At 36.9% G+C, this 144,179-nt stretch overlaps 3 protein-coding genes and 1 long non-coding RNA gene across 9 annotated transcripts; 2 read left to right on the top strand and 2 right to left on the bottom strand.

Moving 5' to 3' along the window:
- Window positions 1–38,680: 38,680 nt before the first annotated feature.
- On the top strand, window positions 38,681–90,320 carry DMXL2 (Dmx like 2). Of its 5 annotated transcripts, none has more exons than XM_085233550.1 (44): window positions 38,682–38,897; window positions 45,634–45,759; window positions 47,375–47,446; window positions 48,086–48,164; window positions 48,790–48,943; window positions 49,634–49,700; window positions 51,499–51,677; window positions 52,393–52,576; window positions 53,567–53,741; window positions 54,601–54,837; window positions 55,957–56,234; window positions 56,404–57,100; window positions 58,277–58,398; window positions 59,443–59,532; window positions 61,399–61,516; window positions 62,197–62,316; window positions 62,720–62,947; window positions 63,713–65,392; window positions 65,702–65,812; window positions 66,494–66,663; window positions 68,013–68,110; window positions 68,264–68,429; window positions 69,372–69,636; window positions 70,354–71,450; window positions 72,099–72,290; window positions 73,747–73,823; window positions 74,375–74,502; window positions 75,198–75,446; window positions 77,857–78,038; window positions 78,406–78,536; window positions 79,446–79,531; window positions 79,777–79,978; window positions 80,760–80,877; window positions 81,702–81,764; window positions 82,159–82,245; window positions 82,327–82,448; window positions 83,192–83,330; window positions 83,875–83,935; window positions 84,025–84,152; window positions 85,202–85,279; window positions 85,900–85,991; window positions 86,579–86,631; window positions 87,799–88,016; window positions 88,850–90,320. In XM_085233550.1, exons 1-44 carry the CDS (start codon window positions 38,811–38,813, stop codon window positions 89,057–89,059), a joined length of 9,216 nt encoding a protein of 3,071 aa, XP_085089676.1. In that variant the 5' UTR covers window positions 38,682–38,810; the 3' UTR covers window positions 89,060–90,320. The 5 variants fall into 5 exon arrangements, with proteins under 5 accessions (XP_085089679.1, XP_085089678.1, XP_085089676.1 ...); XM_085233549.1 differs by having other exon boundaries at window positions 74,372–74,502; XM_085233553.1 differs by lacking the exon at window positions 81,702–81,764 and having other exon boundaries at window positions 38,681–38,897.
- LOC146543551 (uncharacterized) lies at window positions 41,337–68,354 on the bottom strand. The gene is made up of 7 exons (XR_014885753.1): window positions 68,245–68,354; window positions 65,236–65,361; window positions 62,765–65,095; window positions 55,144–60,951; window positions 52,420–53,732; window positions 49,604–49,692; window positions 41,337–46,811 (listed from the first exon to the last, which is right to left on the bottom strand). It is a non-coding gene; the product is annotated as an uncharacterized LOC146543551 (long non-coding RNA).
- A 1,353-nt stretch (window positions 90,321–91,673) lies between the features above and the next one.
- GLDN (gliomedin) lies at window positions 91,674–107,257 on the bottom strand. Of its 2 annotated transcripts, XM_010717411.3 has the most exons (10): window positions 106,893–107,255; window positions 104,871–104,922; window positions 103,617–103,634; window positions 103,084–103,191; window positions 101,849–101,995; window positions 100,910–101,029; window positions 97,168–97,248; window positions 96,959–97,084; window positions 96,115–96,265; window positions 91,674–92,881 (listed from the first exon to the last, which is right to left on the bottom strand). In XM_010717411.3, exons 1-10 carry the CDS (start codon window positions 107,181–107,183, stop codon window positions 92,422–92,424), a joined length of 1,554 nt encoding a protein of 517 aa, XP_010715713.2. In that variant the 5' UTR covers window positions 107,184–107,255; the 3' UTR covers window positions 91,674–92,421. The 2 variants fall into 2 exon arrangements, with proteins under 2 accessions (XP_010715713.2, XP_085089681.1); XM_085233555.1 differs by lacking the exon at window positions 103,617–103,634 and having other exon boundaries at window positions 106,893–107,257.
- An 18,706-nt stretch (window positions 107,258–125,963) lies between these two features.
- Window positions 125,964–141,214, top strand: CYP19A1 (cytochrome P450 family 19 subfamily A member 1). Its single transcript, XM_003209445.4, has 9 exons — window positions 125,964–126,233; window positions 127,380–127,530; window positions 129,978–130,132; window positions 131,303–131,479; window positions 132,201–132,315; window positions 133,458–133,572; window positions 134,168–134,330; window positions 135,647–135,888; window positions 138,586–141,214. The coding sequence occupies exons 1-9, from the start codon at window positions 126,092–126,094 to the stop codon at window positions 138,832–138,834; spliced, it is 1,509 nt and encodes a 502-aa protein (XP_003209493.3). The 5' UTR covers window positions 125,964–126,091; the 3' UTR covers window positions 138,835–141,214.
- The last annotated feature ends 2,965 nt before the right edge of the window (window positions 141,215–144,179 follow it).

The raw sequence follows: 144,179 nt of genomic DNA, 5'->3' as shown, positions 1-144,179 counted from the left end.
ATTGGATCATCAAAAAATATGAGGAATAGTTCTTTCTACTGAAATAAAACAAGGATGATTGGAAAAAAAAAAAAAAAAAAACACATCTCTTCTGTCATTTGCAGAACAAATCTGCAATATCTGCTCCCGTCTCTCCATGTTTTGAGCAGCATTCACACATTTGTTCAAGTTTCTAAACACGTATTCTGGGTTTATACCTAAAATAAAGATACACCTGTATGAATGTAACAGTTTGAATAAGAAACTTCTGTGCTGAATGTGTAAACAGACCGGACTTAGACAACAATGCAGTAATATTGCAAATTAAAAAAAAAAAAGTACTCTACCTTTCTTGGTAACACACACATACACGAGGGCTGCTCCAAAAGTAATGCCTCCTATTTTATTATGTTAGCTCATGATGTCACAGGTGAATGTTGGTAGTATGGCAATAGATGATGAACCTTTTCAACAATATTCTGATACATTTTGTTGCTGTGTGACAGAATGGCATCTGACATGGAAGTGCAGATGAAGAAAGGTGTGTCACTGAATTCCTCCATGTAGAGGAAATGACACCCACTAAAATTCATTGACACTTGCTGATTGTTTAAAGGCCAAAGGGTGGACGTGTGAGCGGTGAGCAGTGCATTTCAGCAGTGGCAACAGTGATGTGAAAGACAAGCCGTATTCTGGACAACCATGCACAGCTGTTACACCATGAAATTAAGAGCATCTCAATCAGCTCATCTGCACTTATCAATCAACACTGGTAACTATATTCAAAAATTGTATTTTGTAGCTGAGAATTTGCAGTATGAAGTGGTATTATTGTGCTCTTTGTATCGGTTGTATTTTCCACAGAAATAAATAGAGGCATTACTTTTGGACTTACCTACATGCGTATGTATGTCTGCTTATATAAGGTCATTTCAGCTGACCTCTTTTTAAATTATTCATTGTTGCACACAGAGATTTTTAGTACTATGAAAGGTCATTCTTCTGATTCTGCAACTGTTTCTCATGGAGTAAAGAAGTACGCCATGAATATGCAGACGCACACCCCTCTAACACTTCAGTCACTGTGCATTAATGTGTGTTCTCTGTATATTTCAAAGTCAAACAAATAATACCTGTCATGAACATGAATTTCTAATATCTTCTATATTTCATTTTAAATGAAATGTCAAAATGATGGAAAATATTTTCCAGAAAGTTTGCAAAGGACAGAGTGTAGTAAAAAGCTGCAATACGTAATTCTGTACTGGTCCAAAATATCATTAAACGGACATTGCCACAGCAATTTTTTAGAATAATTATTTTACTTACCTTTGTCAATCCTTACACATTGCAAACTTAGACCTGAAATCTGTTTTTAATCCTGATTTTCATTCTCCCGTTACCTAGCTAGTGAGATTTCCCTGAAGCTGAGAAAATGGATGCTAGTATATTCTTTTTCCTTTGTGGCACAGTATCTTGTTGACATAATATTTACAATGCACACTGAGCCGGAAGCCAAGCTTGGATAAGTGGCTCTTGCAAAAGATTGATTTCCCTGGCTCTGTCACCTGGCATGTATAAAAATGCTTTTATGCATTTATTCACCATCATTGGTTCAGATGATTAAGTACTAAGGCAATCTTAATCAGTTGACATGGGTATTCCAGTAATACACGCTTTTGCATCAACAAGCCAGACCCATCAGCTCTCAACAGTTCCTCCTTGGACTTGAAACATTTCTGTTGTCCCTTCTTCAAAGCACTCCAATTGTGCTTTTTGTTGTCAGTCAGTAGCCTGCTTTTTTCACTTTTCTGCCCTGTCACTTCGATAGAAGCTTCTGACAGTAAAGGAGGCCACAGTTTGGCTATCCCATGCTTTCTGAATGTACCAGGATCATCTTGCACCCATTTCTCTCAGCCCACAGCAATTTTGTTTTCCAGTCCTCTACTTATCTCTCTCCAAACAATATGGTTCCATCTCACCACCAACAGAAACATCAGAGCTCAAGTCCACTCAATCTGCATGACTCAGCTCTACCCTGGATTTCTTGTCTTTGCACAAACCCCAACTGCTAGCTCAAGTCCCACTCAGAAGCAGAGTTTCTCAAGACCCTCTCCTAGATACAGCATGATGAAAGATTGCAACCTTTTTTTTTTTTCCAGCAAATAAGAAAATGCTTAAAACAAACAACCACTAAAAAGGAGATGTGATTACTAATAAGCCCAATACTGCATTTATAATATGCTGCAGGTGCAACTTTTTTTTTTTTTTTCCTCTTAGCCCTTCAAGGCCAAGTACAAGTACAGCCTCTGCATGTCAACTGGTACTCCCCAAAGGAGTACTGCCTCATTGAAAGCACTGCAGGTAAAAGTTAGAGCAACTCCATTAATTCTAAGTATCTGTGCTGATTTATACCTGCAAAGACTGTTATCAAATGCCTAGCTAATAAACACTGCTGTACCTGATTACAAGTAGTAAAATCATTCCTTTTAAAAATATATTTGGTAAAAAGAAGGATATCTGTCTGGCTTTATTTTAATGAATACATTTTGCTTTAACAACCTAAATCTTCTATATGCAACCTGTTTGATCTTCAAGCATTTTTTGAAATATTAGGGTCTCAAAGATGATTTTAAATAAAATATATGATCAGCTTGGTATTTCTCATTTACTAAAAGAATTTAAACAAGCTTTTGTGTTCCTGAACATATTACAAATCAAAGACCAAAACAATTCCGTTAGTCACTGTTCTAAGACTCTTGGCAGCCTGCAACCTATCAAAATGTTAACTCCAACTTGTTTTTTTCCATAATTGCTCTGCAAATGCTTTTAGCAATACATGACTCCCTTATAGACACATTCCAATGTTTCTGCCTCTCTTTGTTTACCCATAACCAAACAAGCCCTTCAGCCACCCGAGTGATGATACTTTCTCTCTTCTGTTCTAAAAGAGAAATACTCTTAGGCCACACAGTAGAGATTCCAGATGACCAATCTACTTTTTCCTTATGAGAGGGCTGTCACTGATTCCCTTCAATTTCTCACAAACAAACCTAAATTTGTGCTGTTTAGGAAGTGAAAAGAACAGGTGCATTTTCTGTTTTCACGTATTGCCAGTGAATCTTTGTTAACATAGTAACTTCATTAGCTATATTCTTAAAAAGAAAATAAATCATTAAGCCAAGTGACAATTTTATCACTGGCTAGGGGAACATGAAAGGGTCAGTTTGTGTGTGTATATATATATATATATATACACACACACATACATATATATATATAAAAAATATATATTTTTTTTAAATGTTGGCACAGTCTCAATTTCTTTCAACATTAATATTTCAGACTAGTGATCCATCAGAACACAGTTCACACAGATGAAAAGATGAATCTTACCAAAAAGAGAAAGCATTGATTTTCAGGAAGAAAACCAATCTCTAATGTCCATACTACCTGCACTGTGATCTCTACCAGATAAATTATTAATGCAAGTGTATGAACATCATTTTGTTGTGATTAGATTTCACTTAAAATTTAATTTAAAAGAAGTCACAGGGGAGCGGATAAGCAGTTGCATAAGATAAGCGAGTCAGTTGAAGTTTTATTTTTCATGTTTGTGTGCTGGGATTATCTGGAATCTTATCATTCATGCAGCAAATTACCAAGAACTACATTAAAAATGTGTATAGCCATTTTCATTTTTTAAAGATTCAAGACTATAAATAATTAAATGGGTGAGACATCTGTTATTTATGAGCTGAAATGACAGTTATAATTTAGTTCTTCGTTTAGCTGAGTCTGACGTATTAAGACTAAGTAAAAGAAAACATAGGAAATATTTTAAAATGACATCTCGTGGAGCCTAGACCTTCCAAGGGTGCAAATCAAACACTGGGACTTTTTGTTTGTTTTTTTTCCTTTAAGGCACATCAGGAAATACTTTTCATTCACAACCTAATATTACATGTCCATGTGGCTTCTGATGACAAGCTAGAGCAACCACAGTGCCTTCATAAAATAAATCGGCCTTACTACTTCTTTGCAGAGGTTGTGAAGAAAAACTTGATTTTGCACACAGGTACCAGATGTGTTGCTCAAAAAATGACAGTACTACGAGTACTACTATGAGAGTTATTTCTCTTTTCACATTCCCTTTCTCTATAAACAGTACTCCTCCTTTCTTTATCTAAAATATCACACTGACCTTCTTTCACAAGAACATTTTTCACTGAGAGGACTCTTCCTCTGAGGGGAAACAAGAACTGGTTTATGAACATATAAATGGGAACATGTGCAATGATACATGTATTAGTCCTGATTTGAGTCATGTTGTTGTGAATGGAAATATGCCCTCTGAGAAAATAAGGTACTTCAAAAATGGTGTAACAAGGTTCTGTAGAGCTGTATTATTCAGATAAAAATAAGAGTTGAGTTTGATGATTTGGGGTCTCTCTCTGCCTTGTCTATTTGCATACTGAAAAATTATGTTTTGATTATGGGAAAGAGACACTGGCTTTTTTAAAGAGGATTCTCTCCCTCACTCTCAAACATCTTTGTACTATAAAAAGATCCATTGGGAACAGACCTTTAAAGCTTCTCCCTTATTGATGGCTGAAGCTACTTCACATCTCACATCTGCTGACTTGAAAGTGATTGGTCTCAGATTGCAGATTTATTTTTCAAAATATACATTTTCAGCATAAAGACAAAAAAAGTGATTAGAACAAGAAAAAAAAGGCTGAAAAAAAGCTTTTTTTTAACATCTTTTTTATATAGAAGACTAAAAGATGAGTTGGGATACATTTTAACAAGGATTACAAAGTGAAGACAATTTTTGTGATCCCAGTTATTAATATATACCCCAGATTCATATAGCAATACAGACTTCAAAGCCAAGGACCCAGAAAGCAGAACACCTACAATGAAGAAGTTATGCAATTATTTTTATAGATGGAATTGATTAATTCTAGATCAAGTTTACATTGGAATCAACTGTCTCAAATCTCTATTTGAGAAGTTCAGATTCACAGCCTATAGCTACCACAACATTTAAGAACAACAACAACAAAACAAAATAGAAAAGCCCACACGCTAAAATGAAAGCTTTCCAATAAAGAGGAAAATTATAATTCTCAAACTGAAGTAATTAGGTCCAGATTCCCAGGCAGCCTGAAATAGGCTTTGCAGAGGTGATGACATAGATAGTTGTCACTGAAATCAGTGGGAATTTTTATTCCTCTCTCACTGGGAAAAAAAAAAAAAAAAGAAAAAAAAAATCGCTGTGATAGAAAGAGTTGACGACATATATTGACTCCATGGAAAAACTTCCAGGAAAAAGGCCCAAGTTCAGAGATACATGATTTATAATAAAAATAAATTAAAAAAAAAAAACTCTTTTATGATTTATGAGAGACTGACACAAAAGGGAAGGATACTAGTAGGTCTCATAAAAGACTTTCTGTCCCTGTGAACACTGCATGTCTTAAATCCTACAAAGTAATTACTGCCACATCTAGAATCTTCATAATTCTGTGGATCTTTTCTAGTTCCACAGACAACTAGATATTTATTCAGAATCTTAGGGTAGTATAATGCTCCCACTACAGAACTATGCTGTATTCTTTTTTTATAAAGCATAAAGAGTATCAAATTCTCAGCCTTCATCTGTTGTAATACAAGAAAAAAAAACGTATTTCAAAAGTCTGCACACTTGCTGTGTTTTCTCCTAAACAAGATGTAACACAAAGTAATTCTGCTTGCTTTGAACTTTGAAAAAAGACATTTCATTCCTGTAGAAAGTAAGAGTCTTTCTTCCCATCTTAACTCATTTTTCATTGGTCACTACTCATTTATTTAGTAGGATTAAAAAAAAAAATGAACACGTACAAAAAAAAAGAGAAAATGAGGAGGAGAAAAGTAATTATTCTTTTCTGATTGGAGGATGAGATTGACTGGGAGAAAACTAATAACTTTTCACATAACTCAATAAATAAAATTACTCTTCTAGTATGTAGAAGATGGGATATTTAAAATAAGGGAATCTGGAAGAAAGCAGCACATTTTGAAGAGCATTCAAGCCAAAGACAGTGGCATTAGAATTCAAGAATATTAAAAGAAATTATGGAAATACAAGAGGATGAGCACAGGTGAAAGCTAAAAAAAATAACAGGATGTCAGGAGAAAAATTTAGTACTAATCAAACAGAAATTAGAAATTAATAGCCTGCAGGTAAGCATTGCTGAAATGCCCTCCAAGGAGTACCTCTAAGCACTGGTAGCCACAGCAGTGACTTTCCAATGTTGCAACCTGATGCAAATTTATTCATACGCATTCTATAACTTCACAAAGGGGACTGAATTTATTTCAAATCCATTACTTCTTTTTCCTCCAAGTAAACAAATATATTTCCTGAAAACAGCAAAGAAAAGATAAGAAAAGGAAACCTACACAAAAAATAACTGTTACAAGGTAATATCAGAGCATCCGGAAATCAGATGTTAGCTGGGCAGCTGTCAATAAAAAGAAACACCTGCTCCATTCACACAGCATGTGGGAGGTGTTTCAGCAGTGGAGCTGTGGATTGCCTCATCTGCAGAAACATACAGCATCTGGCATGCACTCTGTTTAGCTCTACTTGCAAGATAGACTCTTTTGAAAATGCAGATCATTAAAGTGTATCTGTTAATGTATTAATGAAGTACAATTTTATTTCTCCAAGTCAAATTTCGTTAGGGAACTTTAAAAACTGTACAGATCAGGCCCTGAAACTATATACAGATGATACTACCAGCAGCATTGCTTCTCACAGCCTTGAGGCAAAAGAAGCAGCACATGCAAGTGCTCAGAGCTAACAATTATTATTTAGGTGGACAGAAGCTCAAAGTCTAATGGTGAAGAGCAATCACCCCTCTTTTAAACAAACAAACAAAAAAGTTGAACTTCATGCATTTATTTTATGGATGTGACTCAGTAGTTGTGTGTAGCAGGCAGACAAACATTTGACAGGTTGGTAACACGAGGGAAAAGTTTGCCTTGTACCCTCTGGCTCAGTCAGGGTTGTGACAGAACAGCAAGGGGAAAACCCTGCTTTGTCAAGACTCACAGCAGTGAATCTCAACATAGTTAATATTGCTTTTGCCACTTGGCAAACTTCTTCAGTAAGTCTTGGGGAAAAGCACTGCTGGCACAGAATAAAGGACAGATAAATAATATTTATTGTCATTTAACTGCCACTTCCCCAAGGACAGCGATTGACTTGAAAAGTTTTGATAGGGGCTCTAGGGCACAGAATGTAGAATGAAAATCATGGTCAGACAAATGCAAAAGATCAGTAATAATGTTTTCCCATCATGAAAGGTAAGGCCTAACCACAACATAAAACAAAAAGAAAATGCAGACTGGTGCTCAAACATAGATGATATTCACTGTAAATATCAGCTTAGCATTCGGTGTCTGAAGAAGGATTATGTAGCCACATTAAGGGTAAAATAACTCCAGCAAACTACAGAGCATTTATTTTCTCTACCTTAGTCCTGTAAAAAGACTTGTTAATAACTTTTCTTCTTCCCAGCAGAGAGAAGTCAGAACTATTTTTCCAACTAGAGTAATTGTAGAAAATGAAAGCTACTTCAGGAAAAAAAATCCAAGCACGTTTTGAAACATTTTCTGAAAAATAGCTGTCTCATAAAATTTTAGGATATTATGAGTTGACAACTTTAGGAAGACACAGCTGTTTCTAGTTCATGAGCGCTCAGTTTCTATTTCTCAATTAAATGTCAAAATATCAGATTCTTTCATTGCAAATACAAATGTGAGTTCTTGATTTTAATTGCAGTATGTCTCAATGAGCACTAAACTGAAGTTATTAGTGACAACTTTTTTTAATAAAATTTAAAAACACACCCGTTTATCTGTTCCTCTGACAGGAAATGTCAGTAATGAAACGTCAGTAATAGGATGTTATGTATCATACCATATAATAAAGTCCAGCTCTTCTGTGACAGATCTACTGGCATATCAGGAATTAACATAAAAGGTATGTAATCTCCTATGCCAATACATCTAACATGATAAGATACCATGAAATACTAAAGTGAAATGTCTTCCACAAAAATATTGGGCTAATTATTGATGTGAGAGGGAATTAGCAGATACTTCTTAGAAACTGATGTGATTTAATGACAAAAAGACATTAACTGGCAGTAGCATACTGCTTTAAATAAAATTCAAACAGGAGCGCTTGACGTGCCCACTGATAAACTATCATCAAGAGTTAAAATCATCAATGGATATAAGCTGTTGGATAAATAGCTGACTGCCTTTCTAACCTATCCATGCTAAAGAAACCACTTGCCATTTCATGTTCATGATTCTGAAATGTGGGGAAAACAAGTTGATAGAATTTTAGGTTAGTTTAGTTTAATTATTACAATAGAAAAAAATACAGCTCAAATCTTTGAAAGAAGGCACTGCTCTGCTATTCATATTTTGCCACAGCTTAAGCACATATATATGTAACTATATTCAAGCTATTATGTGCAAAACAGAAGTGATGGAATTTTTTTTTTCCTCCTATTAGCATAATAGCTGGATGGATTTAATTGAAATCTTCCTCAAAACTTTTGAGCTGAGACTAATGATGGCAGTTTTAAGACAGCAGAATTTTTCAAAAAATATATGAGTTGAGGAGGATAAAAAGAGGGCTATAATGAAAGTCTGTTTGCAACATTAGCTAGAGTATTCACTAGTGCAGAAATACCAGAAATTATCAACATATATCTTTTACTCAGGAGGGCTGCAAATAAGACTTACATGGCAAAAATGGGAAATTCACTGAATTTTCAGAAAGTACAACAAGGTACAACATCCCAAAAGTTCAGAGTAAAAGAAACAAAAAAAAATATTAACTTTAGTTTCCACCAGCCACTTGTTTTCCCTTTCAGGATAGTCAAGCAACCTATAGACGTACAACCAAAAGTAAAGGGCAAATCTTCAACAAATAAGACCTATGTTGGTAGTTCTCATTTAATTGTCCCAATAGCTGTTCAGACATGAAATAAAGGTTTTTCTGATCACAGTAACAAGTAAGAAGTGGCACACTTCAGTGTGTTTACCACAAATAATTTATATATCATTGATCAGTTTACACAGATATTTCCAGCCATAGGTGGGAAGAAAAAAAAAAAAAAAAAAAGATTTTATATAAAGACAACCTACTTCTGAAATAATTCAGCAGCTAAGGTAAAAGGAATCGAAATTTAAAAAATCGTAACACCCCAGTGCATTAACGCATGTCATTTGCTTCCTTATAGGAGATGGAAGGCTAGAGGCAGTAAACAATGTAAACTTGAAAGCCAGATTTTGACTTAACACACAAACCTAGAATAGCCTAACAGCCTTCCTCTTTTCATGTCCTCTGTGACACTGTGAAGACACAGGACACCTCATTCCTTTAATCATTCTGAAACACAGATACAAGACACTCCTTTGTCTGAGAGAAGCACTGATATGCTGTTTTCCTCTGGTGCCAGAGTACGTAGGACTTACTATGTATTTTTTGACAGAAGCAGAATCCAACTTTATGTTACCTACCTGTACAAACAGCACAGGCCAATACTTGCAAACTTAAAAACCAGGAAATCAGACCATGAGCTCTGCTGCATGGTATGAAGTACAGAGCCAAGAAACAGAAGAGGATGAACAACTTGAACAGCAAGCTACTTCTATAGATGGGTCTCAAAAACACCAAGAATGACACCAGAGGAAAACAGGCATTTTCCCTACAGACAGCTTATACTGATTCCATTCCATCTTAAATAACAGTCTGAGTTTGAATGTCTATAACATAAATAAGTGAATAAAATGAATAAAAAACCCTATCTTTTCTTAGGTAATTCATTTAAGCAAACAGACAAGTAAACGAAGAAAATAGTTTCACTGTCTACAGATACACCATACACAGAAACATCTGTCATTGTCAAACTTCTTCCCTCAGATTTCTTGCACTGAGAATCCCATTTAGAGGTATATTCCTGCAACGCAGTGATGCTCATTCACCCATTAAGTTAATCAGTGGTATTTGTTCCCGTTGGATACTTTTCTGAAAAATTATTCTAATCATTTTAATTCAACCTTTCTTTTCAGTCTGGCACTCAAGACTTGGGGCAAAATAAAATTTATTGATTGTGCAAAGCTACAAAACTGCATGATTCAGCTCTACAGATTCTGTAATAGGAAGTATTTCAGCAGTGGAAAGACACAAAATGCTCACCAGTACCTGACCAGGTCTGCTTCTCCAGCTTGCAAGACCTGTTTCTTTTACTTGCCAAGCAGAGTCTCTGGGAAAAGTCTTAGAGGACTTTAGTAGCAAGTAACAGGAAGATAATGATCTGCTTGCATGGGAAGGACAATCCAGTCCTGAACAGCAGCACTTCGAGTCCAATTCAGGCAGCACTTCTACACAGCATAATAGATCCATAGTACCACTCTCAAGGAAACATTACTGCAGTAGCACATTCAAAAACTCTTCCTGCTGACCTCTGCAACTTTGCACTGTAAACACTGACTGCTTGATGCTCCTTCAGAGATCTCAGTCTAGCTTGTTAAGGAATAATAAGAAGAGCCAAAATCACTGTGACCCAGGCATAACGAGATATGGTTAGCTACTGCACCATCCAGAATTTTCATCACTTCTTCTTTCTCATTTTGCACTCTTAAACCTACAGCATTTCTACAGGAAAAACTGTATTACAGCCAACAGAGTTTAGCTTGGTTCTTGAGAAGTATCCCCAGAACAATGCAGAGAAAACTATCTGCAGTAGCCTGTCATAGCTATGTGGGGGACATACTGATTATAAACACCTAGCAACAAATGGTCAGTGGCATTTAGAGAGTATAGATCAACTTTTAATTCTATCCAGAATATAAAAACTTAAGAGTATCAACTCAATTTTTCTTCATGTTTATACAAAGCTTCACATATCTGATCCCTGATTCTGATTTAAGCCTTCCAGTACTACTGAAATAAGTACCGCCAATAACTGTTAAAGATGCACCAGCTTTAAAAATGCTGTCTCAAATATATTTCTCCTTCCCCGCCTTTGAGTGGGTGAAAAAAAGAAAGAAAGGTGGAAAAAAAGGAGAGTATTTCAGCTGCTGTGACTAACACAGAAGGAGGAAATAAAAGTATGTGTCATGACTCTTAAAAAAAAAAAAGTGATCATAGATTTGCTCTAGGTCATAAGGCTGCCTAGGCAGATTTGGGGATTTACTGCTCTCTGCTAAACTCTGTGGAGTAACTGCTCACATTTATAATCTTCCAGTAACACAAGTACACATCTCAACTGAGTTTTGAGAGCAATTTTCCGGTACGAATCAGTGCAGCTATGACATGTAAAAACAGTTTTCACACAGAAGTGCTTCCAAAGAGAGAACAAACTTCATGCTGCATCAATATGCTCTCTTCCCAAGATTCATGACCTTACACAGCTTCTGTAATATGCAAAGCCACAAATCATTACAGCTTAATAGAGCACTAATAGGAGGACCACCTCCCTGCCTTGCTTCATGCATCTCTGAGTGAGCTGACATCCAATGGAATGGTAATCAATACATACCTGACAACAGTGATGTACATAAATTATAGATGAAGGATCATTTAAATACATTCAAACAGTGCAGTTATCCCTTTATGTGCACTTGAAACACGTCTTGTTATATGGAAACCATTTTGTGGTATATAATTGCATGGGAAACATTTTTCAACAGCAGTAGGTCACATTACAAATGCTGTCTGAGGCAAAGAGCCAGATGGTTCAGAGAGCCCATACCATTGGAATAAGAACTGTATTAAACCACCAGATACTTCCCACTTTCCCAAGGCCCTGGTCCTCTGTATCAACTGTAATTTACCTTCAGGTATTGATCGCTTTCATCAAGGTGTTCTTTGCTTAGCAACTCTGCCCCATTCACTGCCTGCTTCCTACTTCTACATTATTGCTTTTTTGATTGCTCTGATTATCTTTCAAGCCAAGGAGTGCTGAAGGCACTGCTACCAATACTATTTGTGTTACCAATTCCTCTGCTCAAGGACCTGAGTTAAATAAAGGCGCACATTATCATTCTCATCTTGCTTACAGCACATGGCTTCAGAATAATTCCTCCTGGAACAGTTCCTCATCCATGTCTCCTATCTTAAGCAGTACAGCACTGATTTACACTAGTTAAGTATCCAGCCTATGAACTTTATATAAGCACAAGAGAAAAATCAAAGCCACGAGAGAACTGTTCTTTCTGCGGTGCCAGTGAGAAATGAGCTGAAGCACTGACATAACTAGTCCATGCATTTGTCATGAGCAAACTTCTCATTTTTCATCTTCTTTATTCATCTATTTCACATGCTTTTCCCTTCCCATATCACATCACCTCCTTCTCTACTCTTTCAGCACTGAGGGACAAGAGAAAGGGCAATTGCATTCAGAGATATTCCCCTCATCTGAAAAAGGACTACTCTCAGAAACCGGAAGCTGTAATTGTTGTGCAGTAATTGCCAAGGAGTAATTTAACACTCCAGAGACAACTACCTAAACTTATAATAACTGGCTTCTTCGAAGGTATATTAGTGTAACTTTCTCTTGTCATACACAAGGCGTAGGCATTTTCACTTGGCAAATATACTGCATTGGGCAGCTATTAAATCTAATTTGGTCACTAACAGAAACTGTTAGGTCAGTGACAGAAATATATATAAAAAAAGATTTCTTTAATGTTACATTTATATGAAATCTCATTTCTCTCCCATACATAACATGCTCACAGTGTCTGAAGCTATCATGAAGAAAATGAAAAAACAGACTGTGCAGGGGTAATCCAGTGCACATAAGAGAAAACTTGCAACCATAACCGATACAAATTTCTTTCTCCCAGTAAAAGTTTTCATCATTACTGTGATCTTGCCTAGTTATTCTCCTCATCAACTTAATTATTTTCTTGAAGGTTCCAGCTTGATAACCCAGCCCTATTAAAAAGGAATTATTAAAAATAATCTTCTAATTGCTAGATCTTTCTTTACAGTGCACTAAAAAAATCTTGCCCTTACTGCAAAATAGTTACCTAATTTAAATTTAAGTTGATTAAATTTCTTCTGCTCACAGCAGCAATAAAAACCAATGAGCGCAAGACTCACTTTGATTCCAAGTAATCTTACCTCACACAGATAACAAATATCAGTTAGAACAGTGCTGAAACTAGCTCCTCAACCACAACCACTCCTAGATAGTGTAGAGCTGATTCAGGCTACAGCCAGCACAGGTAGCAACCTGATGGTTAACTAGCGCTCAGTTTCTGCAAGCACATCGAGTGCCTGAGTGCAAGTGCAAAATTAGTGCAAGAAATGCTATTCACCAGTTCATTAGTACCATGCATCCTGCCTTCAGCTCTCTGATGCCACACAGCTGTAATCCAAGTCAATTCCAGTAACTTAAGTTTACCAAAATAGATGGTTTTGGTACTAAGTACCCAGAAATCCATAAAGTCAGACCAGAAGCTAAACAGCTGTAATACAATAATATAAAATACACAAAATAGTATAATTTGTCAAGATTAGTGCATGACATAAACCCTATCTAGTCCATACACAGTTCTGCCTTGAAGGACTCAGTCAACACACAAAAAGAGAAGATAAGTTCCAAATAAAATAACATGGATTTCAAGTGATCCTCTAGCCCTGCACAACCTTACTGTTTTCATCCAGACTGTGCATTGCCAGAGGGAATCTTGAACAAGCTAGATACCAATACCTTCTCTTACGTTCATCTGTCAGCCTAAGGTGCTGGTGTGGCAGCCCTTTCTGTCCAACAGCACTGGCCACAGGAGCCATTCACATTCCCCCACCGGCAGCCTCCCACTTTCACAGAGGAAGGAGGACTAGAAATTATTAAAGAGGAAATCCATTGCTGGGATTATTTACAGAAATACCAGATAACGTGCATTTTGAAAAGTAGTTGGCTGTGGATGCATTTCATTTCTGCAGTATATGAATTCAGTTGTGTATCAGTTGTTTAAAGACAAAGGAAGCACAAAGCATTAATAAACACATTGAAGTTCATTTGAATTGAGGTGATAGGATTGTACTGACAGCAAGCCATCACTCTGCCAGTAAGAGAGAACTTTGCATTGTCATTGATAAAAGAGAAAGCAAGAGCTGAATATAACTCCTCGAGTAGTACTCTATGTGATGGGTGAACATTTGATTACATGTTCATCATGCCTTTTTAGCCAAGATTTCAAAATGCAAATGCCAGGCAATGCAATTCAGAGCAGATCAAGATAAAAATTATATATCCCCATATACTTAGCTTAGTAAGAGACAGGAGAACAATACCTGAAACTGCTGGAAACTTCCACCATTGATATCAGCATGGACTGATTTGATCAGCAACTTGTGCCAGTAGCTGCCTGTGAGGAACAGGAAAGGGGGCACTGAGCTGGTATGCATAGATCTGTCACCATGCAGAAGTGGAACGTCCAGGGTAGAATAGTTATGAATTGGTGCTGAGCTGCCACCACAGCCTTACACCAAGGTCAGCCAGAGTTATCAGTTATCTTGGTGCATATGACCTTGTGTTTAAAGCTTCTCTGATGTAATCATCTCTCATTTGGTTCAATTAACATATAGAGCTTAATAGCATCATGCTGCTTAATACTCCTTTTTTCATGTGATGCAGGGGAAATGAAAAGGCAAAAGGACTCTCCACTCAGATTGGATTAAGCCAAGGCATCCTGCTGCTGCCACACCAGCACTGCTGACAACTTTCTGAAGGAGTAAGCTGTCAACATCATGGCTGCTGGGTTAAGAACACAGTGAACTACACAGTGATGACTGACTCGAAGATGTTCTTGCATTTCTGCTCATAAGGCTATCAAGATACTAAAGTGAAGAAACACCTTGCATCAATATGCTTAGACTGCTGAAACATAAAAATTCAGACAGCTTTTAGCAAATAATCTTATATTTTCAAATGCCACTGCAGATGCCAGTGATGAACTCACCAATGTAAATACACACCATCTGACTGTCAACCCATTTGCTAACCACTGAACCAAACTAGCCCATCATGAAATATTCATTAAAACAAACAAGAAATGATACAATCTGGCCCATTTTTAGGGGTACGAACACAGATCATGATATGCTAAATCTTCTGACACCCAGGTCTGTTATGAAATGAACCACAGGTAAATTATAGCTTCATCGGATCACCTTAAGTTTCATATGGTTTAAGTGGTACAAATGTGCCATTGTGGCACTTGAAATTTTGGATTCCAATCAATGTTGGCAGTACAGGTAGAGGTGTGAGCAAATGAAGTCTATAAAACTGACTGTTGCTAAAGCAAATCTGTGCTCATTCACTGTGGAATCTAAGCTTTAAAGAAGGAAAAAAAAAACATTTTCTCTACAAAATAATCATATTACTTTACACTGATCTCAATCTCTGAAAAAAAAAAAAAAAGCTCCTCCCTTTCAAATCCCACAAGACTTCTGAAAAATGAAGTCTTATAACCACTGCTCAAACATTTCAGAAAAACTAAAAATTGCTACTGAAGACCTGAATTCACAATATTCACTGACACATCATCTTTGAAAATGGACCAGACAGAGTACTTTCCCAAATTAAAAAGCTGCCAAAGCATATTTAGTCATCTTAGCCTTTGTACTGACCAGAGCTTCATCCTGTTTCAGACATTAACAGCCTAAGACTCCACATTCGCAACATCTGAGTCATTGTTCAAGTTTCCTACATAGTTCCTTCCTAATTTGCTTTGTTTGTAGAAAACACCAACTCACTGGAAAACATGTTTACAAATATATTTTTGAGACATTGAAAAACATTACCTGCTAAGGGTATTCTGAGAATACGTCTGGAGATGAGTTCCAAAAGCCAAAATAGAAGCATGATATTAGGCTCAGAAGTGATGCACCATGCTGCTTTGCTTTATCAACAACACTGAACCAAAAGCACAGCCAAAGATGCCTAACAAACATTACTGAAAAAAATTAATTTCTTTCAAGCTTGGGAAGCAGTGAGCTTTAAGAACTATGATTTCAGATAGGGGTCTTAAATCTTGTTACGTATCCAGTTTTTTTTATCCTATTTTGCTCAGTCTCAGCCCCCAGTATTGTGTGCTTATGAAAGTTTTCAGTCTGTTCTTTCAGTGCAGAACCTACTCAGTGCAACTATATTCAATATCAGCTACAACAGGAAACATCCCTGCAAAGCCTTAGATTTACAGCTGTCTTTTTCTATGCATCCTCAGTTCTACTGACAGAACTGATTGAAATAAATCTTCAAATCTTGCTCTGTGAGTTAGAGTTACCTAAACAACTGTCATATGCAAATTCCCTGCAGTAGGGAGACAGAGGGATATATTGATATCTCAAAGGAACAAGCAAATTCATCTAACATGAACAAGAGCTGAACCGTAGAGCTACTTCTCCCTGTCCCAGATCCTAAAAGCAAGATACCTGTTATGCTCATAAATCCCAGATAGCCTGTGAAGTCCCAAGAGCTACTCCGAAATGAGTTTCCACCTTCAACAGAACTGCATTATTCAAAGGACCTTGCACATCTAATTTGTCATTGTAATGTGTTCTTCAATACCTTGCACTGACATTGTGTGATTTGACAGTGTTACATGAATTGGTCTCTGAGGACCTGTTATCCAGTAATATTCCCAGTGCCGTTAGTTTCACTGCTGAACAGGGCCACTTTCACAAGAAGGACAGAGGACTTAGTTATTGCAGAATAATTATTTCCATATTGGTTAATTTTGTTACAAAGACTGAAAGCAGCCTCACTAAAGCTTTAACAGCTTCCACCATCCCCTCCCTCCCCTGCTCTGAGGGAGTCTCTTAAAACAAAGCTGAAACTGCTGAGACAGCAACGATCAAAATTTATCATGTTCTGCAACAAAACGTTCCATTACTTAAAAGTCTTTGTGGGGGGACATGAATCTTTTCTGTAAAACTGCACCTAAAAGACAGTAGCTCCACAGATTAAAATCCTTGAAACCATGCACTACCAACAGATTGCTAACCATCAGCAGAGCTCAGCACGTGGCTAACATGCTTTGCTGAGCAAGAGGCAAAGAAGAGAACACACCTGTGGCCAATAAAGTAACAGCAACACCAAAACATATATCCCAAGTTTGGCATATAAAGAGATTTTATCCAGAGCATACTATATTCTGCACTCACATTCCAGAGAAATAATATTTTGTTCTAACAAAGAGGAATTTTTTTTCCTTGTTACTGCTGTTGGATTACTGTGATAATGACTAGTCAAACAACGTTATCATATATATGTCCCTTCAAGCATATTTTAATACACTTTAATTAAAAATTAAGGAACAGTTATCAATGCAATCAGTGAAAAGTGTAGCTCATTAAACCAAATTATTTTGGTTGGGGGGAGAGGGGGAGGTGAAAAATCACTCAACTTGGCTGTTTAAAAAATACCAAAACAGTGATTATAAAAAAAATTACTGATAACAAATTTTACAGAAGGATATACTGAGATTTCTAAAGAAAAGCAGTTGCAACAAGTATGTCTTCTAAGTAGTGCAAATTTTCAGCTTTGCAATATTATAGCTTGGTTCCTGATAATTCAGTGTACTTCTCCCTCTGCTGGAAAATCCATCATATTACACAGTCCCCAAATGCATAAAGATGAAGTATGATTACAACATATTTCTCTGACTCCTCCTGCTGAGAGAGGTCAAGACTTTAACCTAAACACGGCTCACTGCTTCTATAATGAATGCTGTATTGCTTCAATTATTTATTATATTTCTCTTTGGATAGGAGCTTCATTTTTTAGTGAGTGACTTGCCATCTGAAGTCAATGAATCATCACAGCTCCTCATTAAATGCCTGAGTCAGTGGCAACTTCAAAAACGTTCATGATAAATAAACATATTGCCTCCTTCCAGTCACTTTTTTTTTCTTCCAGAAAGCAAGGAAGGACTGCTGAATATGGACAAAGTTCTGGAAGTCCATTGTTTTTCAAAGCAAAGAAAAATGATTATGCAATTACCTTCTAAGAACTTCTGCACGTAGATACGTAGAAGATAAACTCCTAATTTCAGCTTCTAGAGATACTGAAATTAAAGCTTAAGTGCAAAGTGACGACTGGCATCAATAACAGAGCATAGCAAGTAACCAAGCTAATCTGGAGAAGACGATCTGTTAAGATGAACTGATGGAATTAGACACTCTGTACAAATATTTCACACCTGGCATAACTTCTTCTATTGTTCAAAATTGCGGAGATGTTTCATTAGCATGTTGGAGTTCAGAGGTTCTGCGGTGTGTGCAAATAAACCTCCATACAGAGGAAATGCATGTATAGACAGGAAGACACTTTTGTTGCCAGAACTGTTTGCTACTGAAACGCAACTGGCAGAAAATGATGGATTTGGACTGGCTACCTGTCCAATCTCAAATACTCCAATGTTTCCAAGATGCAATTAGCAAAATTTCATTCAAGTCATCAGTTCAACTCCTGTATGCACAGCAATCACTGCATTCAGCTTGCACAAAGAATAATCAGAAAGAATAAACAACACATCAAAAAGCCATTTCTTAAATGTGGCATTTATTTTGTTTAATAGCTACATCATACGCTTTGGGATGACATTCTTCAATTTAGTTATCTTAATTGCATCATGATTGAACCCATTTTATGAAGAGAACAAACTGTAATGATTTTGGCAAAATGGTAGCCTACTGTCAAGTCACACAAAAAAAAGCTTATTAAGTGGCAAAGTAGTGCCTCATGAAATCCTGAGAATTGTTTTCAATCAGCAAGGACTAATTCAGACATCTCCTATGTTGCATTTTCTTTTCCCAGCTCTACAGTACTTTAAATTATTTGTTTTACACACATGTGCAGTTGTTTATCTCAGCTGGCTGTGTAACATTAACATAGCAGATGTATCTTACTACAATGTGTTCCTATTGATGTAAGAGGTAAAAATTTTGAAGTATGATTCTAAAACTTTAACTTTTTTCTACTCTCAATATTGTCTACTTTTAACAAAAACAAGGTGTATGCAGGTTCCAGCTGGATCAACAAAACTCTTGTGACAATCACAGGTCTTTGGACCTGGAAGATGCCTAAGGAGCTTGAATTTTCACTTCAAGTGCATTTGAATGGCCAGATAAAAAATTGCCACGTCTGTTGATATCAAAACCAGTCCATCCCACATTAGAATTAGAATCAAAAATGAGAATTTGATTCTACGTGAGGAAAGCACAGCAGCACTGCTATTAACATTATTAACATTTTGCACTTTAAATAGTTGTCTGTTTAGCATAACTTTTCACCTACACACAGTATTACTGTAAAGCAAATATTTCTAATACAAATGAAACTGATATACTTTTGGAACCAACTTCTGCTTAAGAGCCTCAACCATTATTCACTCCACATCATTCTAGTGCATGAAGAGGCCTGTATTCATACTGCCAAACTCTTCTGTTATTAAAGATGAGTTGCTCTTTCACTGCTTCCTTTTGGAAACAGCACCTACCTGTGCTATGCCCTGAACACTGCTATCAGTTGGGTGAGTGCCAGCTGGCAAACATAGCAGCAAGCACACTTAACACCTCAGCAGCACAGGCTAGCTACCCCATGTCAGTGCTTCAACCTCTCTCACCACAAGCACAGCGATAAATTAGTACGTTCCTTCAGACAAATGCCAATGAGCACTTAGCATAGCAATCCTGACCTCATCACCACACTAGAAGCCTTATAAGGAAAAAGCTTTTACACTACAAAACCACATTTTAAAACCTGACCACATCACAGGTTTTCCCTTACAAGTGACTGATTCACACAGGGCAACAAAACACTCCTGAAAACAGTTCTCTGATAAACAAGAGCAAATCTGAAAGTGTTAGAATTATCTTCAAAGAGGCTTTCTCAATCCAGGCAATACTTCTTAAGAATGAGTTTAATGAATTTTGGACATATGACTAATGACTGAAAACAAGAAACAATAGCAAAAGATATTCAGATACTCATTCAAATCAGACTAAATAAGTAGCAGATCATAATGAATAATGCAGAAGATCTGAAAGTGGATATAACATCGACACAAATACGCGAAAGAAACCAAACCAGAGAGTAACAGGAAACAAATTACTCTGCACATTTCACACACAGCTGCACAATCAGTGACAAAACCAGAAACCTCTGAGTAGGGGATACTGCCACAAAGCTTTTTCAGAGAGAATCCCAACTGGTTGATTTCTCTGCAGCACTTTGGACTTCAGAATTTTAGTTGTAATTTGCATGTTTACTTAGAATTTGCTGCTTTACTTTGTAAATGTTACCATTTTTCAAACTTTATATAAACCTTTAATTTTGCAATGTTATCATGCTGATTCACTTTGAGAAATATATATTTAGGGTAGAAAAATACTTCAAAGAAATACTTCAGCAGTCTCAGAGTGGCAGTGTTGGAAACAGCTTTGATTCATTTGAAACTAGCTACTATTATTTTCAATAAATAAAGCCTTGGCTATGTTTAGTCCATTCTTCTTTTTCTAAGTTATCTACGTTGAGTGTTATTAATTTGAGTAAAGATTAATTGTGAGCCATGAATATATGTCTGCATGACTTCACACGCCAATGTGTTGATCAAGAATTGATGCTTTTAATTCGATCTCATTTACTATTGTGCAAGTGCTACTGACTTGCCCCTTTGTAGTGTAATTTATAATTCTCAAATCAGAAGGATGAGAAGAAAAAGAGTTTCAAATAAAATACATCCAACCCACATTCCATACATTTGTTTCTCCTTACAGTAATGTTTGAATGGCCATTCTTCAAATAACTTTAAACTCATGCATCCAATGGAAGGAATAGCAGATGTGTTATTCAAGACCAAATCAAACAGCTGTTTAGATTTCAAGTGAACATGAAAAGACTATACTATACTGGTTCAAACCCAGCAGAACAACTCCACCTGTTCTATTTACATATCACATTTTCTCATTTACATAATTTATGGAAACATCTATTCCGGGACTGAAATCTTTCAGACATTTTCTCTATCCAAAAACAAACTCTGTCCCTCAATCCTCCTGTTCACCAACAAGGGCCAAGAAATTACAAACACAAACCAACAGAAAGATACAGCTACTTGGAAATCGTATCCTTAGTACCAACCTCATCTCTGATGATGCCTCTCTGATGCCTGCATCTGACTTGTGCACCAGAAAAATAACAAGACTTTTAAAAACTATATTCTGAGTTAAGACGTAAAATTTTGGCAGAGCCTAAGAATCTCTTGAAACAAGCCAAAATCTCTTCATGAAAAGTTACTCAAAACATACTGCTTTAAAGAGAAAATTATTGTTGCAGAATACTGTTGAAGATGCCTACTCTTCCTGGCAGTTACTCCTCTTCCCACTGATGTCCCTCTATGTTTTCCATTTATTTATGTGGGTGCAGACTCAGTCTCTTAACATCTTCCATAACCACATGGATTTTTTTTGGTTTTTTTTTTTTTTTTGCAAGTAGCTTATCCCAGTCAAGAACTTTAAGTGCATCTATCTTCTCAGCTGCCAAAGCAAGAAGAACTCCATCAGTTTATTGATATTTCTCTCATCAATTCTGATTGAAGAAGAGACTCTTTTTGTATCAGTGGCTCTTATTTAAAGATCAAAATCTTATTCAAGCTTGCAAAATGCATATGCAACTAACCAGACCAACAATATCATTTTATTAATACTTAAACTCTGTACTATCTGAACCAATAGTTGTGGTCCAGTCCAAACTCTGCTTTCCAACTATACTATTTGGCACAATGCTGCTCTCAACCACAAGATGAGGCAAAAACATTTAAGCTCACAAGCCTGAAGGGCTTCCACATACCTATATGCTTTTTTGGTGATGTCAGGTGAACAGCAGGAGGCAGATGTTTCATTTAGAAAGTCCTTCCTTGAAAGACCTGTCGCTAACCCAGAAGGGATTTGCAGACAACCAGAACAGACTGTTTTTGTAACACTGAGGAATGTCATGCTGCACTACAAAAGTTCTATAGCTGTCACTGCGAAGCACTGCTGCTTCATCTTGCTGTGACATTGCTGCACTTGATCTCTCACTTGATCTTCCATTCACCTATCCCTTGCCTTTAAGAAGAGCCTCATATGACACCATCACTTCCACTAAAATTCCTGTTGCATATAAGAGTCCTCACAGGTGTAAGCTAAAAGCTAGTAGCCTAAGGCCATGTCAGTGCAAAAGGGATGCGTCTCACTGCAGGTATACTAATGTTGGCACACTGGAACACACACACACACACACACACACACACACACACACACACACACACACGCATCTTCATGAGTTCAACTTTCACCAGCTCGACTTTATCTGGCAGCGCAACAAAAAAACGCATTGTTCTGACAAACAGAACAGGCTTAAGATAATGAGTTTTTAGAGGCTTAGGACTGACTGTCCATCAAGTTTCATAGCCTAACTTAATATATGCTCTGAATTTTATACGTAAGAGGGTTAAATGGAGCCTGCTTCAAGATTTCATTTCCTATTTCCAGTCTCCACAAGGCTTCCTGCCATTATTGATAACATGAGTCATACCAGACTTAGAAAGAACTCTAAGTTAATTTTTAATTTTGCATTGCTGAATTGTTTAGTTAATAGGAACAGATGCTGTTGCATCTCTCTGTACATAATGCTGTTCATGTTTAGAAAGTACAGGCTATGTTTACAGCTTTGCAAGTAACTAAGAATCTTATGCCATGGTTCCCAGCATTATTTTTCTTACTCCATTTTGATCGGCAGAGTCAGATCACAGCAACCTGCAGAACAGTCTCTGTGTTCATGGTTAACTGTTCCTTTGAGGAACATTGATGGCTGAATGACTATTTTCAGGTTTATGGAAGTTAATTTTTCTGCTCCTCCCAAGACCCAAAGTCAGCCTATTAACAACAATGCCAACTCTTGAGAAGCAGATGCTGACAAAACGCAGTTCAGTCCTGCTCTGTCAGATGATGGGACACAGCTAGCAGTTGCTGAAAAAAGATTAGAACACTACCAGAAAGGAAAAAAAAAAAAAAAAAAAAAACATCTAGAGATTTCATTTTAAGAAATGAATACAACAAAAGTTTGGAACAAATTCATAGAGTCAATGACAATGAAAAGCTTATAAGTCATTTAGCTAAGCTTTCCTTCTAAAAATGGAGATATAACTGCTGGGCTTTCTATACTTGGTAAACTGCCTGCCTCTGGTGGAAGTCTCAATCTTTTCCCTGTCAGCAGTAACATTTTTTACTGATTAAAATCAATGCCAACAAGTTTCTCCACAAAATCATATTTTCTACTCTTGTCGGTGAAAGATGTATTCTGCTTTCCCAGTGAGAAAGAACAAAGTTCAGGTTCTCAAGTTCAACCTGGATGTGGCATTGGCATAGCTCACGAAAAAATAAATACTGTCCCTAGACTTTATATATTTATTCTCAAAAGTAGGAAACCGCTGAAAGTACCACCTTACAGATGAACAACGTAATTAGAACTATATGATTTCATGAAGTATATGCAAAATAAGGAATTGAATCCAAATCATCCCTATGAAGCTTGAAGAGAAGAATGTTCCTTACATCACAAAAAGCGTACTTTCCCCATGGTCATTAAGTGTGTGATGAAGTTTGTACCGTTAAAAGAAATGAAGCATACTTTTTCTTCATTCTCATTTCTGAAGCTTATTTAAATTTGTGATCCTAAAGTATAGGGATTATATCTGCAGAAAACACACATGGACCTCAAGTAGTTTGCCGTGGTTTCTCCAATGTCCAGTTTTTACAAGGGAAAAAAAGACTAATAATCCTCATGATGTATATAATCAAATACAACCACTGGGTGTCACTAGCATTCCATTACAAAAAAGTCAGCAACTCACTAGCATTTGTCTATATTTAGTCGGAAATATTTCAGTATGATTGGACAATACTCAAGTTCTAAACCTTCATAAAATACCCACGTTTTTAGGACCAGCACTAAATTTAAGCAGAATAACAAATGGGAGCGCAGAATCTCACGAGTTCTGTGTGCTTCTTCCAAGATTCCGTACTATTCCTGACTCAACTCGAACTAAAGAGATTTCAGTTTAGCAAGCAAGAAAATCCTGCCATTGAATAATACATAGATGAAAACAGCTGCTTCTCTGCTGCTATTCAGAGAACAGACAAACATAATTAGTTGATGCCAAACAGAACAAAAAAGTCTGCTCTTAATACTGGGGGGGGGGGGGAGGAGGACACATCTTTTGTTATCACTGCCATCATTGATATGGAAATCCAGCACTGACAAGAACTTTTCAGTGTCATTTTTATCACTACATAGGTGATCTACAAGTGAGGTGTAAAGACAAGAGATTCTATAAACCTCGCTTTCTGCCACCAGTGAATTATCTTCCCACAAGCAATGCTTACTCTACTTCAGCCTGAAATGAATTAAAAGGATATTCTTTCATCAGAGGGGTGTCAAGTGTTCAGCTGACATTCTTCTAATTACTTCTTAGCAAAAAGCGCACAAACAATCAATTATCTATGACAAAATATACCTTTTTAAAGCATGCAGTTTCCAACAGAGGAAAAGAATATTTCTGTACACAAGATTTCTAGGTGTACTAAAAAGTTCTTTCAGTTTTGTACTGGAAGTATCAGCTATAAAAATATTGCTTTAAATTTTAAACTGCTGAATCAAGTTCACCCTTGCAATTCAAGCACTTTCTTTCCTTATTAGTAATTCTACTTTTTTTTTTATATATATTTTAGTTGGTTAGAAGGAGAGCATTACCCACTTCCTTGATTCTTGAATACTGATTGTTATTCAAAAACAGTAAGGTTTTGGTTTGTTGGTTTTTTGTTTTGTTTTTTTACTTCTCCATAATCTTGCTAGAAAACATTAAGGGTAAGAATACAAAAATGTTATGCTAATAGCATTACACCCCAGTATACAGATTTATATCATCATCAGTGGTTCAACTTCTATCACATTCCAAAGTCAGAATGCTTGACTTAATAAAGGCTTCCCTTTATTACTTCTCATACTTCCCAAAGTATAAATGGCCAACAGAATGACAATTTCCATTTCCTCTACTACTTTGTTATCTAATTTTAATATCAGATGTCATCTGACATGCAATTCTACAGGATCACATATAAAACATATGCATTATCTACATATCTATCACACACGGTATATATATCTATGATAAATACTTATTAGCGCCTCCCTTTCAAGTACTATGCAACTTCAATATTCACCATATTACTCTAAGAAACCTGACAAGACAACATCAACAGAAGCAGCCTGGTCAAAATAAAGCACAGGAAAACTAGCAAAATTATCTTATGATTTTTTCCTATCCTATCCTATTATTAATTAGATATTTTTAAATGTTTTATATTCTTATTAAAAGGAATAAATACATACATATGCATTAAGGTGTTATATCACAGAATCACAGAATTGTAGGGGTTGGAAGGGACCTCTAGAGATCATCGAGACCAACCCCCCTGCCAAAGCAGGTTCCCTACACCAGGTCGCACAGGTAGGCGTCCAGGCGAGACTTGAATATCTCCAGAGAAGGAGACTCCACAACCTCCCTGGGCAGCCTGTTCCAGTGCTCCGTCACCCTCACCGTGAAGAAGTTCTTACGCACATTCGTGCGAAACTTCCTATGCTGCAGCTTATGTCCGTTTCCCCTCGTCCTGTCTCCACGTACCACTGAAAAGAGACTGGCCTCACCACTATGGCCGCCACACCTCAGATATTTATAAACCTGGATCAGGTCCCCTCTCAGTCGTCTTTTCTCAAGGCTAAACAGATCCAGTTCACTTAGCCTTTCTTCATAGGGGAGATGCTCCAGGCCCTTCACCATCTTTGTGGCCCTCCACTGGACTCTTTCCAAGAGATCCCTGTCTTTTTTGTACTGGGGAGCCCAGAACTGCACACAGTATTTCAGATGAGGCCTTACCAGGGCAGAGTAGAGGGGGAGGATCACCTCCCTCGACCTGCTGGACACGCTCTTTTTAATGCACCCCAGAATGCCATTGGACTTTTTGGCCACGAGGGCACACTGCTGGCTCATGGCCAACCTGTCATCCACCAGGACGCCCAGGTCCCTCTCTGCAGAGCTCCTCTCCAGCAGCTCATCCCCCAGCCTGTATTGGTGCATGCAATTATTCCTCCCTAGGTGTAAGACCCTACACTTGCTTTTGTTGAACCTCATCTGGTTTCTTCTTCCAGCCTGTCCAGGTCTCGCTGAATGGCAGCACAGCCTTCAGGCGTGTCAGCCAATCCTCCCAACTTCGTATCATCAGCAAACTTGCTGAGGGTGGCCACTATCCCCTCATCAAGGTCATTGATGAAGATGTTGAACAAGACCGGACCCAGCACAGACCCCTGGGGGACACCACTGGTTACAGGTCTCCAGCCAGACTCTGCACCACCAACGACGACCCTCTGCGCTCTGCCAGTCAGCCAGTTCTCAACCCACCTCACTGTCCAAATATATATATTATATATATAATACATATATTTGAATGACATTTTAATGAGATGGAAAGTGGTTCTTAAATGACACAAGCACACACAGGTCTTCTCAAAGACAGCAGACTAGGACCGATTTCATTAAACAGGGTCCAAAGATTCTCTTTGGCAAAGGCCCCTTCTAATTACACTTTTCATGATCGCAGTATGAAAAAAGATTTGTGATTAGAAAAATGGTTTTATAACCAAAGATTCTCTGATGTCTGTCAACCCCACAACAAACACACATTTCTGGAAATTCAAAGCAAATTTAAAAGTCTGATTTGCACTAAAAGACAAAGCTGAAGATCTTATCTCTCTTTTGAGACTAAGAAAGTATTTGTCCACAATCCAGGACAAGTTATAGTTACAGGAGGTATTATTCCTAAAAGGTGTTTTTTGACTATGTACATTGGGTATTCCATACTTTTTGTTATCATTCACTTTTCCTGAGAGAAAAGGGAGCTGATTTGGGACCATCCATGTCCCTGGAGATATTTTCTTTAGTTTATAAAATCTTATTAAAATGTCTGAAAGGCTTCTGTTGTCTCTCTCTAGACATCCATTCTGCCAGTATGAGTTCTTCCTGGAACATAAAGTGTTGTGTGATGTGGCCTTTGAGGATGCTTAGTCATTTTTCCAAAGCAGCTAAGAGTTTTCCTCTGGCAATTATTCTAATCTATTTCATAGGATTGCTACTCACTAATTACAAGCAAAGAGGGACAGATTCACGCTTTGGGACAATAAACTGGAAACCAAACAAAAACGTTTAAGAGCAACATAGCAGAGAATGAGGTTATACAAATTAGTATTTATTCGGCTAGCGTAAATCACCTGAAAATAACTTTGCAGAAAATGCTTTTTCCCAAAAATATTACATACAGATAAGAATGCAGCACTGTTCCCAGCCTCCTTCCCTTCTGTTTGATTCTTCCACTAAATATCCTATCTCTGTGCTGATCTTCCTGCTGTGCATCCCAGAAACTGGAGGAGAAAACTTAAGAGGATTGAAAATTAATTTTCTCCCTTGATCAAGTTAGGGTAAGCACAAGATAAAGGAAAATTTTGTGAATCATTCTGATATTTTTGAGTAGGTGCTTCTGTTTTTTCAAAATAGCAAATTTAAGGTCTACTGAACTCCAAAATGAACCTAAAGGCAAAAAAAGAAATTACAACTGCACCTCACTGGTGAAAGTAACTAGGCTGAAAAGTCCCTTTATGTCCAGAGTCACATCTGGTGAAACCAATAGTAGATTCTACTGCTGACAGGACCAACAACTCTAAAGCACATCAGTTGCCATGACAAACATTTTATCAAATGAGTCACAGAACTTTCTCATAGCTAACGCCATCTGGCAGAGTTCTGAAGTGCTAGCATTGGTATTGCCTAAAGGATGCAACTCTTTCTATGTATAGTAGCACGGACGATTTCCCCACCTATCACATCCACGGAACAACAAGCAGGTTTTGACACATGGACAAACAATATTCAAAAGGTACTTAAATGTTTTTACTGCTTTTTCTGCACTAAATATGTTGTTCTCCAAATTTAAAATAAATAAATATTAAAAAAAAATCTCACTGGCTGTGCGGGCTTGTCATTTTATCTCCCACTCCCATCTGTTCAGATGCTCTCAGCTGGAAACAAGAGAAAAAGTCAGCAACATTTAACTGCTGTTTTCTGAAAGATGAACCAGTAAACAAACCAAAGTTTAGAAAAAGATCCATATTATAGACTTCTTTTTTTAATGCACTGGCAACTTTTTGTATACTGTATATATTTATTTTACTGTGAAAAAAAATACAAATTATATAGTCAGGTCAGCCGAACTACAAAGCAACTATACAAAAGTGCAGTTACCAGAATAACTTCTACATTTAAACTCTACAGAACAAAATACATAAATCCTGTCACTTGTCTTCCCCCTTAGAGAAATAGTCACTTTCAGTTTCTACATTTGGAATTCTTTACATTGTTAGGACAACGCACAGATGGAGACTTCACAATGGTGCTAAGCACCCAAGCATCAAATTTTAAGCTGTATAAACCATAGTAAATGACAGTACAGCTAGACTGCAAAGAAGCTCTCTACTGCATTTCTTAATCATGGCAGGAGCAAATAATCAAGCCAATTGTAACATGCAGCCATCTCTCCTAGGCAGCTCTCCTTTCCTTTCCAAAGTTGATTTTTTTATTTCTTTCTTTTTCCCATTTTGAGGACAGATAAATAATGGGAATAATTAATCTTTGTGCTGGCACTGAGCCCACTTCAAGAAACAAATGGCAAGCACTTGGCTGCTCTTGAGCCTGCCAAGATTACTTTGGATCTTTGACACAAAGCAGAACCAATCCAAAGCTGATCTAACCCACTACTTGCAGCACCCCAGCACAACTCTGCTGTTGCTATTGGCACATAGCTGGGAACAAGAAATTCAGCCTGGATATCTCCTGGTCTAGAGATCCCCAACGAGGAGAGGCAGAATGTAAGAGACTGCAGCTACTGTTCCCATCACTATCCAATCCCAAGTACCTATCAGCAAAAGTGACAGATTATTCAGCCAAGTGAAAGCTGGTGACACTGGAACAGGTTAACATGTCACAATGAGGTGTTGGGACAGAAAACTGAAGAGCATTTGAACGTCAGAATACAGTTTATAGACACGATACATTCTACTTCAGATCTCCCAGTAAGGTTCAGTACTGTGGCACAGCTGCCCAAAGTGCTATTTCCAGATGGGAAAACAGCTATTCATGATGCTGAATATGCGGCCCTACTCACACATGCTATTACATTGCTGGTCCCCTGAGTAAAAACTTGTATTTAAGACCAGCTGACCTTAACATTTACTATCAGATACCAAAGGCTGGCAACCTGAGGCCTATACAGATGGGCCACTGCCCAGCTTTTGTTGGCTATAAAACTATAACAGTCAGTGTTAAAATAAAACTGTTTTGAATAGGTTATTTGGCCAAGAATTATGGCAAATGCCATCAATAACAAATACAGCAGCAATGGCAATTATTTTAATTGATCTGCTGAACTCTGAAAATCAAAATATAGACACTCTGAGAACTATAACCGCAAGGTCATCATGAAATCAATCCTTCTGGGTTCAATTATTATAAGTCAGATATAAAAAAATACCATATGATCCTAATTACAGATTGTTTGTCCTACTACATTAATTATTGGGTTTCTATATTTGCCAGAATAGCAAATCAAAGAAAGACAATGTTGATCAGATACAGGGGAAAATAATGTTTACAAATTTAAGTAAAGGAGCCTTATGTTTATAACACCCATGGAAATTTCTGAATATTAAAAACAGAGGCTTGACTTGGATTTCAGAAGAAATAAATATCCATGGAGAGGAAAAAAAAAGCAAATTTTGCCACAAGTTTAACATACGGAAAATTATACAATTTTCTGCTCCTCTTAACGCAGCAAACCTTTGTGAACAGATGGTAGCAGATCTGTGTGATGCAGTGGGCAGCATTTCCACATCACGCTGCTGGCAAATATCACTAACATTTAACTCATTTATTCCTGTGCACACCCCACGTGTGTTTGCTGCTCTGATAGAGGTGTATGGCACATATCACACAAGCCAATGGAAAGAGCGCTCACTACTAGCTTCTTGTATTGCACAAAGAACAGCTGAACAGCTCGTTTCCTCACCGCTCCTCCACAATGACAAAATTACTATTTTCCTCTAATTCTCAGGCAAAAGCAGATAACACCAATTCACCCCTTCTAATTTAACCAAAAGAAGTCATAACAGGTTAAAAAAACAGCCACCACATTCATGTGGTAGTATTAGAAGGCTTCTACTGAGGCATAAGCTGTTACTTAACCAGTGAATAAAATGAAGCCTGCCACCTTCTTAGTCACTTTTTATTGCCCTTTCATGTTCCACGTGACATCAGCACTCTTTTTAGTGCTGCCTCTTGCCTTCTCTATCCAAAGGTAACAACACCAGTTTTCTCCTGTGCCAAATGAGACAGGACTTACCATCAGTGGAAGCCTAATTAAAGTTCTTGTCTCTACCCTGCCATAAGTTTCCCTAATATTCTTAAGGGACTTTTAATTTGATTAAACTGACAAGGAATTCAAGATCGTGGTGAAATGGAGGAGGAAAAAAGGGACAGGAAAGCAGAAAACACAGCAGAAGGGGGTAGAACAAGCTAATAAAAAGCAAAACCCCAAAGACACACTTAAAGAAAACCTGAAACACTCATCCCATTGTGTCACCACTCAAAACTATTGGTTTGGTTAGGCCCAAGTTTCATCTTTTATCTCAGGTGGATTTAAGGTGTGTGACTGGATAGCCAGAGCGTACTTCCAGAAAACACTTTGCACAGTATGATTTATCATGGCTAACATTCAGTTCGTTTCTCTTATCTTGTTCGTGGTTGTAGGAACCAAGTTGATGTTTTTCATATGCATACATCTTTATTACCATCTCACAATTGTCTGAAAGATCGGAATATACAATTCATGCTCCAAAATAGTCATAGAAATTCTCAACTCTATAAAAGGATTCAAACAAGTTTCATTTTAACATTTTTCTCCAGCATTGTGCAGATCAGTTTGATGACTTGAACAAAATCCACAGGTTCTTTACCTGTATGTTGACTTGACAGTCCTTAAGCATGCCTGCCCTGTGAATCTCCACAGTTAAAAAACCTATGCAGACATCATATACACAAGACAGAAGGCTCATGGAACTGAGCTGTTACATCTATAATCTCCTGGGAACTGTATTTAGCTTATTATCATCAGTAAGTTGCTTTTTATTATTTCCTACAAATAATATAATTCCAACAGAAGAACAACAGCCACCAGTTTAAAGCTCAAGTCTGTGGAGATAGATCACACACACCAACCTTGAACTTTCCTCTAAGAAATCTTATATGATGCAAGATTTATTTTAGCAACTGAATACAGAACTAGCACTTTTCTCTTCAGGTATGTGCCTTAGATGCCAAGGCACATAGCTCATTTGCAAACATGTAGAACACATACCTCAAGTATTAATAAAGTTCTCTATGTATTACTGAAAAAAAAAAAAAAACAACCTGCAAACGTTCTTCTATGGAAAGAAAATTATGAACAGGTGTTAAACCAAGCAATCTCTGCTGAACTCTACTGCAGTTATGATTCACTAACTCCCACAGCCACAGAAAGAGAAATTTCTGCCTTCCTGAAAGAGAGATTTGGATAGCAACAAAATACCCTACAACTAAACAGGGTTAGGCAGAAAGTGCATACAGAGAACTTGGTTGCATGGTGTAACACGATAGTAAGCACAACAATGACAGCAGACTAGCAGGACCCCAGGTTACAACAAGTAAGGATTTGCTCAAACACAACAGCAGCAGGCACAGAAATAGGGAAAAGCAACTGCTTACCTTCAGAAGGCCTAGTGGTACACAGAGATCCCCAGCAAGATGGCCTTGCTTTGACTGCGAACCCTTACAAGAAGTCTGGAAAGAGATGGATCCTGGCTCCTCCCCCTCTGGTCACTCAGGTGTATTGCACTGCATTTCATTGCATGCACCTGAGCTCCCCAGGGCTGGCCCTGCCTTCCCACCAGGTGCTCAATCACTGCTTCAAGCCATGACTTAGCATTTCAGCTGCACATGGCTTTTTAGTACTTAGAAAGCAACAAATCATAGAAAAAATACAAGACAAAATACCAACTTCAACTGCAAGCTCCATAGTGTATATAGTAAAGATATGTGTTCACTGTGATTAAAGAGCAAAGAAAGTCAGAATCCCCATTAATTTTTCTGTTTGAATCTCTAAGGGCTCAAAGTAAACTATTCACTTGCAATTTTAGCTACTGGCACTTATACAGAAGAAAAAAAAAAAAAAAACATCTAGAAGTTCCAGCTATCAGAAATCAATGGATCAGAATCAAGCTCGTACTTAACAGTTATTCCCTGTCCTAGTAAGTCAATTTGCACTTGACAATGGACACAGGATTCTCTGCAACTAAAATGTTCTTTATTCTAAGTAAAATAAAATCGTTAAGAAGACACCAGTAACTCAGATTTAATTCACTGAAAGATTGTTCAACAGCCTTACTGTTGCTTTCCACCTCCGGAAGTGCACTTCACTAAGAACGTTTTAGAATGGATAAGAACAACTGAATAATATTTAGTGCAACTGATTCCAATGAATTTAGTTTGCACTTAGATAAGCAGAACAGTTGTTTGCCTCTTCTGAACAGAAAGCAGATAGATTGGAGGTGTCTGGGGGAAGACAAGAGAGGGGTGGGGGAAAGCAGCCTTAAAAATAATTTTCAACTTCTCTTTTCTCAGGAAATTTCAACTTTTCAACTTTTTACTCTGATTGATAGAGGGGAGAACAGACTGTTGTACTGTTCTTGTTATTACTAAATACATGCTCAATTCTATGTTACTGTCTTTTAAAAAGTTAATTAGACAAAAGAAACTCCCTCAAGTTTCAAATACAAATTTCATCCAGAGATGCCTCAGAGTTATGTTAGTAGGAAAGAATATTGATTTACTTCATTTTAAATGATTCATAACTGTCCTAGCAGGCTCACTGGGAATGCATGAAGCTAACAAAATACTTGTGATCTCAAAATTACCCACAGCAAACACATTTGTATTGCCTAAGCCACACCCTATATGTATACACATACATATATACACACATACATATATATAGGCACATCGCACTGTACTCTACACAAGAAAATGCCACTGAGTTAATTAGCAATGGTTTAGAACTTCAGCATCAACAAGATCACACCATTTATGCTACTAACTTAAGTACTGAAAAGTTAATGGTTAAACTCTCAACGAATTACCAAACCAAATTAAACCCGAGCAACTTGCATACAGATCAATTACATTGACCCATGACTTGTTGCACCATGAACTAGTTCACGTATCAGTTTGCACATCTCTTTTCATGGTGTATTTCCTGTATAGTCAAGACACTAGTAAGTTCTTCTAGAGCAGTTTGAAAAAGCTAGTTAGGTACTCTATATGTTGTAGAGTTGTTCCTCATATACACTCGGTTGAGCACATGAAGAACAAAAATTAAACTATATGCAACTTTCCCTCACTCAATGCTAACATGACTGCATCTAGAAAGACGGTATGAAATGTTTACATATTGAAAGCATAGAAGATGTTCATAATGGCTTTCAACAGCTAAATACGTAAATTTCATGTTTTATATTCATCTGCAGTTCAAAGCAACAACTATAATGTTAAGAGCTTGGTTGTTTTTGCTCGCAGCTTAGAAACTTGTATCACAATAATTTGAAATGTAGATAAAGTTACAGTAGGCTCAAGGTCTTACCAGAAGCCATTGAGTCCTAAGAATCTGTTGTTTTAAGATACACTCAGATACGTGTAGAAAATGAACCGGGCAGAATGACACTGCAAACAAATATTAGATTTTTAAATTACTTTAAAAACCATAGATAAGCATTGGCAAAATTCAAGAAGGGTACCAAGAAGAAATCAAGTCAAATCCAAATAGGAAAAAGAGTTAATCCCTTATAGAATCTTATAGTTATTGGATAAATAACAGTTTTCTTGTAAAGTAAGGATGTATTAGTGACAACAAACACCAAATTTAAGAAATACACAGAAATGTGAAAGTACAAAGCATCATTCTGCCATCTGATGAAAAATATTTACATTAAAACAGTTCCTCCTACTGTACATTAATATTTAGACTCACAGGAAATGATTCCAAACATCCACTAAAGATTTCTCTAAATTCCTCTATCGCAGAAGCACTTAGGAGAGAGCACAAAGAACAAACTCAGCCAATGGGACGAGTTAATCTCATATCATTAATATTCAATGTCAAGCTGCATATCACTGCTCCGACTAGTTCACATTAACACTGTCTCTGTTTTCTTAGCATTTAGCTATAAAAAATAAATAAATAAACTCAACTATTTCTTGGAAAAATCCAATGCTATCCAACTGTCCTCCGAAATTCCACACATCTGGAGCTGGCATCATGATTACACAGACTGGGAAGACAAGCCATGAGCCTTCTGGAGGGTATTAAGGGAGAGAACTCCTAGAGATCACCTGCCTGTGACATGGAAAGAGTCAGCACCTTTAAATAAGTACCTCAAAGCCTCTGTGCTCTTTCAAATATGCAACCTTCTCCCTACCCCGTAACTCAATTGGACTACACTTTTTTAATCACCAGTTCTTTCCCTCCACGAGTTTCTTGTTGTGGTTGAAAGAATTCCTGAAAAATTACAATTTTGGTGCAGTTTTTTGTGCAATTAATTTTTATTTCACTCAGTTTCGTTCTTTAAAATGAAGGTTGGTGAATACAGGAAAGAAGTGGCCCACACTGGGAGACACGTTTAGACATCCATCTACTGCAGAAAGCATTCGACACTTCTGCACCCTGGAGGAAGGCTTTTCATTTCCAGAAATATAATCTTTTAAAAGCAACCAAGTAAACAACTGTGCTGTAACTGGGTGTTTTTGGGAGTATTAAAGTGACCATCCTTCATGGACTTGTGTCTTCTACAAAAACACACAGTGAGCAACAGTTCACAAATAAAGATATGTAAGGAGGACAATCTTGTTCTATCCTTAATAACAATGAAACAGCAACAAAAGCACATTCCAGTTTAGAAATTAATAGCAAGTGTTACATATTGTGGGTTGAAGTGCATGATTTTCTCCAAGTGAAGTTAATAGCTGAATTTTAGTTCTGGAGAAAAAAAAGACAAGTAGTTTTTCTTCAGGGGAAAGGACCATTTTTTCAAGAGCACTGAGAAGGCTTGAGGCAGTCATCACAAATCATGATGAAAACATTCACAGAATCATAAAAACACAGTGCTGAAATGTTCTCTTCTGAACAGGTAGAGGCCTTCAGCAGCACAGAAAACTGACAGAGTAGTGCAAATAGGGTGTGTTCTTCACATTTTAAGATACCAAGGCTATCATGCAGCATTTCACCTTTGAAATAAAAGCAATCCAGCTGAGCTATTTACCTTGCATAATCTCTTCACATACTTGTTGGTTTTTTTTTTTCCTCACTAGGCTGTGCTTAGCACATTCCTTTCACATGTCCTTTAGGATTTCTTCCTGCACAAATTCCACAGTAGCCTTTTGAACCACTTTTAACCTTTCTGTGAGACACATCACCTTTTGAAGAAAGGTGGATTATTCTCATTCTACTGCTACGCACAGTGAGCAAACCCAGGAGAAAAGCTTTCTGATGGTTTGGTTTACTCAGTTCTGTTTTGTTTTTTAAATAACCATGGTTTCTTTATCTAAACATATATCCTTCTGATTATTTATATACCATCTTCTTTTGCTAAGTGAAAATAGCCCTTCCTACAACAAATGGAAATAAGTTACTTCTCCACAGCATCTGTGCAGTTCTGTTCCTGTTTTCTAAATCTGAATCTTTCATTCACCTCCCTCTCACTCTATTTGGAAAAGCAGAAAGGAAGCTGAAAATCCCAACATTTGAATACGTAGACTTTTCTTTTTCCTGTGCAGTTTGGAAAAGCAGAAAACAAATAAACAGTCATCCTCAGATTGCATCTTCAGATACTATGCAAATGGAGTCTTGGAAGGTCATCTAATCCATCTTGCTAGATGTAACCAGGAGCTAAATTACCCTTCACATTTCTAATGCATGCTTTGATCTCCACCTAAGATGCTGCTCCAACTGAGGAGTATTAGCAGGTATTAAATGGACTTCTGGTACACTTCTGCTCTCCTGCAGTAATACGGCCTCACCTCCCACAACTCCAATAAATTGCAGACAAAACAGGGAACTCTTGGGGAAGCAGCTTACAGCAGAAATACTGCAGACACCTTTCTCTGTAACTCTAAGAAAAAGTAATTGAACAAGGCAACAAGCTAATCAGAAGAAAAGAAGAAGAAAAAAAAATCCTATATGTTCTTTTTTTAAAGAAAAAAAATATATTTTTATTTCTCAGCTGGAAGGAGTAGGAGGGAACAGAAAAAAGGCTGCTTAATGCTCTGGAGCAGAGATCACTGCTATATGCATTGGAAACTACTCCAACATGATGGATTCAAGTCATGAATAAGGATGAATCAACAAAGGTAAATAAAATTTGATTTGTCAGCAAAACTCAAATGAAAACACTTGTTCTCAGAAAGAATGTGAAGGCCTTATCTGCAGGTACTAGCAGAACAATTCTTGCTCAAGGGTCTGTGTACAGAGCTGACCATATCTATAGGTTTCCACAACCACAAATACAGTACTTTACTAGAAAAACCTTAATCTGGTGTTATTCCCACTTTAAAGAGGAATCTTTAAGATTCGGAGTAACATATATTATCTGTCCCAAAACAAACAAAGTCCCACTGAAATTAGAGAACCACGTAAGTAAAACACTAAAAAGTTTCTCAACAACCCAAGCAAGATAGAAGTCTTTCTCACATTTGGCATGGCTAAAAGTTACTTGCACTGTTAGTCTGATTTGGTAGCAAAAGACTGGGCTGAAAACCAAAGCTCTCACCAATTTTATCTGTCACCTAGGAAGACTGAGGTGATCCTGCAGGTACTGTGCTTTCCCTTAAGATTCTATGCCAGCAAAAATCAGATGGGGTTCCTACACACAGGAGAGGACAAGCTTTCCTTAAGATTACACTGTTCTCCCATACAATTTAATATCAGTTAGTAGAAGTAGCCATATCTGCTCAAAAGCTACATATTTTTTCCACTATTAGTTGGATTGTGTTCCGTCAGTTTCCAAAAATACACTGGTTTTTCCTCTAAGTCCTGCTGCATTCATCTGAAATATCTTACCAAAATAAAAATCAGTTGTAAGTTAGTACACATTTTATGTAGAAGATCAATCAGAAACACTATGGAATAGTGTCAGTGGAAGCATTCCATAGTAGTTGCATACATAACCTGTGAAGATTAAAATGGCTTTTTTCCTTTTCATCCCAGTTTGGGACACCACTCCGTTTGAATAGGGATTGCCATTAACTGGCATGGGAATAGATCTAATCTTATGCTTATTTTCCACTGAAAGATAACTTGATAGAATCAGAGAATGGTAGGATAAGACCTCCAAGCCCATCTAGTCCACTTATCACCAGTACTTCTTTACTAAACCACATCCCTCAGTACAACATCTAAACATGTAATGAACACCTCCAGGGACAGTGATGCCACCACCTGATGTTCCAGCACCTGACCACTCATTACCCCTACATTCAACACAAGCTCGCTTCCTCAGTAAAAGACATGATTTCAAGATGCAGTATAGGGCAAGATGAACCACGCAGTCCTCACTAAGGCAAAACCGCCATCGGCTGAGAGACCGAGCTCTGTGCCTCCAGTCACTACCAGCACAACTGCGGTGGAACCGTACCGGCAGGGTGCCAAACACTGCAGGATGTCCCTTACACGATAAGGCAGTGCATACAGAGTACTTTTATTCCCATCAGAGCTTGGAGCCCCTCCCAACCAACGCTCAGCTCTCAGCCTTTTGCACACCTCTGAGACAAGCACGTTGACCGCCAGCTTCCAGCGTCGTGCGGCTCTGACGAACGCAGCCGCGGTATTCTTAGCGAGGTTGCAGCTACGTTTACAAAGCAATGCAGCTGCCCACACACCTCGTGTAGTTGTTACAGTATCGAGCAGCGTTCACACCGCGACAAGTGGACGTTCGCGAGTCGGGAACACCCGCTTCTCGCTTGCACAAAGCGGTCCTTCTGGCTCACGGACGGAGCGAGGAGTTTCCCTCGCACTTCCCGCCGCCGAGGCGGCACTCTGCAGAGTAGCCCCGCTCTCTTTCCCTCCCGCCCCCGCGATGCGCTCTGCTGCGGTCTCACCCGAAGGCAGCAGCGGAGCGCGCCGCACCCAGCGCTCTCCGCTCCCAACCCGCTCTACATTCAGGTGCTCCGCGCGACGGTGCGCGCGCCTCCCCCCCCCCCGTCCGATCTATCTGCCCACAGGCGCGCGCACGAGGGCCGTCCCAACGGCTGCCGCTCGTGCTCCTGCGCGCGCCTCACCTGATCCGGGCTCTGTCTGGCGCGTGCGCCGCCTCTTTTCCCCCCCCCTCCCTCCGTCCTCCCCGCCTTTCCCGACTCCCTCGCGCGCGCGCGCTCGCGGCGGCGGGCAGGGCTCGGGCCCGTGCGGGAGCGCGGCGCCATCCGGGTCTCCTTTCGTCGTCCCTGGGCGAGCGGCCGCGATGCATCTCCACCAGGTGCTCACCGGCGCTGTCAACCCCGGGGACAACTGCTATTCGGTGGGCAGCGTCGAGGACGTCCCCTTCACGGTGAGGTGGGGAGGGGGGATCGGGAGGGCGTTTTGTAGGCCCGTGGGAGGCGCCGGAGGGGATTAACCTGCCGGGGCGGCCTGCGGGGCCGGGGCCGTACGAGGGCGGAGGAGGGGCGGCTCGCCGTGTGGCGCTGCGGGCCGGGAGCTGAGCACCCCCCTCCTGCGGGGGAGGCTCGGGCGGGCGGTGCGCGGCTGGGGGGGCCGCCCGCTGCTGCTGCTGAGACACGGCTGGCTCCGCACGGTGCTCCCTTCAAGGAGGGAAAGAGAGACGCGAAGTGGATTTCAGGAGTCTGCTAAGTTGCGTAATAGCCGCGTCCATCAGCCGCGGCCGGTTGTTGTTCCGTCGGTGGTCAAGTCGGTTTTCCCGTCTTTAGCTTACGGTGTGCCGGCAGATTGTAGCGAGCCAGCAGCCGCAGCGCTCGGCGCGTCGCATCCCAGCAGTGCGCGCTGGCTGTGGATACATTGTCTCGCTAGATTGCCTGCTAACGTTTGCAAGATGTTAACTACAAACCGGATAGAGGATGTAGAGCGCCGTTTCTTGCCCAAGACAACCATCAGCTGACTTGTCCAGCATTTAAGGCCTGCTTCGGGTTAACACAGAGGTCTAATTTTGGTATGGAATGCTGAAATTCATAAGGAATAAAGGGTGCCATCTTTCTCTTTCTTTCCTTGTCTTGCTGCTGTGCAGCCATGCTGATATTAGAGGGCCTCTTTTGGTATTTACACAATAACATAGCCATATATGTCATATATATGAACATATGTCATATATGAACATGTTTCCTTTGGCTCTAACAATCTGAAAAGTCTCTACTATAAAAGTCAACTTTATGCTATTTCTCATGGTAATAATATCATCAAAAATGAATAGTAATATAAATTATAGCTCACGTAGCACCTTTTCCAAGAACAATTTGTTTGGGGTTCTTTTTGTTTGTAGGTTTTTGGTGTTTGTTGTTGTTGTTGTTGTTGTTGTTATTGTTTTTGTAGTCATTGTATTTTGTTATTCCATTAAAAAAAAAAAATCATGTAGTAGCATGTTTTTACTATAGAGCTGCATATAACAGACCTCACTTGCTCATCTGGCTGCTATGTCTAAGAAGGAACTGTTAAAGAAGGAACTACAGGGATGAGTATGACAATGAATGCACTTCCTGGACATCCACAGCTATAACTTTCCTCTTTGCTTTTTCTCCCTTCTGTTTTTGATGTAGGCTTTTAAATTCCAAGCCAATTAGCTGGAGCTCAGATGATACATTCTGCCAAATAAGTGTACTTGTTTAGGGCTTTAGGTGAATGACATCTAGTTATTCTGAGCATAAGAAAGGAGAAATAAATAATTTTGCTATTCAACTTTTTAAAACTTAATTTGCTAAAAAGAAACAGGTATTAGTGACTCCATAAAATGGAACAAATCCAAAGAAATAGGTGTTGGGACCACGCAGTTAGTAGTTTTTGTTGTTGTTGTTTATGTTTTAGTGCTAAATGACAGCTTTCTGTTTGTCATTCTGGTAGTAATTCAGCAGCTTTCCAACTTGCTGTGAGCAGGGCTTCGTGTCCTCCTGTCAGCAGTTACCACTAACCGTGTTTCATAAAGGAGCATACAGAAGTTACAGGTGGTCAGAGCTGATTGCTATGCAGAAGAGTCTTTCAACACACACACCCTGACTAACCAGAAAAGATATTCATCGTCTGCACTTTGTAGAGTAACTTGCAGCCAGTATGTTTTTCACAGGTTGTAAACTACCTCCGTTATTCAAACCCTGTTTGGTTTCACTTAGCTTAGCACAGTGTCCTACTGTATCAGAGCCTAAGCCTGGTACTCCTGCATTCAATTAGAGCTTTGACATTGCTCATTTCAATGGGCTCAGATCTCAAACAAACGTTGGCAGACCACGGCTTATTAGCTGCTTGTGGATCCTGCAAGTCATCTTTGCGTTCTGGCAGTTTTGCAAATCCATTTAATTTTAAAGTTACCATTGACATTGGAAATGGAGATTGGCAGGTATTCCATGTGGGTGGTTTTGCTGCACTGGTTTCATTCAGTGACAGTTTACAACTGTTTATCTAAGGCCTCTGCACTGTGATCCATTACAATATTTCTCAGCATGTTTTTTTCCATCTTTCCTTTTTGCTTGGCTTACCAGTTTTCCATTCCTTCCATTATGCTGTGTGGCCACTCTTCTTCTGGCAGGAGAGAACTGTGCTGACACAAAAGATCTCCTTGAAGATGTTGTCAGCTGAGTCCTTCAGAAGGAACCACTGTTAAATAGTATAACTATTATGGCACTTTCCTATTCTTGGTCAGTGTAGTGGGGCTACTAGTTGAGCACCTTTAAGGAATGAAATTCAAAAGAGGATTTGATTGAAACATGCTCTGTTCTGGTGTAAGCATGATAATATATTGAGATAATTAGAAATAAAATAGAAACAAAAGTAATCAAATGGGAAGCTTGTATTTAGCCAGTACAAGGTGATTATGTAGAAATACCTTTCAGTACGGGAAAATATATTGATCTCTTCTGTTTTGAAAAACGTGGACAGTGTAAATGTAAAAAAGTGAACACATTTTCAAATGAGGGTGTGCCTTCTCTTAAAAGTGGTGATATAGTGTACTACTGAAGTTTTATAGCAAATACACTTCCAAAGAACTTCAGGAAACAAGAGACTTTCTCAAAATAAATATCAACACTAAGAAAATGACCTCAGAACCAAGAGTGCTTCCTCGAAGAACCCAGAGCTGCAGGCTGATATCTGCAGGGAAAGTGCTGAGGTCTCCCATGGACTCACAGAGGACGCTTAGGTGCAGTTCCACACATAGGCAAAGAGGAGAAACAGAAGAAACAGTAGTAAGATTTCACTTAGGATAAGATCTCTATGTCTTGATGATTGTTTAAGAAAAATAAAAGAACCTTCTTCCGTAGAACACCCTTTTGCTTATTAACCACCTTTTTAGTTAATTCTATAAAAATGCTAAATGTTAAAATTAACCAGCAAAAAGTTCTTTTGTTGCAATAATAACAGCTGGGGAGAGGGAACTGGAGAGGGGAAACTAAGCATTAAAAAAAAAAAAAAAAAAAAACCATACTAAATCTCTTCCTTCACAGGGCAAACAGACATACAAAAGCATTAAGACTTTTCTGGTTTGTCCATTATCAACTATACACACACAGGCATGAATGTTCAACAACAGTAAGCATAACTGAAGATGAAAAGTCTTTTCCTTTCTCTGTGTTATTTCTGAGGCATGTGTCTGTATCTCTTTCAAGTCAAATTATCAAACCAACAATGAAAAAAAAATAAGGTATTTACAGAGTTTATGATCTTATTTCAAGTGGACCAATGCCTTTTTTTTTCTTAATGTATCAAACAACATGTTAAATCTTGTCCCTTAGTTTGTTGGTATTAGTAATTTAGGAGGCAGACTGATGGACAAAAAACTGAAAATGAATCTTTTCTGTTTTAATTGCTTACCCTTTGAAGCAGGAGATTCAACTGTTGGTGAATATTCGAATTGTGAATAAAATATTGGAACTCCAGGACCTGCTTTTGTTCTCCTGTCTTCCTGTGGGCTTTCATAGCACAGTCTTCATCTTCTTCACCCTACTTGTGAATGTTTGCTGAACGGCCCAGCTTTCCACACCACTCATGGAGTTTGTTTTGCCACAGTATGAGAAGTTGAGCAACAATAAAGCAGAAAGATTTTTCTGTTCAGTGCCAGAAGTTACTTCAGTATCTCAAATCTCTCTCACTCCCACTTTCTGCAAATAATTATATTCAACTTCTGTAATAATTTGTTCCCTTCCAGACAGGGTGTAAGGCCTAGTCACAAAGAAGCTTAAGGTATTTTCTTACACAGATAATCTCCCTCTAACCACCTTTTAGCAGTTGGTTCCCCCCTCCTTCCTGCTTGCAGTATACTGATACCTCAGTATCAGTTCCTCAGAGCTTCCCAGAACAACAGCTGTAGCTTCGAGGACTCAGAAAGACAACGCTGCATTGCCTCATTTTTGTGCCGAGGCCTTGGAAATCTTTCAGTCTAGGCTTTGTGTACCCAGTTCTAATTTTCGGATGCGACTACACAGTTGCAGAACTACTTAGGACATTTAATTGCTGCATCTACAGGTAAAATGTGTATTCTCATGTACAGGTAGGTATTTAGCAAGGGGACGACATTATACAAGACCATGTCAAGAGCTTGTATTTAGAGCAGTGACAGTAGTACTCACAAAATCAGGTGTTTGCAAGCGGTGTAGTTACTGACCCCCTAACTATCTTCAGACTGTAAAATCTATAAACATATTCTCAGTTAATGACTGTGCTGGTAGATGTCCTGTGGAGCGAGAAATTGCAGATGCTTTAAAAAGAAAAAGAGGAACCTGGAATTATCATTTCATTAGTAGTTTCTTTCCAAGGACATGTATAACCACTTACTTTAAATATTGTGGTAGCAGAAAGGTCATTTATAGAAACAATGATTTTCTAGGCTTCAGAAAAACTAACAGTAAAACATTTTATCATAGTTCCACTTCTCAAGTTGTGACATTTTTCTTTGTAGATTTGCCAGTTCTCAAGCTGGGAGACATAATATTCTCTGATGAAATCCCACAATGCTTTCCCTTAGAAACAACCATCCAGAATTCCACAAGTCTGAAGAGCCACGTGTTAAGATTCTTTAGCAGGCCCAACTGTTTGACAGCTGGAGGAGCAAATTTTTTCAGAGCTCTCGCTCAAAAAAGTTAAAACTAAATCTTTTCCGTACTGCAAGCAACACAAGGTTTGAGGGAAATGTTAGCACAAGAAAAAGTTTAAAGGTCTGTAAATCAGATAGAAATTAACATGAGATAGATTAAAAATTTCTACAGTCTGAGTATCTGCTTTTTCTATTTATGTTGCTGTTCCCTTCCTGTCTTTAGCAGTGACTATACTTTCACTAAATTCAGCCTTTTTTCTTCAGATTTTCATTGTTCCTTCCCAGAAAGATCAGAAGTAAACATGTGAGATTGAGAGATCTTGTAGACTTCTCTAGTTCCAGTGGTTTTCCTACACCGTTACCTTACAGTGACCAGCAACAGGCATTAATCTTGGAAACCTATAGAAATACTCACCTAGATAGCCTTTAAAATGACTGACCTCAAAAGTGAGGGGTAGGACTCAGTAATTTAGAAATTATAGTGAGAAAAGCAAGAGGCAGGTTAAACTGACAAAGTGATTTTATAGCATCTGGCACTGACTGCTGAGAACAGGCACGTTCCTGCTTAATTCAACTATAAAATGTTGGTCTGCTGTATTAAAATCAGTGGAAATTTTCCTTTAAGAAAAGAAGCCTCCTACTGTGACTTTTATTTACTTTAAAAGTAAAAAAGCTTGTTAGTAGATTTATGGAAGAAAGGGATTTCTGTGCTTGTATGTGGGACTTCAATACAGCAGATCATCTGCAGCAATTATGGGGCTTAGAGTATTCTAGTGCACAGGAACAGGTGAAAGGTTGGCAGACATAGTGTTTATTCTGCCAAAAACAAGTGCTGCACGCTATCACTGCACTATAAATTATTCTTACATTGTTTATACTGTAGTTTGTCTATGAGATACTATGAGATACTGTGTTTATCTATGAGATACAACATATACCCAGGACAAATCTTCATTTTGCAGTATTGTAACAAGCATTATTTTAAAACCCAGAGAAATGCAGAAATGGGATCCTTTTGGAAAAGCGACATTTGATGTTCTTTTTAAAGGGGGTGGAATGGTGACAGCAGGATGAACTTCCATTAAAGTTCAGCACAATTTTTTTAAGTGAAAGAACACACAGACTTGAATTTTTGGAGTAAGTTTTCTTACCGTTTCTTTTTACCAGGATTTAAACCTGGGAAAATTTAAGGCGTGCTTTTCTATTTCATTTTGAAATCAGTTCTGTCTCATTGCTTCTGCCTCTGGAACTTTGTAACAACAACAACAACAACAGATTTAAAATCCGAGAAGAGTAGAATTGTTCCTGTTTTAAGTAGGCTTTCACTGATATTCAGGAGCATTACATGACAGAAACATCTTGGGCTCTGCTTTCTTTTTTTGGCAGGAAAGTCTAACATGGAAATCAGCAATGTGGTCACTGCAGACAAACAGAATTTTCCTCCATTTCCCAAAACGCTGGAGAGAAGATTAAAAATATGCATATCTTCTCATCGTGGAGAATTTTTTTCCCTGACAGTAGAATGAACATTTCTAGTATAATACCATCAGCATCTGATATTTGACATTATTTATCAATGCATGTTATACTCTGCTGTCCAATAAATGCAAAAGCCCAGAACTCTAAAGCAAGAAGACAGTATTCCTGTATTGCACACTTAGTGCATAGAGCAGTCAAACCTCAATACATTCACATCTGCTTGCAGAAGGACGTAACCATCCCCAACTGTAAATTCTTCAGATATTGGCATTGTCTGCTCAAATTCCTTTTCCCTCCTGATAATCGTTCCTAATCTGGAAGCCAGAGTAACTCCTAGGAGTTGATTTGTACTTCTTGATTATCCTGCTGTTGCTACCAAGTTGATGAGGAGTGAACTCTCTACATAGCAACATAAGCTCCATCACTTGTTTAAATTGAGATTTTTACATTTTTCAAAACATAATTCTAATAATGATTTAGTTGACTTTTTTAATGATTTAGTTGCTTGCTTGTTTGTTTCTTAATAAATTATAATTTGTATTTCTTTTAAAAATCGTTTCAGGCATATGGTTCTGGTTGTGACATTGTTATTCTGGCAAATGACTTTGAATGTGTACAAATTATTCCTGGTGCTAAACATGGAAACATTCAGGTCAGTTGTGTGGAGTGCTCCCAGCGACAAGGCAGGGTAAGGATTGGGTTTTTTTTATTTTTCGTTTTTATATAGGCCTAAAGAAAAAGGATACTCAAACAATTCAACACAAAACATTAATGTTTTTACTGAGTTAATTAAATGACAAAGATTTTTACTGATCTGTGATTTTCAGCACCATTCAGGGGATTGTTTTAGTACAGTTCATTTTTGAAAAATTTAGGTTGTGGTGCAGGGAGAAGGCAGGAGTTATGTGGTAACAATGGATTTTATACCTTTCCAACATGTGCAGTAACAAACCTCTCAAAATGTGGAAAGATATATTAATTGCAGTATAGCAATGGTATTAAATTTCCTGCTTCTATGATCCAATAGTTTTCTGTTTGCATATAGCAAAACATGGCAGGGATAAATAATATATGAAACATAAATAAATTAAAGGTTCTTTGTTTTTTTTTCAGAAAAGCTCAGGCACGTTTACAGTGTTTCAAAGTGCTGCAATATGAGCTGTCATAACTGTGTGGCCCTTGACTGGCTATGTGGCTTTATTTTCAGTCCCCACACAATGCTAAACAGACAGTCTAGATTGCCATGAAAAAAAATGAAACCTTTCTATGAAGTATTGTAGAGCACTGAACACAAATTTTGCTTATCAGTTGTATTTGCCTACCACTGTTACCAATTCAGGCAAATTATAGCTGTAGAGGGCCCTGCACTTCAGCCATGCAGGCCCAGTGGGAAGAGATATTCCATCTTGCACAGGTGGCTTCTGCAAGAGCACTGTGAACCTCTGCAGGGTTCTGCATTTGGGACTCTGAACTTAAAGTCCATTCTTTTTTGGTTTGGTGTTTATTTTAATTTTCTCCCCATCATGTGAAGAGGAAGTAAGATTTCATAAGAAATGTGGTGAAACTTTTATTTCATTTCTGCGTCGAAGAGAATGGGAGGAACTTTAAACAGTTGTTCTTTTAAAAATCTTTTATGCAAGAAAACAGTTAAATGATTGTCAAAAGTACTTACGAGCATTTGAGTATTGGGGTATTACTAGATAAATTCCTAAAAAAGGCCATTGTGTACATGGAAGGTTTCTGTAAAACAAGTAGGTGAAGGAAATTGAGTGGTAGAAAAACTTCAGTTTTTCCATTACTATTTATCTTCTCTGACAATGTATTTAACTATTCAAAATGGAATCCAATTTCTTCCCCTTTTCTAGTAATTATTATTTAGTGGTACAAAATGGAACATGGGGTCACACTGAGATCCAGACACTAATAATTAATTCATTAGTTAGTTGTAAAGTAGGGAAAATGAGCAGAAGTAGTAAGATATCAGCTTTCCCTTATGCATTAACAGTAGTTGCCTTAGAAGTATGTATTAGATCTGATTGACTGTGTTCATCCCACTGAATAAAATATCTTCCATACTTACAGTTAAAATCTTGAAGATGGGCTAGTTCAAAGGAATGCATTTCTGATCTTCCTATAGAAAGTATTTGTATAATACTCTGAATAACATTTGTATTCATTTTACTTGTTGAATATCTGTACATTGAAGTAGTACTGTGGAAATTCTTTAGATTTTTTCAAAGATTGTAGAGCAGTTAGGCTTCTCTCCTAACATTATATCTTGAATCTTTGGGGTTTTTTTCCAGATTGCAGCATCGTATGGAAACGCTGTTTGCATTTTTGAACCACTTGGTATAAATTCTCATAAAAGAAATAGTGTAAGTATATATTTCATGATTGTAATTCATTTTAGGTTCTGAAGGAAAAGTATGTCTGTCACTTATTAAACTGGCACACAAAAGACTACTGGATACACATTTCACAACATCCATAGTAATGGATAATAATAATAAAAGATAAAATAATAATGGATGAGAAGGATCTTCCATTGTACAAACAGAACTGGGGATTGCAATTTTCTCAAGTTCACAGCAAGATTTGATGCAAGAGTGACATAGCAGTCAGCTCATATTTCTTTAAATTGACATGCCAGGTCTGTAATAAGAAATAGGACTTGGACTTGTGTATCCAAGCTAGTTTAAACAGCACAGTCATGGCCAAACGTCATGTTAATTGTATTCACAAGTGGGTTTTGTGATCTATTGCATCTGTACTGCCATTCCTTATTTTGTTACAAATGTGTGATGTAACTAGCTTATAGCAATCTACAGATTCATTTGTGTGTGATGTGACTCTGTGATGTGTTTAATTTTTATAAAACAGTTGAAATTATTCAAGCTAGATTCCACAGTCTGCCACTGGGTCCTGACTTCATTTGTAACAACTTAGTGAGAAATAAATACAAACACCATTGCTGTTGATGTTAAAATTAATTTTTACGCTTTTTTGAACTGCAGCAGCTAAAGTGTCAGTGGCTTAAAACGGGGCAGTTTTTTCTCAGTTCCATGACTTACAACCTAGCCTGGGATCCTCAAGGTAATGTGAGATTTGTGATGCATTTGTTTAATGTTTGTAGTTAGAAAACTTGTACATAAATTATTTTTATTGAAATGAAGTGGGAGCATGAATACAAACATTTTAGATGATCCATTCTTGGCAGCTTAGCATCAGATAAAATGCGTTTGTGAAGATGCTATGCCAAGTATTTGAGTGCTTTATGTAAGATCTTAGTTTGGGAATCACAGTGTTAAGTTGATAACTGCCTTAAATTACCACTAATAATCATTTAAATATATTGTTGACTTATAATAAAACTCTACCAAGAGAGAGATATTGATAAGATATCTGACAGTGTGCATTATCTAAGATATTAATGGCTGTTCAGTACCTTCAAAGGTAATTCTTAAAAACTGTCATTCAAAGTCATCTTAAAAACATCAAAATACTAACAGTTTTTCTTGAAAGGCATTATAAATTCAAAATATTTTGATAAAAACAGATGTTAATATGATTGAATACCCTTTCATATTTAAAACGGACTTTATAAAGTTGAATGTTCAACCTGTTTTTAATTATTTTCATCAAAATATGATGACAGACATTAAACATCATTATGCATGTATCAGTTTGGTTTCACGTCTTTAATGTTACTCATATTCAGGTAACAGGCTGCTGACAGCAACTGACTATTTGCAACTGTGGGCTCCACCATCTAGTGACATTCTAGAAGAAGATGAAGATGATCCTGATAATCAGATGAAAGATGATAAAGTTCTCCCAGTCCTGAATGACTGGAAATGTGTCTGGCAGTGCAAGTGAGTGAGATAGTTCTCATTTTAAGAAGGATTGCAATGCCAACTCATATATCAAACCCTATCTTCTCTCCAAAAATATATTTTAAAATAATCTTTTAAATAAGCTTAAACTATCATAAAATTCAAACAATGGAAGTTACTCCAAAAAAAAAAAAAAACTCATTTTTTCAGGTGATCTTCAGTCACCCAGTACATATCAAAGGCTTAACTATAGCCCTGGCAATACGTATAAATTGTCCCTGTCTTCTCATCCTTTGAAAGTAGTGCTGAGATATTGGATGTGACAGAGGAGCAGCAGCAAGCAGACATGCAATGCTGATCAAGATGAGAGCTGTTTGATGCCTTCCTATCATTTGTCTTGGCCTCTGGGAGTAGAAAAGCAAGTGGAACAAACTTCACTTCCATGATCTCATTAGATCTAGCCTAGGCTTACCATACTTAAAACAATTGATTTTTTAATGTGCTGTTTTTCTCTAAAGAAAACTATATGAAAATACTAAATACTATGTTTTTCTTGTAGCAAATACTTCTTACGCTTCTGCCATATGCTTAAAACAACAACTATAAAATCCAAATATAGTTTAATTAAATAACGACATTAACATTGAATTAACTAAATATACATGGAGTAATACTGTAGAATAAACAGACTTTACTTACATTTTAAAACTTTGCTCTTGTGTTCTTTAGGACTGCAGTATCAGTACATTTGATGGCATGGTCTCCTGATGGTGAATACTTTGCAACAGCTGGGAAGGTAAGAACAACAAAAACAACAACAAACAAAATAAGCTCTTCAGTTGTGTTCCTTTTTTTTGACAGAAGAAAATAAGTAATATAGAATGGTCCTATAGCCATGTATTCTACTGTAGTCTGAGCTAAGTAATCATCTTCTGTATAATGCTCTGTTTTCATGTAATTCCATGAATTTCAACAACAAGAAATTTGATTTAGCTGTTTACTGTTACTGAATACTTCAGAATTGTCCTGAAAATACAGTGACAGTGATACAGACTCAGTTGTATTTTAGATAAAGTACACTTAGATGAACTTTCAGATGTGCGTAAACAATTTTTTCATCCTTTATTTGAAATAATTAGGATAAATATTAGATCATGATGAAAAACATACGCATTTAAGCAGGTGTAATGTGCATATCAGTGTACAAACAAAGATTTTCTGTTTACAGTGAAGTCTGTGTTTGGTTATCAGTTCTTAACTTCTAATTCCATTTGTCATATTTTTTGTCAAATTGTTATTCAAACTAAGTTTTCAACTAATAATTCTCTTTAATGTTACCCTCTCATTTGAGTTTTGAGAGTCTGGATAGTTGGGCATTTATTGCTTGTGCTAATGTTGGTCAAATTATATGGGAATTTTAGAAATCTTTATCTTCTTAGACTTATTAAAGAGGACAATGGAATCACAAGCTGTCATTACTTTATGACTAAAAATCTAATAACGACAACTTAAAAATATTACATCTAAAGTCATTCTAGTTACTTTTGTTTTGCTCCATGCTTCTGTTTTCCATGAATTTAGTTTTGTACAGTTAAGAATTTGGCTAAGCATGTGAGGCAGATGGTTCCAGTGATTATTTCCTGTTTGTAGGACAGATTCATCTTAGTTCCTTCACAATTTCATCATAATTTTTAACAGCGCTGTCTCTCAAACTTTCTTGTAGAGTCTGGTCAGATACTGCCTTTTACATGTTTGACAGGAAATACATAAGAGCTCCCAGAGATTTGTAATTTATTTGTTTATTGTGTATCTACACTTCATCTCCAGTGCTGAAATCCAAGGATGTATTGCACAAGTGTATACAGTGTATCGTGGTCATCCTAGTAATGTTGCCTTAGTTCACATCAGTGTAGTCATACTCCAGTCCCACTTATCAGCATTTGGAGTATTGCTGCAACAGCAATTCACTTTTGTTTCAGTGAACTACATCAGTAGTACCCATTCAAATAGGAAAGGTAGCACATGTTCTGCTAGTGGAGGGAAGGGTTGTATTGTGCAGCCACTCGTCATTCATGTGCCCATGCTCAGCAGATACAGTGCTTCCCACTGTATGTACAGTGCTTTTCCATCCTGTGCATGGGAACCCCCAGGGACTTAAAGCAGAAATTTTCCTAAGGGAGAAATTGACTGGTAATGAGTTTAATATTGTGCTGGGAGTGGCAGCCTGTTTCTGGCTTTCATTTTGCAGAGGAATGGTTGTGGGATTTAAGCACACATATGTAATATGCAAAAAATGCAAAGAGAACCAAGAGGAATGTAGGGGGACAAATGGACTGGAAGAAAAATTACTTCTGGGAGTGGTGTGTTCCTAGCAGAATATTTATTCAGTCCTGCAACTCATTCCAGGATTACTATCAGTGAAATTTCTGGTCCCAGGAACGGGTTGTCTGCAAAACTGCAAATAGTTCCGGGGCATAGATTGAGTATTCATGAAAGGTACTGAACAGCAGTCTCGTACCATTTTAGTATTTTCTTTTTCTGACTTTTTTCACTTATAGCTAGCTAATCCCATGTTATTTTGCTGCTTTACCTAGGATGATTGCCTCTTAAAGGTTTGGTATCCTATAACTGGTTGGAAGTCATCTCTTCTGCCCCAAGAGAACGAAGAGAAGAAGAAATGCTCAGGGGTTGTCAACTTCTCATTTGCCTATTTAGCTCATCCTCGAGCAGTAACAGGATTTTCATGGCGTAATATTAGCAAGTACATGCCCAGGTTTGAAAGATTTAATTTTTAAGACAACCAACAAACCAGCAAGCAAATATTTGACCAAATTGTTGTGGTTTTTTGTATTGTTTTGTTTTTTAACACACTGCTTAAAGTTTGGCCATGAGAACATAGTTCAATTTCACTGCTTATACTTTGAAGAAATTGAACATATCCAGCATATATGAAGACACCCATTCCTTATTACAACAATTATAGTCACGTTAATAGGAGAGACTTATTCTAAAATATGGTCTGAGCTTTTCAAGTTCTGCCAGACATTGTGACATCAGAAATAAAATTTTTTCTTTAAACAGTTAGCAGTAAGATTTTTTCTGAACCTTGTTGTATATGCTGCTGTTTAATTCATTGTTTGATTCACTTTTCAGGATTTAGTAAAAATGTATGCATTCTTCACATTATCCAACAAAACAATAACTTTGAAAGTTCCATAATTGCAGTTTTATAGTAACTGTTGCATTTATCAAATAATAACCACTCCATGTACACATGCACTTTTGCTAATAAGTTATGAGTTTATCTGTCAGCATGTTGAAAATCACTACCTTTGTAATATTTAACCCTTTAGTTTAGAGGGAGAGGTAGAAATTTGGATGAAGTAATGATGACTGCTAAATACTCATATATGTTCTCCTGATCTTTGTTTTGTCTTTATTCACAATTTAACTATATTGGGTAATACTTTTGATATGTTTTTCTTTAGGGGCTTAGTCTGCAATGTGTTACTCACATCATGTCTTGATGGCATCTGTCGACTGTGGGCAGAGACACTGTTACCAGAAGATACTCTTCTGGGTGAGCAGATATGTGAAACTAGCACTTCCAGCATTAGCAGCACCATTTCTCAATCTGGAAAGCACAAAGACAGAATACAGCATGCACTTGAGGTACAATATTTGTGAATTTTGTATTTCAGCATTGTTAAAACTTGTAAACATTTTCTAGAAAATTTAAACTATGCACATCTAAGATGGTGTATTATTTAGTTCTTATAAGCGTAGCAGAATAGTCTGAATTATTTATAGAAGTATATTATTAATCATTGAAGAAATAAGAGGTTTGTAGTTCTGCACCTAAATTACACGTTCTTAAATTTCAGTCTACTTTTTCCATAGCTAACTAAAAGTGTTGAGGAGAAACCATGACTAACATGGAATAGTAAGATGGTTTCGTTTTGACTGGGTCTGAAAGTCTGTAGTTAAAAAAAAACAGTAGAAGCAGTAAGCACACTTTACTTTAGACATCTGAGTAGATAATTGCATTTCCAGAATTATAAAAATTTTAGGCTCTAAGTTTCAGTGGCAGTCATATGCAGTTTATATGTTTATAGGAATGTTATATTATGTTTATAGGAAAAGAAAACCTGTCAGTGTGAAAACAAAACCAAACAAAAACACCACTCATTTGTAGAACATAACGATCAGGTGAAGTTCTTAATTCTTATATATCATGACTGACAATACACAGAGAGGGTGGAACCAACTATGTTTCAGGCTACTGAATAAGCTGCACTCTCCACGTACTCTCACTAATTTTTAGTTGCATAAAAATAATTCATTATAAAATTGCTTTACAACTATTTCTGCTTTTAGACTGTAATAATCTTTTTCATGAATGTTACACAAAATAGTTGGAATTTTTTTTTGTCTTTGAAGCAGATAATGTAAGGACCTTTCAAGAGACTGCTAAAAGAACTTTGTCTTCAGTCAGAACTCATACGCATGAGCTTTATTAATCTCCTCTGAAACGAAGTAATCTTTTTGAAATTAGTCTTCACTTCCTAGGGAGAAGGAAATTTTAAAACTTTAGGTTTTACATAAATATTTATATCTTAATTTTTTTAGTGTTTCTTAAATTGTTTTTTCTAACTGTACCAGACAATTCACCACTTGAAAAATATGAGAAAAGGACAAAGGAGGTCTTCCGTTCTTGTTACCCACACAGATGTATTGCCAGATCAGCAGGGTACTCATGAAGTTCAGCGTCACATTTCACATCATGCAAATGCACTTGGTCACTTCCACATAGCCGCAAGCATCAACCCTAATACAGGTAAAATGCAACCATTTATCAAATTGTTAATAATAGATTTGAACAAAATGGAAAAAATAAACAGAGGGGTCTGAGGTCCATGTTCTTTGTTATGTGTCTTTGAATACAAGGTATTCATAGGAAGAATATTATCTCATAACTCTTTTATTTGGCCTAGAATTTTGTAAACAAATTGGTCTGAATATTTTAATTACTTATTAATTTTTTCCCAAAAAATCAGACTGACAGAATAGTTGTGGTTGAAAGAGACCTCTGGAGATAATCTTGTCCCTCTGCTTAAGCAGGGACACCTACAGCCAGTTGCCCAAAACTTTCAGCATTCTTAAAATCCAAATTAAATTTATTTTTGCATATCAGATGGTAAAAGAAACTTCACAACCTAAATTTCAAGTCTGCTTCATGCTTGATTGTTGGGTTTAGGGAGGCAACAGTATATGAAAAATGAAGTACTTTAACTACAGAATATACAGAATGAAGAAAAGTTGTACAATACTTTTTTTAGGATAAAACCACTTTGTTTTTTGTAGAAGAAAAAGATTAAAGGTACTACTTTACCTAAAGTCAGTAGGTGAAGTGACAACACTGCAATTTATGAAACTGCAATTAGACCTAGTAAATACCAGTTACTATTCTCATCACAATTTGTTACTTCATTAATGTTAAACTGTATTTTTATTGTTTTTAATTCATATGTAGGAACTTGATATGAATCTTACTTTTCCTAAACTTATAGGCACAAATTATTTTCTATCAAGAATGAATTAAATGTTCAATCAAGAAATCTCTGTATTGTATAAGTATATATACATTTATGTAGATTTAAGATACAGCTTTTTGACTTATTTACAACTATCCACAGATATTCCATCCGTTTTGGCTGGAACAGCTTTTAATACAGATGAAGGCAATGGAGGTTTCGTGGTTCATTGGTTGAATAATAAGGAATTTAATTTTACATCATCTATTGAAGTATTTATGCAGCATCTAAGAAAACTTTCTGAACAACAACTACAAGAAGATTTTGATGATGTTGAGGTTGAAGAGCAAGAAGAAATAGAAGAAAAAGAGAGAGGTTTGCGCATGAAATTAGACCATGGTTAGTAGTCTTGAGATCTATAGCACAAGAATAATTTTGAAACACATTTATTTAGTGCAGTAATTGATGCAAATATTTAGCACAAGAATCAGAAGTTATATTTTGTTATTAACCTAAAGTAAATAAATATAGCTACAATTTTGCCTCCTCAAATATTTAGGTGGCATGAAAAACTTAATGAAATATCCCCTATTGGAAGGCAATAATGATTGATGCAGTGAAAAAAAGGGTTGCTTTGTTTTTCATATCTGTTTTGGAAATGCTTCATAGTTAGGAAATAAAGTCTAAGACTTGTTCTTGATTTACCATACAGTCTGGTTGTCAGTAATGAAGAACGATTTGATGGCAGGCTTAAGGAGGGTTGGACATTGTTCCACTTGAATGAAACTGCACTCTGTCCAGTGTAAGCATTGCAACTTAAACCTTACAGCATCCAGCGATCCCAGTTGTAGCTGTTCACAAAGGACCAGAGGGACATACTGTGAAATTAATTTTGGAAAACATGTTCTGCTGAAAAGACTTCACATTGCTGATTAAAGATTACAAACCCTATTTATTTAAAATTCCAAAAATTTATTTTCCCTTGTCTCCTCAAAGTTAAGAATAAATAATTATCTAACAACATGGACTAATAAAAACTTTTCTGCCTAAACAAGTAAGAGTTAATACTGAGGGTAAACTAATAATGAAATATTGTCATTTATAATTCTTGGGTTCTTAAAATCTAGGTTAATGCAATTTATTTTGTCATAATTCTGACTGTACATGCTACTTCATCAGTGATCATATACCACATAGTTCATGATAACCTTTTAAACAGAAATAAATATACTAAATGTGAAACCAGCATTAATACTAAATATCTGATTTTATGTAATTGAACAGAATAATCGTAATAATCGTAGACAGGATAAGATTCTAAGTATCTCAGTTTTGATGACTGTATTCATTATTACTAATTAGGAGCAATAAATGGAGCAGACAGATATTTTTACCCTCAGTTTGCATGAATGTTCTTATGAGGTAGTGCTGTCAACAGATTTTAAAATGTTTTCTTGTTTGGAATAGAAACAATGGTGGGAAAATATTTGAAATGGATAAAACACATTTCTGTTGCAGACTTGTCTATAGATAGAGAATCAGAGACAGGGACTGGTACAGGCTCTTCAGAACATGAAGATGGAGAACGAGAGGGAAGCCCCAAAACATCTCTACGAGGAAGCCTGCGGATGCCTCTTCCAACAGTTCTGTTAGATCGGAAAATTGAGTTGCTGCTGACTGAATGGAACAGAAATCCTGATATGCTTTTTACCATTCATCCTGTCGATGGTACCTTTCTGCTATGGCATGTGAAGTATTTAGATGAATACACTCCAGGCATCTTTCGCCAAGTTCAGGTGTTGTATATTTGAAATTGGTTTATTACGATCCAATGAAGTCATTGTGTTCCTGCTATTTAAATCTGGTCATCAGAATGAATTTACTTATAAGCATTTTGTGTGACATCTAACATGTATTTAGACTTGCACTGAGTTGTTATATTCTAATTTTTTTTCTTTTTTCCAGGTTTCATTTTCTTCTAGGATTCCTGTTGCATTTCCATCAGGAGACGCTAGTTCCCTTAGCAAAAATATTATGATGTATGCTTGTCCTGTCTTATTAAAAGATACCAGTAATGCTGTACATCAGAAGACAATGGACTTTTCAGATAAAACTCTAGAGAATAGAGGACCAGGCTTTACCCAGAGCAGTACAAACGTGAATATAATTTCTCCCATAGTAATGATGATTTCCAAGCATATAGATGGCTCTCTAAATCAGTGGGCAGTTACTTTTGCTGATAAATCAGCTTTCACTACTGTGCTAACTGTATCACATAAATTTAGGTACTGTGGGCACCGTTTTCATCTTAATGATCTAGCTTGCCATTCTGTTTTACCATTACTGTTAACATCTTCTCATCATAATGCTCTATTAACTCCGGAATCAGACAGTTCTCACGGCTCTGGCAGAATAAGCAGAGTAATGGATCCGAGTAAACATCTGAAAGGTTCTTCTCGGCAACAACTTAAAAATGCAGCAACTCGTACATTTCATGACCCAAATGCAATCTACAGTGAGCTGATTCTGTGGCGTGTAGACCCAATAGGACCTTTGTCATACACTGGAGGAGTGTCTGAGTTGGCCCGAATCAACTCTCTTCATACTTCTGCTTTCTCCAATGTAGCCTGGCTTCCCACACTTATTCCTAGCTATTGCCTTGGTAAGTACTCTTAGCATGATCTCATGTAAAATTAACACTGGTAGCCTTAGAATTTATTTTTAAAAATAAATTACTGTTATATTTGGAGTTTTGTACTTCTCAGCAGTTTCCTTGTATGTGCCAATGGGCATTCTTACTCCATTTGAGGCTAAGCTACTTCAAAATAGCATAGTTTGTGTGGGCTAAGAGTTTGTAGTTACTATGGATCAGCTGATAGGCAGCAACTTCTTTGTTAGAGTTAATAATCACTCTCATAACAAGGTGATCCCATTGCTCAGTATGTAGGCAACTTTAAATCAACTACACTTACTTTACAAAACTGCAAACACTATTTTTTCAAAGATCAGGATGTACAACATCAGATGCAATGCCCTGGAGGAAGTTTTTGTATAAAATTTTGATGTTCTCTGTTACATTTAAGAAAATTGTTGCTAGAAATGTTAATCTACTCTGCCACTTAGATACTTATTTTTAATTATAAAGATGCTGTTGTAATAGTGGTTCTCTTTGTGGACAGTACTAAAAAATGTAAATTGTGAATGTAACATTATTCAAGTTTAAACTAATAATGCTAGGAGACTTTATTACAGTAAGGCCAGACTGACCTTTGCAATTCTTAAATGGGTGTCAAAGGCACTGAACAACCTCAAAAATACTAACTATGCTTAATAAATGCATACTTTTCTTTGATTTAAAAAGAAAAAAAAGCCTTTAATCACACAGTAAATTTTTTTGCTGTCTGAGTCCTGCAAAGCTGCTATTCTGAACAGTTTACCTTAGACTACTTTAAATCATCTCCAATAACCTGGGGAAGCTAGAGTTCCAAGCACCTCCTCAGAGGTTCTCTTTGACAGTGAAAAAAACATACTCACTTTAAGGAATGGCAGTATTCTGCTAGGCAAACTATGAACAATATTTATATACAAAAGTGAATCTTACTTGAATTATTCAACTTTTATGAGGAATCTTAGTTAAATAAATGAGCAGAAACTTACTTTGAAGTCTTAATATTGGTGTTTTAATCCACATAATTTCTTGGGTTTGTTTCACTTCAATATTTTATAACAGTTATTGTTAAAAACATTCAGATATTGTGAAGTGGAATATAAATGACTACCTGAGGCTATTTGATGCCCATTTTTTTCCTTAGCTCTACAATTTCTTTTTTTCTACTAGGTACATACTGCAACTCTGCTAGCGCTTGTTTTGTTGCATCTGATGGCAAAAACCTGAGGCTCTACCAAGCTGTTGTAGATGCAAGAAAGCTTCTGGATGAGCTATCTGACCCAGAATCATCTGTAAGTTTTATGTAGCAATGGCTTGAAATGTTAAAAATAAAAGTAATTAAGGTAACTTTTTTTTCCCCTCCAATGGTTTGTCTTCATTTATTTGTGCGCATCAGGTTTCGTGCTGTTGCACATATAAGGTCATAATTTTTAGTTTGTATAATTACATATGTATTGTAAATGTCTATAAACATTAGCAGACAGCAATTTTATACATTACTACTAAAAATGACTAACAGGGAAATTTTAGCAAGGGAGGGAAGAAAAAATGGGATTTCTTTCTTTGTCTTCTCAGAAGAGGGAAGTCAGGAGAGCTAGGCAGGTGAAGAAGGAAGAGCAAGACTTACATGCACACACTTAATGTTGATATAGAAGGGAATCAGGGCAAGTTATTGTTAATGGCAGTATTGACTCATATTTTTTGTTCTTTTATCTTTCTTTCCTATGACTTCAAGCAAAGTAAAAACTGCCCTTCTAATTGTTACTGAATAAACAAGCACATTTTTCCTGTTTCCATTTTTCTGTTATTTTATAAGCCATTTTTCTGTTATTTTATAAGCTATCCTGTAAAAATATCGGCTGTCAGTATTCTGATCAGTCTGACCAACCTGTTGGAGGAGCAATGAATGTGAATGCTCCAGCAATAACCTAGAGTGCGTTCAGTTTATATATAGCCTGAACTGATTCTTTTTTTATTTCAGTGTTGTGACAAAACCTGAAGCCCTAAACAAAAGTGCAACAGTATATTTGAGTTCTTTGTGGTACAGATATTGAGTTATGTTATTATGAAAGGATAAATCTGAAAATAAACAACATTTTCTTTCCATATAAATTGGTATGTTATCCCCGTGAACAGTTTCAACTTAAAGAAGTGTAAATGTTCTGAAAAGCACATTATCCATAACTGCCAAAATGAAAACAGGAAGAAGCCTAAGAAGCCTATTAACTATTCATGGCAAGAACAAAAAAAAAACTGATCATTTTGTTGTAAATGGTTGCAATTTCCTTTGTCTGAAGGAAAAATCTACTAATTCATCTCATTTTGCTTTGTTTCAGAAACTTATCGGGGAAGTGTTTAACATTGTGAGCCAACAATCTACTGCTCGGCCTGGATGCATTATTGAACTTGATGCAATAACTAACAAAGTAAATAAATAATTAATTCTTTAGGATATCACATAAAAGTGTTTAATAGCTTTGTACACTAATTAACCTAATCTATTGAAAAGACACAAAAGAAATGACATTTCTCTATGATGATAATGATAGTGATGAATTTCCATGAATGTTGAGATACCTTTCGGGATCTTTCAGAACACTTTCAGGAGACAACTTTTATCTGCTTGGATCTCAAAGTCCATTGCCATAGAGTGTAACAATATTTTCTAAGCATGAATCTTGTTTAAAATAAACTTGACCGAAAGCTGGTTTATCCCCATCAAGATTTAAAGAAAAAAAATAACAGTCACCTTCAGAAACTCAGCATAACATAATGACAAACAATAGCAACATCGAAAGATAAAAACTAGAGCTTAAGTCTTCTAAAATGTAGGAATCGTAACTTTAAATGACAAAGAGTTTACTCATAAAAGTGCTGGTTTCTTTAGGTAGTAGCCTGTGACTTTTTTTTTTTTTTTTTTTTAATCATGTTTTACCTAGGCATATAGGTATATTTGACAAATGTAAATAAGCATTTATCTGTTCTTCAATATTTCTTTCTCTCTTCTTCTGTGTCTTTTAACTATTAATCACATGGGACCTTCACTTCAGGCGTACAAAATATTTTTTCTAAAATTTTTGTCAATTTTTTAATGAAATGATATGTGGAATACAGGAAATGGCTGTAAACCGTCATTATGATATAAGAAACAGTTTTTCTCAAGACCTCTGTTGAAAGACAATATCAAGACATCCTGATTACCTTTAATGTTTTCTATTTCTCTTAGCTCCTTAGCTTCTAACCTCTCTTATCACATGAGCAGTATAAAGCTTAACTAGCATTCTTGGATCTTATCAACACCTACAGAAATAGGATAATTAGGTTTTTATTTGTCACTTTTCCTATTTTTTTAAAAATGAATGTAGACATCAGTACATCTATTCAAGAGAAAGGTGAGGCTGGAACTAGGAAGAACTTTAGAATTGAAAAGGCAGCAACAAGCTCTGGAGAGAGAGGTCCTCTTCTATGAAAAGACACTAATCCAGTTTTCTTAGAGAGCATCCTGATCACAGTGGTGGCTGTAGACTTTCCCATAATACAAATGTTGTGTAACCTCTCACTACCTCCTTTGTTCCTAGCCTCCTTTGTTCCTTTGTTGTAATGGTATATGATGAAACTCTAAGAAACACACCATTTATATTGAGTCACTTAGCTCTTGCTAATTTCATCTAGTAGGATTTTAAAAATACCTGTATGGAGGAAGATGCCATTCCATAGTTCTCTGGAAAAGGAAGATATTCAGGAATGTGAAAATTTTGCTGTCATTGTCTTTGGGAGACACATTTTCTTTGTCTGCAGGAAATTATTTCAGTCCCAGCAGCCTCCCTTGTAGAGAGATCGAGGTACTGCAAGGAAATAACTTACTGTCAAGGAACAACAGCTATTGAGATATGAGAGGAGGAGTATCTGAGGTTCCTTCCCTTTTTTAGATTTCTTAATTCATTGCAGTCATCTTCCCACTGAAGAGGAGTAGTACAAGTCTAAGATATTTTACTGTGGTCATTTCATCATCTAAAGAAATAAAAATCATCTTTAAATAGTTGTAGAAAAAATGTTATTACAGAATTAGTCTAGCATGGTATATCTCAGTAAAACTGTTTGAATATACAAACAATGGGTTCTAAAACATGCTGGTTTCAATGTACAGACGAAAATGTTTTTCTAGTAGAAAGTGGTTTTCATCATTATAAAGTGATCCCTCCTTAACAATAGTCAGATTATACAAAATAAGTATTTTAGTACAAAATGTTGTTAAACCATTCTGAAAACATTACTACTGCTCAATATTTCAGTGTGGCTCAAATACTCAATTGCTTCATGTCTTTCAAGAAGACTTCATTTTGGGATACAAACCACAAAAGGAAGATGTGGAAGAGAAGGAAACAGAGATATTTTTCCAGCCATCACAAGGTATAGCATAAAAATAAGTACTACGAAGTAGGTACCAAAACTGTTCTTGAACAGTACTAAAATTTAGCAGGCACATCCTAGATACAATTTAAGGAGAATCTGTTGAATTCAGTGAAATGTGTGACTGACGGTGCTTATATAAATCACTGCCTACATGGTAACAGTATTAAGTAAAATTATTCTATTTGCTTAGAGTTTTAACTTGTATGACAAGGTCCATTTTTCAAAATGCTGTATCTTTTAAAATGCATAGAAAGTAGAACAGAAGTATATTTCCTGAATTAATATGTAGTTACAAGTGATAAGATGAACGTATCTATCTTCATAGTTAATCCTATAGAAAGTAACTAGGAATTTAGTACTAGATTTAAAACAAAAAAAGGTAGAATGCAGGCTTGTAGGGAAAAGAGCTTTTACAGTATAGCAGAGTAGTTCAAACTGACTGAGAAGGCAAATGCATTTAATTAATCAAAAGTATTCAGGCTGGCTGTAAGTTAGTTTCTCCATTTTACTAATTCTTCTATAAATCTGAGCAAACAAAATATTTATTTAAATGTTATTACTAATACTGACCGTTTTGTAATCTGTTTCAAGGAGAAAAAAAAAAATTGTATCAGTTTTTTTTTATCAATTGTTGAATGTAAACTTCATGACAGTTGATCAATGTTTTTAAATTACAGGATATCGTCCACCGCCTTTTTCAGAGAAGTTCTACTTGGTAGTAATTGAAAAAGATAGCACTGGCTGTTCTGTTCTTCAGATGTGGCATCTTCATCTCAAATCTGTGCAAGCCTGTTTAGGTGAGTATTTTCTTATAGGTGGATGTTAATTTTAAATATCATGACGTATCACGAATTTGAATCTTGTCGTTTTAGAAGCAGTAGGAGTAAGGTTCCATGCAAACATTGGTTGTGTTCTATACTACTGACAATATAAAATTATGTTGAAATGATAAGTAATGTATCATTGAATTCTTAATTTTAAATTGTCAGTATTTCAGAATGCTATGGATGTCTTATAATGAGCAGTCATAACATAAAATTATTTGCAATAAAACTAAAGCAGCCAACACATATAATTATTTTCTGCATAACTGAAGCACAACTAAGAAAAATGTGTGATTGTAATATATTCATCCTTTGTCCTAACATATAAACAGGTTTTTTTTAACTGTTTTCAATGACTTTTTTTTTTTCAATATAGCAAAACCAACTGAAACTACTTTATCGGAGAATAAGCTTAGCATACCTGAGCAGAAGACTGTAGATTCTTCTCCAGATTTATCACCTGGCGTGAGTCCTATTCCACGATCTTCATCAATTGCTAATCTTCAGACTGCTAGTAAACTCATTCTGAGCTCCAGACTTGTGTATAGCCAACCATTGGATCTTCCTGTTGGTGTAGAAGTAATAAGAGCAACTCCTTCAGCAGGTACATTTTTTTTCTATCTAATTGATCTACTGATTTACCACCTGGTTTATAGGATAGTAACCCTAACCCTATCACTCTCTTGATTGAACGATAAAGGAAACTTAGAACTAAAAAGACTCTCTCACCTCTGTATCCATGTCTCTCAAATCCAAAATGTCTTACGTCTCATCATCTCTTTTTTAAATGTATCAAGTCCCCCAAAGCAAAGCTGCTTGTAAAACTTATTGCTCTAATGCTTGGAGATTTAACTCCTAGACTTAGTTTATTAATGAACAATTTATACCCACTTCATCCCCTGTCAGCATTAATCTGATGAGTATGTAGTGGGGGTTTTTTTGTGTTTTTCTTTTTAAACTTTGTGTACTTACCCCCTTTATTTCTGTCTCTCTTTTCTTCTTTTCAAGATATTTTTAAGTACTATTGTGCTCCCCTTAGGTTTCATTTCTGAATGCTACACAAGCCTAATCTTAATGTCCTTCAACTCATCTTATTAAAGATTTGTATTCCTCTCATTATTCTAGCAATCATTTTTTAAATTAGTTGAGCTAAATTTTATCTTCTTTGAGTAGTGCTGCAACTGACAGATGATTAGTAATGCCCAAGCCACTGACACTGTCACTGATCTTAAAACATTTGTTTTTATCTAACTCCAAATTACAAAAATAACACCAGATCGAAAAGTGCTTTGTTGTGACAGTGTTGTGGCTGTCTTTTATAGTCATTTGACTTTTTGTTACTATTAGCAATTATCTGTTCTAATTTCAGGTCACTTGAGCTCTTCATCAATATACCCAGTCTGCCTTGCACCTTATTTGATAGTAACATCATGTTCAGACAACAGAGTGCGGTTCTGGAGGTGTACTGTAGAGACAGATCTAAACAGCAAAAATGAAGAAAGGGAAACATATCATTGGAGAAAATGGCCTTTAATGAATGATGAAGGAGAAGACAACAGCAGTACTGTCACCATAGTAGGAAGACCAGTTGCTGTTAGTTGTTCTTACACAGGACGTCTTGCAGTAGCTTACAAACAGCCTGTACAGCATAATGGTTACGTTTCAAAAGAATTTTCCATGCATGTTTGTATACTTGAGTGCGAGTCTACAGGAGGATCAGAATGGGTTTTGGAACAGACAATTCATCTAGATGACTTAGTTAAAGTTGGAAGTGTGCTTGATTCAAGGGTCAGTGTAGATAGTAATTTGTTTGTTTACAGTAAATCAGACGCATGTCTGAATAAAGACAAATACCTGGTGCCCAATATCAAGCATTTGGTCCATTTGGATTGGGTATCAAAAGAAGATGGTTCACATATATTGACAGTTGGAGTTGGTGCCAATATTTTCATGTATGGGAGACTTTCAGGAATTGTAACAGATCAAGCAAGCAGCAAAGAGGGTGTAGCTGTTATTACTTTACCGCTAGGTGGTAGCATAAAACAAGGTATAAAGTCAAAGTGGGTTTTGCTTAGATCAATTGATTTGGTATCATCTGTAGATGGCACTCCTTCACTGCCTGTTTCTCTCTCCTGGGTGAGAGATGGTATACTGGTGGTGGGCATGGACTGTGAAATGCATGTTTACGCACAGTGGAAACACACTGTCAAGTTTGGTGATGGTGAAAGTGATGTTTTTACTTCTGAAGATTTGGCAACTCAGGATCCGCTCAAAACAAGCTTGATAGCAAAGAAGACTAGTATAATTGATGGGGCAGGTATTGTGGATGACGTTTTTGGCACTCCAACTGTAATTCAAGACGGCGGCCTTTTTGAAGCTGCTCATGTTCTTTCACCTACTCTCCCTCAGTATCATCCAACTCAGCTGTTGGAACTTATGGATCTGGGTAAAGTTCGCCGAGCCAAAGCCATTCTATCACATTTAGTTAAATGTATTGCAGGAGAAGTTGCAATAGTAAAAGACACAGAAGCTGGAGAAGGCAGTGGTCCTAAACGCCATCTTTCTCGCACCATTAGTGTAAGTGGCAGTACTGCAAAGGATACCATCACAGCTGGAAAAGATGGTACTCGAGACTACACAGAGATAGACTCTATTCCTCCACTGCCACTTTATGCACTTCTTGCTGCAGATCAAGATGCAACGTATGTTTCTGAAGAAACTTCTAAAATACCCCAGGGCTCTGAAGAAGATGCTAAAAAAAAAACAGAGGACCAGTACTCAGATCTGTTTCAGATTCAGCCTGTTACAACTGATGACTTCATTGATTTTGAGCCTGAAAAGAGGGAGAGTAAATCTAAAGTTATTAATCTCTCACAGTATGGTCCAACTTACTTTGGCCGAGAACACGCCAGCGTCCTTTCAAGCCACCTGATGCACTCAAGTCTGCCAGGCCTCACTCGACTAGAGCAGATGTTCCTTGTAGCTTTGGCAGACACTGTGGCCACAACAAGCACTGAACTAGATGAGAACAGAGATAAGAATTACTCAGGTTAGTAACTGGCATATTATTGAATTGACATTCATGGTCTTCCCAGCTAAGGCAAAGTTAGTCTTTGAGTATTTGGGGATTACAAAGCTGAAATCTAGTATCAGTTATTCAGATTTGATATCGCAAAGAAAGGAATACTTAAATACAAATCTCTATTTTTCATGCACAATGCTTTGTCTCATACAGCAAATTTAGAAAGATACATTCGTTAGATACTGCATACTATAAGTCATATGCATGCCTTTAAATCATATACATGTCCTGTGTAGTCACTGCCATATTCAAAAGTCAGTGCTTTACATTTTACAGGAAGAGATACCTTAGATGAATGTGGCTTACGATATCTGTTGGCTATGCGCTTGCACACCTGCCTTCTGACATCACTCCCACCACTATATCGAGTTCAGCTTCTTCACCAAGGTAATTTTTAGAATGTGGTATTACTTTCATTTGATCCAGCTGAGCTGACAGGATAACAGCTATTCTTTGAAGGCCCTTAATTTGCAAAGTGCATGCTCCCCTGCATGCACTGCATGTAGAGAAAATATAGAGCTCTAAAATAGAAGACAGACTCTGTGCTATTCCATTTGAGCACGAACAATTTCTCCAAACAGATGACGTACTGACTGATTATATGTTGCTTTGTTTATGTTGGAGGAATGAAAGTACTGCTTTACGGAAGCATGCTTTCTATTTCCCCTATAAGATAATTTTATCATTTTCATCACAGGTGTTTTTTTTCCTTCTGAGTAAGTGTTGTGAAATACACAACAGGAAAGAAAAGCAGTTACCACCTCAACAGTGTACAGAAAGTTTTCCAGCCCAGAATGAGTCTGCCTCTGAGATAATGTTTTTCCTGCCGTTTTACACCATATAAAACTGTAGTATATATATGATTGGGGTGCTGGAAAAGAATAGAAGCATTGAAGAGAGGACATACACTGGGAGATGTTTTGACTTCACCTTGAACACCTCTACTTCCTGTCAACAAACATCCCTCTCTACCAACACTCTGCAGAGGTTCCATTTTGCATCTCTGATGTATTCCATTTGTTTATTAATGAGTACTAATCTTCTGGATTTTATTATGTTACTGTTTAGGCCTATCTACTTGTCATTTTGCATGGGCTTTTCATTCTGAGGCTGAGGAGGAGCTGATCAACATGATCCCTGCTATCCAGAAGGGAGACCCACAGTGGTCTGAATTAAGAGCTATGGGTATAGGTTGGTGGGTCAGGAATATCAACACACTCCGAAGATGCATTGAGAAGGTATTCTAAATTATAATTATATGCTGTTAGTTATGCCTTAACAAAAAAGGTAACTTGTGCAGATTCTCTTGTAGTCTAGCCCAGCTGGAAGGCTAACTACTTTTTTTTTAATATAGCCAGCTTCCAAATAGCAGTACTGTCAGATGATGTTGGCAGTTCTGGCTTATAAATCAGTAGTGTTCATGCAATATGTTTGAGCTAGGAAAAAGCCATTTTTGAAGCATTTAATCTTTTCCCCTATATTTTATATGTTTAACATTGCATTACTCTATTTTGTGAAGAATCATTTCTCTTTAGATATGTGGCAGCACATATCAATAGATTAAACAAGGAATTATATTTTGAGTTCAGATGTGGGTCTTATTTAAGAAATAACTATTTCTTAATTCTTAAATTCTTATTTCTTAATTCTTAATTTCTTAAAGACTATTAGTAAAAAAATCTATAAAACTTAATCTTGTAAATTCAGTTGTTTTTAGATTATGGCATACTAGAGAACTACAAGTGAGCTCAGATTTGACTCTTGAAGAGTCAGAAGTACTGTTTTAAAGAAATGCAAACCTATATGATACAAACACAAAGTAGCGTCAGATCTCATTTTCAAGCAATTTTTATGGGAGCTCTAATAATAGATAACATGCAGTATTTGTTTCAGATATTATTTTATAATGTTTTCTGTAGGTACCAATGAGATTTAAATTCTTACTTTAATAAAAATTTCAGCTTTCTTACCAAGTTTGATGGATTTGGTTTATTATTACTCCTTGCTTTGAATTACAACAAATAATGTAGCCTCTCAGACGTTTGTGGAACAGAAATATTTGATAGTTTACTGAATTTCTAAGTCATGTGTTGTAAAACTAAATTTTTAAAAAGCTGCAGGATATTTGTTGAAACTTAATTACATTGCTCATCCAAATCTGACGCGATTCCATCTCTTGAGTCCTACACAGAAAAACACCCAAAATGGTCACTAAAGAAATATTTGTATTAGCTTGCAAATTTGTAAATAATTGATCATGAGAAGAACTTCACCTAATACTATGAGCTACTGTAACACTTTTGAGAAAAAATATTTTTATTTGCGCAGTTGTAATATCCTGCTGGGGAAGGGCATTAATATGTGCAGTATGCTGTTTTTCTCTGAACCATAGGAACATTAACAGTGTAATGAACTGTTGTCCCCTGTCAATAAATTAATTTCTGCAAGTCATTCAGTAAGAAATTACTGTTGCTTTATATAAATAACGCAGTCACCCAGAGCATCCTCCCAGCAGAGAACATATGTTCTTAAGCTAAAAGCAAGGCTTTATATTTTCAGTAGTAATAGTAGGTTTTGCTTACTACAGGTTGCAAAAGCTTCATTCCAGAGGAACAACGATGCCTTAGATGCTGCACTTTTTTACCTTGCTATGAAGAAAAAGGCAGTGGTGTGGGGGCTATTTAGGTGAGTTCTGACTGTAAGTTTGATTAAATTATATTTGAACCAGGAATGCAAAACAGAACTCATTCAGGATTAGAGTTTAATTGGTGCTATTCAAGTGATTGTATCCTAAGGCTATGTAATAAAAACTTGTGTACCTTGCATTTCTTTATGCAGGTCTCAGCATGATGAAAAGATGACTGCTTTCTTCAGCCACAACTTCAGTGAAGACAGATGGCGAAAAGCTGCTTTAAAAAATGCTTTTGCTCTGTTGGGAAAACAACGCTTTGAACAATCAGCTGCATTCTTCTTGCTAGCAGGTTCACTGAAAGATGCTATAGAGGTATTAATTTTTGAGAAATTAAATTTTTGAGAAATAAATTTTAAATAAATTTTAGTTTCTAGTCTAAACTATGGAACTGCATCCTTAAAAGTTGATCAGCTGATCTTTTTCTAAAGTGTGAAAGCAGAAAGGGTATGTCTACACATGAAACCCTGTAGACGTGGCATTTACCTCCACACTACTGTGAAAAAAAGGTTGGAATCTGATCTGAAGACTAGAATGAATGTTCAGATACATGAGTCCTCGATGGAAGGACTCTTGAGAAAGCAGTCATGACCCTGCTGGTGAAGCTTTGTTTCGCTTGTTGGAGCACTCTGTTCAGCCTCTAGCTACTCTGCATTCCCTACTGTTAGAACATCAAGTAAAACACAAAGAATCAAAACAAACAAAGATCTTCTGAAGGATCCCTTTTTAGTGGAGCTGTGCTGTGGAGCTGCCGAAAGGAAGGTGAAAGTTCTCAGCAAGGTCATAATTTAAGCAGTATATCTTAAGAGAGAAGGGAATTAGATAACTTTTACTTATCTTGCCTGTTTTATGCAGTGTTAGTCTTTACCTGAGAATGTAAAGGCTCGAAAACATAATTCTGCAGATGAGTCAGTGGAAGAAAATCTTACCAGTTATGTACAAATGTTAAAGTTGGAAGCTAGGTTTATTCCACTAGCTAAAACATCCTTATATTTCTAACTGATATATTGTTTTTTTACATGGACGTACTGAGACATACCATAATTGCTAAAATAGAAGGACACCTCTTTCCAAACATGGAAGAAAATATGACACTGATAGATATCTCAACATACATCTGATTCGAAGATTAACATATACTTTAAAGATCAGATATCATGAGGAAAAAATATCTATTGTGTAAACATATGTTGATTTTCACTGTCATTTAAAAAAAAACTTTCACAAAGAGACCTTTTCCCCCACTTATTATCACAGGTGTGCCTGGAAAAAATGGAAGACATCCAATTGGCTATGGTTATTGCTCGCTTATATGAATCAGAGTTTGAAACCTCTGTCACATACACCTCCATTCTTTATGAAAAGATTTTGGGTTGCCATAAGGATGGTACTGGGTTCAGCTGTACTAAATTGCATTCTGATCCCTTTCTGAGAAGTATTGCTTACTGGATAATGAAAGATTACACTAGAGCACTGGACACCTTATTGGAGCAAACACCTAAAGATGATGATGAAAACCCAGGTAAGGAAAAAAAAAATTGTCTACTGGATCAAACTCTCTATGACATAGTAGAGAAGGGGTAAAGATTTCTGTTTATGTTTGCAGTCCCTTCTCTTGAGATGGTATGATGCTGAAGCTATTAATAGGCTTATGTACTAGCCCACTCAATTTCTTCTTCAAAAATATTTTTTTCCAGTTTCTTCCAGAGGCTTCTCTCCAGTGTCCAGTACTGAGCTTAGTTCTAATGTCAGATAAACTCTGGAGGGCCTAACTTTTTCTTACTTTTCCTACAATACCTCTCTTCTACTTAATGGTGGTTAATTTTTATTCTAATCAACTTCAGATTCTCATTCTTGCCTCTAGGAATTAACAGTTCTCAAAAGCAGGGCTTCCTATGCAGTCTCTTGCCAGATTAATGTTAAATGATGGAGAATTGGATGCATTGGTTTCTGTAGTATGTTCCCTGCCCTAGTTAAATCTACCTGGCTGGTCTACTCAGCTTATTTTAGGCTTAGCTGGTGAAACAGTAATGAAGCAAATGTGAGAATTTCATGTTTCCACTCATCCAGCTTACATCTTTAATGTTTTTGTGGGGAATAAGTAACTCTTTTGCTTTGTTTTGGCAACTAGACTTTGTTTTTGTATTTTGAATGATCTTTGTAATGCAGGAAATACTGCAAATCAGAGTGGCACGTGAAATCCATTGTCAATAAATGTCTCATCTGTTTAATTCCCTAGTTATTGTCAAGTCATGCAATCCTGTGGTATTCAGTTTTTACAATTATCTTCGGACCCATCCTTTGCTGATCCGAAGATACTTCAGCTCACCAGAAGGGACTTTGGCCACCTTAGGACTAAAAACTGAGAAAAGTTTTGTCGATAAAATTAATCTTATAGAAAGAAAATTATTCTTCACTACTGCAAATGCTCACTTTAAAGTGGGTTGTCCCGTGCTAGCTCTTGAAGTTCTTTCCAAAATCCCAAAAGTAAGAAAAAAATCTGCTGTAGCTACAGAGAAAGATGCATCTAGTCCTCCAATGCAGGCTGGTGTTTCAAATTCCAAAGCCTTAAGGGATGGTGCTGGAAGTGGTGATATAGACTGGTCAAAGCCAATTTCAGCTTCCTTTGCCTTGGAGGATAGTGCTGAATCTTCAGCACAATTTGATTGGAGTCAACCAGCAGTAAAATTTGATGATGAGCCTCTTACCCTTGACTGGGGTGAAGACAAAAATGAATCAGATGAAGAGGACAAAGATGTTGGTATAATTATGAAAAATTCAAAATCTACTTCCAAGAGTATAGAACAAGATGAAACCCCAGACACTAATGTCCCACAGACACTACATGGAGAGATTTCTGATGTTGGAGACACTGAGGTTGATGTTATTGCTGAACAACTGAAGTTCAGAGCCTGTTTGAAGATCCTAATGACTGAACTGAGGACTTTGGCTACAGGTTATGAAGTAGATGGAGGAAAGCTCAGGTTTCAACTGTACAACTGGCTTGAAAAAGAGATTGCTGCCATGCATGAAATATGCAACCATGAAGCAGGTGGCAAAGACTACTGTAAAACATACACCAAAGTAAATGGGGATCTACTTGATCACGAGAATGTTATGGATAAGCCAGACATTGGTTCCTATGAACGGCACCAGATAGAAAGGCGTAGGTTACAGGCAAAACGAGAACACGCTGAAAGACGAAAGTGGTGGCTGCAGAAGAACCAAGCTCTTCTACGAGTATTTCTAAGTTATTGTAGTCTCCATGGGGCACAAGGAGGTGGTTTAGCATCTGTAAGAATGGAGCTGAAATTTTTGCTGCAAGAGTCACAGCAGGTAAAACAAATTCAGCTGATTTGTATTTACAAGTCTGAACAGTTCTAGTCTGTCAATTTTATCAAATGCTTAAATTTGTACATTAAGCTATACAAGTCTAACGTTCTTCAGGCAAGAACTTACTATTCCAGTTTGCTGTGTATCCACATCCTGGCTATTTGGTTCTTCAGAATCTGCCAGAGTATTAGGCTACCTGTAATTATATAAATATTGCTCTATGTACTACAGACTTAGACGTATGTTGAAATTATAGTTTTGATCACCATATTTTGGATATCTATATAATAAGTTAAATTCAGATTAAGTATGATAAAATCTCATTCCCTACATCACTGCATGTCATGCAAGGGAGCTGTAAGGAATAGACTCTTAGTGTACTGCTCCCTTTTCTATATTATGGCATTTTCTACAGTAAATGTTAGTGACTAACCAGAGCATATCCTCTGATGTGGAATAAATCACTGAAGTGGCTCCAGTCTCAGAACTTACTTTTAACATCCATCCTTGTAAAATCTTGTGTGTACTGAGTAGACAGCAGTAGAAGAGAATAACCTTTGAAGAAAAAAAAAAGTAAAATTGCTGCTTTTATTGTTGTTGTTTTTTTTTCTCAAATTAATCATCTTAAGTGCAGTCTTTTCTTTTAAACAGGAAACTACTGTAAAACAGCTTCAGTCTCCACTTCCATTGCCCACAACACTACCATTGCTATCTGCAAGCATAGCATCCACAAAAACTGTGATAGCTAATCCTGTGCTGTATTTAAACAACCACATCCATGATATTCTTTACACAATTGTGCAGATGAAATCACCACCGCATCCTAATATTGAAGATGTCAAGGTAATGAAATCAGGTTATAGGAAATGCTAACTGATTATTTATGAAACAGTGAGAATGCACTAAAATTGTGTTTAAATTTTCAACACTTATTCCTTCTCAAATTATTGACCTTCTCTCTAAAATATAGAGAACTTGTAGTCAACCAAGCACTTGGTTTCTGACATCTTTTGGAATCTCCTTAGTTTCTTTTCATCCAAATGATTCAGTCATTCTCAAGAAGCTGTTCTAAATTTAGATGTTCACTAAATCACTGAATTGTTACTCTTAAAACATCACGATCATATATGTTAACTATCATCATCTTGGTCAAATCTGGTGGGAAGATTAATGAAAGTAGAGGTGGAAGCTATGAGGTATGTTGTAACCTTCTGTTTATACAGTAGTTATAAATCTTACTCCAGCGTGGATTGTACTGATTTCCTTGTAATTGTGATTAATTACTTTATCTGGTTCCACATCCTAGAGTAAATAAATTCTGTTCATAAAATAGGGGGGATGGGGGAAACATATTTCCTGAGACTATACACAGTTAATTAGTAAAAATCTAAACCATTAATTTGTACATTTTTATCAGTATTCATATTCATTAAATTTCACTTAAAATTCTATTAAGTAAATGAAAGTAGGTCAAAGCTATGAAACGAAGTGGACTGTCCCATTTGTAGTTAGTTACCAATTTGTAAACTGTAACCCACGCTCATTTACTTTTTTACATTAGTTGACTCCTTTTCCATCCTGCACTATACCACATTAAGCATCAGTCTTATTCTAAAAACTCTTATTCCACATGCATTTTCCTTTCAAGGGAAATTCAAAAAGAACTGATGCTTCCTAACTGAAAATCAACTATTTAGATAACTTATATCTTTAACCTGAGGTAAGGCATCTTATTAAATAGAGAGACAGTAGGAAGAGATGGACATGAGCAAAATGTTAAAAAACATGAATGTTGGCAGTACCATTTTAACACAACTTGGCCTCCATCAGTCTTCCCAAGAAATCCTTGCAGTTCTTCTTCTGTTTAAGAAATGGAGTGTTTCTGCTGCACTGTAAGCTCATAATAGTATTGTTCTTGTTACTGGGGGACTCCTGAAAAAATTTGGAGCACATAAATGAGGTGAAAAAGCTATTATAAATAATTGAACAGTCACAATGATTACACAAATTTCTGTATCATGCATATAAAGCAAATGAGTTATGATGTTATATTATATTGTTTCCAGGAACCAATCAAACTATAGAAATCACTATTAGAACAGGACTTAATCACTTTTTCAATATACTTACCCTGTGAGAGGTCTGTATTAGAATAATCTTTTAATTACTATTTCCTGCATGTGGTTTAAAACTAGGACATTCTGGCATAACACATTTCAAAAACTGTTTAGAAAGAAGTGTGGTTTACATACCTTTTGTGTATAAATTACATATAACTTACCAGCTCTTTTCATTTTAGGTGTACACTCTTCATTCTTTAGCAGCTTCTCTTTCTGCATCCATTTATCAAGCACTGTGTGACAGCCACAGCTACAGGTACAAATAGAAGCTTTCTTATAGTCCTACATTTGAAGAATATTTTGTGCATCCAAAACGGAAATTCTTTCTGCCTGTGTCTAAGCAAAGAGATTCAACTGCTATGTATGCCATAGATAACTATGCAATTCACATATTAGTTCTGATAGTCCCTGCCAGTTTCACACAGATAAAATAATAACAATGTTTTTTTTCCAATGAAAAGAGGAAAATCTGGTATCAATCTTAGGATGCTTCTGAAAGAACATCTGAGTGCTGTTTTCCACAGTGTATCCATTGCTAGGTGGGACTGCATGGAAAATATTTGAGGTTAAATGAAGTCAGATTTTGGACAGTTCTTATTTCAAACCAAAACTGGAAAAGAATGCTGTAAAAATATAACAAGTTTTAATTTAAAAAGTATATACTATGATATGAAATTGTAGTCCTGTAGAATTTTAAATATTGCATTTTCTGATTAAAAAGAGAAGCATTTCTGTGTACTATATTTTATTGCAAAAATGTTCTAAAATCCTTTCTCATCAGAAAAAAAATTGATTTGTATTTAGCAGCCAAACAGAAGCAAATCAGTTTACAGGGATGGTTTATCAAGGACTGCTTTTGAGTGATCGACGCAGACTGAGGACAGAGAGTATTGAAGAGCATGCAACTCCAAACTCATCTCCTGCTCAGTGGCCTGGTGAGCCAAAAATACATTTCTTTTAACGTGACTGGAAAAGCTCCACGTTTCAATTTTTTTTCACTGCTCTGTAACTTCATAACTTACAGTACATCTTGATGGTAATATTTCATCCGAATATAGACAAATGATGGGTGAACAATGATGGATAAGTGTTTTAAATTTAGCTTTCACATATAACAGCCATTAGATTTTTGTTTTGATCTGTGAAGAAGCTAAACTTTTTATATGACAAATGTCTCACTTGAGGAAGAGATCGGAATCTTCAAGATAAATTCTATAAGCTGATTATTTGTCATCCTAAAATGTTTCCTTCTGATCTGCCTCACCCTCGAGCAAAGCTATTTCTATTAGCTGTAGCTACAGCACTGTTTTACATACGTGCTTTTCTTGCTGTAGCCCTCAAAACAACTGCTTTTCACAGTTGACCTCGCAGTACTAGCACAGATGTAGTATTGTGAGGTCAACTCTGGCCAATAGTGCAGGAGTTTCAGAGGCAAACTAATCTGAGGCACAATTCAGAAATCTTTCAGTTCAGTCTTTAAAAAAAAATCATAATTCTTGATATATCAGAACAAAAGTTTCAAATGGCTATTAGTGTCTGTGCACCATAAGAGACAGAGATGCAACACTGAATTTTTACCTGTTTGTAATCCTACTCATTTAACAAAGAGCTTTTCCCCTTCTCTCTGCAGGTGTGAGTTCACTTATAAATCTCTTAAGTTCAGCTCAGGATGAAGATCAACCAAAGTTAAACGTCCTTCTGTGCGAAGCTGTTGTAGCTGTTTACCTGAGTCTGCTGATCCATGCCCTGGCAACCAACTCATGTAATGAGTTATTTCGACTGGCAGCTCATCCTTTGAACAGCCGGATGTGGGCTGCTGTTTTTGGTGGAGGAGTGAAACTTCTTGTAAAGCCTCGAAGGCAATCAGAAAATATTCCAGGTACTTTGTTTTTTAAAGGTTATACTAATGATTTGCATTTTATACCTTTACTAACCCAGTAGGGGAGATTTCTTTTCTTTAAGATTAGAAAATACAAGTATCTACTGGCAAGAAAGTAAAAAGCAGAAAGAAATGTTAGTTTTTCTCATGATTGTCCTTTATGATAATACCTAGCATGATTTGAATTTTCCATTGAAACAGTACAGGTATTTTTACTCAAAATGTAGTCCTTTAATCTGACATTTACAGCTTAACTGTTCTTTTTGATAGCTGCATTTATTTTAATGCAGGACTTGAAGACTACTGTCTGAGTAATTGTTAGATTAAAGAATACAGATTTCATCTTCTTTGTGACAAGACTATTGTCCTGTCCCCCATCCCCCTCCACTCAAAAAATAAAACAGAAACAAGAATGTTGTTGAGATAGAGGATTTTTTGTTTGTTTCGTTAGTATCTACTTAGAATACAGTTAGAATGACCTCTGCATTTAATTACTGTTACACTCAATATAGTTTACTTGGAGTGCATATGTTTGTGTATCTTCCCAAATGCAAGCCTTTTTCTTTCCATCTTTGTAAAACAATAACGAAAAATTTCTCAGTCAGAGGTAAAATAAAATGATTTAAACAGCAAGATATCAAGCATAATATCATTAACAAATAGCTATCACATTGAGTAATTTTGTCAAGTAGTGATGAAATTAGTGCTGCGATGCAGAACTTATACCCCAGAAGCATGATAAGCAACTTGCATGTGGAATGCTATGTGCATTTCCCAGCACAAACATTTCAGAATTGCTAGTATATACCATTACTTTTCCTAATACACATCCCCATGGTACTTAGAATGGTCCTGCCAGTGCTCTGGTAACTCAAACTCGCATTTGGTATTAAGCTAGGGAATTAAAATAATTTTATAATAACATAATTTTAATTCAGACATTCTGAGTCAGAAATCATGCTCAGGATAGCATATTTCCTTATGTTACTTCTATTAGTTGCTTGTTTATAACACTTTCCATTGTTTTCAACCATTATTTTTTTAGTGAAAAAGCAGATAGAACAAATCAGTGTTAATGCCTATGTTTTCCTGTATCTGATGGGTGGTACTGTATAACAATTACAGTAATTTGGAAACAGTATTTCTGAAACTGTTTCTACTGCAAGATACAATTTCACCATGAACAAGAAGTAACAGCTACATCTGACAGAAAAATAGTTTATACACAGCTAAGCTCCATCTAAAAACAGGGATCTTTCAGAGAGATGAGAATGTCTTAATATGCTGAGAAGTGAAGGCTGAATCCAGGCTCAGTAGATAGACGCAAATGAAACCATTTGCCCAATAATTTCACTGTAACATTTCTGAAAATTCTGACACACTGGCTTTAAAAACTACAGCTTTGAAAATTCTTATGCAGAAAATTGATGTTTCATATTTAAAGTACAAAGCAAAATAGTACTAAGGTGGTATAATGTAAATACTGCTTCTAATCTAGTCACAACCTTTGCTGTCACTGCTGACATTATCATACTGTCACCACTGGTCAGTTAACGTCCTGAAACAGACCATCACAAGAATGCATTACATATTTCTCTTTTATGGAGTAACTTAAGGACATTTGAGAATAATCATTTTAGGAGTGATCAATTATTTTAACAGGGTGTTATTATGAACAACTTACATACGTAAGCCTTGTTTTCATCGGAGATGTATTCTGTTTTCCTTTAACCTACAAGCTGCTACAGTTTCTGATGTTTCAGAGGATGGTAATGAAGGTTTGTAAAAATTTGCTGTGTAGATGAGTGTTAGTAGTGGCTTCTAAAAAAAATGAACTGATTTTAAGTATTTAGCTCCTTTGTAACAAAGTAAGTGTAATCTTCAGTGCTGCATGCCCAATAACACCTTGGAGCAAATTTCACAGTAATATTTTGATAACTATTAAGATTTTCTGAATCTTAATAGATTTGTCAAAAAGACTTGCTCTATTCAAATTTTCTTTACTATCTTAAGAGTTCCTTGGCTTGTATTTTGAACAACTGCTGCTACTTGTGCTATTTACAGATCAATGAAATTTTCTATACTTATTTCTTAACAAATTAGCAATTTTTTTCTTAATTTGAGAAAAAAATATTTAAAATGCCTTTTAATTCAAAGCTATGTCTCCTGAAAAACTTAATCCAGATAATAAAATGAATTTCTCATTATACACACAATGAGTAACTGCCACAGCTACTGAATTTAACTGAACTTTCTGTATGATTACACTTCACTTATACAGGCTGGCTTTCATCCCTGAGTTGGTAGAAGTTAGTACCAATAATACTGCTTTTAGCTACTTCAGTCATAAAATACAGCCACTTTGGAGGATGCTGTGTTAATATCAGCTTCTCAAATTATCTGAATTTAGCACCACCTCTTCCTTCAGAAGAAATGGACAAACATCGTCGCCGTTTTAACATGAGAATGCTAGTGCCTGGAAGGCCTGTGAAAGACACCACTGTGCCACCACCTGTACCTGCAGAGAGACCCTCTTACAAAGAAAAGTTTATCCCTCCAGAACTCAGCATGTGGGATTATTTTATGGCAAAGGTAATTTAGAATGGAAAATACGTTGGAGTTTGTAAGAAACTTATTTCTTCTCATTTAAGCTGCAAAGGGCAAAAATAGCGTGAAAACTCAGAGTGCTCTTTAAATTAAGCTGCAGAATATTATCATCTCAATAAAAGGTAAAGAGCTCTACGACTTGTCTTAGGGCTATTTCCTAACTTAAAAAATATGGTTCTTGCAAATAATAGAGATTAATGCTTTTCTCCTTGATACTTGTTTCTTTTAGAGAACCTTATTTATTTTAAGTTGTTACCATTGACAAAGAGTATAAATTACAACTAAAGTTAAAGGTATGTGCATTAAGAGATCAGAAAACTATTTTATATCAGACTTTTATTTTGCATTGCAGCCATTTCTTCCTCTGTCAGACAGTGGTGTTATATATGATTCTGATGAAAGCATTCACAGTGATGAGGAAGAGGATGATGCTTTTCTCTCTGACATACAGATCCAGGAACACAAAGATGCAAATTCTTACAGGTTAGAAGAAATTGCCATTCTTTTAGAATTACAGTATCATGCTTACCTTTTCTTCAGGATTAAAGAAAATACAGATGCTCTGAATAGTCCACAGTTTAGGTTGCATATTTGTAGGGCATCTGTAGCAGTGAGATTACAGGCACAACAAATTTTCTTTGCAGTAACAAACATTTCCCTATTTACTTGCCTGGAAAAAAAAATGGGATTAGGAAGTCAAAGCTGTGTGGCTTTTGTGGGTGGGTGGGGGAACAAACAAGAAGTACTCTACTATCACCTTCAAGATACAAAAACCATGACCTACCACAGTGCCAGCTCTAGAATGATGTTTCAGAGCACTTAGTGAAGTATGATCCTTAGTTTCTGAATGAGAGGCAGATTAAATGGACTGCTTACAGACAAAATGTTGCAAGAAAAAAGGGAATAAAGCAAATTAACATTATAAAAGTAGAGGAAAAAAAATGATGGCTTTTTTGTGTGTTCTATCTTTCATCTCTCTCTTAATCCTTGTACTCTACAATATTTATATTTTTAGTATCTATGAGAGTCAGCTGGGAAACTTCTGATGTGAATACCAAGCTCAAGTAATGGCTTTTCTGTGATCACTGTGATTTCATTGGAGAGCTTGTCAATGTGTTTCAGGGAGCTTGTACTTAATTTGTAGTCTTGCAGAGTCTCACTCTTGCATCTGATGCATATTTTTGGAGGCAGAGTTCAAAGGATACTTGCTGTTATAGGGGGAAACCTATTTAATTCTGATAGTTGATGAGTATATATCTTGCCATATGTGTCTGTTAAACTTAAAAAATTCAGTGACCTCTGTGAGTTGTTTTTCTGATCTGCATAGTTGGTAGAAGGAGAAAAAACTGTTTTGCCAATAACCGTATTACTGTTGTCTTTATTTTTATATAGCTGGGCTCTTCTGCATCTGACAATGGTAAAATTAGTTCTGCACAATGTTAAGAACTTCTTTCCCATTGCTGGTCTGGAATTTAATGGTAAGTTAAATTCTACTTCACGTTTTAGTTCTCTGTGTAAGTGGCTTTCTGTCAGACTCTGCTTTTAAATACATTGTTTAATTTTTATTTTAAAATTTACATAACTTAAGCATTCTTTTTGGGAGTTGTTAAGAAATGTTTCCTGCTAAACTTTTTGTTGAATGGTTGTATTGCTCTACTTTTTTGTACACACTGTAACTTATATGACCTTTTTTCTCTAAGCTTTTATTAATATTTCTGTTTAGATCTGCCTGTAACATCACCATTAGGCATCGCTGTAATAAAAAATTTGGAGCATTGGGAACAGATTCTTCAAGATAGAATGGATCAGTTTGAAGGCCCACCACCAAACTACATCAATACCTATCCTAGTGACCCTGGAGTAGGTGCAGGACCAGCTATTCTCCGCAATAAAGCAATGATTGAACCTGAAAACACACCATTCAAGTAAGTTTTGGTTTTTTTCCTATTCCTTAACCACAGAAATACTGAACAGTATTTCTATCTAAATGTAAACAGCCAAATGAAGTTTGGCTAAATCTTAGTTATAGCCAGTTGTTTACAGAAACCATTTTCCCCACATCCATTTATTACTTCTTTTGTAGCTGTTTCTTGCAGCTGCCTTTACTTATTCTGCCGCACCTTTCACAGCTGTAGAAAGAAAAGTAAGGTGGAAAGAGCAGTTTGGAGGACTACAGATCAAGGGCAATGACTCCTGCTAGAAAGTCCCTATTCAGCCACTTTTTCTCTTCTTTCAGTACTAGCTATCTCCCACCCTGTCCTCACAAACAGAGGAAAACTTGTATCATACATGAAGACATCAGTAGGGAGAGAGTTGTAGTACAGTCCTTATAAAGTCAATCCTCCTGTGTTAGGCATATGTCATGTTTGCAAGTATCTTTAAATGCAGTCCTTGAAGAATTTTGTTCATCTCAAAAGTAGTTTACTTTTCTAGAAATACTAAAATACAACTTTAATTACATAAGCTATATGTTAATTTGAATTTGCATCATTGGCACTAGAAGATTTTATTAAAATATTCTTACAAATACAAGAAAAAAAAATGTATCCTTTGAAATTTGCCTTAAAGATCTTAGAACTTTAAATTTAGATGGTTTTCTTCCAAATTGAAGTTTAACATAAAGTAGCTTTGAGGAGGGACAGGAGTTATCTACCTGTAATTAAACAGAAGCTGTTTTCTTTTTATTTCTCCTTCTGCATCACCCAGATCAAAGGATTATTCAGCTCTTCCAGCAAAAAGGCTCTGGCATTTTCTCGTGAAGCAAGAACTTCTTCAGGAGACTTTCATAAGATACATATTCACAAAGAAAAGAAAGCAAAGTGAGGTAAGCAAAAAATACAACTTTTTGTTGTTGTTGTTGTTTAAGAAATCTCAGTTATAACCGTACCTCAGTCTCTTCAGTATATATTTTAATTTTTCTTTGAAATGCCTTTCTGGTGGCATTTCAGTTTATTTCCTTTCACTTGGCAGTGCTGTGTTGTCGGTGGTTTTTTTTCAAGTCAACATGACAATCATGCTGTTTATTGAAATATCAACTGGACCAAATATTTTTAAACGAGACATATTTCACCTTAACTTTATGTGTTTGAAAACTGTTCTAATAAATAAATAGAACATTTGCAATAAATGCAGTAAGTAAATAAACTTGTTTTCATGTATTTCTTGTTGTCATATTGAAAAAGAAATTTAAGTGAGCTATTACTTTGTGTATATGTATATATGCATGAGTAATATATACATATAAAAGTAATATTATATAGTAATATATAATATGGGATTTTATGAATTGTACCAGTTACAACTGTAATGAGTTGTAATTGTAGTTTTTAACCAAAATAAATACCATAGGAAATAAATGTATTATTTAATATCTTTAAGATTTCCTGTAAGTATGGAGTTTGTGTGTGTATTACTCCTCCATTTATTTACTATATCATACATTTTGTGTTCATCTGGGAGGCATTACATTTCGAGTGAGTTTGTTTAGATTCCTGTCTTAGTTCCTGTGCTTTTTATAAAAAGTTAAAAATACATTTGTCATCATTTACTGACAGAGTGGCCTTTAAAATCTAGTTTGGAATGTTTCATTCTTTTTTTATATTTGTTTGTGCATGTGTTTTGTGTTTGTGACTGTGTGATGTTATGTAGTCTGTAGAAGATCGTGTGGAGCAGGTCAAACAAAACTGCGTAGCAGAAGATCACAAAAACAAGGTAGTATCCCTTCTCCCAAACCTTTAGCACATTCTTAAAAGTTCTGTGGAACTGGCTTTTCTTTCTCTAATGTGACTAACAGAAGCTATGTGTTCTGTGTAGTCTGTGTGGCAGGCTTTTAATCGGTGAATTAACTTTGGATGTCCTTTAATTGGGATGAGTGAGCACCTTGTAAATAGTGTTGTACACACAACTTTGTGTTTCTTACACTCAAACACAACGTTTGGCTTCTAGAACACAAAAGAGTCTGAGAAGTCTAAAGTTTAGCTTCCTAAACGATGCTGAGGCCACTGAACTTTTCCTGCATGAATTTTGTATAGACTTTTGCACTCTGAATGTACAACTACAAAATGGATTTTCATGCTAATTAAAATTTCTCATAAATGTTTTGTAGGTTGAAGCAGATCTTGGCTATCCTGGAGGAAAAGCAAAAGTAATTCACAAAGAATCAGATATGATAATGGCATTTGCAGTTAATAAGGTAGGCCTCAAATTTTACTAGTAAATGTAGTAGAATAATCTTAATTAAAATTAGTTTAAATTTTCTATTTGTGCTGCACAGGCAAACAGCAATGAAATTGTTTTGGCATCTACACATGATGTTCAGGAACTTGATATTTCAGCTCTACTGGCTGCTCAGTCATTTATATGGATTGGGGAAGAATATGACAGAGAGTCAAAAAGGTAGGATTATTTCTCTGTGGATATAGTGGGCATACAGGTTTACTGTGAGGCTGTATGTAGAATTCCAGTGCACAAAATGTTAATTGCATAATCTTTGGTAGGTTTTAGATTACTTTCAAAAGGAGAAGTGGTGGAAGAAAGGAAAGGAACATTAGTATGTTTTACAAGTGGTAAAACTAAATTTTTGAGGGATTTGAGTATTTGGAGCGTGTCTACACTGCTCAGTGAAATACAGTCTCAGGTGTATAAGCTAATAAAAAAAACTCTACATCAGAAACACTTGTAGTTGCAAAACTGCTGTGTTGAGACTACTTCTGGTACCTGATACTGGCTGTCTAGTGCAGTGGTCTGATCTCCTCCGTTATCATGCCAAGACAAGCACTTACCTGCACTACATTCCTTTGCACAGAATAGGTACACTTACAGATGCACAGGCCAGGAACACTAGATGCTGTAATATCTTTCTGTCCGTATTTTTAACAGCATATTCTCCTCAAGGGAGCTCATACTCTCAACATTTTAGAATCACGTGTTGAGGTTAAACACTGATGTCTGTGGGGCATAGGGGAAGCTTTTGTGTATAATACAAGTAAAGTAAGTGAACTACTTTTGCAACTTATACATTTATAGTCTTCACTGTATTCATTTCCTCTGTCCATTGCCACTAGGCAACGAGATAAGTGAACAGCATTGGGTGGCAAAGAAACATTTGTTTAAAGCAGAACACTGCTGTTTTCTTACAGTTCTGATGATATTGACTTTCGTGGTTCTACCACAACACTAACTCAGTCAACTGCACCATCTTTTGGAGTGAGTCAGATACAACCATCTTCATCTATGCCATGGCTAGGCACTGGTCAAACTAGCACTGGAGCTGGTGTGGTAAGTACTTTTGTTGCATGCAGCCCTGTAGACTTACTGTCTTCTTTGCTGTATCATTCAGTACACAATTCATTGTAGTGTTAATTCAATGTTAAAATAAAAGGCATAAAGTAACCAAGACCTGGCCAAAAAGAAGACCACGCTACGTATCTTCTTTAAGATTGCAGCATAGAGTTATTGTGACTTAAAAAATAATGAGGCAAACAAGATTTTATGAGAGAGCTTGTGAAGTAGGACCTGCAATTTCTCAAAAAATAAAAGTAAAAAGTAGTTTTTTAAACTACTCTTGCATTGGGACTAATATAAAAAGTATTACATCAGCCGTCTGTATAATGGAAGATAATATGATCTGAAATTTCATGACTGAATAAGCTGTCAAAAACAGGCTTTAATTACTGTACTAAAACTAGACATAATTAGATACAATAATGCTAGTTTGCAGGCATTTTAACTATGGAGGACATTTACCATATAGCAGAATAAAGAAAAATTGAAGTGTTTATCTCTTCCTTGATTTTTTTTCAATTTTTTTTTTTTTACAAAGCTTATTAAAAGAAATCTGAATAACGTCAAGAGAATGGCTTCACATCCAGTCCATCAGTATTGTAAGTGAATCACATTTGCCAGTAAATACTTCACAGATACTTTTCTATACCATTCTGTAGTACTAATGAATGCCTATTTCTAAATCCAGATCTTACAGGAGCACAAGATGGGAGTGTTCGAATGTTTGAGTGGACAAGGCCACAGCAATTGGTCTGCTTTCAGCAGGCTGGGAACGCCAGGGTTACAAGAATGTATTTCAATTCCCAGGGCAATAAGGTAAGTACAATATCTACAATTTTTAATGGAACACATTTGATCATGCTGTGACCTCTAGAACAGTTCTATCTAGTGATACAGAAAACTCCTGTTAATGTATCCTAGAATGATGGCATAACCAGTACCATTTCATTTTCACTGCATATGGAAGCTCTATCATAAACAGAGAGTTTTATTCTCCTTTCTTTCCTGTCAGCTTCACACAGATTCCTGTGAGATTACATTAATACAAAGCAAATTTTTCAGTACTCTATCTGCACTGTCTTTACACTTCAACAGAAAAATCTATTGCAGGAAAAATGCCCTGATAATGCCCTGATTTATATCAGCTTGACTGTCTTCTCTTACAGATTTCTTCCTACTAGAACTATTTATTCTCTGCGTATTCTAAGCAATCTGAAAACAACTTATTCTTAAACTGACATACATGCATACACATTTTTAATGCCTCTAAAATTTAACTGATCTAACATAGAACATAGTTGGATCTGAAACCTCTTCCTCATGTTCTTGCAAGGGAAGCTGAATATGATTCACTCAAAAAAAAAAAAAAGGTTTTGGGGGCTGTAAAGTTATCTCATCTGTCTGTTGATTTCAGGCTAGTCCTTATTAACTACATTTTGAGACAAGAAACTTCGCTGTATTGCGTGTCGTATTTCCTATTTTCAGACTTTTCTGTAATTTGTTTCTAAGTGGTGAGCTTTTAAATCAAACATTAATTAAAAAAATGGAACTTACCTATTTTGCAGAAGAAAACTCATGTTAATCTAAATACAAATGTTCAGAAAGTACTTCATACTTTCCTTTCTGGCTATAATAAAATTTTGACTAGAAGACATACTTACAGCCCATTAGTTGAACAGAGTAAATATACTGCACTACAGTGGGGAGCAGGAAAAAAAGTAAAGAAGAGCCACACACTGTGGCCAAAAATGAGTATGTGAGGTAGATAAGCTGCAGAAAAAAAAGGACAAAGAGAAGGGAACTGGGAGAAATAGCCACCTTCATTTTTCAAAGTCATGCTAATAAATGCATTTCATTCCTTGCAGTGTGGTGTTGCTGATGGTGAAGGATTTCTAAGTATTTGGCAAGTAAACCAAACCACCTCAAATCCTAAGCCTTATCTGGTAAGTTAACAGTTGTGTGTTTTTTTCTTCTCATAGAGGAAATTTAGTCTTCAGGACTTTAGACAAACCAAGACTGTAAGAGTTTCACTGAGCCATTTTTATTTTGCTTATTTTTAATTGGCATACTTCATCAGTATGCGTATTTTCACTAATATTGATTTGAAAATCAAATTGTAAAGTGACTGTAATCTGCGATGCAATTACAAATGCTACCAGCATTACCCTTAATTAAATAAAAATTAGAGCTCGCAGTAAGGACTTTACGGCCCCAAAAAATAGTAAAAACTCTCTCTTTGTTTCACTGCTAATTAACAGCACAAAAAGATCGTGCTTAATTTGAAATTCAGGCTAATGTGATACAAGATATTGTGGATTTTTTTTAATAGTTCAATTATTTTAGTATTTGTTTTAGATTTTTTTAATCTATTGATTCATCTGAGATTTCAAGCTGCACTGTGTCACTATTTCAGCTTTTAAAACCTTAAGACTGTCTCCTGTATGATTGCAGTGACATGACACTGATAGTAGCACTTGATGCTACTATCAGACTATAACTGATGCTACACATCAGACTACAACTGATATGATTGCTTCTCTGTTATTGTGCTTTGTTTTAATAGAGTTGGCAGTGTCATAGTAAAACCACAAGTGACTTTGCGTTTATAACCTCTTCAAGTCTAGTGGCCACGTCGGGACAGTCCAATGACAACAGGTGTGTTTAAAGAAACCGAGGCATTTCACCAGAGCTACTTATTGATGCCTACTAACCCACTGCTTGTCACACATTAATACGTGGCTGATGTTTTAAGGCTTAGCATTACCAGTTTAGTTACTGCTCAGACCTGACAGATTATTTCTTTGAACATCATTCCTTCCGTCATTTGTTTCCAACTTTTAGTTTGTGAGGGATGGTTAAGAATTAAACAGTTTTTTTGTGGTGTATTCCACGTTCAGAAAGTTCTGAATGCTGCTGTGAGGATAAATATGTTCAGTAAAAGGAAGATAATTCTTTTTGTTTGAGAAGAGCAACTTGAATAACTTCTTGGTTCATCCTAGGGTTAGTATACATCTTAGAGGCAGAAAGTACAGTCTCTATTATGAAGCACAAAAGAGCACAGAAAGAGTTAAGATCTCAAATCTTTGCATATGCTCTCCAGTGACTGCAGAGAGTCAAGGGCTCCTTGTTCAGTTCTACCTTCTAATCTTTGATATGTTCTTTGATAAGAACATAAGCACTATCTGAGTCATGTCACTCTATGAATCACTTGTCAACAGGCCATAATGACTTTTTTCTTTCAGAAACGTGTGCCTCTGGGACACTTTGGTTTCATCTGCTAACAGTCTTGTACATGGTAAGTGCTGCAGTGAAAACATAATGTCTGCTTCTCACTGAATAAAGAAAAACACAGAATGCATTTTGAAGGCAAGGAGAGAAATTTATGCTGGAGAATTAGTCTATGTATTTCTATGTATATTTGCACGTCCCAGGTCTGATACATGTCTCTAGCATTATCATTATCTACTCTACAGAGAAAAGTATGAAGAGCACACTTAGAGCTATTTTTGTTACAGTAAGACCTGAAATATTTGAATACAATCCTAAAAAACCTACACAAATGATTTAATCAAAGCTGCATTATTAAAGACTGTGCGTATGCAGAATTTCACTTAAACAAGCAATTCATAGATCCACTACTCTATTAAACTACCAAGAGAAGACAACTGTAGGTAACAGTAGAAGCAAATCAGAAAAAAAAAGTCTTTATCTTTCAGCAGCCAGGCTGGATTCTTAACAAGATGTTTTTATCTATTTGACCAAGTTCAATACACTCATCTTTAGGTAAAAAAACTAAAGTGAAATTCTACTACCTTGCACTGTGGAGGAAACATTAATACAAATCATAATATGAGAGCTTGGATTTGTAAAAGAGCAAGTATCATACACAGCTGCAAATAACTGCAGTACTGGCATGAACATAGCAATTACCTGTGTAAGCAATAGGTACGTTCTTAGATTCATACTTTTAAACCAGCAGACTGCACCAAAGTTCTGTCTCATTTTAAAGAATTCCAGTCAGGGCACCTAAGAAATAGAGTTTAGGAAATTATAACATAATAATGAATGTGTATACGATAATTAATATTTACTCTAATTTTATCTTCAGCTATAGTATTATTCTTTTTTTTTAGTATTTTATTTTAAGCTAGTTTAACGTATATGTTGAATGTTGTATTTTCTTAGGGTTCTTTTAATTCATGTATGTATATTAATTCATGTATAATTTATTTACAAAATATATTTAATTCATATATATTCTAATATTTCTTGTTCCCTAGACCTAGGTAGTCCTTAAAAGAGCAAAGAACCGATGTTAACTGATACAACATTATCAATATGAAGGAATGTATCTATCAAGTTAGAAAACATTCAGAAAACAGTTAGTAACAGAAATGCATGTGAAGATCAAAAGCTACTTACAGTTTCAAATCTATTAAACTGTGGCATCCTTCTTCTTCAGCCTTCACTTGTCACGATCATGGTGCCACGGTACTACAGTATGCACCTAAGCATCAGCTGCTGATTTCTGGTGGTAGGAAGGGATATATCTGCATCTTTGACATCAGACAGAGGCAAATCCTTTATACCTTCCAAGCACACGATTCAGCTGTTAAGGCCCTTGCACTGGATCCTTCTGAGGACTATTTTGTTACAGGCTCAGCAGAAGGTAACATGAAGGTAAGCTATAGAGTAGCTGAGTTGTAATAGAAGAGTATTTATCTTAAGTAGTGCATAGATATATCTTGGTCTGTAAATAGGTACGTGAATGTGGTAGCAAAACAGCTGAAAAAAAACAAAAAGCCCACAAAACTTCTACATTTGATAAACAGAATGCTTACTTTTATCTTTCAAGTATAAGATTAAATATCCTGATATCTCTGTGTTCTCCACTAAAAAAGATAAAAGTCTTTTAAAAATTGCAATTTTAAATGGTTAAAGCAAAATTCATGACTCCAAAATCTTATTTTTCCCACTTTAAGATGTATTTTGCCTTTGGATATCTCACCTTATAATACAGTGGGCACTCAGTAACCTTAATATCTTTAAACATTTCTGTAATACCAAGTTCTTTTTTTCTCTTGATGCTGTAGCACAAGACAGCTACTGGGATTTAACAGTAGGCAGACAAAAAAAAAAAAAAAAAAAAAAAAAAAGCCAACCAAACAAAAAAAACCCATAGAAATAGACTCTATTTTAAATGCATCCTGTACCTTTTCGTGCTTTCCATGAGGAGAAAGCCATTGGGCACCTGTGATCAGGTAGCACAGCAGCTTTGCCCTGTGAAGTAGCCAGCTGCCCAACATTATGGTAGATGTTTTGCTGTATGCTTCAACAAGAGCCTCTTAAGACTCCTGGACTTGTGGCAACTCTTGCTTATAGACAACAAAAAATATCCTCTCTCTTTGCTGAATAGGGTTTACAAGAGCCAAAAATCTGAAACATTAGAGAAAAAATTATAGAAGTCCTAATTTTCATTTCCTTTCATCTGATTTGTCATTCTTTTGATACAGGTGTGGAGACTGACTGGCTACAATTTAATCCATTCATTTAAAAATGAACACGCTAAGCAGTCCATTTTCAGAAATATTGGTGCTGGTGTCACCCAGATTGAAACCATTCAAGGGAATCGTATCTTCTCCTGTGGAGCAGATGGCACATTGAAAATGAGGGTTCTTCCCAACGCTTTCAACATACCTTCAGGCATTTTTGACATTCTGTAGCTTTCTGCCAGCTAACCCTGTTTTTATATAATGTCCCTTTAAATCTCAAAAAATGCAGTGATATGCACTGTGGAATTTTTCTGTTGCCTTTCAAAGCAATTACAGCAACGTTAAGTATTACTGGGGGGGAAAGATACAGTACTTTTTCAACAGGTATATTTTGAATATACCTATAAGGATCATTGGGATGGCAATGTGAGTACTGTGTTGTAAAAGCAAAGAATAAAGCCCAGTACAGTCAGTCATGGGTGGGGTATTGCTCAGTAACCCACAGGCTGCATTTAGTAAGTATAAGTGTATTGTAAAGGTCCTGACAGCTGTCAGTCACTTAACAAGCACTGTGGCTCTACAAGTCAGTAAGCATTTCTAATGTGATTCTGATTATTTTTATTCCAGTTTTTCCCACTAATGGAAGCATGTCTACAACTTCTCATTGTAAAATAGTTTAGTTTTAATTAAAGGTACTCAGTGTATTTGGTTTTCACAAGAACGTGTGATGGATGCAAATGCTGTGGAACAATGTGCAATCAAGAATGTACTGTGAGATGTATCATTTTATGCTGAGATTTCTTTCCCAGTTAGTATTACTACATAGTTGATACTGTAAACTTGCACATTAACATTTTTAAATGCTTTTTTTTGTTTTAATTTGCACACTATTTCCCTTCCTTTCTGACAACTATGTTCTCTATTGGCCACCTGCCTTTACTTTAGGAATGTACTGTGTGCATTAAATGTTTGTAGTGAGGACCCCCACGGTTCTGGTCAGCTTTTAGTTTTTGAAATTCATTTGTCCAGAAAATACTTCATTAAATGAAGCTAATAAGAAAATACCAATAGACATACAATGCCACATTTCAGATGAATGTCAGGCTTTATGTGGCCAGCTAGTAAATAGTGGATAAAACTGGTAATTAAATTATTACCACAGCATATTGTATAAACTATGCAGAGTTCAATATTGTTTGCTTGTAATATAACTAGCTACTGTTGTCAGATGTATTTTTCTGTTGTAAACAAAAACTATGTTCTTAAGGCACTGGAAAAGATGTCTGCGTATTTAAATGTTAATGAAGTGTCTTACTCTTCCAATGAAAATTTTGATGTCTGTGCTGTATTGTAAAATATACTGGAATAAAAAGCACCTTTCTCCAAAGGCAATCTTAAATTGCAGGCTGTGAAGTAGGAAAAGAAAGAAAAGTAAATGTCATTGTTTAGTTTTCCCTTTGTAAGTTAAATAAAATACTTTTATTTCATGGAACAGTTCATTTCAGAACTTTCTTACATTTAAATAGACTTAACTAAACTTCTTAGAGACTGAATGAGTGAGCTTTGACTTGACCTGACCATACTCAAGTAAGAGAAATGTTTGCATTTCATTTTCAGCTTTCCTAGAAAATTATGAAGTTAACATGTAGTTCTTCATCTCCAACTGAGGCAGCTGCAAGAAACACTTCTTATACAAGCCTGGCTCAGCCGCTGAGGCAGGAGATGGAGTTTGCTGGCCTTTCTCCAGTAGGTTGATCTGACTGGGTCAGCAATGACATTCAGAAATTTAACATATATTTAACATATGCATGCTATATAAAAAATTTCAAATCCGGCTTAAACTGTATTTTCACCAGTATATATCCCTGATGATTTTTATTCTTTTTTTTTTTTTTTTTTTTTTAATCTGAGAAGTCTACTTTCTTAGTAACATAATTAAAAAAAGAAAAAAGAAAAAAAAAAAACACAACCTCCCCCTAGACTGTAATTCTGGACTGTGACGTTTTGTGTTATTGTTGTGGATAGGATTCTTGGCACATGAGTTCTGACGTGCTTATTAGTTCAGAGTATTAATTGTGCTTTTTTTGTCTCCACCTGCACCTCTATTCTTAGCATGGGATGCCAAAATCCTGGTTTTAGTGAAACCAGCAAACATGCTAAGAGAAGAGGATACTGCCCAGGCCCAGCCATCACTGTATCACACACTGAAGCTCAGCTGCTGCAGTATTATTTTTCTAGTACATCTGTTAGTTAAGTTCTGCATGCAAAGATCCTCCTGCATTCCTTTTATCCATTCAGTGGCTCCCTGATACCAAGTAGGCATTAAACAGCTGAGTGCAGTCAGGTTTAAGAGACTTTGTTTTTAAATATTTGGATTAATTCCATGGATTTACCAATAGACACAGACAACTTAGAAATTGAAGTTTTCAGAGGGCGTGATTTTGAACTGAAATACGCAAAGACACAATTGATGTTCCAGTGTTAAATTTAGATATCTGAAGTACTGAACAAAATTAAAATCAAAAACTCCTATCACTTTTCACCTTTTGCTCCTGAAAGTTTGAATGTGAGTGGCTACCTTCTGAACCAACAAAAAATTAAGTCACTAAGCACTATAACAAATACAGGTCATCCTGCTCCAGGTATTTCATTTTTCAAAGAATACCAGCAAAGAAGTACACTCTCCATTTTGTGACTTCACTTCTATGAATAAGTGCGAGGAAAATTTATCAGAAATGCACCTTCCTTGTAACTACACTTAGTAAGTTGTAATTCTGTGAAATGGTGGACTTTATGTGGCAGTGAGGGGGAAGGAAGAGATTCCAACAATGCGAGCAACTACAACACTGTTTAAACAGGAATTTTAATTTAAAAATGTACATGTTTTCTTCCAATTTTATACCCAGTTACTTTCCTTCCCACATTCGCTTTACTAAACACAGTTTCACATGCTTCAGTATTTAATAATGCCATTACTACCATTTTCCTTGGAACTGGGGCTGGATTGTGCTTTTAACGATGTAACAGTTGGCTGGACTTCTCAAATTTGAAGATTTTGCTTTTTGATATTTAAACAACTCTTTCCACTCCTTTTAACAGCTCTATATCCTTGTCAAAAATATGTTCACAGAGGAGAGGGGCAAGTATTAAGTGAAAATAACAGAGGAAAGTATTTGTACACAAGTTCATTATTTAGACACTTATACCATAATCACTGACTAGAAAATGATTCAAGATAAGATGATTGCAACTGAAAGTTATAAATAGTCACTGCTGATCACAGGACCATGGAATAATCAGCATACATTAGGTCTAATTATCGCCTCAAGAACGGGAAAAACAAAAGCAAGTCTGTGGTAACTGTGTGCCAGCTGTAATATTGAACAGTCATTCTCTGAACAACAAAAAGAAGAAATAGCCTGTATGATTTAAGTGCATTTATACAAAGGGGTCTGATTTCCCTTTTATCAAGCATGCAAACCACCGTCAGTGAACAGAAAGGGTATACCATGTGAAGGGACTCCAATATGTATATCATATAGCTTTAAATAATCTATTTAGTCAAATTCCTAACATTCCTTTTTAAAATATATTCATCCACCAAAATGTACTGGATATACCATTAAACTCCCATTCTCCCATGTATACAAATTCTTATCTCTTAGACTGTATGAGAGCATAGCAAGAACAGACTGTGAAGACCGTAACTCAAACCTTGCATCAACCTGCTTTTCTTTCAGTAAATCAAAAGCAAAACTTACTGTCATGTCCTTAGTGTCAGTAACATACATAATTCCACATGCTATGAATGCATTACCAGCTTTGGACTTTGGATATGTAGTATTGATATGCCGAATGACCGAGAATGTTTCTTCATCAATGTGTGCTACTATTATTGTTTCATCAGTGCTTGAGGCATATATAATCCAGAGTCCTTTTTCATCCACTGCTATGTTGAAATACGTCTTCGAGTTAGAAAAGAGGTAGTTACGGCCATGATACAAGGCATTCTCAATGAGCAGCATGCCCAGCGATGCTTTATCAAGCCCAAGTCTGAAAGGAAATAAAGTATCAGTATCTTGTGTTAAAAGTGTGTTTGTGTGTCAACCGTTGGTTGGATTGATTCAGAGGATGTTATTACTGGTAGAAGCATTGTTGAGAATACTTAAGGACCATTCTAATGATACCTTTTAAAATGAAGTGCTCCACTGAAAGCACCTTCCAAAACACTAGGAGAAAATTTGACAATAATAAACAATTTAGGGCACACAAGAGCATGAATTCACTTTGGTAAGTTTAGTTTTATTTAGTCTATGAACGTTAATATCACTGAGATGAAGGGAGCCAACTAAAAGAAAGGACGAGTGTGAAAAAAACGAGATACCAGGTGAAACCCCAAACTGAAATCTACAGAAATTTGCCTTCTACCTGGCAGGAGCTAAAGGGAGAAAGTGTGATTGACCGAACTGGCATGAATTCTGGGCAGGTTCACCTAGTCTTAGAGCTCGTCTTTTCAAAATAGTTCAGATAATGCAGTGATTTGCTCAAATGAACATCAAAGGAATAAAAATGCTACTTTTGCAGAGCCAAAATTCTGACCTCATGCCTTTGAAAGGACAGCCTGAATGTCTCCTCTGATGTATAAAAGTGGTTTTATTCCTTGAAATTCCTTAATATGATGATAGTCCAAAGATAGTGGCATTTAGCACCTTAAAATTGAGTTCTTCTACAAGTGCAAGAAAATAATCAGCTGCTATCAAAGCATATTTGCAGTTAATATTTAATCAGTGAGTAGTGTAGTGCTCTAGTAAGTGCAGAGTATGCTTTTATCCTTTTAAGTAATGCATTCTATAACAAAGCACATTTCACTGTCTAATATTTCTGTAACCCTATAGCTAATTTCTTCGCATAGAGGAAAAGAATTTTTCAGTCCAGGAATCTACTATCCAAGAGTTTTCTGAAAAGGGCAGAATTAACACTGACAAATTATGCAGGAAAATGATCCAAAGAAAACTCAGAACTCAAAAAGTGATTCACTTCAGCTTTTCTAGAACTCAACTATGCAGCAGCTCCATAGTCCAGCAGCAGATGTTTGTGTTAAAACATGCTTTTTGGGCTGGAGTTGATTTCCAAAAAATGTGTCATCCCTGCTAAACCTATTACTCACTTCATATTTGTAAACAACCTGATGCAAGGGCTAGCAAGAACAGTCCCATAGAAATGCCAGTTTTCTTCAGGAGGTTTTTCTATACAAGTCAACAAGGCAAAAAGCATCTCAGGATACATTAGAAACGAGCAAGATCATAGAAACATAGAAAACCTTGTCTTTTCCTCTTTTATGTGAAAATTCTGAAGCAGAATAGTGAGGTTTCATTCCTGAGGTTCCCTTCCTGTCACTCCATGGGAGCTGTGTAGCCTAGAACTCCAAATGGTTCAATTAAGTCCTTAATCTTCCACCACCTTGAGGTAAATAGTGAGATACAGGTCAATGTCGCATCAACCACATCAAGCTACAAGCAGTATTCTGATCAACTGAGATTAGTAAGTCGACCAGAATGAATAGAAGTGGGAAAACATTACAAGACAAAAGTGGAAGGGATGAAGCATTCCTTATACAAGGGATCTGACCATCACTAGAAAACTTACTTAAGGGCATCAGAGAAACCTAATTTTGTCAGCTCGTAAATGTGACAAGAAACTCCTAGATGTTTCCAGCATTTGCAAAATCATCTAGCCACCTTCTCACCTGTTCTTTGCACAACATCAATACAAAAGCTGCCAGAAGCTTTTTTGCAGCCAAGAATCAAGGATTTTACTATAACAAAATTCATACTGCATAATCCTTTCTATGCTGAAAATAAATAACCTCAGAGTGAACAACTGAACAGAACGGCAAACTTTGAGCAACTTCTTTGAGAGGTTCTGAAGATTCCATGAATAGCTTGTGTTCTTCTGTGCGTGAAGGCAGTTCCAAATTAAGGATGTCCAAGCAATAGTGAGGAACTTTTGTACTATCACTATGCACTGTTCAGACGGAGATGGTCTTTAAAAATGTATAAACAAAAATCCCTACAGATACTTAAAGGAGGTTGCCAAAAAATGAGTTTGTCTTTGGCAGAATAGATATTATAGAATCTAAGCAGCTTGCTTACATTCCTTAGCATCTAAATGAATATAGGAAGAAGGCACGCACACCTGCTTGGGTAGAGACATCAAAGTACAGTAATGTTCTTGGCTCAGACATCAGAGTCAACTGAGCTTGAAAGAAGATGCAATCTTTCACTTGCCCTTGGGCTGTATTTCTTTGGCTCTTCCCACAAGATGAGATTCTGGTTTTGATTTGTATTGTCTGTCATCAGTAGAAACTGAAGAAATAAGGATGTAATTTCCAGTTCAAATTCAGGGTGATGCACTGGGAGAGTTACAGAAATCTATTAGAAGGAAACCAAACATTGTGGATTCCTCCACAATGGAACATTCAATCACAGGTCACTATGGCCTCAGCAGGTGCCTTGGTGCATTCCTGTGCATGAGCAGCATTACCAGCAAAGAAGAGTGCTATCTGAGAGCAAAATGTGCATCGACCCAGCAAGAAGCTCTGGTAAGCCAACATGTTCCATAAGTGGGCTTCAGTTGTATAACCCCTTATCTGTGTCCCCCAGACTGAAGCTGAACCAATTGCTATGCTGATGCAGGTAGATACACACATATAATCATATTCTTTTTTCTAACCCTTGTATTCCTTATTCAGATCGCATTTCTTTCTGCCAATTACAAACACAGCAAAGAATCCAAGTGCAAAAACACCCAATGCATAATAGGAACCCGCTGGACCCAAGGATTTCCAACAGAAAAATCCACTGCCATCTCTGCACATAGCATCTTTTTAATCTGAAGGACCAACTGTTTTGCATCTTGTACATCATATAGTTACTGCTACAGTTATCTGCCTGGACACAGAGCTGCACAGTGATTAAAGAGCTAATTGTCACATCAGAGTAATGGGCTGAGAAGCCCAGTTCCTCAGCTCCAACAGATGATGCACACATAGACTGCATGGAAGGCCAGTGGCCCACATTCCAGTTACAGACAGGAAAGTGTTAATTGTTCTATTCTGAAATGAATTCTGAACCACTTCTTCCATTCTTCCTATGCTAGATAGAACCAAAAAGAAGCAAAACAGTACAAAAGAAGCGGCCTGGCTTTTTGAGGTCCATCTCTATTGCTAACATATGGCTCCTCCGTCCACCACATCATTAGCCTTAAGCAAATTATATTTGACTTACTTCAGAATGACATTGGTTCCTCCCTTTTGGTAGTACAGATGATTGTTTTGTACTGCGTGACCACAACCATAAAAGAATCCTGTGATGTTAATGATCCTGTAGCTGTCATTCAGCAAGGCATTGGAATTCTCATATTCTTTTATAGAGTTTCCTAAAAGGAAGAATAAAAAATAAAATTAAAAGACCATCATTTGATTTACCCAGTTTCTGAAATCCCTACCCTAAAATTCAATCTCTGTTAAAATTCAATCAGAATCAAGTTTGTGACAGACAATGATCGTATTTATGTTTTCAACAGTAATTTAATATGCTGGAACATGATAAAATAATCCAGAAGCAAAGCCAAGAACACACAGAGGTGTTCAAGGGGCAGCTTCGCACTGAGTAATCAGCCTTAATGTTGAACACGCTTGCTAATCTGTGACAATATTTCCTTCCACCATTCACGTCCTGGGAAAGATCCTGAAATAATGTAGCTCACATAGCATCTGATTCATTTACACTCTCCCCTAATGGTAAGGCAAAGTCCTAGCTACAATTTAGGGGATTAAATTAAAACCATAGGAAGCAGTAAAGGACAAGAATACAAAGACATGGACAATGGGCACTAAAAAAAAATCCTCAAGCTATTCAGAATCAACAGTGATTCTGAAAACGTCAGAAAATACTAGAAATGTCTATCATCATATGCATAGCTAATATTATACAGTAATATGGAAAACATTCTCAAAAAGATGTGGGTAAAACCACCATGCTTTGTTTGAAACATGTTAATCTGGATTGAAGGACTTATGAAGGCAATGTTAATAAGCCTGACTTTTGATGATAACTAGCAGTGCCATACCTGAGAAGTGCATGGTAAGCCAAATCCTTTCATCGCTCACATTCCCAGGTTCCCGCATCCACGTTCCAAACGTTTGCTGTACGCTGACAAAGTGAACAGGACTTCCTACAGATGTTATGACACACTCTAGTAGAGAAAAAGCACGCGTCCATTACCTGTGTGACTGCAACCCAGCAAGCAGCAGTTAGGCTCACATTCTAGCAGGTTACCAGGTTTTTTGGAATGACCGGAGGGTCTGTCTTCAGCTTTTCCAGCCAAGGTATCATCATTTGGTACAGCACACGTCTCACCTGGATTTCAGAGAGAAAGGGTCAAATGTGACATCTTTCTACAGACATGCATCAGTGGCTTCACTAAACTAAAGAAATGATGTTTGGGATTCTATTTCACCTAGAGAAGCACTTAAGTGATTCTGGTCATCAATGATATCTAAATAAATGAACAAATGAAGCGTTCAGGTGAGTTCATTCCCTTGAGGTTGTCAGGCTGACAGACAGCTTTGAAGAGCAACTGGTTTTGCTCAGCAGATTTCATTCTCTAGCTGAGAATTTCGGAGTAGGTGCTTTGAAAGGCAGTGCTGTCCCTCTCCTCAGATAGCAGCAGGTAACTGAGGCAGCTGCCAGCTGGCTGACTTATTCGTAATACCAAATCTGCTTCCTTGGGAGTGAGCAATGGCCAAACTCAAGGACCTCACGCCTCAAAATCTGGATGCACCAGCAGTGGGGCTGCACTCTGGTGACAACCATGGAAGTTCTGAACTTGCCATGAATCCCCAGAACAGTAAACCATACCTATTGTACACACTGAGCACTGCATGCATAAGAATGCAGATCAGCCACCTGTGCCATGAAATAACCAACATAAAAGACTAAGGGAAATTATACACCATATTCTTTCCATAGAGAAATGGTTCACCAAAGAAGCAAATAAACAACTGCAAACGTTTTCCCTCACTCCTCAACAATTTGAAGGTTAACTGGTTGGGTTTTCTGCAGCATTTACCATTTAAATGATGCCTTTATGAGATTATTTATAAAACCCTTTCTGTCAACACAGATGCACCTTCTGTCTTTAAAACAATGCAGCACATTTCCATTTTGTTACAATGAAAAACTGCAGAGAACAAATAGTTCTCAGTCCTGTCCTGATTTTACTGCACCTCTCTTCTAATCCCGTTCTTAACATTCACCTCCTTCCACATTTCACACATTTTCACTGTTGCTTTCCAACTGATTCCTGAGCTTTGCAGGACTGTGATGACGTTGAAACAAGGAAGGTAGCAAAAATACGAAGCAGCCATCAAATAAAGCTGAAAAGGCAGTATGACACTGAGGAAAGAAAGAGCAGATTGCACTGCATTGCTTCCTCCTTAAGGTTATAACCTCTCTCTGTTCATACAGAAAGAAAATACTCCAAAAACAACACATATTTCTCCCACCTGTTTATCTAGAACACTTACTGATATGACATTTGAAGTTGTAATTGATCACAACTTCTCTCCTTAAAAAAGGTACAAACAGTCAATCCAGCTGTGGGAAGACATGCCTGTAGCTGGAACCCAGAAATCCCTCAAATACTCTTTCCAGGTTTTGATCTCAAAGTCTTCTCAAAATATTTCAAGAAAGGAACCCACCCCACAGAAATGACAAGCTGTGATATACAAGTTTATTAGTCTCAGCCCAAGGAAACTGATAAATTTAACTGCATGAACAGCTCCTCATACAGTGGTTTATCTAACACTGTGGAATAGTCAAGGACCAGGTCAATGTTTCTTGTGAAGATGAATGCACTGTTTGGATTTGAGAATATTTGCAAACCTCTCTGGGAACTTTCAGCTGCATGAAACAGAAAGCAATTAAGATTAGAAAGTTTTCTATCAGAGACCACTATATGAAATTTCCACTGCTTTCTTTCCACCCAAAATAATAATAATAATAATAAATATCATAGTGGTTCTTCTGGTCATAAAATATTCTGGCTGAGAGTTAACAGAATTTACAGGACATTAGAAGTATGGATATGGTCAATCTGGGGAGGATGTGAAGGGCAGAGTGAGGGATGTGCTGTTTCTTCTAGAATTAGCTAACAGAATCATAGGAGCAAAGCACCTGAGCTTGCAACTAATTATTCTATTCTCTTAAGGAACGTAAATTTTGAAACAGGTAAAATCTGGTTCATGGAAATCATTCTTACATTCTTATGCAATAAGTTAATTACAGCTGTAAATGAGGACATGTATTCTCTATCTTCAAAGGGGTATGATTATTATATAAAAAAAGATGATTTAGTTTTGCATTAGGGTCACACGATTCACTACTCATAACATTTAAGTGCTCACTGAGGAGCACCTCTTCTGTGCAAAGTTATTTGAATATAACTCCCATCTGCACACCAGGATTTCAAATCCACCAGAAATCCATCAAATAAAGTTTATCCCTCCAAAGAACTTCAGACAGTACCAACAACTGGAAAAAAGCTACCAGAGTAAATGCTCTAATTAGATCTTGCACAGCACTTCACACATTTCTGAATTTCAAATAGCATCAAATTTCTGCTCAGCTATCAACTCTGGCTCTTTGGGTTCCATTCTGATGCTTCAGTACCCAGTGTCTCCCAACTGAAATTCTCACACGCTACTACAATTGCATTCTAAGTTAAGAATAAGAGACAGAAATAACTGATGTATGTTACAGCCAGCATTAAATATTCACCAGTTAACAGCATTTGTAATAAAAAGATTTCATCTTACCAAAAAAAGATGACATTAATACACGTACCAGGCCTAGCTCACTCAAAACTCCTACAAGCTGAAACAAACCTTGCTAGAAGCTAATCACTAGTTATCTCCTTGCAGTGAACAATTCAGGTGTTAGACATCCTAAATACTGAGTGCCTTGCCTGCAACATGAAGGGCTGCTAATGACAAATGGGCAGAAGAAAGAAGGGAGAACAGTATTTTGAATCCATTACCACTCAAAGACTTTTTCCTAGCACTGGAGAAGAACCATGCTCCCACTCCTCAACTTTACTATTGCAGCATCAAATCAATACCACCCTGTTAATGGTGAGACTTATGAATCGCTCTGCATACTTCACACTTGCATTGTTTGTTCCAGTTTATACATTTCCAGTTTCCAAAGAAACCTCATTTAATCAACACTGTCACAAACAACTCCCTTCTTTTCTGAAAAATGTGAAAGAAGGAGAATTACTATCTGGGACATTCTTTGCTATCACTCTGACCTTCTCAGTGAGGAGGAAAAATCATCCTAATACTGTACAGGGAGCAGCAGTCATTGAAAGACACTGATCTCTGGCATCAAATGTAATACCATCCAGGGTACAGGACAAAAGGACAGCAGGGCCAGATCCAATATGTAGATCCAAAACTGAAAGTTTCCTTCCATTTTCAAGCTAGAAATACAAATGTTATTCTAGCAAAAGCTTCTCTTTGCTTTCCATTATCAGCTGACGGATCGACCTAATATTTTCCAGTTATCACAATACAACAATGTTTGTAGAGCACTGAGTAGAACACTGCAGAGCATCCAAGCAACCAGCTTGTCTCACCTCATACTGCTTCAATGACCAATAAGAACAGCTCTGAGGTAACATTTCTGGTCAAATTGGTCTAAACTTCAGGGATTTGAGAATTCAAATGCATATAAAATACAGCTGCTGAGTTTTACAACAGAACGAGTAAGATTTCGAAACATCAGTGTGTACCTTTTTCCTCCACCTCTATATGAAGGGGAGAGGAAGAGGAGAGAGGAATGCAGCTGCTGCATTTCAGCAGATAGTCTATGAACTGGCAGTTGGGATGTTCATATCTTGGCTATAACAGTATCTGCAGTGAAATTTGCAGCCAATCACTGTTACATCACACTTAGAACAACAGGCTTAATCTTGAACCTGTGGATAATACTAAAAAGAACAGTGGAAAGAACTAACCTGTGCATTTGTTGCTGTACACGTTCTCCTGAAGCTGTGCTTTACCTTTACGTTTTCCTGGAGGCCCTGGAGGTCCAGGAGGTCCAGGGGGGCCTGGTGGTCCAGGTTCACCTTTTGCACCTGTGTACAAAGCAAAGCACAATGTCACAGGCCCTGCAGTCAAGGATGCAACCTGCAGAGAACTGAGAGTCCTCGTGACAGACCTAGTAGAGATCTCTAAAATAGCTTTTGTCTTCTGAAGAGGTTTTTGTGTACAGAAAAAAATACAGCTCAATAAACTGTCTGGAGTGCTAATTCTTGGAATCATAGTATCACAGAATATCCCAAGTTGGAAGAAACCCATAAGTACATCAAGTCCAGCTCCTGGAAGGTGAGCAACCCAGCACTTTATAGGTTCCAGGACAACAGTGCAATTTAATCTGTCTGGATTATAGGCATATTAGAGAGTTATAAAGCACAACTGCCCTCTGTACAGTGTTCTCAAAGACTTCAGTTTTAAGGGCTCCAGTGCCACAGTTTTAGCAGCTTACACGTTCAGTTGCCATGATGCTTTCTTTACATATTCCTGAGTGGAAATCTGCTCTCATTTTCTAACACATAAGTAAAACTACACTGCATGAAAGAGCAGGAGATCAGCTGTCTGGAAGCATCCTGGAAAGGGTGGAATTCACATACACGTAAGTCTTCTTGTGAAGAACTGCATTATAATGGGAACACAATTCCTTGGGCGGTCTTTTTTATTTTCGGAGCTGCACATACCCTTGACACTATTACTGAGAGATTCTAATATCTGAACTGTAGCAACGCCCAGAAACTTCACTGTGGATGAAGTGGCTGTGTTGGCTGGTCCAACTCTTATAAAGCACATTCATGCTACAGAAGCAGAGTGTCTATTTCTCCACCATGTACACTGTTGCAGGAGAGAGTACTTCTTCCTACCTTCCAACATCACATCGTTGTTTGCATCCCCCTTTTCTCCCTTTGCTCCTCTTGCACCTTTCACACCAGGCATACCATCCTTGCCAGGTAAACCTATTTCTCCAGGTTCACCTTTCTCCCCTTGGTCACCTTTTGGTCCTGGCACACCTAGAAATAAAAAGCATTTCAGGACAAAGAACACTTACCCACGGTAAGTGGGTAAGCACACCGCTCCTAAAATCAATACATTCTGTTGAAGTACAAAATGCATTCACCCTAGTTGTTCGGTGGCTTGCCATATTGCACCTTCAATATTTTCTCTTGCCCCAGCAGAACATTAAAGTAACTGCCCACTAACATCTCCACGTGCATTTGTTGTAAGCATGATCACTCTGTACGCCTCCTGTGCTTGGTCATTTAGCAGAGTAACTTTTTTAACAAGACGTTCATTTGTCCTGCGTAACCTTGGCCAGAGCATTTTGCAACAAGGAACACAATGGTGTGGTTGTACAACTGACACCAAAACGTTCCACTCTCTGCCTTTGTGTCAGTATTTTATGCTTTAAAAGAGAGAAGTGAGCTGCCATAGAGCCAGAAATGGAAGTGTTCTTGCAGGCCAAGGGTTCACGCTATATCTGTAAGTACTTGAGGAGAAAAGACTTGTCCATCCTCTTACAGTATTACTATTTACATTGAAATTGTGAAACCAGAAACAGAATTGTAGTTTTGGGGTGAAATCTGAAATGTGCCTTCTGCACAATTGCCCTATGACTCTAAAAATAGGCTTTCGCTTTCATATCCCATTAAACAAACAAAAAGAATGTTGATGAACACTAAAGCGACGGACGATGTACTGCCTTCAAACAACCACAGACAATTGGCCCAAACTCAGCCTTCATTTTTAAAGCCCTCTGAAGTCAAAGATTCCTTATGTTGGCAGGCTGAAGAAATGGTAATATTCTTATAATGACATTATTTACAAGAAATTTTGGAATACTGAGGTGCAATTAATTTTATTTTATAGCCTTAATTTGCAATATTTGACAATATATTTTTTACCATTTTTCACTGTCTAGAATACATCTGAAGTGATCTACAAAAACTTAGTGCAAGACAATGAACATTACAGAATTCTGCAATGTGCTAATCCTTTGTGAACACTGAATCCCTTCTCCCTGTAACGAAGGTCTAAAAGTAATTGCATCTGAAATTTAACAGTCAGAACGGATTTTATTTTATTTAATAATAAAGTATACCCATTTTTCCTCTCTTTCCATTTAGTCCTGGTTCTCCCTTTTGACCTGGGACACCTGGGGCTCCATCTGAGCCATTGTAGCCGGGCAGTCCATCGAGCCCAGGGGGCCCTGAAGAAGCCAAACAGCACAACAGAAATGTCAACATTCACCATAACTCCGAAATCAATAATCAGCATTTCTAAGAGCTGTTTATAGCATTAAATTGAAATAATCAGCTAATCTTTTACAACACTCTTTGCCTAAATGCTACCAGAAAATTCTGAACACCATCTAGCTTTGAACAAATATGCTCTGGCAAACATTATACTATTTTCTCACCTCCAAGACAAAAACACAACCTCCCTTCTGCCCTCAGAGGGGCAAGGTTGACATTAGTAGGAAAGTGATAAAGGCAAGTAGTCATTCTATTCTCCTTCATTCTAAATTAGCAAAGGAAGACTATACTTTAAAGATGCGTTTCTGTAGTTCAACATCTATACCAACAACTGTTTCAGCTACCCAAAACCATTATTGCAGTTGTCAAAATGTCTTACCTGGGGGACCTGGTGGGCCTACACCAACAACATGCAAAAGAACACAAGAAAGAAGAAACAGTGAGTTTATCCTAGCACATAAACAAAAACAATTCCAGATTGAAGTGATGAGCGTTAGATCAGAACAATGAAAAAGGGAGCAAAGCACATTATGTCAAAAGGATATCCTATGAATTTACATGTTTTGTATTGTAAGCAAACATTTGAACACCACTGTTTGTACATGGAATTGGTCTCTGGACTGCACCACACTCATTACAGCACCTGGCTGGAGAACTGCCTGGTACAGTAGAAATTGGACTTAGTTATTCTACAGCTTTTATTACAATAACATCTGCCTTATTCCTTCTGACTTAATTTGAGTATAGGGCCTTAATGGTAAGAAAGCACAGCAGGCAGGAGTAAAGTACTACCTGAAAATGTTTCTATTGCAAGATTTGCCTTTTGTGACCCCCAATACACATTAAAAAAAAAAAAAAAAAAAAAGTTGTTGCATTTAAAGGACCAAATCAGCTCCGTGAGCACTTTTATCCAGTCACTGAGTACTGCCTTGTTTCAACAAAAATAAAATCTCTAAGACAAAATTACAGTAATTCCTCAATTTCCCTACAGATGACACTTTCCAGCATTAACAAGAAAACACCATGAGTAAAGTAAAAAGCATTTTATGATGCCATCACAGAGATTATCCCTTTTAATCAGCACTGACAGTAATACCAGTTAATAATTTACTGCCAGTTTTCCAATAACTGAATCTCTCCCCCACACCACAGATTTATGTGCATTAGCGCCTAGCATTTGTATGCCATCTGAGACTCTGAGGATCTTAATTATCCTTGTAACAGCATAAGATAAGTAATAGAGGTGCTTGAGAGGTAGTAGAAAGGGTGACAGCAGAGAAAGCCAGGACCAAAGAAAGGGTTTAATAGAGTCAGAAGAGCAGAAAGCTGTGGAAGGCATTGAGTAGTTGTGAATTCACAACTCTGGAGCCCAAGGAAACATGGGTTCAACTGAACTAAACTTCCAGCACTTACAAGTAGATATAGGTAAATCCCAAAGTAGCACCTGCTATCTTTTCTAAGTAAATAATGCAAGTGATATACACATATATATGTGTGTATGCACATGTATGAATTTTGATAAATAGCAAAATTTGTCATGTAAAACTTTATCTACCTCAAGTTCTTTGAAAACGTTGTGATTCTGTATTGCTGAGGGTAAAAACAAATGTAACTTTCATGGCAATTAACATACCAGTTAAGCATATCCCTTTGGTGCTGTTACATAAATCCACCATCACTCGGACCTAAAGAAATTAAGTTCAAAACAAGGTAAGCCACAACAGCTCAAAGAAAATGGTCTGATTTACAAAACCAAAGATACCATTACTGTGCTTCCAAGAATAAAATATTTAGACCTGTTCTTACACTGAGACACCAACCACTTCCTCGTGCAGTCATTCTCTGGCACAAACCTGTTTGGTACACCTCATTGTAAATCCTACTAAAAACATTAAGAAAATACTTATTATAGGAATGCCCATGCTACAATTCCACAAATCACCTTCTTGGCCATTTTAAAGCAGTTTTTTTCCCTTCTACTGGAGGCCTTTCTATTATTTTTATCCTTGTGTTATAATTTCAAATTCTTCATCCCCCTACAGCACCAACCCTGACCCATTCTGAGAAGCTTCAGATTCAACCTAACTTAGCTCAATGGCTGTTGCAGTCAGGATTTGCTTGCTCTCCTCCCCCTCATCTCTCAAAAACCAGGCTTCTATGCTGTAATTTGTAAAATGCACCTTGTCCAAGCATTCTCTAATTCAAACTGCATTTTAATCTCAGTGGTTTTGTTGAGATCATTGAAGTGATTACAGCTCGCTCTGAAGCCCTGCAATTATCTCAGCATTATATTTGCCACTCAGTGCAATCCACACGACAGTTACAAGCCCGGCATTCAGAGAGCGCGTTACAGTGTGCAGCCTGCAGCACAGCCTCCAGCTCAGCCATGAGAAGCCAACAGCCTTTCCATCAATATATTTTGACAGAGCACATCTTGATTTGAACAGAGGAGGGGCACAAGTGGACAGTCTTGTCACATGCTGTTAAAATACACTTTGTGTCTCTCAGTTGAATTTGGAGAGCACAATAAAATTTGTTTGTTCCATACATGTCATTTAACCACAGAGGGGTGGCACATGTAGCTGCCGCTGTCACAACTATCCAACTCCACCAACAGCAAACAGTTGTAACAGCATTCCAAAGCCTGTGAGGATCCGAACATTTTTTCCACTGATTTTATTTGTGAGTCACTCAGACTCAGAGAATCATAGAACCTTTGGTTCTATCCCCTAAGGTTGGAATGACCACAAAGATCACCCAGTCCAGCCATCAACTCATCCCCACCACGTCACTCAATGCTACGTCCACCCTTTCCTTGAACACCTCCAGGGACAGGGACTCCAACACTCCGTGGGCAGCCTGTTCCAGTGCACACTCTTTCTGAGAAGAAATTGTCCCTAATATCCAGCTGGAACCTCCCCTGGCACAAACTTGAAGCCATTCCCTCTAGTCCTGTTGCTGCTACCTGGGAGCAGGGGCTGACCCCCACCTCACCACAACCTCCTTTCAGGCAGTTGTAGAGAGCAATGAGGTTTCCCCTGTGCCTCCTCTTCTCCAGACTCACCCATCCCAGTTCCCTCAGCCGCTCCCCCTAAGACCTGGCTCCAGACCCTTCGCAGCTTTGTTATCTTTCCCCGGATGCACTCCACGGTCTCAATGTCTTTCTTGCAGAGAGGGGCCCGAACTGAACACAGCACTCGAGGTGCGGCCTCGCCAGTGCCCAGAGACCTGCAGCTCCTGCTGGCTGTGCTATCTCTGACACAAGCCAGGATGCCGCTGGCCTTTTTGGCCACCTGGGCACACTGCTGGCCCATGTTCCACCACAGTCTGCTAACACCCCCACATCCTTTTCCTCTGCAGCTTTCAGCCACTCTGCCCCAAGCCCGCAGTGGAGCATGGGGTTACTATGACCAAAATGCAAGACCCGGCACTTGGTCTTGTTGAAGTGCATGCAGTTAGCCTCAGCCTGGCGATCCAGGTCCCTGTGTAGCACCTTCATTCTCTCAGGCAGATCGACACAACTTGGCGTCACCCACCATCTTACCGAGAACGCACTCGATCCCCTCATCAACAAAGACATTACACACAGGGCTGCTCTAAGCATCAGACCGAACCACGGTGAGCGCTCGGGGCCGCACGCGGCGCGCCGCCCTACCGGCACCATGGAGTAGGTGAGCATCATCAGCATCTCCTCGCTCTCGGCACGCACGTGCCCGCGGCGGCTCCTCCTGCTGCGGGCGGGGGGCGGATGGCCGGGCCCGGCTGAGCCCAGCGGGTCCCGCACGGTGCCGTTGGCCGCGGGGATCCGCGCCGCCTCCAACTCCCGCAGCGCCGCGCTCAGCTCCCGCCACTGCGCCAGCAGGAACAGCGTTCCCGCCGCGCTGAGCGCCGACAGCAGTCCCACGGCGGCCAGCGCGCAGCGCAGAGCCCGGCCGCCCGCCTCCATCGTGCTGCGGCCCGGCGGCTCCGGCCGGCAGGAGGGATTTATGGCCCCCGGAGCCGTGGGTCGCGGGATGGGCGGGGGGGAGTGGCGGCCGTCCGGTAAGGGATACTGCGCGATAAAACAAAGCTCCCCTTCACGTATGGGATCACTGAGATTAGAAAAGACCTCTAAATTCATCTAATCCAAACATCCACCCATCCCCACGTCCCTCAGTGCCACATTCACCCTTTTCTTGAATACTTCCAGGGACAGCGACTCCACCACCCCCTGGGCAGCCTGTGCCAATGCCTCGCACCACTCTTTCTGAGAAGGAATTCTGCCTAGCACCGGACCTGAACACACACTGCCATTCTGCAGTGCCAGTGATCCTTCGCTAAGAACACACGTCATTCACAACACTCATATGAACCAACAGCACTACCTGCTGCTTCCGAAGTTCAAGCGTGGATGAACATTTTCCCAAAGTCTCCTTGCCAAACCCTGTGAGCCGTGGGATATCTTTGATACAATACATTCTGCTCCTAATTAATTCATGGTAAAAATAAGAAAATGAATTGTACAGTACTCTGTCATGAGGAACATCACAGTTTGACTGAATGTGAAGACGTCATGAAGACCATAAAACTTAAAAGAACTCTGAGAAAGAGTTGTAGAAATGCTCTTTAAGAATACTTAAACTTTAAGCTTGAAGACAAACAGCTATGCTTTCTCTCACTGTTGCTATTTCAAATTGATCTCAGGAAATTCACAGCCTTTGAGTGCCTGGTTCCCTGCAAGAAAGACCATCATTCCATCTCATTCCATAATGGCACATGAGACAATAAAATTACCTCATGTCCAAAGGAGTAGGGCTCACCAACATGCTAATCTTTCTCAAGGGTGGACCGGCACCATGCAGTCTTGCTAGTCTCATTTGCACTGTAATATGGGCTAACAGACATTTCTGGTAGCTCACATTGCAAATATCCTAACTTATAATTTAGCAACAGGTTGCACCATCTCAAACCCATTGTGCTCATCTTTTTCCATGGCATAGTGCATTTTTCAGCTTTCTCTATCTTATAAAACAAAATCAGGAATCTAACCCCTTAATTAATTGGTTACAATGCTTAAAATTTAACTTGGCTATTAAAAAAAACATTAACCCTATAGGGATGGAACTGCAGTACATATGAAGCACATATTTAAGTTTTGTTTCTACTAACCTTGTGAGGGGAAAAAGAAAAAGAAATACAACCTTACACAGAATTTCTCCTAAGTCATTATTTCCTAAGCAAGCTTTGTTTATCATGTCATAGATACTATAAAACTGGTTAGAATCTGTCACAGCAGCAAACTAAAGCATTTTTGTCTGAGAACATAAACAGAATGTCAGTCCATCTGAATGCCTCCACATCCCCTCATCCTCTCGTACTCCCACTTCAGGGCTTTGATTTTTCATCACCTTCTATGTGTCCCATCCCAGTACAACACACCCAAACTCTTGGTCCATCCATTGTCACCAGCTGCACCACAGCCCCATTCTTAATTCCTCTGTTCCTTTTCCATGATGAAAAGGAAGGGTCCCAAGGGCAGAATGATGAACGGCAAAGCAGAATGAAGGTTTGAGAATGCTGCTGATAAAAGTACACTCAGTAATAATCTACACCAACATAAGAAAACAATTATCCCTTATATCCATTTGGTCCTTTTTTCCAGGTAGGTCAGATAGATGCCAACAAGCAGCAGTTGAATTATTTGCTGGCACTTCAGGAAATTGTCATTCTGAAAGCATGCCCTACAGCAAGCATGCATCATACCTGACCTGCAGGAAGCGTGGCATACAGCAGTGATGTACATCAGCCAAACCTATGTGGGAAGTAGAACAAAACTATCAATGTATTGCATGCAGACTGCAGGTACAACATCACATTTATTCTTTGCACAATTCCAGCTCAGTCACACAGCTGAAATAAATTGTTAGAAGATAAAACATTGCTTTACCACGAGATATTTTTGCATCCAAATTACACGCTCTGTGTATAATAAAGAACATCACTTGATTATTCTGAGGCAGACAATGTATTCAGAGGGTGTCACACTGAAATAATGCTCCCACTGATGTTTCACTTTGCAAAAATTGTCATAACTGAAATCTCATTTCTTTAGGCTGCTCTCCCAAGATGAAGCACACTGCAGATTGGCACACTGCTTTCACTTGAATAACTAATGCTGAAAGATGGACTGAGTTCTGAGGGTGATACTCCACTAGATAGACAACCAAACTTCCTGCAATTATGACATTAAAATGATGCTAAAACAGACCATAATCTTTATGAGTACTATCAGAAAGAAGTTCACCTCTTTCCCTCATCTACTTAAAGACAGAAAAAAAAATCCTTAAAAGCTTTCATAGCTCCCATGATAACTTATATTCCACCATATTCCTGAGACACTGGTACTGGTAACTGCTGCAGTTATATGCCCAGCATGGATATATTCAAGAAGGACAGAAACACCAAATGCTATAATGCCCTTTTCTCTTCATCTCTATCACGGTTCAAATCATGCAACACATTGGCAGCCACGCAGCTATAGAGTTCCTCCATTCAAATCATGGTTGCAATTCAGTATTGGCACTGAAGCGAACATTGTTTCACTGTAGCATCCAGACTCTGCACCAAACTTCATGGTTAACTTTGTCCTGCAGAATAGCCTCAGGCTCACATCAATGACAGCTGCCAGAATGCATTCTGCTCACATTCTGCACCTACATTCCATACACATTGTAGCATATTGGATACACAAGCTTCCCTTTAAAGGAGGGGGGAAAACAAAAAGAAAAAAGTTATTCTTAAGAGTTAAAAAAAAAAAAAAAAAAAAACCTACATGGAAAGGTTATGAATTGCTAGATGATTCTTAAATTACTAGCAAAAAAAGCTGGATCTATAACCCAACCCCTTTAAGTTTCTGTTGTGCATTCCAGTGGCATAAGGCTATAAAGTTCTTTAAGGCATCAGCAACATATACCTTAATTAGAACCCCTGATTTTAGGCAACTTCTACTTTAATACAGAGTTGTAAAAATAAATACACGTATACAACAGAGTCCTGGTATGTTTTGGAATATCTAGACAATGATCAAAGCAAACCAAGGACCAATGAAAATCAACTTCTTACTAGGTCAGCCAAGCTGACCTTCACATCCAGAACAAAATGCACAAATCTTGGCAAGCCGTGCAGCACAGAGAGCACTACCCGGTGGTGCCAGCAGCACAGCTCATTGCTGTCCAACAGCCACTGGCTGCTAACGATGGCTTTCCCAGAAAAGTGCTCAGAACTCCTAAATATGCTATAAAGACCAGAGCTGAATCACAGAGAAAATGATTTGAGGAGCAAAGTCACACAGAGCAATTCAAGCACCATTGCTACAATTGTTCACTGGTAATTTAAACTAGAGGAATAAAAGCAACTGAACAAATGTATGACAAATGGAAGTGACTCAACAGATCTATCACATCCTCATCACAGCACTGCAATCTGAAGGCAATAAATGCTACTGGAGAAACCAGTAGTTCAGGAATTAAATACTGAATTTTTATTAGCAAACAAACTGTCAAGCCCAACTTTTGTCTAGATTGAAAGCAACACACAAGACAACATCTGCTAAAGGTATTCCAGTAACACATCTCCCAGCAGTAACTCCAGTTCTGAGTTGCAAACTATGGGCACTTACCTCACCCACTTCCCATGGATTTGCCATGGAAGCAGTATGGATACACCACAGTGGCCTAAGGATATCAGATTAAATGAACAAAAATAGCTGCAAATGAAGCAGAGCAGCCTTAAAACTTCCTCTTTGCTTCAGAGATTTCCTTTCTGCACTACACTGCGTGTATGTTACATCCATCCCTCTGACTTCTTAGCACTATACACAGTGCAATCTTAGCAAAAGCTGATTACAGCTGCCTGTGCCTCTCACTAACTTTCACTCAAAGGACTGAACACAATCAGCATTCTTCATAGTTTCCTCACGACATTCTGCCATTCAATTGATCTACCATTATGATCCACTGGAAATTAAAACCACATTTTCTTATCTGAGCACTTACTCATTGGCTGTACTGCTCTACAGGCTGTAAGGACACATCCTAAGATTCCCTATAAAGCCAAGAGAGACAACTGGCACTGCATGGCTTAACAAATTCATCCAGTGCCTCTTACAAAGGGACGTGGGGGCTGAGTTGCCAAGCAGCCTTCCACCTGTGGAACAAGATGAACCCCATTCCAGGAAAGATTGCTTTACCTCTCCTGCTAATAAAGCAAGCTCAGACATATGTGTCTGAAGTTAATGGACAGTGTACCCACAGCAATATTACCTCTGCGGGAGCTCGGCGTATTAGGATAGATCTTATTCAGACACATTTCATAAAAGATCATCTCTGTTTCAAAGGTTTTATCATCTCATCTCCAGGCAGCACACAACAGGAGTGGAAAACAAGAAAAGAAGACCGAGGCAGAACACTTTATTAGGTTTTTATTCTTAGATTTATTACACTTCATGGAGTTTTTAAACATGAATCTTCTAAGCATACCATTTTCAGGAAAGCTGCTGTGTAACTTAGGCACAGAATGTACACTCATAACTCTATTTTGAATATTTTGCCTTACTTTGGGAGAAGCTGTGAAAGGCACTGAGTTTAGCTGAGGGAGGAGAGGGCACAACACCCCCACAGCCACCCCGATACAAAGCCGTGCACTCCTTCATCTTCAGAAGAAGAAAAAAGCAGTCTGTGCAGAGCTCAAAATGGCACATGGCTGTGACACAACATTCAAATTGTTCTGGGAATACAGGATGGAGGGGGCACTGGCAGAATGCTCAGCTCCTTTACAGGCATTGTGGCTCCTGCCCACGTCTACAGTAATTTGGCACATTCTGTGTCTGGGAAGAATCCTCTCATATTGCACTGTCTGAATTTTTATTCCTGGTCTCCACAGAAAAAAAGAAACCATCTGAAGATACCACAAAGAGATGAGAAATGCCACAAAGCGTAACCTGAGGAATGGCATTTCTAAGTAAACAAGATTGAGTCACAAAAACTTTTAAGAAAAAAGCAATTTGAACAGAGTTTTGATGGGTTGGGTGCTGTGCTGCCTGGTGGGCACAGAGGTCTCCTTGTCAGGAACAGGCTGGCAGCAACCATCGGCTCTAACAATATCCTGCATTGCAGTCAGACATGGTACTGAGAGGTACATTTTACATGGCAGACAATGGAACAGCAGATTTGGGCAGCTGACCTCCAACCTTTCTGCTGTACAGCTTTTTCTACCAGAGGGCCTTTTAGCCCATATTATGCTAATGCAGAGGAACCGGAGAGCCTAGCATAGCTATCAGTTGTCATTCAGAACCAGCACTTACAGTTAAACAAAAAAAATATATAAACTATAGATTTAATCTCAGGATAAATAAAGGAAACTGGCACAGCAACACAATTTATTTTGTTCTCTACTCATTCACTACCGTTATATTTTCCAGTATACTGGCAGATCTGTAGGAGGTTCTAGAAACACTACAATGGACATCACAGCAAAACAGTTTAGAAATATTGGTAACTTGCCATCCCTTCTTAGTTTTTGTCACCATGAAAGTGCATCCTCTGTCCACTTCTGTTCCTATTTCTAAATCAAGATTTGGATCTTTGTGTCAACAATGACAGACAGCTCTAAAAAAAAAAAAAAAAAATTTCTCTCTTTGTTTTCCTTTTTTCTCCTCAGAAGCACTTTGTAAATCCCAATGCTCTTTTTTATTACTTGTCCTTTATTGTATTTATTTTTTCTCCTGAAGGTACATAAAGAGAAATCACATCAGAAACAAGAATGCCCCAAACATTCAGCCCTTCCACCTGTTTCTTTGATTCCCCACCTTTATTAGCACATGGTTATTTTTGCACTGGCACTTGGAAAGTTTTGCACTGTTTCTACATAAACTAGTTTACATTAATAAAATCCTATTTCTTACAAGCCTGCCCTTTTTTTTTTTTTCTTCTTCTTCTTAAAACACATCAACTCTACAGGATGCAACGTTGACTTTTAGCCTCACCAAACAGCACTACTGACACTGACCCAGGGCCCTGCACTCACATCCTGCACTTCACAATGAAAGCAGTGTATATATTGGTGTGCAGACACCAGCAGTGAACGTAACAGAAGCATTAATATTTCACTGTAGAGCCTCAACATAATCACAGATGATTCAGAAGTCTGACCTTTGCAGTCTACGATAATTTCTGCTTTGTCTGCATTTCACAGTTTATTAGAAAGGACACAGATTAAGTATACTTACCTCACATAACTTTAAGGCCCAAAATAATTTTAAAGATCACAGCATTTGGGAAATATTCTGAGTCACACAATGGAGTCCCACAGAGCCCACAGCCAAAGAGCAATTACAGTTGTTTGGTCCATAACCATACATAACTGTTTCACTTTTGCTAGCAGTTCCTTCTGCAGACAACCACAACTACTGCAGTGCTGCTTGGCACGAGGCTGTAAAACCCACCAAACGCTTCACCATGCAGCATGATTACCACATTGCACAAAACTGGCTTCGGGCCTTACAAGGTGCAGGTAATATAGAAGCTTAGAACAACATATTTCAACTCGGTCAGAATTATTTTAAAGCAGAACTTCCAACCTGAAATTCTGCTTCGCTTTCAGTTAGCTTCATTCACATCCTTTATGGTTTACAATACTACTATTTCTCCATAGACCATTTCAAAACATCTACTTCTATTTGCCAAAATAATGCAAAAAGAAAAAAGAGGGAGAAAAGGGGGGGAGAGGAGAATTAGAGAAGGGAAGGAGAGGGAAAGGAGAGAAGAGAAAACAACTAAAAGGTATCACAGCATTTTATGAGAAACTGATCGGTCACAAAATTCTCCATAACTTTGACAGATACATGCAAGAATGTATGTAGCAGTAGAACTTTCTGAAAATCCATCGTCTTGTACAACCAATCAATCCTTTGCACAGAACCTACTTTTGCTAATCTGTCAGGCCTTCAAGCAGAGCAGGGCTGAGAAAGAAGCTAGGCACAAAGAGAACGCTCTGAATCCTGCCCACTTCAGAGTGCATGCAGTCAGGGCAGCTCTCTTCGCAGAGCAATCGGTACCATTAGCAAAATAAGCAGCAGCACTTGAAGGAGCAGTTAAGAGGATTCAGAACAACTAGAAATGATCGGTCACATTTTCAGTTGATTGCTTTGTACCTTCTTTACAAGCTAAACTTGAGTACTGCGTATTTATATTCCACCAAGGAAATACCTACAGTACCTTCAGTGCTGGAACTGTTCTGTTCCATAAGCACTCTTAAAATGTCTGCTTCCACTGCTGGCACTGCATGCACAAGAGGTTTGGCTACATTTTCCACTTAGCAAAAGTTTAACTTGCTTTTGGTTGAGATTTTTTTTTGGGGGGGGGAGGTTGGTTGGTTAGTTGCTTTAACTTTTGGTGGAAATCGTCTCTAGTTGTTAAAAGTAAAAATGCTTAGAACTTCCTATAATTTATGCAAGTGACCACTGGAAAGGATTCTATGTGATACAACAATGGTATGACAGAGTATGACTATAATAATCAAATAACAAAAATTTGCCTGAGAAAGTCAGGAGTGCTTTCCTGCTAGTGGCACTGAAAGACAGCCAGTCCGTTCAAGCTGCTGAAAGGGGAAGTAGGGAGTCCAGCAGCCCTAATGGATCGATGTGTCCTACCATGCCTGGAGGGATCCCAGTGAGTAGAAGAGCAGTGCCGGCCCCTTACAGAACACAGTGCTTATCTGGCTGAACAACAAGGCCCTAGATCTCAGGAGTCCTGCAAGGTTCCAATCCTATCTTTCTCCTTTAAAAACAGGCCAAGTAGCTGTAATTAAAGTACAAAGAAAGCTCAGAGAGGCAGATAACCCCAAACCTCAACTCCTTGTGAATAACAAGAAATACTTGGAAAGCATGAACGTTACTTCAAAGAAACGGGAAAATGATTTAAGTTCCACAGAATGTACTCTGTCTTCCTTGGTCCTTTCAAGTTCAAGCTCTCTATCACCTTTACTGCAGTCAGTCCATGGGCAAAGAGAAAAAAAATCTGAGACAGTGCTACCTAGTTCCTGCACATCCAGAAGGGGCAAAGTTTTCATGCACCTCTTCCTTTTCCTGGCCAGCTGTAATTCCAACTCAGGAGCAGGAAAAAAAAGTAGCTAAGCTGAACAGCTAACAAGAAGCAAGAAACTGTAGATGCCCAGATTCAGAGTTTGTTTGAGATGACACATCCACGACCTGTTCCTGTACTACTTCATTACAGCCGCTTCTGTGTGCGACAAGAACACATTGTCCCCATCTTCACAACCAGCTGCACTTCTTGAATTAATAAGTGTAAGTCTATCATAGTCTGAAGATCTGAACTTATGGATGTTTTTCTCCTATTAGTCTCTCAGCATGTTGTTAACTCTTTCCATTTTGACTTACACTGGCTGTTTTTTAACGCTGCTTTATCAGTTCTGATGTGGACAGAATGAGAACAGTGATTTGGAAGGAAGCTACTGAAAAAATGCGGCTTACATTTTTACAAGGTTTACATCCTCTTACCAGGCAAGAGCAGTGCTTGATATAAGCTATCTAACGTCGATTCCAAAAGGCGACAGCAATGTAATCCTGCAATTATATATTTTTTGCTTTTGTTTCAAGTATCTCAAAGCCCAGTGCATCCACTTGGCCCTAACTCATGCAGGTAGACAGTTCTCTTGTAACAGCATACTGGTTTTATACACTGCCACAGTGAATTACACATTTTGATCAGCAACTAAAATATTTATGCACCAAAGCCACTACGTTGTGTGTGCAGCCACTACTATAGGCTTAGCATTACGAGTTCGGGGCTACAACAACCCTAAAAGCCCACAGCCCCAGTGCAGCTACACACATATATAGTCTTCACAGAAGGAATGGTTTTGGTAAAGCACAGATCATACAAACACCAACGGAGACCAAATGCAAGTGGCTCCTGAAGAAGCAGCAGTCATAAATGGTACTTCTACTAGTGAGGTTTTTTTCTGCATTTGTTCCAGACAGACACAACAAATACTTCAAAAAACCAATAAATCACCTTCAAGGTCATCATCTCCAAAGACTTGCATCTATCTCAAGACGGTAGAGAGACGCTTTCTGACAGTACTTGAAGGTATGATGAGCTCTTCCCAAAGCTTCTCTTTCTTTCAGCACCCTTTAAACACTTTTAAAGAACTTAGGTTCTAAGGACATATCCCGCAGCTAGGAGAAGCATGTGGAAGACTGCTTTAAGAACACTGCACTGAGCACACAGTGGTTTGATCATTACATGTAATGTAATGATGAAATAGCAGCCATCCCATCTGCTCAGCAGCTATGCACAGCAGTGTTAGTGCACGCTCATGCACAAACCTTTTTGCCATTTAAAGAGGCAGAGATATGAGATGGAAGCCAGACTTCTTCACCAAGTAGGGAACTTCACAGATTGAGCATGAGATATCCCCACGGTTTTTCCATTAGACAGAAACAGAGGAACCATATGATTACACAGATACTCACAGTAGTCTTAGCTCTATTAGCAGTATTTGATGATTAACTTGTTTAGGATCACAGGAAAGCAATATATATGAGAGGTTAAGAGAAAAGGCCCAAGCAAAATGCCTCGATAAAAAGAGTACATCATCCTTCCTGCAGAGCCTACAAAAGACAGACAGCCACTACGGCAAACACGTGGACGGTGGGGGGAAAGGAGAGAGAAGTATTACATCTGTATTTGCCTACTGCCAATACTCTTCACCTAGCCAATGGCTTGGGCCAATCTTCGAGGTGCAGCACTGAGCTAGATAGTTCTTCAGCCATGCAGTCACAGTCTGCATCCATACAGACATCTCTGTCTCCTTCTACCCTGAATCACATGTAGCAGATTAAGGACAGATGTACCAGAAGCTATTCAGCCCTGCTCTAAGGACAGTATTTTCCTCATGTCCTACTGACTGCAACAGGATCATCAGACCATAAAAAAAAATTAAGCCCTAAGTCTTATCCTATCCTACTAGTTTCACAGTACTGAAAGTAGTAATTTTGTACATAGTAATTTTGTCTTCACTGATTTAACTGATTTTCTTTCTATGCTGTTGCTAGATCTGATTTGATCCCTTTTTATTAAAGCAACATTCTAACCAATGTTATCACATGAGCCACAGGGTCCCTGCAAGGATGTGAACTCCCCTGCTCAATCATGGAGAGCATTTTGCATCCTCTTTTCACAAAAGTCTATTGTAAAATATTTAGGGGTAAAAAAAAGCCTTATTTTTATTGTATAAAACAGAACTTTGTTAATTCACTGAATGCCTACTCAGGCACTGAAGAATTTGCAGTATTTAACTATAGATCATTGTAGTGAACAGCAAGTCCAATCATTCTGGTTGCATTATACAGAGTTCCGGGAATTCTTTGGCTTGAAAGAACTGAAATCCATTTTCTCTGGCATATGGAAATAATATTTGATTTAAAGATATATCCCACAGAAGTCAGTCTTGACAAACACCAGTTTGAATGTAAACAAGCATTTTTACATTATTTAACCTTTCTCACACTCTCTTCATGACCTCTTAAACTGTCGCATTGCTGCCGAACTACAATTCATGAACAAATTCTTTTCGTCATCAAGTAGATATAATGCTTTGACAGGAGGCCCAACAAAACATTACTAAAATTTTCCATTTTTAGAAATGAGTCCTTTTGATTGAACAAATGATTATGGTATGAGGAATCAATAATTCCATTGTGTGGGAAACTAGCTAGACCTTAGACCTCAAACAACTCATGCTAACAAAGAAAGAATCTATAATGGTTTCACCTTCCTTATATTTACTTCTTGCTTTACCAAACATCTCATTCTGAGGCTTTTATAAATAACATGAAGAATTAGGCGGTTTATTCTTACTATTTGCATATGTAATAAAGAATATCTAGGGATGTGCTTCTAAATTGAGCTAACCTTTTTTTTTCTGTTATTGCTGTGATTTAGCAATATGAAAGTAATGCCTTCCAGAGCACTTTTTCCAATAGCTGTGGTATTCTCTAATGCTACAGACTGACATAATGTCTTATAAAACAAATAAGCAAGTTCTGCACAAGTTATTTTTCTTAGTTACTAAAGCCAAAGCAACACTGCAATGAATAAGCCTATTTAAAGCCACAGGAAAGGGCTGGAACTCCCTTTGCTAACTTTCTTATGCTGGTACATAAAGCTCTTTTCATTTGATATCCATAGAATAACCCATCCTGTTCAAAACTGACAATACATATTAGTTTGTCCACATGAACAATCTGTAAGTAGTATACCACGAAATAGATCAAAATCAGCCTCAAGATCTAGTTCTGCCAAAACATAATTTACAAGTAGTAAGAACATACAATTATCTTGTTAAAATTATATATATATATATATAAATGCCTGACTTTCTCTGAATGTTTAAGCAGGCTTAAAAATTGAAAACAGCTGTCATCTCCTTTGGAAATCAAAGAAACAGATTTTAACAAACACTCTTAGAACATAAGATAATGACTGAACCCTAATGCACAGAATTGTGATCAGCTCTAAATACAAGACACAATAGAATTGCTCACTAAAGTTCTGCCCATTTCTGCTTGTACTTTTGATTCCAAGAAAATTATACAGTGAAACAAGTCTCTGCATAACAAATAGATATGGAAGGGTGTGTGTACATGGAAAATGAACAAGAGTTCAGTTTTCAGACTGCAATTATTTTGACTTCTGATTGTATAAGCTGTGTAACTTCAATGAGGTCGCAGTCATGCCGGAAGCATTTCCCAATGAATTCAGTCCTTATTCTCCAAAAATGTCGGCATTCATTATTTATTTATTTATTTTAGAAAGGCTTCTCAGAAGACGTTTCACATTCATCAAAACTCTAGGCCTCTTCCAAGCTTCTCCTGAGTTAAAAATATTCTATCACAAGAACTATTGTGCATAAATCTTAAATACCTTTGTTCCAAGTGAGATCACGGCTGCTTAGAATTAAGTCCCTTCTACCCACTTCATGGGCCTTCTGACTAAAAGTGCTAGGATTTATTTTACTTATTTCTCTTAAATGCTGATGCTAAAGCCTTGAATGAGTCCGTAAAGAGAATGAAAACACTTTATGAGAAGTGTTTACTTGGCCTGACAGCAAGAGACAAGGATGAATAACATCTTCACACCACAGGACATGACTCGGTCTTGCTGAAAGCAGCCTTGAGTAACTGGGCTTTCTTAACTTGGCAGCACTGAGCAAAAAGATGATTTTGACCTATTTCTCAAAACACTCCATTGGAAATCATAGAAGTAAACTTCATAGAAGAGGCAGCTGAGTAAGAATTTGTCGTAGCATAAATTTAGACCCCCAATTCAAACTTCTGTTGGTGCTTCAAACCAGTATCAGACACAACTACCTTATTCATACTTCCGAGTTTGTCTCATCTTTTAATCACATCACCATCCTTTTCTGTTGAACTCTGTTCTTTATTTCTGCTTCCTGCAACTGTTTAATGCAATTCTTAGAAACATTTAATCTTCATACACTGCATTTATTCAAGCTGACCAAGGCTACAGCCCTACAAAGCAGAGAATCCAGCCTTCAGTACGCATATTAATTCTGAAGTGTTACTAGGCCAACTGGGAATATAAAGGGAACAGTCTACACACAAATATGGAGGATAGCCATTACAATCTTTGTAGTGTTGATGCAGGATGGTAGCTCATGAAATGTTATCTACAGTGTTGGCCATCTCAATATCAGAATGACACACTTAAACTTCTCTTCCTATCTGTTAGAAATCATCAATAGATTGAAATGCACAAGGCAAAAAATTAGCATCATTTCTGATAGTTGCACCCCCATTAAAATGCCAAATCCATTTCCTTGGTATTAAAAGTCTTCAATTATGATTAAACTTCACTTTTCTGTTTTGCTATCCAGTCACAATTCTAATCAGTTCTAGACACGTGTATCTCTACTGCTGGCAGCTGATATACTGAGCTCTAGAGGTAAAATTACAAAATTCTATTTTCAATAGCAATGGCCCCTGATCTATTACAAAAAACAAACTTCCATCTCTAAGCAACTGATCTCTTAGCAACAAGAAGCACCTGCATAAAAGATGCCACAGAGAGGGATCACCAGAAAACCTACTCAGATCTTTAAAAGAAGAACATCAGTAAGAAAGATAGCACTCTTCACTCACAAAATCCAGAGGAGGACACAGGTAATTTTTTAATTCATATGCTGTATTTTCTTCAGACTGTGTGAATAGGACATTACAGAAATGTGTGTGTGATTTTTTAATTTTGTTTTTGTGGAGTAAGTATACTTTCAGCTGATTACTTTCTGTAATTACTTTCTGTAATTAACTTTGTATGGATGATACGTTGTCGGTATCTAAATAGATTTTTTGATTGGAAGATCTGCAGATTTTAAACCAAATTCTTAGCATTAAAATAATAAACTGTTAAATGTACAGACATTTTTCTACAAAGTTTCTATTTAAAAAAGCAAGTACAACATTCTTGCTGAATAGGAATCCTTAGAAACTTTCCACCTCATTCAAACCTCCAAAGTGCTTCTATTGCATCACGTACTATAACTTTTTAGTTCTTTTAGGTACAAACCTGGTGATTTGTAAAAGAAAAAAGAAAACACATCCATTGCCTCTGTGGTCTCTGATTTCACTTCAGAGTGGATTGAATTTTGCTCCATTCACTACACATCACATAAAGATGCGAAGCATGACAAAGTTAAGGTATGATACATAGAAGAGAATGGATACTGACAACTGTTAAAGACAAATAGCAAGTTAACAGCTGGAACTAACTTTTGTCAGCAAATTTGGAAAAACCAGCATTTCCAGGTTTCATTGTCACAGGAGGGAAAAACTGAATTTATTAGAGACGTTAAAAAAAATCATGAAGTGAAACAAGTCTGGAAATGGTTTGTTCTCTCATGACTTGCTCTAGCTTGGTTTGCTGTGGGGAAGTGCTATCTGAAAGTTATCTGAAAGGTAAATAGTTTGAGAGTATTCATACATTCTTCTTAATCCTGCTTTTTCCTCAGAAACATAGATAAATTTTCTTCCAGGTTAATTTACATACTTTGAGAGAATAGTTGATATTTCTAGCCAGAAGTCAAGAACTGAAGAGTTACTTTCCTTACACAGCAATCCCTTCTGTGTCAACTAACTTTCTGCTTATGTGGGCTAAAGTACATGCTAGCAATAGAAGTATCACAGCAGAGATGTAGTTGTGGCACAACGAACTGCCTTCAATCTGCCAAATGACAAACAAAGACACCTGCCTAGTAGTGATAGCAAATTGATAATAGTTGTATAAAAAAAAAAAAAAAAAATCCAAAACAAAAGCAACTCTATATAGGTCTTTTGCACTCTCAAAACAGATCTGATGGAAAGCATATTAGAGAAAACATTCTCTTGACTAACTACAATTCAATTTTGGGTTTTGAGTACAATCAGAGCTTCTGGTGTTCTAAGGGAACTTTTGAGATAGAGAGGCAGTAATACAGAGCCTTACCAACACTGCAGAAGTTTGTTTCTCTCTGTACTTCTTTTCGATGGTGTCCTGCACTGACACTGACATACTTATTCTGCTTCAGAAGGTGTATGTTCCAAACGAAACTCTTTTACTGTCTAATGTGGATAGTACTTTTTATAGACATTTTGTTAGTTCCTAAGCAACAACAAGACCCTTTGTGAAAGGTACAAGAACTAGCAAGTTATTTTTCCAAATCATTTCAGACTGCAATTAAAATCCCAGAGGAGGACATTGTCCAAGATTTAATTTCAGATCATTATTCTTCTGAAAGAAAAATCCCAATTCAAATAATTATAGATTATTCAGGAAGCAGAAATACTTATTGTACAGTCAATTGGGCAGCACAGGGAGTACCTTGCCTCACACATTCACATTGTATAAATAGCTACAAGAAAATAGTACATATTGTCCAGAAACAGGGAGAGAACTCCTGAGCTGGATATGAGTTGACCACATCTTTGTTGAAATCACAACACCAAAAGCCCACTGTAGAAGCTCCAAATGGCTCCTCCATTACATCTACATGCTAGGTGTGATGGAACCAGCAACACCAATTCTCCACAGACTCAAACTCTAGAAATGGTTGAAAAAGGTAACTATAGGCAGTGCATATTTTTAGCATATCTATACTTCTGCTGTTGTGAAAAAGAATTGATGGACTTTCAAGGGAACAAGACAGCTCTCTGTATCAAGGTTTGTCCATGTCATGTATGTAGTACATTCAGCAGTATCTACCTACTTTGGTTTAATTCTTCAAAAGGAATGTAACTGAGCAACAAAAAAGGTGTATTCATTTTTGTGGTTCTTAGAATAAGTTCTACACAAAGGTGACCACTTTTATGGTAGTACTACAAATGACTTTTTATTCTACAGCTCAAATGTTAATTTATTATTTCACAACAAAGTCCACCGTTTGAAGGCAGTGTTGTAATAGTCATATGAACTCCTTCAGCGTGAGATCTATTAAAGGAATCTGATGTGCAGTCAGAAACAGCTCTCATCCTATTTTAAGTGCTTTAGCCCCTATCCAACAAAGAAACTCATGTGCTTAAAAAAAGCAAATACAACTATTTTATTTGTCAAAAGGTTCTGTGTTCCTTTTAGGCCCCGTCAACATCAGAAAACATTATAGTCCAATGGAAGCAGTTATTACAAAAAGAAAAGTAATTGGTAGAGTTGATCCGTGCCCTATGCTACATACATTTCAAAAGGTTCACTTTAGATTTAAGCACTTTATGCCACTTGAAATTCCACTAAAAGTTGGTATGCATGAGACACAGATCTTGAGTACACTGCCTGATTTATTTGCATCAAAGATGACCCCAGTTTGCATGCTCTAAAGTTGCTCTGTAATAGGAAGACAATCATAGCACGGTTTGCTATCAAAGCAAACAGCTGAAATGATCTGAAACACCAGTGCAGAGATAATCTGAGCCACTGTCCTGCTGACTGTTGCTCACTGAGGGAACATCTGCAGAACAAATACAAGTGAACCACTACAAGCAGCTACTTGCATGGAGAAGTCCGAAGCTTTATAGTCTATATGAAATTGTCAGTCTTAACTGAGGGTGAACTGACAATATCTAGAATCAGCTACTAGTAAGAGAGGGAGGCTACAATGTTTTACATGGAAAAATGAAGACTTATAGAACTGCATAATCCAACGGTTATTTTTGCGCAAAGTTGGTCTATTTAAAATTTCACTTTTGCAAACTGTTTAGTTAAACTTTAGTTAAACTGCTTCGGATGCTGTTATGGGGCACTAATATTTGGAGATTCATAACAAGCAACAGATTCTTTCCTACATCCTTCCTGATAGCTGAAATACTGCTGAGGAAAGGATTCTAGAACTCAAGAATGGGTCTTCAAGAGTTTTCTGGTACTCTTACGAGCTCCTTCTCAAAATTATCAGTAAATTTCAGCACTGATTCTGTAAAATATTCTATATTCTATTTTTCTATGAACTACATACACAGGTTGTCCTTCTATTAACATAGCCATTAAGCACCAAGCTGCAGCTGCAAGGATGGGGATTAATACAGTTTTCACTTAAATACATAAAATTCTTTACTGTGGAACCCTCTTATCACTCATTGAAGCACCTTTTGCAGAGAAAAGTGCTTAACAGAACCCAGAACAGTATTTCAGTCAAGTGTTAAAGATCCATGATCTGTAGGTCCCTCTGCTGGCAAGTGCTTAACAGCTGTTAAGCTCTAAAATTACCTGCACACATATCCAATTAATTTTTGTCACAAAAGCATTTCCTTATGAGCTTCTTTCCCACTCTCCCACTCTCTGACTTAAAAAGCTTCCTTCCTTCCCCTTCCCCCTATATAAGCAACAATCAGAACCAACAAAACCCTCTTATCAGATACATACCTCACCCAGATGCAAGGAAAAGAAAACCACCCACAGAAGATTTCAAGATCAAATAGGCAAGAATAGTGAAAACTTCTTCCATGCACCTCAGCTGTGTTCCATTTCTGCTTACTATCAAAGTTTACTTACTAAATTTTTAGTTTTTCTTGAGTGATTTTCTTCACAGAAAATGAGTGTAAGCAGGACAAGAAGTTCATCTGAAGTATTTGCAAGATGATTTTTCTATCGCCAATCTGACTTTTCCAACAAAAAAAATATTTAGAAATTCCAAACCTGGAAGTGTTCTTGGATCGTATTTATCAAAATGGGGCAAAGAATTTCTCAGTTCAGATAGTGTCAATTGCTTGTTTTAAATACTAAAGGAGCCACATTTCCTAATGCTTCGTGTGCTTCAGGCAGGTTCCAGAGTACAAAATGGATTCAAATAAAAGACAGTATCTTCACTGCCTTTCATTTACATAGCAGCCAGGTGCAGGATATAAGAATGATAAATCTAATAATAAGGTGCACACTGTAGCTATTGTATCATAGTGGGAAAAAAAAAAATAGGACTATACTCTAAAAAATTGTAAAATGAAGTCAGATCCAGAGAGAAAGTAATAAAGAAGTGAACTTACGTGCATGAAGCGTAGCCATTTCTATGTGTTGTAAACTCAGTGAAAGGAATTGGATTAAATAAGACCACTCTATGATTCCATCTACATATACACATAAATTTGGTCTGTACTGTAAACATTTTGCCTGAAAACACCAATTCCTCTCTGTCTAGAAAGCACCTATCACTTTCTTGGCATAGCTTAATATGATGGTAGCACCCGGAGTTACTACAAAGTTAGCTGTTCTTCCATCTGCGAGACCAAATCATGAGATAAAAGAGAGAACACTTGCTGAAAGTAAGCCCAACAAAAAGCTTCCTAGTAAGGAACTACATCACTGCTGGGAGGAACAAAGAAAACATTTTCGTTTTTCTTATTAGAGCAGAATTAAGAAAATGTTTTACATTATTACAGAGCTGCATCTTTCCATGGTTATGGAGGATTTTCTCACTCATATCATCACATCCTCCTTCTTATGTATTATGATTCAAAATCAAAAATTGGCAAAATATTTTCAAAGCAATCCTTCTGCTCCTGCCGTACATCCCAGAGCTGTTCACCTGCTTGCTTTTCCGTGCTGCTCAATGCTGGCTACTACCTGAAGGATTAGATAATCCATGGTCACGTTTGTTACAGCAGAAACTAATTTTCTCGAAGTGTTCACCAACAGAATCACCGTAAAGAAACGCAATACTTTGTACTCCATTCAAAGGCTGACTATAAAATATATATATATATTCCTTCAAACAAACTCCTGTATCCACAACGTGAAAAACTAATGTAAGCTTTCTGAAAATTAAGGACTAACACTAAAGGCATGCAGGAAGGAAGGAGACTATGAAACAGTGATAAAAGTCCATGTGTGAACTTATTCAGTGCTTCCACGTGTGCTGAGAATTTAATTTCTTGTGTTTTGGTTAGCAAATTGCAAGGAGTAACCCTCAGTACTGGCCAGCAAAGCCAATGCTGGAGATGAAAGGTCTGACAGCCAAAGCATCCAAAAGTGTGCCTTCATATCAAGGTCAGAGAAGCTTTGTTATTTCCAGCCAAAGAGAGTGTCTGCTGCATGTCTCTTTCAACTTGTGATGTAGCCTGTCTTGGCAAGCAGTCCACGTCAGGCTCATTATAAAACACAGCTACCTCAGAGGTAATTTGGTCATTTACAGGGCCTCCATCAGGTTGAAAGGTACCGAGCAGATCTGAATAGAGCTTTGAGCTTTAAAAAAAACTCTGCCTCTTTTCTTTCCCCTTCTCTCTCTCTCCCTCTCTCTAAAGCAAAGCAGAATCAATTGGAAAAGATGATACCAGAAACTTTGAATTCACTAACCTACTTCACCAGCCTGGTACCAGACTTGATGCCCGTTGCCACAGTGCCTATCATCATTCTCATCTGCCTTCTGTTTCTAATATGGAATCACGAAGAAACATCATCAATACCAGGTAAGGTAACTCCATGGTATTGCCTAACAGCTGCCAAAGTATTTCTATAGTTCTTCAAATTTAAATGAGAAGGGAATGCTGAATAATAATTGTACACAGCAAAGCTTTCTAATAATAATGCAGACATTAAAGTAACCGATGAAAGAAATTAGGCTCTATTTAACCTTACCACTTCCCTAACAAACCTGGCCTAGCCATATAAATACATCATTTTGTTTTGCTTCTGTTGTGTATATGCTAGAAAGATACGTCATCTGACAAATTCTATATGTTCATATTTTCATGTGCATTATAAATTCCTACTTTTTATGTGTTGCATGCTTAAAGCTCACTGAATTATCTGTGCTAGAAGCAAGAAGTACTATCTGCCAAATGACTTTAGCAGATTTTAGCAGATTTTTGTCTTTTACAGACATTGCCAGAGGCAAGGTAAGCATCCTGTGAAGAAGAAAAACCTCCTTTAAAAATGATTCAATAGCCATGCTAATTCCGTAATGCTCTCTCCACTTTCTCCTGTTTGTTGTAAGGACATTCAGTGCTGAGTTACTGTAGGTTCTAGCTGATAACTTTAAGTGCTGATGAATTCTTTCTTACCTCCTATTTCAGCATGTTGTTTTCAAAAATTTACAGCACTAAAATACTCTTTCCTCTAAATATCTATTTTCTCACTCTAGTATTAATGACTAAGACAAATATAATTACATTAAAAGAGATTAAAATAAGTATATTTAATTACATAACACGGATATTCAACTTTATAGGTGCTATTGCCAAGATCACTCAAATGATTTATTAAAATCACAAATAAATAAGTCATGTGCATTTCTTCTTTCTGGTGTCTAGCCATTGCTCACCCGATTGTAACCAATCTCAAAGAATGGTTTGAAGTCACATAAAGAAATACTGAATTTTATTTGCTGTATTCACACTGAATGGCTTGTAGGTTTTCAGAGGTAATAAATGAGACTCCAGCAATGCAGGTGCAAGTTTCTGTAAGACAAAACTTCACAAAGGGATTTTATGTGGTTTGCCAGTGCAAACCTCGACCATAATGCAAAAAGGGCAGTCTCCAAAGGGGTGATGTTCAGTGACATATTCTTGCCTGTGCACGCTGACAAGAGAAAACTTTTCTTATTTTTCCCTTAGGGCCAGGATATTGCATGGGAATTGGGCCCCTCATTTCACATGGGAGATTTCTCTGGATGGGAGTAGGTAATGCCTGCAACTACTACAACAAGACATATGGAGAATTCGTAAGAGTTTGGATCAGCGGTGAAGAAACATTTATAATTAGCAAGTAAATCTTATTTTCTATCTTCAAGAAAATGAAAAAGTTGTTTCATAGATTTACAACGTTTTTGCTACTTTCTGAGGTAGAATTGAAATCATTGCTTTACAAAATTATCATAACATTATCCTTTAATTTCCTGTTGGTCACAGATCTTTTTCTAATCTTTTATTTTTTTAGAGACTCTATTATTGAGGTCTCTATTAAAGACTACCACTGGATGGAGTCTCTTGTTTTCTAAGAGGAAAGTAACATAAAGAATTATGACACAATCCTAAAAGATGCTTACAACTTACTATTCCATTTAATATTAGGATGACACATTACACATGAATACTGACTGATTGACTGCCACACAGCTTTAACACAGTTTCCTGCGTTAAGATTCTCCTTAAAATGAGAATAATTCTTGAAGATTATGGCTGCAATTCAGCAAAGTAATTAAGCAAAAGCAGCATTACAGGATCATGAGTAATTCCACGCCAATTACTGAGATTACTCCTAGAATTCAATTACACACAGCACTAAAAAAAAAAAAAAAAAAAAAAAATTGACACTAAAAGAAAAACAGTAGTAAAAGATTTAATATGCATAATTCATTTAAAAATATATATTAGCAATATCAGTCAATGCATATTCAGCTCTCATTATGTAAAGTTTTATGAAAGATGATGCAGGAAAGACAACTCTTACAGGATTTCTCAGGACTGCTGCTAAGAAACTGAAGCTGTAGATGCATCAGAAATTACAGGCTATACATCACCTTTCTTCAGGCATCTTTTGCTTAAAAGCACTGATATCACATGGAGAACTAATATCTAACTTCAAAAAAAAAAAAAACACTTTTTTTATGGAGTGCTTCTTAAGTTCACTCCAAAACCAAACAATATTCCAACTTCTGTAAGTGCATAAGTGCATACTCCTTAGTTCCTATTTGTTTACTTGTACCACATAACATATAATCTTTACACCACTGCTTTACTTCTTTTTTGTTAGCTTTCATTTAATCAGATTTTCATCATGCTGGCATTACTAAAATGCTATCTCCCTCTAATAAAAATATCTCAAAGCAATAAGGTTAGTCACAACCTGTTGGCCAACATATATGAAAACAAACCTTGTAAACTGTAAAAACAGAAGTACGTATGTACTGGATTCACCCATATTTCTATTTAGGAATATTCATCCTACATATTTGGCTTTAGAAAATTTTCAATTTAATATATTTTTGTACGAATATTCCCCTTGATAATATTATGATGCTGCATACCCAAAAGTTCCAACTACATTTAGGCTTTCTGTGTGTGTCCAGGAATGGCCAAATAGCTACAGAATCACAGTTGAAGTTTAACATGATGAAGTTATCAACAGTCTGGTTAATTTTATTCATCACAGAGAAATTGATGCCTCAGAACATAAATACTAAATGCATTGAAATAAACAGAATTTGTCTGTACTCTAACATACTTGAATGAAAGTAGGAATCACACTCCCTTAAATCTGCCATGTTACTGCCTCTTCTTACTCAAGGAAGTAATAGATATCATAATTGGAGTCAGTTGGGGTCAAGCTGTTTGCGGCAAACCCCTACATATAAACTAGAAGGGTAGATGAATGGATAAATTGATTGACTAACAGATAGAGATATACCATTCTTCCCAAAATATTGGCCAAGGATTACAGAAATCGGTAGAATACAATGGATGATACTTCTGGAAACGCAGACAATCAACTGCAGTGAATGTCACCATGAAAGGAATAGAAATGTACACGGATGTAAAACACGTCATCTTCAGTTCCACTGCTTCATTTATTTGTGGTGTGTTATTCCTCATATTTTTGCTCAATATATAACCTGCAGTTTTCTAGGGCAGTGTTACTCAGCCTCTGGTATGAGCACTTGAGGGTCTTAGGAAGTTCCCTGTAGTGATTTTGAAAAGCACACATTAGCTGTTAGTAGGACTGAGTTATTTACGTCCATCCAAAAAAAAATTAAGGAAAAAAAACCAAATATCAAAATTAAAAGAAATTAATTTAAAACCACTAATCTAAATGTTAGAAGAAGAATTTCACTATATAAGAATGTATAAACCTGTCACTATTTTACGTAATTTTCTAAAATATCTGATACCGGTTATTGCCTGAGTATACGTGTAGATTCCTATTAGAAATACAAGTTATGAGTGTACAAAAGCTATTCACATTAAAATCTTTCAGTGACCATTTGTATTTTAACTGAAAAAATGTTTAAATCCAGTTAGAATACATTGTTGCTCTAGTATAAATTCTGAAGCCATTCAATCATTTTTTAAATTATGTAATAGGAACAGCATTCAATGTCAAGAATAAACTAAGAATGCAAGTCAGCACTTCTGAGCGTATCAGAAAAACATTCTATGTATAATCTTTGAAATTGCATTTTATTGTTTCCTTTTCTCCCCACATCTCTTTCCCAGATCCTCAAGCGTATTCCATGTAATGAAACACTGGAACTACGTTTCTCGATTTGGGAGCAAACTTGGATTGCAGTGCATTGGCATGTATGAAAATGGGATTATATTTAATAACAACCCAGCACACTGGAAGGAAATCCGACCCTTCTTCACCAAAGGTAAATCAGTGCACATTAACACACCGGACCACTCTATCACATGGCCTGTTTCTTTCTGAAATGTTATGTGCCCTTTGCATAATTAAACTAGAAGGACCAATTCTCTCTTTATGATCTCAAAATACTTTTTTACACATGTTCTTTCACATTTACTGTGTTTGTTATGGTATTTGAAAAGAAAAAAAAAATAAAATGATGCCCACAAATCAGATGTAAAAATAATTGAAATTTCAAGTCCAGAATTCACATTAGCTCAGCTAGCACTTCCATAAATGTATTTAGCAAATTCTGTCCACGTTTCTGTCCATACTTCCTATGATACTCAGGCCTTTCCTACTTGATTTTGCCATTGAAAACTATCAGCTGCTCTATGCTGGCTGAAGACAGCAGAAAAAAATAATTTCTTTCCTACATGTTCCTAGAAGTAGTAGTTCTCTCGATTTATGAGCCAGACAGCCTCTCTTCTCAATTCCAAATGTACAACCCCTCTCCACATGTATTTGATCAAATAACATACTTCAGGCAATTACAGAAGTTCTTACATGGAAAAGTAATTTAATTATAGTACCTGGGGCACTCAGCACTGAGTTCATTCCAGCTAAAGCTCATCAATAATCCCACTGAATTACACAGCAGAAGAATGTTTGAGTTCTTGAAATGAATACAGAAAATATCCCTCATAACATTATCTCCAGCGTCCATAGCTGAACAGACTAATACAGGCTAATGCAGAGTGTTCTACTAGAGCAAGCTTCAATATGTCCACAGCAACACCATAGGTAGCCAGCAGCTTATTGCAGAGTTTCTGTGCTGTTTACCCAGGAGATGTGTTCCCAGAAATGCCTTTTGTCCTCCCTGTGAGCCCCCAACCTAACATCCCTGCTCAGCATACTTGTGAGCAAGAGAGGCTGCCCACAGTGCCTGTACCTTCTGCACCAAAAAGCAGCAAATAGTGCCAAACACCTAATGTGGCATGAACCTAGCACTAAACATGAAGTGGATGGATGCAAGTGAAGTTCAATCTTTGTGTTTGTTGCCATTCTAACTAAAAATGCAGGCTACAATTTTTTACATTTTTTTTTTTTACTAACATCGTAATTGCTAGCAAATTAGTAATAAAGTATAAAATTTAATCAAGCTTTTGATCATCTTGCATCTTTGTATTTACAGCCCTGTCTGGTCCCGGTCTTGTGCGCATGATAGCCATTTGTGTTGAATCAACAATTGTTCACCTGGACAAACTAGAAGAAGTGACCACTGAAGTAGGAAATGTCAATGTGTTGAATCTCATGAGACGGATCATGCTTGACACATCTAACAAGCTCTTTCTAGGGGTCCCTTTGGATGGTACTAAATGCTTTATTTTATACTTCATGTGCATAAACAAGAAATGTTCATTGACATCTCTTAGAGTTATTGTTTCAGACAACAGAACAAGGGCACACTATTACATCACTAAATGAATTACTGAAATTGATAAGTAACTCTAATCATGAGAACATTTTTTGGAATATATATATATATATTTGTTCCAAATATTTGGAATTCCAATATTTGGAACAAATATATATATATATATACGTATATATTATATATATATATAGCTTTTCACATCTAAAGAGGTTTTTATGCTACAATCCCAACATTATTGCCATGTAAGAATCAAAAACCTTCCCACCAAATGAAATTATTGCAATAAAAATTAACCCAATCTTCTCTGATTCTTTCACCCTCAAGCCCATTTAAACAAAATAATATTACCACGATACATAAATTAGCACATTTCAACACACTGCAAGAGAGTTCTGCTTCTGCTCTCCCATGGCAGAACATCTCTGGTTGAAACACCATCTCCTTTTCCCTACCTACCAAGAGTTTCTACAAAGAAATATACCTCATCTGCAATGTGCTATAACTGTTTCCTAATGGCATCTACTAAAAAATGTTTATCAAACTCCTGTCAATTTAGCAGGAGCAGGGCCTCATTATTAATTTCCCTGAAGCATTTCTGCTGCTTGACTATTGAAGTTTAGATTTTATACTGCTGTTTATTTACATCTATTTTCAGAAAGTGCCATTGTTCTTAAGATTCAGAACTACTTTGATGCTTGGCAAGCTCTTCTATTAAAGCCCGACATATTTTTTAAGATTTCTTGGCTTTGCAAGAAGTATGAAGAGGCAGCGTAAGTATCAACAATTTCTACAGATTTGCCTAAGATTCTTACTTTCTAGGAAGATCTTTCTTCAAATCATTCTCTTAGAAAGTAAATTGTGAAAATTTCAATGGTGACTGACTGAAGGCCACTTTCTACAAACCCAGGAAAGAAAAATGCTATGAACAGGCTGATCTCAGAGGGCCATTTAAAGTCCTTGTCTACACACTTCTAATTTACTTACCAAAATAATAGTCCTGAAAGCTAAAGTATGAAACTAAGTTGAAATCACAGGTTCAGTTCAAAGAGGAAAGGAAAAGCCATCTTTTGGGGAGAAATTACATTTACGATATGATCAAGGACAGACAAATAGCAGGCCACAGATTGTTGGTTCCTGGAAACAAGAACATGTCTGTATGCATGGTATTGCCCCAAAAGAGGGCTAATCCCTCCATCTAATTCTACTTACTAGTGTCTGCAATGTGCATTTTTTTTTGGTCAGTGGCTGAGTTTTGAGCCAAAATTTGGTGTTTAGCATGACAATGCATTTCAAAATTTTTTTTCTTTAAGTAAGGAATAAATAGGTTTTGCCACCTTCCTGTTTGTAAAAGTACTAACTTCCTCTTCTGTTTTGATGCTCTGATTTTCTGTTTTATACAGTATATAAAGAGAAGCTTACCAAGCTTGAATTTTAAGTGTATTTACCCCCCTATAAGCACAGTCTTTCTACAAGAATGTGGCCTTCAAATCTGTAGTTAATTGAAAATGCAAAATAAAAGCTATTGGATGTCATTTTTCCAAAATCAAAATGCATACTGTTGACAGTATGTCTGATTATATTATTCTTAAAAAAAAAAAAAAATCAACTCTACCATCAAGCTAATATATTTTTTATTTCATTTAGATATATAGAGAGGTTTCAACCCTTTTAATTCCAAAAAAAAAAGATAAGATTTCGGTCCAATCTAAGAAATTATTTTATAAGAAATATAAAAACCGTCAGTATTGCTGCTTTTGCAAATTACCATGTAACCATTCTTAAGAATACTGAACTTCTATCCTTAGGTGTTTTCATAGGTATAACCTTCATGTTTCTGAACATTATCTATACTTAATCATACACTAAAAGTCTTCAGATATTAATTAATATATTGGATTTTATCCACTTTCAGCAAAGATTTGAAAGGAGCAATGGAAATCTTAATAGAACAGAAGCGACAAAAGCTTTCCTCTGTTGAAAAGTTGGATGAGCACATGGATTTTGCATCTCAGCTGATTTTTGCACAGGTATTGGCAATATACTAAAATTTTGCCAACTTCGATTTTTCTATCCATTTTCTTTCAATAGCATAGAGAATTTACAATTTAGAGATCACATATCAAATTCAGATCATCAAGAAGGGATACAAGTTAGACAGTTTGAAGGAATCTCTCAAACAGGTGGCTTAAACGGCATCCTGGTTATTCACACCTTAAACAGCATCCTGAAAACTATTGAGTGAAGAGCATCCAGGGATATGCTCTCTCTCTAACCCCCATGTTTTATCTTGATGCATTGCCTTTTACTTGCAAAGGCTCCAAGTGCTATGTAAATTCTATCTTGCCTAATCTCTGACAGCTCACATACTCTGTGGGGAAAGGTAATAAATCAGTAAGAATCTGAGATAAGAACAAAGCCTCACTTTTTTGTAAAATCATATGCACCCATTAAAACATATATTTATATCAAAGGAATAAAGAATGCTTCTTAAAAGATAAGGGAAGAGACTGTCAAGATCTTGATTTTCATTTAAATGTATTCTAGGTCCATTCCATACTACTACTATGGGATGTTTGTTGGCATCAGGTCAGCAATCCCCAATTTTTTCCCCAATTTTTCTAGAACAGAGGAGATCTGACTGCTGAGAATGTGAACCAGTGTGTGCTGGAGATGATGATCGCTGCTCCTGACACTCTATCTGTGACTCTCTTCTTTATGCTAATACTGATTGCAGAGCACCCCACAGTGGAGGAGATGATGATGAGAGAAATTGAAACTGTTATGGGTAAGTAGGGGTTGCAAAGTCAGTGGTGCAGGAATATAATTTTGCTTGAGCAGAGATCATTTCTCACTCAAAGTCTGAAAACTCTAAGGATTTTCTTCTAACATGACTGTTTGCTTTAATATATATGAGCTACCACTTTATGTGGACAAATTTATTCAAGATCAAGAGAAAGATGAACAATTTTTAAGATAAATTCTATCAGGATTCATCAGAATTGACAATTTTGAGAAAAAATACTTATCCCATAAGAACAGCAGTCTAAATCACCTCAGAAGTTCCAGTGAAATTATTTTACTATTGCAAGGTAAATTGAAAAAGGAACACTCATTTCAAATACTTCTAAACATCAATATTTCTCTGTGTACGCACAGAACCGAAGTTTCACTATGACTGCAGAACGGTAATGTTAAAGAAAACTAAAATTATTATATCACCCTGCTGTCATCCATTTTGATCTCAAACTGGTCTCCTCCTTAAATACTAATGACGTAAACAATCAAAATATTTTAAGGTTGTATTCTCCATTTCTCTAGTCTTCATTCAAAGTTTAAATTCCACTGAACTACATAGAAACTAACTTCATCCAATCCTGTGGTCAGTTAAGTACTGGCAAGCATATTAAAAAATCCTTTCCTCTTTCTCTGAGGTACTTTTATGTCTCAAATACAAAGCAAGAGCTATGATGTTACCTCAATCAAACTTCTTGTAATTGTTTTAGCCTCTTTTCCCCACTTGGATTAGGAGGCTGCATTTCCCCTTGTCTTCTTATGGAATTTTTTCTGAATGACCCAAAGTGTTAAAACTGAAGGAAATCCAGGAATATCTGGGAAATCCAAATAGTGAGCCTTCTTGTCACTTTACTGACTCTTGAAAAAACTTGGAATCCTGTTTGGCATAACAGCAGCAAAATCTTCCACCACAACATAGCACAAAGGGTTTTTCTTACTGTACTTGGAATATAGTATCAGAGGGTAGCCTCAGATTCATCACTACACAAAACCTCTATAAAATCCTGATATATCAGAGTATGTCAATCTTGAAGTCCACTAAAATGAACTGTGCTTTGCCAGTGAAGATTGAAGCAAAATGCATTGAGTACCTCAGCCTTCTCCTTGCCCATTTTTACCAGTCTGCCAGTATTGACACTAGGTGGGGATGGGCTTCCAAATGGAAAGCATACATGAAACTACACAGAAGCTGATGGGTACTTCCTACCATTTCAGGAACTGAAAATCTTCCTAAAATATTTTGGAATTTGTATTATGCTTGTAATAAATTCATAACCAACTGCTTCACCATTTGTTTTATTCCTGAAGGTGACAGAGATGTACAGAGTGATGACATGCCAAACCTCAAAATTGTGGAGAATTTTATTTATGAGAGCATGAGATACCAGCCAGTTGTGGACTTAATCATGAGAAAAGCTTTGCAAGATGATGTAATTGATGGCTACCCTGTGAAAAAGGGGACAAACATTATTCTTAACATTGGACGTATGCACAAGCTTGAATTCTTCCCAAAACCGAATGAGTTTTCTCTTGAAAACTTTGAGAAGAATGTAAGTTTTCCACCTTATTTCCTACAGGATATTGGATATTATTTGTTGACAATGTATGTTCCTCCTATTTTGATCAAGACCTTTGTGACCAAGGCTGTTTTCCCTTTGACTAACTACCTATCTAGCCAGATGTACGTCCTGCTTATTACTACTATTGTTTTAATTAGAGGTAGGTGGGCATTTTCCCATCAAAGTGTCTTATCATTCAAAAATAACAACAACATTGAGAACAAGAATTTTTGCAGGCATCCCAATTTAAAAATTCCACCGAAGACTGTCCAAGAAACACATCTTTACCACCATCTCTGATGCTAGGCAAAATAGAGAGGCTTTAGAGAGCCACAGCCATGCAAGCAGTACATAAAGAGCTGAGGCAGTGCACGGAATCTCTGGTGAAGTGAAGCAGTATGGTAATTCCCAAGAGACAGTCTCTAGCACCTATTTTATATATTAATAAATACAAACAAACACTAAGTAAAAATACACATCTTTTATACACTGAATTGACAATCCTAAATATTAATCAGCTCAGTAATGCAAATGCTGGGTAATACTGTCCCAATGCAACATGCCATTTAATCTAAGTTTCACTCCAACTCCCAAAAGAATTTTTTCTATTTGTAACCCCCTACTACTGTAAATCATTCTTGAGATTGTTTTCATTCAGAACTTTGCTCTTCTGATTACTGATCAAATGAATTGTTTACCAAAAATATACTTGTTCAGCAGTAATCACATGGAGAAATTAAAAGTGCACTGAAAAAAGACAGACCAGTTCCATGGCAAATTTGACTCCTTGTTTTTGACTGTTAACCAGTGCAGGTGGAAATGAAAGATGCTGCTATCCAAGAAAGAGAGGACACAAAATATGAAATATTAAGTGCTGGCTAGCACAGCTATGAGGTTAGATCTCTAGAACAGCCAGCCAGACATGCCAGAATGGAAGGCATTACCAATTTCCTATTAAGGGAATCTCAGCTGTGCAATGTTAGCCTTTTCTCACAGATGAACAGATTTTCATGGTATATAAGCATCCTCATTATACGGTCTAGTGGCCTGTCAGGTATAAAAGTTGTATGGGGCTAAAGCTAAAGGGTTAATCCTTTCTACAGCTGTCATAACTCATTTTGACCAACTGAATAACAAATCTGAATTCATTTTATTACCAGGCAAAACTTTTTTTTCTGTAAGATGTTAGAAGATGCACAACAAGAAATTTCAGTTCTAAAAAAACAAAGAGGAGAGCCACTGTGATACTTCAAAAATAGTAAAACACCTGAAGACAATTAAGAAATGAGGGGGAAAAGGTTATGTATGCTCAAGCCAGAAACATGTAGAAAAATCAAAGATAGAGTAACTGATTAAGTTTACTGAACTCCTCAATGTGAATAGATTCCATTTTGTCACCCATTGTTTTCATTCTAGATATTTCTATAAAAATGGATTTCTTGCTTATTTTATAAGCACACTTAGCTTCTAAAAATATTTCCCCTTGACCAAATATTTAACCACACATTTTCAACTGATTTGATGTATGATGTTTGCCACATAATTATTCCAGCAAGCATAATTCTCTCACAGTTCTCTAAGCTAATAGCAACCCACACCATTATTTATAAGATGACATTGTTAGAATCTAAATATTTTTCCATTTTCACAGGCTGTGTGCTTGCCATTGAGCTATACTGCCAGCTGCTGCACTTGCTTTGTATTATAAGCATTTGTATTTAGCTATCATTTTTGAAAAAGTATATATCTCAGTTTATTTGAAATGATTTGAACAGGAAATTTTTTTTCAGTGTAAAAAATGAGGGGAAAGGATAATTTCTCTAGAAAATTTAATATGAAGCATCCTTCTGTATCCTAATTCTGGATTCAAAAGGAAATGAAAAGCACATAGCTAACATTCTTTTTAATTGTGAAATACATTAACAAAGAAAAAAATTAACTAATTGCTTTTCTTTTTTCATACCAAGTGCCTTGGTACATCATAAGCAGTAACATTCATGTTTCAGGGGACTGTTTGGATAGTTGACCTATTCAGTGTTGACAAAGGTAGAAGTTTTCTGTGCTTTCTTCAGCAGTTCTGGAAATCTTAAATTTCACATTTTAGTTGATGGAACAAGAGATAATCACTTTATAAATGTTTAAAAAAAAATTCAACATTGCATTTTATGAGAAAATTGCTCATTTCTCAGGATCACATTTTGAAAACTGGTGTATAGCTTTATGATAAATGTTACATAACAAGTTAACATTTAGCTCAGACATTTATGAACCTTATAATAAATTATTTCAGAAGAAGTTTTTAAATGTACTTTAGCATATATTAAAGTGAAACCTTCACTACTCACAGCCTGTGATAAAATCCCTGTAGTTCTCAGGGGACAAGCAAAATGCAATACATGGCAGAATTCAACTGCTTCAACTTTACCTTTCCTGCTACCTTTGCATTTGAAATGGCATAGTTATTTCCTGTATTTATTTCCATGTTTTGGCCTGACTTGTGTGGGAAGACCATTCAGTAACAGAAGCACCAGTGTGAAGTCAAGACATAGCTTAGATAGGAAGCAGTTTTTCTTAAAAGATTCTTTCCATGCTTCTTCCCTATCCATACTACAGATTCCATCATTTTTCTAACTGATTTTATCAAGAAAATTTTGCCTTAAAGTTTATTCCTCATGTTATTCTGCACAGGTTCCATCACGCTATTTCCAGCCATTTGGATTTGGCCCCCGGGGCTGTGTAGGAAAGTTTATTGCCATGGTAATGATGAAAGCAATTCTGGTGACTCTTCTGAGACGGTGCAGAGTACAGACAATGAAAGGAAGAGGACTTAACAACATCCAGAAAAACAATGACTTATCCATGCACCCAATAGAAAGGCAGCCTCTGCTGGAGATGGTTTTTACACCAAGAAGCCCAGACAAGAGTCAGAGTGATTAAAGTGGATCAGCATTAACATTACAGGGTGTTCACAGCCACTTTAAGAAATGCCCTTCATTCCCAGGTAAAGATATAACGTAAAACATTTTGTTGCAACTAAACCATTACACCAAGCATCCACTTATTTGCCTGCGCAACACGTGTTCTGGCCGTAAATTCCATTGCAATGCAGTAAGTCCAAATTCTCAAAATAGTCCCGTTGTCAGGTGATGCCACACTATACACAGGATTCCTGACTACTTTTTAAACCGTCAAGTTCAGATGAAGTTATGCCTTGCTTTTCAAATGGCGCAAGGTCAGACATTTGAGGATCAAAATCACCTGCCTGTTTGTGCTAAACTCCAGGACTCATCCTGGAAATTTCATCCTCCCGGCCCTCCAGTTGGACATAGCAGTACTTAGTGTGAAAGTTCTAATCATCTGTTTTCAAAAACATCTGGAAAATGCTAAATTTGACTTCAAGACTACGAAATGATTTAAAATATAGAAAGCTATCATGCTAAAAAAAAAATATGTGTACTAACATAACTACAGTAGTAGTAGTATAGTACTAATAATGATTTCCTCCAGCCTCAGGTTTAAACTTGGTCCTTTACAGAAGAACTATGTAACTACCCAAGTTTCTTGCTGAAAATGGATAATATATGGAAATTTGTAGAGTATAGCTTGATATTTGTTGGCATCCCTACTAGCCTAATGATGAGTTTCTTCTTTGGTCAAGAAGAAGACGATTTTCTGGGTTTACTGTCAGCATTCTTTGGCAGAGATTTTCCATTTTCAGTAAGCTCCAGTGTTCTTATCACATAAACTAAAGAAAGAGGCTTTCAGGAGAAAGTGCCTTGATAAAACTAACCAAGGAACAAAAAGTTTATATTCAGCTTTTCCTCCAAAGTCATTTAAACATTTCCTTTCTGTTTATAGTTTATATACTTGTTTAGAAAACTTAATTATGTTAATTAATCTGGTCCTTAGGACCACTGCTCTCAGGTGCAGGTCTGGCAGACAAAGATTTATTCAAGTAGCATACATAAACTACTCACAACCGATAAATAACTGTTAGTCTAGTCAAGGGTAATGAATTAGGTCAGAATGGAATTGTTAATGAATAAGAGCTGCACATTTAGGTCAAACCAGCATTGAAGTGGTCTACAGGAATTTGAAAATATATATATCAGATTTGAAAAAAGCATGATTTATTGTAGCTAGGTTACTTTTACAGCTTTCCATAAGATTGGCACAGTGCCCAAAAGTGACACCAGAAAAGCACAGTTTCTTAAGCCTGTGAATATAGACAAATCTGTGTATCTGAAGATGCACATAAGTAGAATTTCCATCTTTTTAGTCATTAAGAGGCAAAGTGACATGAACATTTGGAATATCCCTTGTAACCTCATTCTATATCCTTCATAGCTTTTAAACTAAGAAATTGAGTCAGTTGGGGAAAGGAAAAAAAATCCACTGAACCTTATTTTGCTTGGGAATAACCTATAATTTTAGACATTGTGCATCTTCATTTATTTCACACACCAACATTTTGAACAGTGGTCATTTACTCTTTAGTTTCTATCTCAGTTATAGATTCAGAATAAGTTTATTCTCAAGGTTGAAAATAATAAACTCCGTAAACTACTTTTATCATTAAAATTTTAAAATAATTACATGAAATCATGTAGATAGTTGAAAAATGCTCTGATTTCCTTAATATATACTGTTAAATTTAAAGGCTGGTATTTCAGACACATGATTACTGTTATTACTCTATGAAAGAAAAGCAGTTTCACTTTTTACTTTTTGTCAGCAAAGGATGCAGAATTATTTTGCACTGTAATTCAGGTGCACTCTTTCTCATATGCTTTGCAAATAGTGATTCTGGTCCTCAAGTTTCTGTAGTACTTATTTTTGCCCGTATTTTGACAATGGACCTGTTAGTTAACCTGAGATGCTATGTAATCTGAGCCCAGTTCTCCATCTCTCTTCTATGGCTGTCACACAGTGGTCTATTTGCATGAATATTTGCATGATGAGGCCTATTTCACCACACGTTTGAGAATGGTAATTGATGGAACACCATTTCAAAGCTTGCCATGTGGATATAAACAATTTAAATCTTCTAGATGTATATATGCCATTGTATATAACTAATTTTAAATGGTGTTTTATTACCAGATATTGTAAAAGTGTAGGTGACCTTCACAGCTGTATCAAATTTATTATCAAGTGACTATTCCATTGACGTTCAGTTTATTAACACAGATCAAACCTGAAGACTGTTTAATACATCACTGTGATTATGGGCTGCTCACAGCACATAAATGTAATACACTGTTAGAAAATAAGTGATCAAATAAAGTCTGTATGCACAAAAACATGTTTTAAATTACGTTTCATCATGTTTTCCTAATCTAAATACAAAATAGATGACAAAAAGGTTTAAGTGTATGAATGTGTATGAAAACAAACTGATTTTAAAATACTCTAATATTAAAATACTAGATACAAGGAGCAAATGGCATACACTAGAACTCTTGAAAACTCTTCAACGTTACTTCTTGAAAAAAAATCTATTCATTTTCAGATATCATGAGACACTCTCAAAAACATTTATCCCAGAATTTTACAAGCTCTAGAAGTGAAAATGAATTTAAACGGGAATGAACAATTGTAAATTTATTAGATTGTCAACTGTTTGCATTTTCCAACACAATCGAGTTAATAGATCATTAAACTCAATTTTAAGTTCAAAATAAAAATCCCAATTTAAACATATTGTATTATTGTCAGATAAAGCAAAGCAATGAAAAAAGAGCCAAATCTGCTCTGATCCATGGATTATAAATGGATCATAAATCCTGCTCTATGACTGAAAGTTGCTATGACATTTGCTATGACATACTAGTTTTCAAATGAGTTATTCTCAATTTGCTAAGTTAAGAATGCTAGAGCTCAAAACATCTGTCTACCATTATTCTAAGCTTTAACAATAAAAAAAAAGCCTGCTTTTATAAGTCCAATGTTTCCAAACACAGAACTTTAATCTTATAATGTAAACAAGATCTCAACAGTGCTACACCACTCTAGAAATAATACAATTTAAATGCGTCAGTGGGTTAAAAAAAAGAACTTACATTTGCAGAAGTATATTTTGTGAACAACTAGCCACACTTAAATAAAATTTCTGCTTTCATAAGGTGAGGTGATATTATGCTATTCATGTTCATCTATCATCTCATTAGATATGATAACTTTAGTGAGGTACAAATACAATTAAGGGATCTACAAGTCAAGACTGCACTGCTAACAGGGTCCAGCAGATGGCACACACAAAATTTATTCATGCACCTAGAGCAACTTCACCTGTTAGCAAAGTCCCTCTTGATATACAAAAGCTATAAGAGCCAGACTTCCACCATCGTAATTACTAAATACTGCTAGAGGTAGAGATGGAGTCATTCCAAAGTCATTGAAAATGTATAGGTGGAGACAAATCTAACCACCAATGGACAGATCTTACTAGCATTATTCTGACTGGTACTGGCATTAGAAAATTATCTTCATATACTAAAACTGTTCTCCCAGTCTACCCAAGTGGAATCTATATATAAACATATATACATATTACTTGGCATCGAGGTTGATAGAACCTTAGTAAGTCCCAAAATGATTTCTGAAAAATTGTAAAGGTCTGTTGGGATTTTAAGTATAATTCATCTAAACTTAATTATTTTGATGTCTTTACACTACCTCTCTCTCCCTCAATTTGACATTTTTATATGCTATTTTACCCTGTTGCTTGGTTAATTTAATTTAGTGTGTCTATGGCATTCTTCCACAGCTCATAGTATAACAGGAATCTGTAATGAAATATCAGTTATTGAAGGAAGTTGATTTTTGTGTATTAAGTGATCCTTCAATGAATAATTCAAGTCCTAGTGCTTCATGTGGCCTCACCACACTATCACAAGTAATTATAAGCTCATCAATCCAAGAAGTTCCATAATAGCTCTTTATTCTTTAAATAATTGCTGGGCAAAATCAAGACCAGTTAACTCTACTGCAAAGAAAGATAGATTTGATACAACATGCACAAAACCATTAAAACGCCTGATTAAAGATGAAAATACCTCCCATAGGATTTCAGCCATTTCATTCCTCCTTAGTTCTAGAAGAGCTAATTAGCATCTCACTCAATGCTTTATAAACTTATCCCTACCTTGTAATAACATAGAGATGAATTTCATTCTGTTTAGCAGCCATTGAAAGATTCTTGGCAAGTAATTACTGATCATAACATCCATATTCACAAACTTCACCTTCCAACACCTGTAAGCTTATTTGTCCTCATATTCATTCCAACAAACATTAGAAGAAACTATTATTCAACACTGAAAAATATAATGGAGACATGAGAAGATTATAAATCAGTATTATTATAATATTAAGTATGGTGCTAACCGCATTAAGAAAATTGCCACTTACTTCCATTTCAGAAAGCACATTATTAAATTCTGTAAAAGGATTAGATCCAGCTACTGAACGAAAGCAGCTGCAAATGGTTTTTTTGTGTGTGTGTTTGATGGGAACTGAAATGTTTTCAAATGAAATTTCACTAGCTCAGATGTATAAATAAAAATGAAGCTACATTGATTTCATCTTCCTTCTTGCATAAAGGAAAACATAAAGAAGTCGTATTACAGAAATGTTATCACTCTCTTATATTACTTCACCTAAGGATCCCAGAGCTCTCTGTAGGTATCAATCAAGATTTGAAGGCAGAACTGACTTGGCAAACTCAGGTGCCACAGAGAGGTTATGGTAAGAAAAAAAACAACTAAAAACAATTAACTGGTTAGCTCTGCAGCTAAATGTCTGAGAGCACCTTAGCAGACAATATTTGGTCACAACCCTAGGGCACTTGGAGCATAATCCAATTAAGACACCTTTGCCAAGATGTCAGTATATATGGCCAGAGCCTGCTCTGCATCTGTGAGATTCCGTGAATAGTATGAGTAAATAAGATGGAGTATACAGTAAATATTTGTCTAGTACCACCTAAACTGTATGATCAAACAACATAGCCAAAGGCTGGTAAAGCAGGAAGCACATAATACGTAGCAATACTTCAGTCAAAACATATTGCAAGACTCAGGGACAGCAGAAAGGTTACTGTTTACATATTGTTATTAGGTAGATTACCAAGGAATTTTTGGCTCATGCTATGCACATTCTTTCATTGCTGGAAATTGTACTGTTTAGCATATCTAGTGCTAGAACCTCGATTTTATTTTAATATTTACTTAAAATTGTATGAAGGAATTACTTCTCCCCATTGTCAGTTCTAGCTACTC

This window comes from Meleagris gallopavo, chromosome 12 (assembly GCF_905368555.1).
Source record: "Meleagris gallopavo chromosome 12, MGAL_WU_HG_1.1, whole genome shotgun sequence".
NCBI classification, from domain to species: Eukaryota; Metazoa; Chordata; class Aves; order Galliformes; family Phasianidae; genus Meleagris; species Meleagris gallopavo.
The sequence above is the reverse complement of the archived record's forward strand: the minus strand, read 5'-3'. Positions and strand labels throughout refer to the sequence as shown.

Bases quoted from the DNA above. Each gene is read 5' to 3' on its own strand.
- DMXL2 (XM_085233549.1), top strand. From the start codon at position 38,811: ATGCATCTCCACCAGGTGCTCACCGGCGCTGTCAACCCCGGGGACAAC. The intron at 75,447-77,856 runs GTACTTTGTTTT...ATCTGAATTTAG, and splicing joins GCAATCAGAAAATATTCCAG to CACCACCTCTTCCTTCAGAA. The intron at 81,765-82,158 runs GTAGTATCCCTT...AATGTTTTGTAG, and splicing joins CAGAAGATCACAAAAACAAG to GTTGAAGCAGATCTTGGCTA.
- GLDN (XM_010717411.3), bottom strand. From the start codon at position 107,183: ATGGAGGCGGGCGGCCGGGCTCTGCGCTGCGCGCTGGCCGCCGTGGGA. The intron at 101,996-103,083 runs GTATACTTTATT...TTTTATTTCTAG, and splicing joins TGGAAAGAGAGGAAAAATGG to GTGTGCCAGGACCAAAAGGT. The intron at 101,030-101,848 runs GTAGGAAGAAGT...CTTTGTACACAG, and splicing joins CAACGATGTGATGTTGGAAG to GTGCAAAAGGTGAACCTGGA.
- CYP19A1 (XM_003209445.4), top strand. From the start codon at position 126,092: ATGATACCAGAAACTTTGAATTCACTAACCTACTTCACCAGCCTGGTA. The intron at 131,480-132,200 runs GTACTAAATGCT...ATCTATTTTCAG, and splicing joins TCTAGGGGTCCCTTTGGATG to AAAGTGCCATTGTTCTTAAG. The intron at 135,889-138,585 runs GTAAGTTTTCCA...TATTCTGCACAG, and splicing joins TTGAAAACTTTGAGAAGAAT to GTTCCATCACGCTATTTCCA.